This window comes from Perca fluviatilis, chromosome 1 (assembly GCF_010015445.1).
Source record: "Perca fluviatilis chromosome 1, GENO_Pfluv_1.0, whole genome shotgun sequence".
Lineage (NCBI taxonomy): Eukaryota > Metazoa > Chordata > Actinopteri > Perciformes > Percidae > Perca > Perca fluviatilis.
This window is the reverse complement of record NC_053112.1, coordinates 28,778,625-28,906,247: the sequence shown is the minus strand read 5'-3', so window position 1 is coordinate 28,906,247 and position 127,623 is coordinate 28,778,625. Positions and strand designations below refer to the sequence as shown.

At 38.7% G+C, this 127,623-nt stretch overlaps 16 protein-coding genes, 3 long non-coding RNA genes and 1 other non-coding gene across 27 annotated transcripts in view; 13 read left to right on the top strand and 7 right to left on the bottom strand.

Moving 5' to 3' along the window:
- The window catches only part of LOC120562536 (tetraspanin-5), a 10,287-nt gene extending 7,628 nt beyond the window's left edge, over positions 1–2,659 (bottom strand). The window contains exons 1-2 of the mRNA XM_039806264.1: positions 2,219–2,659; positions 489–539 (exon numbers count right to left, since the gene is read on the bottom strand). Coding sequence (XP_039662198.1) covers positions 489–539; positions 2,219–2,302 — 135 coding nt within the window. The 5' untranslated portion in view covers positions 2,303–2,659. The remainder of the gene's footprint in view (positions 1–488; positions 540–2,218) is intronic.
- Positions 2,660–3,786: 1,127 nt separating this feature from the next.
- Positions 3,787–17,621, bottom strand: acer2 (alkaline ceramidase 2). The gene is made up of 6 exons (XM_039806253.1): positions 17,173–17,621; positions 16,644–16,758; positions 14,064–14,205; positions 13,336–13,473; positions 6,942–7,079; positions 3,787–6,236 (listed from the first exon to the last, which is right to left on the bottom strand). Exons 1-6 carry the CDS (start codon positions 17,284–17,286, stop codon positions 6,050–6,052), a joined length of 834 nt encoding a protein of 277 aa, XP_039662187.1. The 5' UTR covers positions 17,287–17,621; the 3' UTR covers positions 3,787–6,049.
- A 3,448-nt stretch (positions 17,622–21,069) lies between these two features.
- rps6 (ribosomal protein S6) lies at positions 21,070–27,227 on the top strand. Its single transcript, XM_039806239.1, has 6 exons — positions 21,070–21,197; positions 21,791–21,922; positions 22,758–22,968; positions 24,643–24,789; positions 26,256–26,413; positions 27,089–27,227. Exons 1-6 carry the CDS (start codon positions 21,192–21,194, stop codon positions 27,182–27,184), a joined length of 750 nt encoding a protein of 249 aa, XP_039662173.1. The 5' UTR covers positions 21,070–21,191; the 3' UTR covers positions 27,185–27,227.
- A 1,524-nt stretch (positions 27,228–28,751) lies between these two features.
- Positions 28,752–33,995, bottom strand: LOC120562511 (perilipin-2-like). Of its 2 annotated transcripts, none has more exons than XM_039806220.1 (7): positions 33,872–33,995; positions 33,747–33,780; positions 33,276–33,459; positions 32,458–32,540; positions 31,399–31,648; positions 30,721–30,857; positions 28,752–29,212 (listed from the first exon to the last, which is right to left on the bottom strand). In XM_039806220.1, the coding sequence occupies exons 1-7, from the start codon at positions 33,916–33,918 to the stop codon at positions 28,868–28,870; spliced, it is 1,080 nt and encodes a 359-aa protein (XP_039662154.1). In that variant the 5' UTR covers positions 33,919–33,995; the 3' UTR covers positions 28,752–28,867. The 2 variants fall into 2 exon arrangements, with proteins under 2 accessions (XP_039662154.1, XP_039662161.1); XM_039806227.1 differs by having other exon boundaries at positions 28,922–29,212; positions 30,714–30,857.
- Positions 33,996–37,161: 3,166 nt separating this feature from the next.
- On the top strand, positions 37,162–46,591 carry LOC120562501 (WD40 repeat-containing protein SMU1-like). Its single transcript, XM_039806211.1, has 12 exons — positions 37,162–37,310; positions 38,732–38,942; positions 39,022–39,174; positions 39,263–39,379; positions 40,548–40,670; positions 41,006–41,125; positions 41,491–41,607; positions 41,923–42,050; positions 43,458–43,584; positions 43,681–43,842; positions 44,559–44,711; positions 44,949–46,591. The coding sequence occupies exons 1-12, from the start codon at positions 37,285–37,287 to the stop codon at positions 45,045–45,047; spliced, it is 1,536 nt and encodes a 511-aa protein (XP_039662145.1). The 5' UTR covers positions 37,162–37,284; the 3' UTR covers positions 45,048–46,591.
- A 618-nt stretch (positions 46,592–47,209) lies between these two features.
- dnaja1 (DnaJ heat shock protein family (Hsp40) member A1) lies at positions 47,210–58,426 on the bottom strand. The gene is made up of 9 exons (XM_039806196.1): positions 58,272–58,426; positions 54,254–54,405; positions 53,786–53,981; positions 53,157–53,261; positions 52,671–52,898; positions 52,451–52,565; positions 51,092–51,207; positions 50,357–50,457; positions 47,210–49,105 (listed from the first exon to the last, which is right to left on the bottom strand). Exons 2-9 carry the CDS (start codon positions 54,383–54,385, stop codon positions 48,872–48,874), a joined length of 1,227 nt encoding a protein of 408 aa, XP_039662130.1. The 5' UTR covers positions 54,386–54,405; positions 58,272–58,426; the 3' UTR covers positions 47,210–48,871.
- Positions 58,427–61,048: 2,622 nt separating this feature from the next.
- Positions 61,049–63,701, top strand: aptx (aprataxin). Its single transcript, XM_039806204.1, has 7 exons — positions 61,049–61,281; positions 61,714–61,760; positions 61,903–62,181; positions 62,332–62,391; positions 62,525–62,751; positions 62,961–63,064; positions 63,222–63,701. The coding sequence occupies exons 1-7, from the start codon at positions 61,152–61,154 to the stop codon at positions 63,374–63,376; spliced, it is 1,002 nt and encodes a 333-aa protein (XP_039662138.1). The 5' UTR covers positions 61,049–61,151; the 3' UTR covers positions 63,377–63,701.
- A 948-nt stretch (positions 63,702–64,649) lies between these two features.
- On the bottom strand, positions 64,650–64,723 carry trnai-aau. Its single transcript has one exon. It is a non-coding gene; the product is annotated as a tRNA-Ile (tRNA).
- A 1,039-nt stretch (positions 64,724–65,762) lies between these two features.
- Positions 65,763–68,698, bottom strand: scpp1 (secretory calcium-binding phosphoprotein 1). The gene is made up of 9 exons (XM_039806187.1): positions 68,510–68,698; positions 68,137–68,191; positions 67,656–67,703; positions 67,268–67,321; positions 67,129–67,155; positions 66,983–67,036; positions 66,706–66,747; positions 66,531–66,590; positions 65,763–66,446 (listed from the first exon to the last, which is right to left on the bottom strand). Exons 2-9 carry the CDS (start codon positions 68,188–68,190, stop codon positions 65,970–65,972), a joined length of 816 nt encoding a protein of 271 aa, XP_039662121.1. The 5' UTR covers position 68,191; positions 68,510–68,698; the 3' UTR covers positions 65,763–65,969.
- A 1,928-nt stretch (positions 68,699–70,626) lies between these two features.
- Positions 70,627–77,922, top strand: sparcl1 (SPARC-like 1). 3 transcript variants are annotated; one of them, XM_039806162.1, is made up of 11 exons: positions 70,627–70,711; positions 71,873–71,928; positions 72,060–72,125; positions 72,295–73,374; positions 74,753–74,861; positions 75,223–75,344; positions 75,442–75,562; positions 75,670–75,806; positions 76,086–76,234; positions 76,590–76,738; positions 77,231–77,922. In XM_039806162.1, exons 1-11 carry the CDS (start codon positions 70,642–70,644, stop codon positions 77,257–77,259), a joined length of 2,088 nt encoding a protein of 695 aa, XP_039662096.1. In that variant the 5' UTR covers positions 70,627–70,641; the 3' UTR covers positions 77,260–77,922. The 3 variants fall into 3 exon arrangements, with proteins under 3 accessions (XP_039662096.1, XP_039662110.1, XP_039662104.1); XM_039806176.1 differs by having other exon boundaries at positions 70,646–70,749; XM_039806170.1 differs by lacking the exon at positions 70,627–70,711 and adding an exon at positions 71,629–71,695.
- Positions 77,923–80,570: 2,648 nt separating this feature from the next.
- scpp9 (secretory calcium-binding phosphoprotein 9) lies at positions 80,571–83,091 on the top strand. The gene is made up of 9 exons (XM_039806152.1): positions 80,571–80,635; positions 80,803–80,862; positions 80,976–80,990; positions 81,089–81,361; positions 82,123–82,197; positions 82,308–82,358; positions 82,477–82,542; positions 82,625–82,672; positions 82,822–83,091. The coding sequence occupies exons 2-9, from the start codon at positions 80,818–80,820 to the stop codon at positions 82,885–82,887; spliced, it is 639 nt and encodes a 212-aa protein (XP_039662086.1). The 5' UTR covers positions 80,571–80,635; positions 80,803–80,817; the 3' UTR covers positions 82,888–83,091.
- Positions 83,092–86,746: 3,655 nt separating this feature from the next.
- Positions 86,747–89,365, top strand: odam (odontogenic, ameloblast associated). 2 transcript variants are annotated; one of them, XM_039806144.1, is made up of 10 exons: positions 86,747–86,833; positions 86,929–87,001; positions 87,088–87,123; positions 87,229–87,276; positions 87,408–87,668; positions 87,758–87,814; positions 87,906–88,028; positions 88,741–88,770; positions 88,903–88,986; positions 89,117–89,365. In XM_039806144.1, exons 2-10 carry the CDS (start codon positions 86,942–86,944, stop codon positions 89,150–89,152), a joined length of 735 nt encoding a protein of 244 aa, XP_039662078.1. In that variant the 5' UTR covers positions 86,747–86,833; positions 86,929–86,941; the 3' UTR covers positions 89,153–89,365. The 2 variants fall into 2 exon arrangements, with proteins under 2 accessions (XP_039662078.1, XP_039662070.1); XM_039806136.1 differs by having other exon boundaries at positions 88,738–88,770.
- Positions 89,366–92,683: 3,318 nt separating this feature from the next.
- zgc:111983 (uncharacterized protein LOC550501 homolog) lies at positions 92,684–93,625 on the top strand. Its single transcript, XM_039806116.1, is given in 4 exon segments — positions 92,684–92,736; positions 92,851–92,924; positions 93,047–93,288; positions 93,290–93,625. Coding segments are annotated over 3 exon segments (429 nt in total). The 5' UTR covers positions 92,684–92,736; positions 92,851–92,867; the 3' UTR covers positions 93,420–93,625.
- A 527-nt stretch (positions 93,626–94,152) lies between these two features.
- LOC120562398 lies at positions 94,153–96,823 on the top strand. Of its 2 annotated transcripts, none has more exons than XR_005639772.1 (5): positions 94,153–94,224; positions 95,926–96,022; positions 96,137–96,210; positions 96,328–96,384; positions 96,486–96,823. It is a non-coding gene; the product is annotated as an uncharacterized LOC120562398 (long non-coding RNA). The 2 variants fall into 2 exon arrangements; XR_005639773.1 differs by lacking the exon at positions 94,153–94,224 and adding an exon at positions 94,460–94,617.
- A 1,772-nt stretch (positions 96,824–98,595) lies between these two features.
- Positions 98,596–99,635, bottom strand: LOC120562384 (integumentary mucin C.1-like). Of its 2 annotated transcripts, none has more exons than XM_039806098.1 (3): positions 99,569–99,635; positions 99,390–99,446; positions 98,596–99,288 (listed from the first exon to the last, which is right to left on the bottom strand). In XM_039806098.1, exons 1-3 carry the CDS (start codon positions 99,623–99,625, stop codon positions 99,007–99,009), a joined length of 396 nt encoding a protein of 131 aa, XP_039662032.1. In that variant the 5' UTR covers positions 99,626–99,635; the 3' UTR covers positions 98,596–99,006. The 2 variants fall into 2 exon arrangements, with proteins under 2 accessions (XP_039662032.1, XP_039662039.1); XM_039806105.1 differs by having other exon boundaries at positions 98,597–99,252; positions 99,569–99,631.
- A 1,791-nt stretch (positions 99,636–101,426) lies between these two features.
- LOC120562378 lies at positions 101,427–102,270 on the top strand. Its single transcript, XR_005639769.1, has 4 exons — positions 101,427–101,497; positions 101,588–101,661; positions 101,784–101,840; positions 101,936–102,270. It is a non-coding gene; the product is annotated as an uncharacterized LOC120562378 (long non-coding RNA).
- Positions 102,271–110,110: 7,840 nt separating this feature from the next.
- Positions 110,111–110,666, top strand: LOC120562373. Its single transcript, XR_005639767.1, has 3 exons — positions 110,111–110,245; positions 110,353–110,394; positions 110,547–110,666. It is a non-coding gene; the product is annotated as an uncharacterized LOC120562373 (long non-coding RNA).
- A 3,259-nt stretch (positions 110,667–113,925) lies between these two features.
- LOC120562360 (gamma-gliadin-like) lies at positions 113,926–116,179 on the top strand. Its single transcript, XM_039806079.1, has 7 exons — positions 113,926–114,025; positions 114,162–114,464; positions 114,635–114,691; positions 115,171–115,320; positions 115,461–115,496; positions 115,613–115,651; positions 115,789–116,179. Exons 1-7 carry the CDS (start codon positions 113,975–113,977, stop codon positions 116,089–116,091), a joined length of 939 nt encoding a protein of 312 aa, XP_039662013.1. The 5' UTR covers positions 113,926–113,974; the 3' UTR covers positions 116,092–116,179.
- A 995-nt stretch (positions 116,180–117,174) lies between these two features.
- scpp7 (secretory calcium-binding phosphoprotein 7) lies at positions 117,175–119,646 on the top strand. The gene is made up of 9 exons (XM_039806069.1): positions 117,175–117,256; positions 117,375–117,439; positions 117,795–117,839; positions 118,097–118,144; positions 118,239–118,280; positions 118,463–118,522; positions 118,612–118,842; positions 119,124–119,203; positions 119,422–119,646. The coding sequence occupies exons 2-8, from the start codon at positions 117,386–117,388 to the stop codon at positions 119,166–119,168; spliced, it is 525 nt and encodes a 174-aa protein (XP_039662003.1). The 5' UTR covers positions 117,175–117,256; positions 117,375–117,385; the 3' UTR covers positions 119,169–119,203; positions 119,422–119,646.
- A 754-nt stretch (positions 119,647–120,400) lies between these two features.
- scpp5 (secretory calcium-binding phosphoprotein 5) lies at positions 120,401–122,647 on the top strand. 2 transcript variants are annotated; one of them, XM_039806061.1, is made up of 11 exons: positions 120,401–120,470; positions 120,581–120,654; positions 120,765–120,824; positions 120,999–121,070; positions 121,196–121,240; positions 121,339–121,392; positions 121,549–121,578; positions 121,695–121,742; positions 121,840–121,887; positions 121,999–122,082; positions 122,263–122,647. In XM_039806061.1, the coding sequence occupies exons 2-11, from the start codon at positions 120,601–120,603 to the stop codon at positions 122,278–122,280; spliced, it is 513 nt and encodes a 170-aa protein (XP_039661995.1). In that variant the 5' UTR covers positions 120,401–120,470; positions 120,581–120,600; the 3' UTR covers positions 122,281–122,647. The 2 variants fall into 2 exon arrangements, with proteins under 2 accessions (XP_039661995.1, XP_039661985.1); XM_039806051.1 differs by having other exon boundaries at positions 121,324–121,392.
- Positions 122,648–127,623: the final 4,976 nt, after the last annotated feature.

Below are 127,623 nucleotides of genomic sequence, written 5' to 3'. Positions count from 1 at the left end.
CCCTTGAGCTTTAGGAAATTGTGATGGACATTTGTAATCAAGACGATAATCCTCTGATTAAAACACAACAATTGGTATGTGTAATCATATGTGAAGAATGAAGCATTAATCTATGAAATTATCTTGATCTCTGATAAAAGTCCTTCAGTTAAAGTCAAGACACATGAACACTCACTACACTGTCTGTCCCCTTTTACACCCCCAGTGCTGAGACTATACAATGAATGAATGAATCTGTGAAATGCATCAGATCCCTTCTTCTGTCCATTGTTCAGAGGGGCGTCCCACCGGAAATCATGACATTCCTTTCTGATTCAGTAAAGCCACTGCTATTATATCTTGCAGTCAGATGGATGCAAACGACAGGAGACAAATGTAAATGATCAGCTTAGCTCATAGATTATATGCAGGTGTCCGTAAGTGAAAAGATTTACACAATAAACTGATTCAACTTATTGTTACACGGAGAGAAAAGCAGTAAAAATCACCTTTTCGCTCCATGCCCACAACCCAATGCCGAGGAACGCCACTCCAAGGAACTAACAGACAGACAAAGAAGAAAGAGACAAGAGAGCATGATCATTCCTGCTGTGACTGCAACATGGAGTCATCACACAGAAGCACACAAGACAAACCACAGAGAGATTTTCCTGGCAGTGATCCATTAACTAAATATTTCTCGTGTTAGTCTGCAGTATCAGCAGGAGACTCCCACATTAGAAAGCATCTTCTATCAGCCTGAACGCATTATGACTGTACATGTCTCCAGCTACAGCGGAAAACTTAAAAACCACATTTCAGGATTTTAAGAGTTAGGAATCAAGGCATCGATGGCATTAGAATTATAATAGCCATGAAATAATAATTATTTTAACACACTCTCCATTAATTACTCGTTTTAGTATTCTATTACAACACTAATTTGATGGTTATATTTTCATAAGTGCAAAGACTTGCTCTTGTTTCATATCATTATATAAATATTTTGATCTTATTTTCTGGATGCTGGTCAAACTGAGGCAGCAACTTCAAGACATCACCGTGTTGCTGTGGCAATTTGTAATTACATATTGTGAGACCATTCTGTCAACTGTCAAACATTTGTTTATATTGGGATGGTTCTCCTTTAAATGAGTCAGCAGACCTTTTTCCACTGGGTATTTAATTTACTGGATTTGCCAAAAAACTGACAGTTCCATTTGGCTTTTTCATCCATTCACAATTTCTCAATTTTTTTTATATCACAATACATATTGATATCATGATTAGAGCTGCAACAATTAGGCTAGCTGATTCAATTAATCAATCTCCAGAAAATTAACTAGCAACAATTCTGATAATGTATTAATCATTGCAGTCAATGAAGCAAAAATGCAAAACATTTTCTGGTTCCATCTTTTCAGATGTGAGGATATACTGCTTTTCTTTTGTTTATATTGTAAATTGAACACCTTTGGGTTGTTGGTGAGACAAAACAATCAATTTAAAGACGTCACCTTGGACTGCTTTCTAAATTATCGAGAACATTTTATTTTTAAATAATGAATCATGTTTTTGCATATCGACTAAACAATTAGTTAACTCGCCTAATCATGTCAGCTCTAATCAATAACGCCCACCATTTCTTTCAGATTTTTCCATTAGTTATCCCCAATAACTCCTTTAAAAAGGCATTCCTTACCCTACTTCTCCACAGTAACAGTGTCAGAAAAAGCACCCAACCAACCAGGTTCTGTCTAAAATTTGTAACTGGCCCACAGTGGGACGTCCAGAAGTCCTTAATGGCGTTACTGTTGGGTTTCAAAGAACAAGAGGTGTTTGCCTGTAATTTCGCTCAGGATAATCAGGAATGAAGATACAGTTTGCTCTGCCCAAACATCACAGACACTACAATAAAATGTCCTCAGATGTGAATAACAGTCAGGAAAGCCCTTCTTCAGAGCTGCCTCACACTGATGCTGTCTACACAACAACAAAAGCCTAAAAAGGTGACAGTGCGAGCAAGTGCACACGGAGGCAGTGAGCCTATCGCAGGGGATGAAATCATTGTCTCCTATTAAAACCAACGGGAAGAAAGAAAACGGCTTCCATGTTCACGAAACCAAAGCTGTATTTGATGGAGGGAAAAAAACAAAAACCATGTCATGTCAGTGTGTATTTACTTAGCTAGCTGAGGTTACCAGGCCTGAAGTCCAAACACGGCAAACAGGGGACTTACCCAAAATATGATGTTGAATCCGAAGATGAAATACTTGATGCAGCAGCTCACTTCGTGAGCCTTGAAATGCTTTCCTGACATCATTTGGATAGATTGTTGTCTTAAACGCCGCCCGCAGTGGGAAATGAATCACATATATGCTCCTCTCATCTAGTGTTTTGACAGCCTGGTTGGGGAAAACCCTTATTTTAGAAGGCTCGTCAAACGCGCCGTCAATTGTTTCAGCGTCTAATAACAAACATCGTCCTGTTTTTCCGCAGACAAAAGGCGCGGGTGAAGCTGCAGAGGAGAGTTCCTGTTCCTGTCTGTCGGGATCAGTAAATGTATCAGTTTATTCCTGATATGGATCTCCGAAGGTATAACGGTGAAATAAATCCACTAAAATCAACGAGATTAAAACCGTTGATCTGACCCATAATCTAAATATGGCTGTTATTTGATTGACATGTGTGGGAGCCAATGAGGGTTTTTAGTGGTCACAGGAGGCGGGACTTCCTCCAGAAGAGGGCGCCACTCTATGGCGCCACTGCTCTGTCCACTTAATACATCCATGACTAATTGACAGTCTATGGTATGACCGTAAAATCCAGTATGCCATGATATAACATAATCACTTAGAGTTATAATGTATTCATCGCTGACTAATTCATTTGGCCTACAATAGAAAATACGTCTATACAATTAAACCTTATTAGAACTATTGGGCAATGGGGACCCAGCGTGTTCAGTAATAAATACATCAGTAGACGTTATGGAAATACAGATACAGACAACACATAAAACCAACAATAACAGCGTTTATTGTAGGTCATTTTATTTTGTTTGTTTTTATTTCACAGCACTATTTCTTTTACCAATTTCATTTCATAGTGCCACTTTGCATTACAAAGTCTTCTTTGTCTGTCAATCAAGACAGCTTTAGATCTAGCTTTATTAAAGGTGGTCTTTTAGTTATTTGGTCCTTATTTGTGGAACAAAGTGCCTGAAATGTATGTGTCCATGTTTAAAATAAATTTCAATACAATTACATTTCTTTTGGAGGATATTTTTTACTTGTAATTGTCTTTCTTGTATTTTATTCTATTAATATGTACATGTTTCTTGTTGCTATATGTATTTCACTGGAAAGCACATTGAGTTTACCTGTACTTCAGTGTGCCACACATACATAAAATGCCTTTGTCCAGCCTTTATGGCGCATACAGGAATCAAGAAGCGTCTTCAAACGGGCATGTATATAAGCCCGCTGTGTATAGTCTAATTTGTCTACTGTATGCCCACAAATCTGCAGTGGTGGAATGTATCTAAACACATTTACTCAGACTTATATCCCTCCATACTCAGACAGCTTAGTGAAATAAAATTAACTAGATGTGGAAAAATGTTGCCCCCTGCTGGAAAGAAAGTGTATTTTGCTTCTTCGTGAGTCTCAGTCCAAACACAGCTCAGTTAATGTAAGTGACATAAAGCTACAAAATGTATAATTAATCGTGAACAATATTTTTTATGCATGAGTCATTCCAACGTGATATTGTATGCTGTATCTGTTAAGTGAACACCAGCAAGCATTTTGAGTATCGACTTTGTTTATTGCATAAAATAAAACACATACGGTTTGTTTACAAAACAGGTTAAATTATGAAAATAAATATTTCTGTGCAGTTTGTCTGTATTGTCAATGCAGGCAGAGAAGAACTGAGATTTATATACACATGTAAGTCCATAAAAAAGACTTGACTCATTGTTATGAGATCATATTGACACCACGTGCCAAGACAAATATCACGATCCAGAGGGCAGCATTTAACAGGCTCTCCTGTTCACACAAACTCCTTTTTCTGAGGGTGATTCATACAAACAATCCACCATTGTGGATCAGATGTGTAGTTCAATATCATTTTGCAGCACAATGAAAGTATTCGTGGGCACTACAACAGCTTTGTTCACATTCTCAATACTGTCTCAATAAAGTTTTTCCTAAAGATAAAATAAAATAAAAAACAGTATGGCAATACAAAGGTAATCATGCAATATCAAAAATCATTCACCCTTCAATTTTGGCTGCACTGCAATTAGAAAAATATACATAATTTTGGATTTAACAAAATACTTCAGAATCTCACAAAAATAGTTATTTTTTTTCTTTCTACATCATGATCCTTCAAAGTTATTTTAGCAGTTTGAGTTCCCAGAAGCCTCTGCAGGAGGACGGGAGTGAAATAATATTAGTTAGCACAGTCTGAGGCAGTTTTCAAGAACAACATTTAAAACAATGGTTTGTGGTGAAAAAGCTTTGGAGATCCTTGTTCTTTTTAGAGTTAGAGTGTTTAGCTTTGCAACACCCCAACATACTCCCCTTGTATATTCTACATACATACTTTCTATTAATTTCTGTCAAATGAACACATTAGAACAAGTTAGACTAGGTTTTAGTAATAATAACCTTATCTGTCCCACAACTTATACCTGCTATAACCTAAAGCTCATTTCCATTTGCTATTTAACACAATCATTACACTGCATTTCCCTTTTTAGAGCAAAGAGATTGGCTACATCACACAAGGACACAATGTACCTTCATTTGCTTTTTTAGTCCATTTTCCTGTTTGATTAAGGCTTTTTGCACACTGTTCATAGTTTCATAATATTTAGCACAACGTCTAAAATACTGAGCATGGCATAAATAACCCTGAAGAGAAGTTTTAGAAGAGTTGAGACTTGTGGTTGAAAAAAGATCAGCTGTGAAAACTTCAGCTTTAAAAGCTGTATATTGGCTAAGTTTGAAATACATAACTGTAATTATCACTGGAGTGTGTGCATTTAGCCAAAAGGCTTTGAGAACCATTCTTCATTTTGTGCAAAATACGTAATCATTTCCTTGATTAGTCAATCATATTTCAATACATTTTGATTTCACATTCAGTTGTTGTTTTTTTTACTTTGGGTTTTGGCCAATATCAAAAGGTACCTATTCATTCAGTAATATCTGAATGATATGACTTTCCTCGGAAAATAATTGCATATTACATTGTTAGTTTACAAAATATACAGGATAACTTGGAACACATTTCTCGTATACTATCAATCACAATGGCATGTTGGAAGCAAAACATAGTACACACATAATGGAAAAAAGCCTATTGTGTTTCTAGCGCTTTAAATGAAAATGTATGTTCACAAAGAGGGCAGATTTATGAGCCTGAAGCCATTATGTATTTAAAACACATAAGGCGTTGTGTGATGATACTTAAAACACTGCTGTAACATCTTATGAATCAGCTTGTTGATTCATTGGGCATAGTAAGATTGGCCAAGCAATGAATGCATTATGCATTAATCACAGTTACTGAATCCAGTGATTTATTGTTTCTAAATGCTTTCACAATGGCCAGACTGCACCTATGAGATGCTATACTTGTGTTTATAAAGACAATAAAATGCTTTATAATGAGGTTTTCTGAGTTAAAATGTACAAAATCTTCTTTTTAAAGAAGGCTGAAATGCATATTCCTAACTTACATGATCTTATATGTATAGCCTGAGAATATGTTTGGAACACTGTAAATGTTTCTTGGCTTTGATGCGGTGTCGTTTAAAAAGTCACCCTTTCATTGCCATGTTAGACTAATTTGTGTCAGTTTTTGTTCTTTGACAGAGTTGCATAAACACTGCTGGGATAGAAAAAGGAAAAGGTAAATCTTCACGTTTAGCCACAATGTGCATCACCTCCATCACCCGGTCACAAGAGCACAAGTGGCCACAAAGTTGCATGGATGCATCCTGGTGAGACGCGTTAAAGCACGGCCAGAAGAGCAGCAGGCTCGGGTCACCTTATGTCACCTTGATAGCAGACTTCTTGTGGACCCAGAGGAAGGAAACGTAGGGCACGCCTATGAAGGCCCATTTCTCGTTGGGCCAGAACATGATGACAGGTCCTCGCTCCGGGGCCTCAGTCGCGACGTCAAAGTAGGCGAAGCAAACGCAACCCAAGTAGGAAGCCAGACAAATGAGGATGTGCCTGTAAGAGCAAGAGGAGTTTTGAATGAACCAAACTGCTAGAGAAATGGCTCTCTAAATACATCCAGGTGTTTAGAAGATAGCTTCTAGAGGATAGAAGCCATGCAGTCACCAGCAGTGAAAGATTAACAATGTATACAGTAGAGATGTTCCGACACCAGTATCGGAAAAGCCTCCGATACCGCCTAAAATGCTGGTATCGGCAAGTACTCGAGTTTATGCAAAGATCCAATACCACGTAATTTAGCCCCCGACGAAAATCTACTTTAAATTAGTTTATTTGTTCTTTTTCCGTTATGACTGACCGTCAAACTGGATAATAAAAGAAAGTTCTATGGCATTCTATTCTATGGCAGACCATCTCTAGTATACAGTCTGTAAGCCCAGTAAAAAAATCTACTTGTTTTCAATGCAAATCATCTTGTTTGATAGTTTGTAATTTGTATTCATTCTAGAGCAGCACTCCCTTTTCTTTCATGTTTTAAGATCCAACCCCTCATTTCTGGACAATTCTTACAAGTTAAAATCCTCTTTTTTCACTAGTTTTAGAAAGAAAGAGAAAAAGATTTTTAGGACTTAATTAAAAGACAGAAAGGACTAGAAAAGATGGATTTTTTTTGCAGTGTAACAGTATAACCTTTTATAACAATAACTTCACTTTTATGAGAGTACATGACCGACTCTTCTGTGTTGTCTTTGAGCTTACCAAGCACAGTGTAAGTAGGGAAAGTTGACAGATGACCACATCTCACAGAATATCCTGTCACTGATCCAGCAAAGCAGAGCCAATGCCCACCAGATCCCTGAGACCAGACCCAACTTGAACACACGCGGGTTTTCACACCTGCAACGACCAAACAGAACACTGAGAAATGTGTACAACTGTGTAAACACACAAACACATTCACACAAAACAGTTTTGACAGCTCAACTATAACCAAAAGCAGACTTACAGTACATATCTTGCCTATAATGTTGCTCATTCTTCCACCATTATCATTATCCAAGAGCATAACAGTACACTGATTTTCCTATTTGATTTCATTCAGAGCAACAAGAGAAAGCAGTTTATGCTGAAAAATTGTATTTAATGTGAAATGAAAAATACATCTAATTTATCTAATATGCATAACACATTGCTATTTAAACCTGCTGTAACAGATATGTTTTGGCCACTTTGATGTATTTGTTTTTTGGGCACTATTTGGCAATGGAAATGCACTGTAAACAACACTGACAATATTATCACCCTATAAAGCTGATATGGTGAACGTATTAGCAAACAGTTGCCTCTTTACAGATTCAGCAGACACTGAGCAACATAAGCCTCCACTTAGAGTCATGTTTGTCTGTACCCGATGAATGTAAATCCATTATTCACTCAGCTTTAACCTCTGTTTTTCTCCATTAACTAATATCTGCCTCTTTAGTTACTAAATGCTCCATTATATTCAGCAGCTAGTTGCCAACTTTGTCTGCCATTTGGTGCTGGGCAGTTAGCGTACAGAACACTGAAAGACGGACAAACACTTACAGAAACATAAACATAAACCATGGAATATCCTCCACCAGTAGTGCTACCTTATACAAATGAAAATAAACTACAATTTCAGATTCAAAATTTTAGTTGGAGTGGGAATTAAATACTTTTTGAAAATATTCTTTCTGGCCTGAGCCATCTTAGGAATTGCAGGAATTCATATGTGGAGGATCTCTTCCAGAGTACACTGGGCTTTGTGTTCAGTTCTGGTGGTGTACAGATTTGTAATGATTTTACTGGCTGTGTTAGTATGTCCAAACTCGGATGTTAAACTGTAGGTTGGCACATTTATCTTCAGATAAGGGGATTATCTTCTCTTTCTTTTTGGGAGCTGACAGAACAATGATCCAAGTACCAAGCATTAGGCTGTATTAGCCTGGTCTCTGCACAAATATCGCCTAGTGGACACACAACTGACCTACAGAGACATGTGCTAATCCAGAAGGCCACTGATAAAACTATTCTTAGTCTTGTCCTCCTTAGACATACCAGTTATAGCCGTGCTGCTGCTGCTGGCTGAGGAAAACACTGCCAAAACAGAGACAGGGGCAAGGAAGCCTGACTAAACTGTGTTGATGATGCAACTGTTTAAACACTGTGACACAGTTTGTCACCTTCCCTAAAGGCAGAGGATTTGATGAAGTCATGCCATTTTACAAGCCTTAAATTTGAGTTACCATTGTTTCAAGGAGAAAGGAATGTCGAAATGACGCAAAAACTTTCCAGAAAGCACCAATAAGATTTAAATAAACAACAAGCATCACTCAGCTGCAGAGGCCATAGGAACATTGTCTAAAGCAGAGATTTTCAACAGGTGGTCTGTGAACCCTAGGGGGTCCTTGGAGTTAGTGCAAGGAGAGGTGGGGGACATATTAATAGCAATGACAGACTGGCCTATTTGTGAAAACATTTAATTTAGACATTGAAGATAAGCTATACTATTACTACTATAAGTAAGATAGCCATACAGTTAAACTTAAGGAGTCACTGTATGGTTAACATAAAAAAATGATGTATAAATAATATATTAATATCTATTAATCAATATCCATCCGACCCAGTTTAATATGCAACTCAAATGAATACAATACTATAATAATACTTCAGTGGGCGGGTCCCTACTCTGGTTCTCTTTAAGCTAAGGGGTCTTTGGCGTAAAAAAGGTTGACCCCTGGTCTAAAGTAAAGGAGCAGACATGACGTCTCTGTGGCAATGGAAAGATAAATAAAGAGACATTTTCTATATGACATTTTCTATATGTCATCATATATATATATATATATATATATATATATATAAAGTTGTTATTGTGAATGTATTAGCAAAGAGTTGCTTAGCATTCATTTCTGGCCACCTGATGAATGAGTCCTACATTCACTCACCTTTAAGCTCTTTGGTTTTGGTCTCCACCAACCCCTGAGGGAAATATTTGTCTTTTTAGCTCACTAGGCGCTCCGCTATGTTCACCAGCTAGTAGCTAACTTTGTCTGTCTGCTGTTTGACACTGGACAGGTAGCATGCAGTGGGTTTATCATAGCCTTTGAGCTAAAAACAGCTGGTTGCTACTGAAGATGGAAACAAGGCTGATGAGACTGGAGTTGAAGAGGCTAAAATTCTCCATAGAGCCCATAATGCTCAGTAACTCAATGAGCGATCTCTTTCACGTTTCATGTTGTCAACTGATCCATTGTTAATGTAGAATATATTGATTAGTATAGCTTTGTTGCTAAGCTGTAGTGCAATAGTAGTACAAATAGAGAAGACAAGAAGTCAGTGAAGTGTCTCAGAAACGTTAGCAACCGTTAGGAACCATAACTAAGTTAGGCTGAAGCAGCAAAACCTTGCAGTATAGTGAATTGAGGAAGGATGCATTTGAATGTTTATGGATTCAACTTCAAAGAGAAAGAGTGTGTTATTACACTACACTTTTTACTACATGGTCTTGCTTTAAGTCAATTAAGTCAATTAATGAACCAAACTGGAAAAATGTCTCCATGTTGCATAATTTGACCAGAGAGAGAGCAGAAAAAAATGGTGTCACAAGTACTCATCAGCAACAGGAAGTACAAAAATAGAAGCCAATGACACTTCCCAGAGGGAAATAGGCCATTAAATTGTCATCAATATTCTATTATTATTATTATCTATCTATACGGTTAAGTGTTTCGATCGATGATATTCACATGGGAACAAATAAGCCAGCTATAGGCTCAGTAACTGCCTTTACATACACACAGTACAACTACCATAAGTAAGCAAACAGCCCTTCCTGCTAACAAACAGACACTGACAGAACTGACTCCTTGGAGACGTGAGCGTTAGTGTTGGAGGCAAAGATAAGTGAAGGAAAGGCCAGTCCGTCTAATGTATCTGGGGTGGAGCACTGCTGATGGGCTTCTCTCACTCAAGGGAAGGAAGAGGCTCCATAGGATCAGTGAAACAAAGCCTGATATTTCCCAAAGACGCTGGAGATCTTCATTGGTTTTAATGATATAAAAGGCATAGTTTGCATATCAGATGTCAATACTCTATTAAACAATATCAAAGTGGATTAATTAATAACAACAAATCATATAGTATTGTTGAAGCATACATAAGTCTGACAAGACAGTAAACAAGCCATCAGACTGGTTGTGAATAAACTAGATTATCTAAACCACTTTATTCTGAGGTAAAACCGAAAGTGAGCGAGCCTGCGTTGTTGGTAATAATCCCTCACTGCACTGGAAACATGTATTTTTGCACATATGTATGGCAGATGAAGCTGAACCAGGGAGGCTGTCCGTAAACTATGACACTACGACAGTTTGGATATTAATAATAAGTCATCTTTGTTTTCTTTTCAAGATTATTTTGCCAAGATTTATTTTGGCATTTTGTCTTGGATAGGTCACAGTAGAGATACAGACAGAGAATGGGGAAAAAGCAAGAGGGTAAGAGGGTAAAAGAGAGAAATAAAGAGAGAGAGAGAGAGAGAGAGAGAGAGAGAGAGAGAGAGAGAGAGAGAGAGAGAGAGAGAGAGAGAGAGAGAGAGGATGCAACAAAGGTCCCTGGCCGCCGGTATCAAGCCAGAGACGTTGCAATCACAGTATATTTCTGTTTAGCCAACACTCCTATTTTCACTTTCCAAACAAGTCAAATTATGTTATCTTTACTAAATAAAATGTATATTTGCTAATGTGTACATATGACTATGTGTATAAATGTATATGTATGTATTTGGTTGAACTCTGAGGCCAAACAACAAGACAGCAGAGAGTTAAATAATGAGTGGGACATGAGTCGAGGTAGGACTATATCTCTTGTTTCAGTTGGAGTTTTAAATAATAAATAGCTGGTATAGTACAGTTTATGAATGGTATCCACCCATTATTTTTGCAACGTGAAAATTAACTTTGCTCTCATGTGCACACACTCATTTTTCAGACATAACGACTTTTGTTTGTTTTGTAATTGTATCATACCATGTCCTCCATGAATAAGTCAGCTATTATAGCACAACTATGACTTGTATTGTTGCTTCAACAGGAATCTAAGATTGTAATGGTTGTCCTATACACCGGACAAGTTGTTCTTGTCCAACAGGAAGTGACTTGAATAGGGGCCAACAGCCGTACTGTAAAGAAAAAAGAACAAACAACAACAAAGTAGTCTGTCTTTTCTGAGGGCAAAAGTCCATCAGCCAGGGCCACAGGAATTCTCTCCCATTTAGCAGAACAAAAACAAGAGGCCTCCATAGATGACTGGCACTTGCACTAATGTCAAAAATAACAGGTTGAACAATGAATGACTTAAGGTTAAAAGACTGACGGTGGTGAGTAAGGGATGTGAGAAACGGAAACAACAGCTCTACATTGCTGTGACGGAGGAAAGCAATGAACACGCATACGCAAACAGGCACAAGTGGCTTGTTGTGTGTTTTCAGGAACATTCTTTCACATCACAATGTCCTATAGTTAACTTGGAACAGACAACATATCATTAGTCAACATAAGTACAAAAGGCCAAAGGCGACATGTCAATGTACTGTAGTGTAGACTGCAGGAGCTACATCTTTACACCGATTCCATTTTGTCCAGTTAACTACTTAACATTACAGCAGCTGATTTCACTGACTGGGCAACTTTGAACCACTGACATGGGCATTGATATCTGCTGCTGTATTACTAAGTTCAAAATTAGTATAGTAATTTTTTAAAGATAATTTTTTGGGCTTTAATGCTTTTAATTAGGGATGCACCGAATATTCGGCCACCGAAAATTTTCGGCCGAAATACTTTTATCACCGAAACAATACGGCCGAAAATGTTGTGATGACGCAAACAGAAACCGCGACCTGCACGTGTGTCAGTACCCGATCCGTTCCACCTGCAAAGCGTCTCCTGAGCAACGAGGTTGAGACGGACCACGGAGTGAAAACAATGAAAAGTACGCTCTTAGAGTCTGTCAGCACACGTTTCAGTGAGATCTATTCGGATCCTCTGCACTTCATCGCGACTGTACTAGATCCGCGTTATAAAGACCATTACTTGGATGCGGAAATAAAGCAGGGCGCACGAGAAATGATCCAGGCCGCGATGGATGCGGAGAACCCGCATGGAGACGCAGCGCGCACGGAGCAGCGCCCAGCGCAGGAGGAGATCAGAGCGCAAAAAAAAAAGACTTGTCTCTCTCTGCACCAGATGAGGGGCATGCACCCTCGTTGTCTGATATGTTCAGTGAAATCCTGCAAGAAAGTGCCTCAAATAATAATAATAACAACAACAACAACAACAACAACAACAACAATAGGTAAGCTATTCTGTTCTTAGGCTACTGTATACTGTATGTGACTATCAGATTGTAGCCATATTTCTGCTAGATATTTTTTTAATTAAACTTTAATATTAATTTATACAATTGCAATGCCTTGATTTTAGTAAAGTTAGTACACAGTCATAGCCATAAATGCAATGGTACTAATAATTGGCTTAATTTGTTTTGGTGTTTCGGTTTCGGTTTTCGGTCTTGGTTTCCTCTTTTTTCGGTTTTCGGTTTCGGCCAAGAATTTTCATTTCGGTGCATCACTACTTTTAATTGATGGGCCAGCTGTAGACAGGAAAGGGGGGAGATAATGGGGGACGACATTCAGCAAAGGGCCACGGGTTGGAATTTAACTTGGGCCGCCGCGGTAAAGACCGAGTCTTGGTACATGGGGCGCACACTCAACCAGGTGAGCTAACATGATCACATGAAAACAAAACACATAAAACATTAAAATGACTCATTGACTAAGAATAGGATTTTTCATCAAAGTCAATACAAAAAATTCAAAACTAGTGGATTTGTTCAATGCTACGTTTTTTCTTCTTCTCCCCTTTTTAAATCCCTAAGAACATTGCCTACCATCAGCTGAGTCCATATCTTCAATATTCTTCCCATAACAAATACTCTAGAGCTACTTATTATCCGAAATGCCCAGAGACATAGTATGATGGTCCTGGGTCAGAACTGCACGTTCACCTGCCCACACTCACCTCTGCTGTTTAAAAAAAATGAAAATAATAAATAGTTCACCAACCTTTTAAGCTCAGTAATGAGCAGCGCGGTGCAGGGGATGCCCAGAGTCATAAGTGACAATGAGTTGACGACCGGTTTAACAAAGGCCAGCCCAGTGGTGATCCCGGACAAGATGCCGATGACCACTTTGAACCTTGACCTAAATCAAAAAGCAAAGTCAGAACAACAAAAATTGCTTATGAACACCATTGTGAAACTCAGAAAGACAGTTCTTTCCAGAAAGCACTATAACACACTAACATTCAGACAGTAAACAAGAATCACTCAGCTACAAGAGGGCCATTTCTAGGTGACCGCCTGAAGTGAAAGAGCAGCCAAGACGGCTCTGTGACAACGGAAAGAGAAGTAAAGACATGTGATGCCGTTTTTACTGGTGTCAGCTACCTTGGATAGGCCTATTATTAAACAGGGAGTCATAGCAGCAGGGACACATCATATGACAAAAAAGCGGCCCACACTAAGCTTCACTAATACTGCAATGACCTGACATACGAGATAAAAGTGACATTTGCCTTGTTGTGAAATTGATTGAATGTGAAAATGTGGACACAAAATCAAAGTGGAAACAGCCGTTGTTTCGTTAGTTTGTAATATATATATATATATATATATATATATATATATATATATATATCATAATAGCACATGGTTGGACCAATGCGTTTATACACCCACACACCAGTTTTAGGCTCCTAAAGGTAGTTTATTCTGATGCAGTGGCCAACATACCGATCCCTCCTGAACATCCTGGGTAGGTATCTCTTTGGAAACCACATGGCAATGGCACACATAAGCACCCATAAGATGGCCAACTCGTCCAGCATCTGGCCGAGGAAGCTGAGGGTGGCGTGAAAATATGTCGATCCAATACCTGAAAGAAAGAGACACGGAAACAGATAAATGTTTGTCAGAAGAGAGAAGTCATCTGAAGCTGTTCAGTGTGTTAACGAGGCTGGATTAATGAGAGCTGTCTCCTAAAGATAGAGAGATATATCAGTTAAGACTCCAGAGTTGGTTTCAGGAGCTAAAAAGTGTGTATTATATTGTCCACTGTACAGCTGACATGTTCCCATTTCATTGATCAATTTCACTGATCAAATAAGAAAAGTAGCAAAAGTGATGAAAAACTGATAGAAAGTTGCAAATGGCACCTCTAAATGAGACCACTTCAAACTCATTTTACATTTGTAAAAAATAAAAATCCTTAGTGACATTCAATGTTTAAGGCTGACTTCTGGGATGTCAGGGACAGAACTGAACACTAGAATAAACAAGTCAATTACAAATAGTTACTTGGGAACCAGTGTTATACTTCTGTGGAAGGATTGCTCAGTCAGTGCCCCTTTGTTATCACGGTCCAACAGACCTTGTATTATCAGAATAATCTGTTTTCATAACAGGAGATTCCTACAGTTCAACGAACTTCTTATCCAAAAAGGGAATCAGTCAGCGGTTCCTAATCATGACAACATGTCAGTGTACTCGTACATCACTGACAGTCAAAACAAACACAGAGACCGCCTTCCCTTTCTCATGGAAATGGAGTTGATTAATTTATCGATAGAAAATTAATCAGCAGCTATTTCAATAATCATGGCATGGTTTAAGTAATTTCTTGTTCAAAAATGCCAAACTTAATTGGTCTCAACGTTGTAAATATGTAAATATTAGCGGTCTTCTATGACGCTAAACTACCGTAAATATTTGAGGGTTTTGGACAGTAAATTGGAAAAATTGTGACCGGCATTTTTCACTTTTTTCTGACATTTTATAGACCAAATGATTAATCAAGAAAATAATCAGCAGATTAACCCATAATGAAAATAATCCAATGCTGTATATGATAGATTTTTATTTTTTATTTTTAAAAATGGGAAATAACGGTGTTGTTATGCATTATCCTAAACTATATGTATGACTCAGTCTAAACACAGCTGAGGCCAAAACCAAAGAAAGGCAGCTGAATTCTGTTTCAACTACAGAGACAGAGGTAGAGAGGTGAAACCACGTAACCTCCTTGTCAGCTGGGTACGTTTTAACAGCCTCCAGATTCCAAACAATGGATGCAGTCAGAGCTCCTCCTGGGCCACATATATACAGGAAGCATTTGTGGTATGGAACAAGAAATGTTTGAACGAAACAAGGAGGCTGCTTTTATTTTGACCGCTGGTTTGGAAGGCAGGTGTGGAACAGGATTCGGTAGCAGACATTGGGACTGCTATGACATGAAAATAAAAGATTAACACAAAGTCCAAATGAGAATAAACGATTTAAGGGTCAAGTTCAGTTATGCAAATCCTTTTCAACAGCTACTCAGTTATCATCCAGTAAGGTCACTTCTCTGGAACATTGGGAGGTCTGTCAGGTTATCTTTGCTGACAGTGCAAACAGCATGTTTTCATAACAGCTGTAAGGGAACAAGGCACTGTAATCTCTTTAGGACTGTGCTGTTATTTACATACAGTACCACCATTTATGGCTGAAATACTGTGTCAAATCAAATCAAATCTAGGCAATAGGCATATTCACCCCACCAATGAATAAGCCTACAGTTGTTATAATAAAGTGCAAGTCTATGAGGGTAAAATTATTAAGGACAACCTAAAGCTATAACTGAGGACAGTGACAGAGGCCACAGCTGAGGAAACCTACATCCTAAAAGTGTTTAAAAAGAATGCACACTCATTCATATACTGTATGTTGTACAATGTATAACTCATGTACTTAGTATATGTACTCACAATCAAGGGCGTAACTTTGGGTTCAACATTGGTGGGGGGGGTGGGGGGGGGGTTTGAGATCTCCACTTTTGACCGAAATTGTTGTCAAACTAACTGTCCAAATTTACTCCAGCCCAGTTTACTATCATAGAAGACGAGGGAACCCAGCAAATGTTCCCATTTGAGAATCTGTAACCAGTGACCTTTTGAGTTTAAAAAAAAAAAATGACAAAGACTTGATTGCCAATATTTTCTGTCTAACTGATTAATGGGCTAACTGTTTCAGCAGCAGTGTATTTTCTCTTATACGATTATTACAGGCCACACTCAAATTATCTTCGTCCAATGATGCACTAAATATGGTAGATCAAAGCATACTTTAGTTTTATACCACATGAACTGCAAAGAACACATGAAGTTTTAGCCTGACACTTTGCAAAATGTATTGTAATGTAAAAAAGTATTAGTTGTGTTAGCTGAGGGAAGTTGAAGTGAAGATGATGAAGATGTCCCACAGCGCTGAACAGAAACATGAAAGGTATAAAGGTCATCACACAGTTTAGACACCAACGTCAACCAGCCAACTTACCAACCACAACTAGTAGACTCCATATGAGGTAAATCCCACTGTTGAAATGTGTTGCATATTGGCGGAACAAGCACATTAATATGGGCGGCAGAACAAAAAACAAAATGTTGCTGATCTGAAATGATAAGGAAAGGAAAAGCTATGAGCACAAATGCATCACAGTTGAACTGATCGTGTAGCTCAATGACAACATGCTTGTCAAAAGTTTATCAGTGCGCGAGCCTTGCTGGCCTAACAAACTTGTCAGCCAGAGGAAATGATGAAGAAAAGGAACATTTGTACTCTGATGCTAACAGGACACATCATAATGCTGAAACTGAAAGGCAGCCAAACTGTTGAAAGTCAGTAGAACTTGCAGCTAGCTAGCTGTAGCTAACTAATATAAAAAAAACTATGAACTATAAAGAAAACAATGCAATGCAAAGGGAAACAAAGCCAGAAAAAGCTGTTGTCTATGCACAAAACTGCGTTATGCAAAAAAATTAAAATAAAAAGTAGACATCGTTAGCCAACATTCAAACCGACCGACCGTGTTGTAAAATTCGGCGATGCTGGGGTAAATTAGGTAATTGCCTTCACACCAATCCACATCGGAGCTGCCAGCCAGCAACTGGTCCCAAAAAATCAGATTAACGTTACTCATGTCTGGACTAGTTCTGTCGGATGGACAGGACACAGCAGACAACACTCCGCCGTCAGCTTTGGCGATAAATAAATAAAAGCACTCGAGGAAAGTCACTCTCTGTCGGATCGTTGCTCATACGCTAGATGTGAACGTTTTGAGAGCTGACACGACAATGTGATAAACTATAGAAATCGTCGCTGAGCTGCATTTAAAAAGCCTCTGTCGTCCCACAAAGCCTCCTGCTTGTCGTAACGCTCAGCGTTGTGCATTGACAGCTGCTCTGTCTGTAGCCAAAGAGTATTCAAGCGGTGCGAAAGAACTCCCTTCTGTCTGCTTCCTTCTTCGGTGAAACGTGACCACAGCGGCCAGCGATATTACGAATCCCAGTATGGCCGCGCCAAGTCCCGCCCTACGAAGCAGCTCGATTGGTTAGGCATATTTGACCTCGAGTGGGTAAGGTTAGGGTTAGGGGATTGGTCAGGGGATAGGACCCAGGGGCGTCGGACTGGGGGGAAAAAGGGGACTGAGTAGCCTACCCAGGGCCCTCATGTGAGGAGGGCCCAGAAAGATGCTAGAATTAATAGCTGTGGATGCAGCGAGGGGCCCATAGAAAATGCCTTTCTACAGGGCCCAGAATTTTGAACTACACCCCTGATAGGACCTGTATGTAAGCATGGACGCCTGGCCAATAGTAGTGTGTGAATGCTATTGAAGGGCGGCTCTTGGCGTGGCCATAGTGGGAAAAAAAGTATCGCTTCCCCCCCATGGGTTCCCACCGTTTATTTTCTCATATCAACCGTTCTCTTAATACATCCTATATATCTATGAATACATCCATGATATCAACCCCTAGACAACCAGCTAAGAGAAGGTTTATCTGTGTTTTTTGCCCCCAACAGTGCCTTCCAGGCAGCGCTGCCTGGTAGGCACCGTTGGGTGGCACTGGTTATGGCTATGGTTATGGTTAGGTGCCTTGAAGGCAGCGGTCACAGCTGCCTGGAAGGAGCAGTTGGGGGTAAAAAAACACCATTGAGCTAAGAGAAGGACAACGAACTTGAAACGACTATTGAAGAATAACGTTAAAAAAAGACAATTTTACATCACGGATTAAACCATATTGCATTACAAATATTAGTGTAGGCCTACGTTTTTTATCCCCACATGTTCAACAGATTGCTTTTGTTTTCACTTCAGTAGTGCATTTCTCGTTGTGTGATTTGTTAGCAGTGTTATAAAGCAGGCTACACTAACATTTAGGTAGGCCTTCTTTGCTTTTCAATTTTATTAAATTGTACACTTCTACTTAATTAGATTTTTTGCATGTAATTACTACATTTATTTAGCAGCTACTAGTTAGGCCTACTTTACAGATTAATGTCATAAGACCCTACAAACAGGATTGTATAAAATATGATGCTTAGTATGTAGTTACAATAAGTCTTATTTCAACCAGCATCAACATTAAAATGCTCCATACAATACATCAATAATGATAATCAGATAGGCTACTGTGATACATAGGCCTAATAATGTAGCACATGGGGCACTCTACGTAATTACTTCAAAGTACATTTAACTGATAATGCATTTTACTTACTTTACTAACTTACTTCCTAGGAACAATGTTTTACAATGTGGTTATGGCCTAGTTCTTTAAGTTGGAAGTACGTTTTCATGACTGTTTTTACACACAATTGTGTGAGTTATAATGTTGATAATATGCCTTTCACATCAGACATTTAGACTTGTCAAAGCAGGAAAAGCAGAGGTAATTTCTCCATTCTGTTAAAGTTGCTAAGTGACAGTTTGACAGCGAGCCAGCATGAACAATGCCAGGACCTGGAGAAGTTAAATGGAATTCAGGCATCATAATTTTATTATCTTCAGATGTGCTTTTCCTACTTTGACGTTGACATTTGACACATTCTTTGTCTGTTATTGTGTGCACTGGCATGACTTACTGGTACATGTGAAACAGAGCCATCATCATGTCTTTCAAGTGCAAAACAAGTTGTGTTGTTTAGTGCTGATAATCAAGGAAAGAAAAGGCTAGACTGCATTAGTTCTAAAGTCTAAGGACATTTGGGATATAAAAACTTCTAGACAGTGATTTAGTCTAAGTGGAACTGCTGCATTTTCTGTGAATTAAACATCGACTGAAGAGATCACTTATTTTACAACTGTAATTATAGTAAAAACCTTTTGGGGTTATGTTCATTAGCTACTAGGGGTGTGACGAGACGCTTACTCCACGAGACGAGACACATCACGAGATTGGGTTCACGAGAACGAGACGAGATTTTTTAAAAAAAATTTAAAGAAATCCTCAATGATGAAATATATGAATGGAAAATTGTTTTTTTATTCAACTGAAAAATCACAAAATGCAAAACAATTTAGGTGCATTTTGAAATCAACTATTAATGATTAATGTTATTTAACTTTTTTTTTTACTATTTTAATGAATTATATGCAGTAAAGGACGTGCAAACACTGCAAAATGTTTTGTATAAACTCTACCAACTGGCTTCTGCCCTGTACAATTTCACATGAGAAATCTAACTCCTTTCCACAAATCGAACATAAAAAATAAATGTGTGGAGGAGTCGCCGAAATCCGACATTTTCCACCACAGAAAATGGCCTCATATCAGCTGCAATGAAAACGCCTATGTCCCTCGTTATTGCCGTGGCTCTTGCACTTACCGGTGGCAGAGATGCTAAGGCTTTTAGAGTTGTTTGCCCTTTTAATGTTTTCGTCGCGGGTGCAGTAGTTAGTAGAGAGCTGTGGTGGTGCTGTAAGTGTTTTTGCATAGTGCTCGTGTTAGCCGCGGTATACGGCATTTTTTTCTTACAATGTTTACATATTGTGTTCGTCTTGTCTGTCACTCTTTCGCCGTTTATTATTTCCGCAGGAAAACCAAAATGTTGCCACACAAATGATTTAAAAGTGGCAGGGGGATCTTCAATAGTAATTTCACGCTCCATCACGCTGACATCACATTGCCTCACGAGACAACTTTTCACCTCGACGAGAAATCTCGTCACGTTTTAATCTCGCGAGATCTCGTAAAACGAGATCTCGTCACACCCTTATTAGCTACCTAAATTTACAAGGGAAGAAGTCATTTTTGTACAGACAAAGGACATAATTTGATCCTGAAAACTGTTGCCATATTTTGGTAAATTATATTTACATGTAAGACAAGATTATCAAAAACTAAACCACCTTTTCTTACCTTTATTTATACATCATCCAAAGTCTAGATAATCTGTATTTGTATGCCATAGTGTTTACAACTATGTTCATTGGGTTTTTAGTTGGTTTAGCTTAGTTTTGTATTTGGTGTATCATTTCAAATATGTATGTATCTATTATATCACAACTGTTGCTCTTACAAAGGAATTTTCTCTGAGTGGGATGGTAATTATCTTTGAATCACAGCTGTATACTCTCTGGCTGACGCATGCTCAGTGACTCAATAATGCCCTCTTTATGTTGTTACTTAGCCTACATGGTCTTCATAACCAATTAATTATTTAAGTATTTGTTTATCTTGCTTTGAGTTTTAAATATGACCTTGTACACGCATTCAGCTTACCATTTCTTGTGGGGGGGGGGTACCTTCTTTTATGTAGTATTTAAAAAAACGAAAAAAAGACGACAAATACATACATAAATAAATAATAATAAAGATAAATAAATCACCAAATAAGGACATTGTGTTGTATTAAGTTAATCTGTTTAATGCAGTTGGGTTAGTCAGCATCAGCTTTTTGGGGTGAAATTAGTTCACTTTCAGTTTGAGCCAAAACATTTCAGCGAGCCAGTTATCGCGAGAATATTTCAGGCCTATGTGAGACCACCAAGCGGATATCCTGTCTCTTTTCCGTGGCGGACCTTCTTTGGGTCGGTTTAGCAAAATGAAGGTACAATGTTTCTAAACTCTAAATCTGTGCGAAAAGCTATTTTATTTGAAATACTCATATATGGTTTATGCCATGATTCTGAACTTTAAAGCGAACTAGTTAGACGGAGCAGTCGCGGCTTTGACACTCAGGATGAGTTTTGATCGTGATGAGAGCCAACGTTGACGATCCTGTCGGCAAGTGTCGAAACATGGCGGCACACTGAGCGTAATGTGCACTGAGTTCAAGTCTCCGCTGACTGCAATAAAGAGCTTTCAAACTCTTGTAGCTCACGTTTCTCGAACCTGTCGTGTTTTCTACGTTGTCAGTTTACAATGTGAAGCCCTGGTACCGGTTACTAGCAGTGTCCAGAAAGCTAATGTCAGCTAGCTAACCTTAGCCGTCAGAGCAGCTAACAGGCCTTCGAGCCATTGATTACTGTAGCTCAGATACTCTGACGATAATTGTTAGTTATTATGAGGGTATTTTTAAAGTTATGTCCACACCACTTACCCCAGTTTTGTTAACATTTCATCTTTCCAAGCTTCACATTCATACACCACATGCGGAACCCATGTACATGTACTCACGATTACATTGCAACTTCTTTTCAGCTGAACATCTCATTCCCCGCTACTGGCTGCCAGAAACTGATTGAAGTCGATGATGAGCGTAAGCTGAGGACTTTCTATGAGAAGCGTATGGCCACTGAGGTGCCTGCTGACCCTCTGGGAGATGAGTGGAAGGTAAACTAAAGTTGTGAAATTTGATCTCTTTGGAACTGGTAATTGCTTTGTCAGTACATCGTGTTGCAGAGTTGATGTTTCAGTTTGACTTGGTGAAATTGTGTCGTATAGTTATCATACATAATGTGGCACACCAGTAGACCCTTTCTGACTCCTCTATAGTCATTAAGGGGGGACAGTGTGTTGCCAGAGTAACTGTGGAGCTGCTTACCAGATGCGACCAGGTCCAGGATCAGTGGATGGTTGAACTGAATTGCTCTCTCATTGTGGTCTTGAGTACAGTAGTATCGCTCTTATATATGCACTTTTTATAACCGTGGTTGATTTTAAATGGCATAATTCTCTCCATACCCTTGTATCATCAAATACATTACTAGCCTTAATGCAGGCAAGAAAGTAATGTAAGATTTTAAGTAAAAAGGCCACATTTGGAATGATAAATGGGACTGCAATTATAGTCCTACAAGGTGCTGGCCATTGGGATCACCTGAGATTCAGTCTTGCTCAAGGACGCTTTAATATGTGGATAGGAGGCATTTGAAATTAAACAACCCAAGCTTGCAATAAATGGACAGCATGTTCTACGTCTAAGCCTCAGCTGCCCAGACATTGCTTATTTTGGACACTAAAGGAGCAGTCGACCATCAAACTACTTACTTCTTGAAAGCTCAGAAACTTTGCAGGCCGACCTGTGGTCAAAAATTAGGTAGAATTACAAATGTAAGTGGACAAGTCTCATCTGACTGTATTCTGCGAACAATCTTTATTCTTTGAGACATTGCGTACCAGTTGCCATAAATTGAAAAGTAACAACTTGTTTTCTCTACTTCTGCAGGGTTATGTGGTGCGCATCAGCGGAGGCAACGACAAACAGGGCTTCCCCATGAAGCAGGGGGTGCTGACCCACGGCCGTGTGCGCCTGCTGCTCAGCAAGGGCCACTCCTGCTACCGTCCCCGCAGGACTGGTGAGCGCAAACGCAAGTCTGTCCGTGGTTGCATCGTTGACGCCAATCTCAGCGTGCTCAACTTGGTCATCATCAAGAAAGGTAATGTGTTCTTTCTGGCTCGTCGACCATTATCTGGTAACAGAAACTTGGATACGGAGGCATACTATTAAGCACTAAACCAACAGATCATTCTCAGGGGCTACACAGCACAGGCTTATTTATAAATGTCTCTTAATATTACCTGTAAATTATGTTTATGGCACACCAGTAGACCCTTTCTGACTGATCTATAGTCATTAAGGGGGGACAGTGTGTTGCCAGAGTAACTGTGGAGCTGCTTACCAGATGCGACCAGGTCCAGGATCAGTGGATGGTTGAACTGCATTGCTCTCTCATTGGGTCTTGTGTACACTAGTATCAGAATAACTCTTTTTATAATATGACTTAATGCAGCAGTATGTTTATTTCTTTTCCTCTTGATGGGATGGTAAGCATGACACTCATGAGAATGTGATTTCTACTAGAGCTGTCAGTCTTCCTCTATACCATTCGACTTTCATTTATTTTTGTAAGTATTTGAATATTTAGTGCTCAAATGCAGCCTGTTATAAATATGTACTACACTACTCAGGCTTATGCATTGCCAGTGCCACTATAAGCATGTGGTTTTTACACATTCTGTCCACTAGAGGGACTACCAACATCAGCCTGGCCTTGAAGGGGATCTAGGTCATGGCGCATTGCATTTCTGGCGCGCAGCTCTGTTCACATTGTTTTCCATCACGCACACAGCGACAAACACAAATCAGCAGAGAACTCTGTAATGAAACATTATCTAACAAGTGTGTTGAAGCGGCTCTGTTGTAAAGGCTAACTGTGCTCGGTAAGCACAATGACATCATGTTAGAAAGCACAGCCGAAACGATTAGATAAACTAAGTAACAATAGTGTTAGCCACGATGCTAACGGCATTGATATCTAAGCCAAACTGCTGCCACTATTTCAGTGATTTTAAAAGCAACCTGTTTTGCAGATTGTCACGTTTATTGAGAATACAGCTATTACAAGGTAATGTATGAAGTTGAAGCTAACTGACAGCTTTAGGGCAGCTACCATTGACATTAACGGTCTCCATGAAGCTCCCAGCTAAGCGCCGATAACTCGCAACGCAGTTAGGAAACCAGAACGAGCTAACTATTGATAACCTAGGCGTTTTTGGCTCGGTGGATGTCGATTTCAAACTCATGTTTAAACTATTTCCCATCCTTCTTCTGATTTCCAGCCGCAGCGTCACTCCCCCTGTACTAACGTTACTCTGTATGCAACGTTGGCTCACGATGCCTTGTTTCTCACTCCTGTAACTTATTGTTCATCAGACGTGAGACCTGGGAGATAAGCTTAACGTTAGCCAACCTATTAAAAAAAAAAAAAAAAAACACATTCTAATAGTAATTTCAGCATTCGAAAAGTATTGATTTTTTTTTTTTTTTTTTTTTTTTACACTATTCGAATTATTTAGATTTTCGGAATTCGCTCCAACAGCCCTAATTTCCACAAAGTGTCGATAGTCGCCCTGCTTATTTAGCTGCTTTGGGCTGCAGGCAGCTGCCTCTTCACTGGGAAACTAAACGCTATGTACTTTTTTTGTGTTTTTTCTTTTTTTTTTTCTTCAAATCATGAAAGTACTTCAGCTATAGCAGTGCACCTTGTAAGTCCAATTGGTTTTTAATGATGAACGCTTGGCTCATCTCCACATGATCTGGTTTTTCTCAGGTGAGAAGGACATTCCCGGGCTGACCGACAGCACCGTCCCTCGCCGTCTTGGTCCCAAGAGGGCCAGCAAGATCCGCAAGCTCTTCAACCTGGCTAAGGAGGATGATGTGAGACAGTATGTTGTGAGGAGACCCCTGACTAAAGAAGGTAGGACTAGAGGTGTATTCTGTTGGATTTACTTAAGCCTGCAAATGTAAAGATCACGGACTAAAGGTTTTTACTGGGTATGGATGTGCCATACATTGGAGCCTGAGATCATACGCCACATGATGTCGGAGTTACTTCAAAATGAGATAATAGAGCTTGATATAAGGTTGTGGCTACTACTTACAACGATGAAAGCATTGTGGAAATGGTAAACACAACTTGGCTGTCAGGGTAACATTGCAAGTCTTGGTATTTAAGATCTTTGTCTGGACATTTCAAATGGTTGGCTGAAACACTAATTTTTATATATATCACGTTTTTAGGGTCACGGTTTTCAGTTCTGTACGGTTCTTATTTTTTCTTTTAATCTTGAACACTCCAGAAATATACTTTAGCATATGATAGATAGATATCTATCAATTATCCACAATGTAGGATACAGTATTAAAAAAATAGTTATATCATGTAATCATGCACAAACTGAATTTGACTAGACTTGAAGCACATTATTGGGAACATCTCTGAGGAGAGCTAGATGAGATTTTGATACAACAAGAGGGAAGACATTGATGATTTCAACAACTTTTCATTTATTTGGCAAAAAAGGACTGTATTGCCATCTACAGGAACTTAATGTGCCTTTTTAGCACATGAAGATTAAAATATTATAGAATATCAATTGAAATAACTTACATTTATCAAACTGCCAACTTCAGTGGAGCTCTTACAAAATTGTTATCCTTTAAAAGAAAGAGAGGAACTCTTAAAACTCAGTCTTTTGAATAAGTCAGAATACGTTAAGCACACGCGCTCCGAACCGAGACAAGCGGACCGAACGGTTCGGATGTTTTTTCATGAACCATGCCACCCCTAATATGAAGCCTGAAGTGTTTTGAATTTATTGTAAAACTCAAAATGCTGCAATATTAAGGACCACTGTGGCAATTTTAAGCTTTATTCTTTTTACAGTGTAATATTTATACTTGTCATTATTACACTTCCACTACTCGGCTGAGGAGCAGCAAGAAAACATTTTCTAGTCCTACGATTTAAGTTTCTTTGTTAGATAAAACTTCATCCAGTTCATTAATCTTTATTGCTGCTCTCTGCCTGTAAGTGTCTTGGTGGGATTACTTATACAAAATTGCATTATGCTATGGGACAAAAAAAACCTGTATTGATAGGCTGATGCCATGTTTGTTGGCCAGTTTACATCCTCAAAGTAAAAGCCTTTTCATATTAGGGCTGGGCAATATATCGTGATGAGGCTAGATATCGCCTTAGATTATGAATATCTTAATATGGCATAAGTGTTCCTGGTTTTACAAGCTGCATTATTGAATGGTGTTGAGTCAAAGCCTGACAACAGCTATTCTTGACAGTTGGTACTTCGCATTGGCACCGTCTTTACCACACCTGTCAATTATTCGCCATGTCAATATTAACTGCATCCCTCTCTTTGGTAGGCAAGAAGCCCAGAACTAAGGCTCCCAGGATCCAGAGACTGGTGACGCCTCGTGTGCTGCAGCACAAGCGCCGCCGCATCTCCCTCAAGAGACAGCGCACCCTGAAGAACAAGGAGGAGGCCTCCGAGTATGCCAAGCTGCTGGCCAAGAGGATGAAGGTAAGGTTTTATTTTTGTTGTTTATTACAGTCCTTAGGCACTGAAGGGGCTAGTTATTTTCTCTTCAAACAATAAACATTACTAAGTGGTTTCAGATTAATTAATAAATAGCTCAAATGTAAAAAATTTGATCATTTTGAAATTCAACACTGGTATTTGCTGTGGTATATTTTCCCTAAAAGGTCTAACCAGAGCAATATTGTGGCTCTTTATATCAGTTGACATAACTAAGTCTGTAAATCTTAATTGTGGGGATCTGTTGTACTGAGGGTTAGATATTACTGTACAGGAGTGCTGCCTAACAGTGGTTGTCGTATTCTTGTTTGTGTGCTGTCTTGTCTTAAAATTGTTTGTCTTACTAATATGGTGGGATCATATTCTTCAGATAATCAGATCACCTGCAAGTTGGACATTTGTTGAAATGATTAATTTTTTTTGTATAGGTACATGTTTTTCATTAACTTATGTCATGAAATTATTGAACGATTACCCTTGGCAGTTAACAGTTGCTGGCATCAGATTGTTAAAAATAAAACAGAGTGGGGAGTAATTATGGAATTGTGAAACATGCAATTTTAAGGAATCGTGTGTGGTATGGGGGTAATAACTTATGTGAAAATTTATGCTTTTTGGATGTGTTAACACTGCTGACACACATTTGTTTCCTGCCAACAGGAGGCCAAAGAGAAGCGCCAGGAACAGATCGCCAAGAGGCGCCGTCTTTCTTCTCTGAGAGCATCCACATCCAAGTCAGAGTCCAGCCAAAAGTGAAATCACAAAGTCAAATAAAGTCATGTTTTGCTGAAAAAAATAACGGGTGCCCTTTTTTCAGTACTTTGAGACCATAGACTGAATATTTGGGAAATGTGTAATTTGTGGACGTATGGTTAGCTAATGATTAGTTAACCTGGTAAACAGAATGTAGCTACTCTTAAATGAATGAGTAATAAATGATTAGTTGCTGATTGACTGATTAAAGCACTGATTAGTTATTGGTAATCAGTAAATAATTAGCTAACCATGTTACTCATTCAATTAACAGTAGCTACTGTTTACCAGTAACTAGTGCTGGAACTAGTCAATCAGTAACTAACAATTCGTTACACATTAATTACTCAATCACTACCTACATTTGTGTACCTTATTGTAAAGAGTTACCCACTAAATTAATAAAAATAGAACTCTTCCATTTTCTTAGCTAGTTGAGCAAAATGAGTGTTTTGGCTCACAGAACCAAGTGGCCATATCTCAGGGTTTATGCACCTAACCTACTATTTAGTGATGTCCTCAGTTTAAAATGCTTACCACAACTTAAAGGGTAATTTTTAAAAACCTGGACATGCCTTGGTGTCCCCAAAGGGTGATTGGGTGTGCAGCAGGTATAAACACATACATATTAGACAGTGTCACGAGTGGGATGGGGGGGAAATTGAGTTGCTTGAACAGTGAACTGGAACACAACAGTTAAACTAGAAGAACAAATGAATAATAAGGGCGAGGGTAGCAGCCATAGACTAAAGGTAGCAGTGTCAAAGTAGCCTACACAGGATAGGGAAAGTGCATACATCGGCCTTACAAAGTTGACAACCATCAGCATCCATAACATGAACAAAATCTTTGAAATTGATCAAGCAAGAACACAGTAACCAGCCGCCATTGCCAACTGGCTGCAGTGTAACTCAATGGGGCAATTGTACACCCTTTATTTGTCTAAGTGCTTTTTGTTGGCAGTGACAGGCTCAGATTTTTTTAAGTGTCTCAAAACATTGATTTCGCAAGGTGACTTCAGGTCTGAAACAGTGTGGAACTTGAGTCTGCTGAACGGCGTTCCTGAAGTTGAGGTACAGAAATTGTAAGTTTTTCATATCTAAAACATTCAGTGCCATGGCCACCCTTGGTAGGCAATTTAGGTGCCTAAACCTACATATGGCCAATTAGTTGCTTTCTGAGAACCAAAACATGCACACCCTTTGCTTGACTACCATAAGGAAATTGAAGTGTTCTAAAATTGTGAATTAACTTAAGTGTTCTATTACTGGAATATCAGACTTAACAATTTTGACAACCTACTTAGCACGCTGAAAACTCCACTATAGAAGGTGCCAAAACAGATTGTGGTCAGTCTGCAATCTGTAAGAACTGATGTTTCATGCTACAAAATACTTGGTTTAATGGCTCAACCATTGTCAAATCTGTTAACATGGGAGGTTTTTGTTATACTTACATGATTAACTGCCAGTGCTACAAGTTCTGCATTTCTCTAGTTTTGACTTTGTGATCTTATATAGGTATTACAGGGTGCTTTTGTCTGCCTGAACAGCAACGAGGACGAGGGGAAAAAATTCATGAATGCTCAACTTATTTTAATCAGTGGAAGCTCTCTGGGAGCTGTGTGGACAAATTCAGCACACAAACGCATCAACATAATTACAGGAGTATAAATCAACGAACACATCATTTAACATTACACCCAGTGTCACAGTCAGGCGTCTTGGCTGGCCACCTTGTTCTGCGGGTAAGTTTAGCCTGTGGGTGAACCTGGACCGCGCCGTTGTGAGCTGAAGAGGTCTCAGCATCATTGAGACTTCTATCCTGATAAGACTGGAGGGGTTGGGCTGGTGGGCAGCTTAAGTCATACATCTGGGAGATAAAGAAGAACATGGACACAAGCTGATGCTGCAAGTACTGAGGCAGCACCTGGATGTGATGTGACAGCCCCTGGAGACTCCAGGCCAAGGTTAACCAGCTGGTCTGAAGATCTTGAACCAGACTTGTAGACCTGGACAAACTCTCCATGACCTGTTGAGAAGGACAAAAGTTGATTTATAGATCTCTCGAGCTAAAATGCCTGGAGAGGGCTGCGATAGGCCTTTTCACACATTTTGACACATCGCAGTAAGAAAAGGACAGTATAAATAATGAAATTCATGGAGGACTAGCTTACTGATACGGATTACTAACACCTGTGCTTCTGCTCCGACATGACAAAAGGTCTGCTGTGAAAAAAGCCTGCTATGTTGCCAGCCAATTACAGTATGTGACTTGAAACAAAAGCTACCAAACAGATTTACTTACATATTGATAATACTTACATTTTCTTTGCCTGAAGTTACATGTTTCAGTTACATTAAACTTGTGTAAAAGTTGAATTGCCTTAAGACAAAACATTACATAGCTTATGTCATCTAAATACTTGAGAAAATGTCAAAGCTTCATAAGAACTGCAGTATAAAACACACTTTATTGACTGCTAAGGAAGTATGACCAGACCACGCTCAATCTTTTAAGACTGAACATTAGCCTGGGGAGTCTGCTCTGTATTTTCTACTGCACAATCAACGGCCATAGTTCAAATGATTCTGTACGCAATTGGATAGTCCTTCAACCAATCAGACCAACGATCCGGGTGACTGGTTGCTGCGCTTCGGTGGCCGCTATGTTGAATGTAAACAAGAAGCTGCTTGGTCGCTTCTCGATCGTCATCGTGTTAAACCCCCCCCCCCCAATAGCGCGCCAGGTGGATAAGCCAGTTTGTGATTGGTCCCCGAAAAAAAAATTGTAACGGAAGCAGGATAGATAAACGTACAGGTTTCCAGCCTGAGCTGCAGGGCGTAATCAGATCGCCGGCAGATCGGGCTGAGTGTATCCAGTCTAAAGCGTGCTAATAATTGTGCCAAACGTGGTAAATACTTTATTCTTGTGCGAGTTCCATCTTGCAGTAGTAACAAGCATGCTATTTCCTAGATACAACTCCATTACGATGTCAGTATCATTTGGAATAATTTGATGTTCTGCTTGCTGTAACCATGCATGCTCATATACTACCACCCTTCCACCCCTTGTTAAAGGAAGACATTGACATTTTGGAAACTATGCTTTCTTGCCGAGTTAGATGAGAAGATCTTTACCACTGGAGACAACCAGTGGAAACTCCAGGCAGGGGAAGGAGGAAAAAAATAATCACATTACGAAGCTTGACTTCCTATAAACTGACTCAAAAGTCAAAGTATTTACTGCACCTAACTCCTCATAAAACCACAACCTGTTTTTACACTTTTGTTTGTTATGGATGAAACAAATTAAGTATAACATGTTAATTTGTGAGCCTGTTAGGCAGATATATTGTTATCTTTTCACAGAGGCAGGCTAGCTGTCCCTTCCGGTTTCCAGTCTTTATGTTAAACTAACCTAGCTGATTTAGTTAATATATAATGGACCGGCAAAGCCTCTCATCTAACTCTTGGCCAGACAGTGAGAGCATTTCCAAAATGTCAAACAATTCCTTTTAAACTGTACTCACAGCACACCTGAACAGATTGCATCTTGGACCCAAACATGTTGTAGGTCCTCCTACACAGCTTGGCAGCCAGTAAAACCAGTCGCACAGGGTATCTTCTGTCGAGAGTGGCCGCCTCAAAACCCTCCACCAAGTGAGCTTCTTCCTCTACAAAGTCAGCAAGAAGATCAAGTCAAGTTAAGTTTTGAATGGGACTTCTAGCCGTTTCACATGAGTAGTCTTGCATTGCCAGACCCTCCTCCACAGCGCTGCGAAGTAGGGTCTGGCTAGTCCACACAGCATTCCGGGATGGGGAATCAAAGCATGGGAAAAACATGCTGTGGTTTATTGGCATGTATTTAAACAAATCACAATTGTCACGGGCGGCGCTAAGCACCACACGGAACCGCTGCAAAATAGCCTCGGGAAGGAACTTGTTTTGGTGGAACGTGTACGTTCAAAAGATGTTTTAGTTGTGCGACAGAAAACTCAGATTGTACAGATAGTCTAGCTAGCTGTCTGGATTTACCCTGCAGAGATCTGAGGAGCAGTTAACCATAGTCCTCAAAATTCCAACACAAAGAAAGCGGAAGGGAACGGACATCAGGCCGAAAAGAGTGAAATCCGGTGGAATTCCTGGCGGCGATGGAGCAATCCCGGAAGTGGAACATCGTGGATATAGACTACACATGAGTAACTCTACATGTACCTTCATCTTCTTCAGTGGAAGGAAGCATTTGGTCCACCAGAGCCTCTGACGTGATCAGAGCCGAGTCCAGACCCACACTGGCAACACCGATGGCTCTCACCACAAGTGACTGGTCAGCCGGGTCATCAACCTGCTGTATCCCGCCCATCAGCCATGCGACTGTGAGCGCCACACAGTCCACAGTTCCATTAGCCGCAATGCTCACCACATCCTGCATCTCCTGCATCTTGTTCTTGGCAGTAGCAACGATCTGGGTGAAACAAACAAAACCAGGAGAGAATGTTACACGTCATACTGCGAGCTGTAAAATTCATAAAAAGCTTTGTGCCGTAATGTAATTTCCTTTTGTTAAAATTAATTTTATATTATTGGTATCAAAATGAGCATTGCTCAGGAACCGGTATCAAAGTCACGGTATTGGAACCGAAAATATTTGAACGATACCCAGCCCTACTTTTGTTTTTAAAAATATAGTCATATTTGCTCAAATTGTCACTATATCCAAACAGCAGCACATTAGACAGATGTATTTAAAAAAAAAAATTATCATCTGCCTTCCCTCGTGCTCCTAATGACAACCAATCAGTTGAGGAGTCTCTAATGCAGTGTCAATGACTGCTCGTGAACTGCGCAAACTATAAAACTGGGCAGCACTGACCAAATATAAATGTTTTCAGAAACATCTTGGTGTACCGTGGTGTAGCCCTTACATTCTCATTTCACTGCCAACAGTACACTAAAAATTATGTTTCTGAAACATTTGAGGTGAGAAATAGGCAATGTGGTAACAGAATTTTGATTCATATTTGATCAGCGCTGCCTAGTTTGACACTGTGTTAGAGACTCCTCGGCTCCGATTGGTGGTTTTCCTTATGCCATTCGGAGCACCAGTAGGATGCATAGGAATTTGATCGGTTTCATAGATCTAATTCATGTAGTACTGTTAGGATATAGTGACAGTTTGAGCAAATGTGACAAAAAGTTATTTTTTTTTAAATGAAAGTTACCTAAGTAGAATTGGTGGTGGTCATTAAGATTTGAAAGAGAAAAAAAGGATACCTGCTCTGTGGGTGCGTGAAGCACAGGGAAGGCAGTCTCCAGCCAGTCAAGACTTCTACAGGCAACATCATTTGCAACAGAAACTGGAAATATTCCAGACAGTAAAGTCATTACTGAAAACTTTTCTCATTCCCACAATAAAACCTGCAGCCCGCTTCATTCAGAGGAGATGTTAACCCTATAACTCAAATATGGCCCGCATCATCTTTCTGTCCAAACAGCAACCTATAGAGGCATTAGCCTACCTATTAACACCTGGTTTTAGGTAACTATAAATTATTCTATTGGTTCATGCTGTTAATAAATTAAACATATGTAGCTGTGTGGCTTCCAGTCAATAGGCCTACGTTATTTATCATTTATAATTATAAAACATTTCTTCATTATTGTCCTGAGTTATTCTGCTATGGCTCACACATTTTGGAAAGCTTGCCCTGCCATAGAGCTCCAATGAACATTAGATCTAAAACGGTAAATCAATTAACTGACTAGGCTATTGTCAATCGACAAAAGAATCTTAAACAATTTTGACGAGTTTATGGCCAAATATTTGCAGGTTCAAACATCTCGAATATGATCATTTGCTACCGTTTTCTCTTTTATAATGCTTGCAAGTTAAATCTCTTTGGATTTGGGTGGACAAAACAAGAACTTTAATGACATCACCTTAGTCTCTCTCTGGGAACTTGTGTTCTTTTAGGCTACTAGTTTCTGACATTGTAGGTTTATTTTAATTAAAATAGAAAAGAAAATCGTCAGTGAGTCAGTTACAACCCAATATAAAAATCACTGGCAGTTTCACTTCTCATAGTACTCACTATGGGGCTCCATTCGAACAAGGACAGGTGAAACTACAGCAGTCACGCTGCTCTCCAGCACCTCACACACAGACCTCAGGTTGGGGTGGCTGCATTTGGTGTCAATGTACAACACTGACAGCTTGGAACAAGCTAAGTGAACCACGGGCAGCTTGGAAAGTCTGACAACTGCACTTTGCATCTTCTGCAAGAAAACAGGACAGAGACATTTTTATTATTTTCTGATCTTCCCAGGTTTCCGAATCAAATCATCGAAATGGAAACCCTCAGTCCCGATTAGATGAGGCTACCGTATTTAGGGGTCTTGTAAATGATGCAATTGTAAACCTATTAGTATTTAACAAACAATTTACTACAGAAGACACTTTAGGAACTCACTGGGTACAAAAATGAGAAAGACTGCATTTATGTAGCCTATCCGGTGATGCTAAGTAGGCAGGTAAGGGGTAAATCTACCGCGATTGTCCTCACCTGCTGGTTGTTGTTCGTCGGCATGTTTCGTCCACTTCGATAGAGAGGTAAAAAGAGGTGAGTTAATGTTGCAAATTTTAAACTTCTTTGTAGACTTTATCGGTTGAAGAAAATGCAAATCTCACCCTGCTGAGTGAAGCGCTATTCTGTAGGAGAAAAACATCGCTGACATCGCGTGGTCGCGTCGTCAATTAGCGCTCACCTGTGCTGAGCTCGCTGGCTGTTCTCGCGATATGTCAACGGAGCTGTGACGAGATTATAAACCGAAAAATTCCAGTTCAGAGTGCTTATTTTATTAAAACGAGTACAGTGCCCGTTCAAAATGTGCCTGTTTGGAACGGGCCAATTGCTTGGCCTGTGGTATTGCTGCTTGAAGCTTTCTCCAGAACCATTGTACCCCAAAATGACTTACAGAAGGACCCCAAAAGCACTTAATATGTACCCCACTGTCTAACCTTCCACTGACTTACTGTGTAGGCCTACTCCTACTTCAGAGAAAACTACTACTACTACCACATTTACCTGATAGATGTAGCAGATTTAGAATTTACGCATAAAATATCACAATTAAAATGTGGAGTACTAGGCTAATCACAGACATTTGCCTCATGGACTGATGGCAGTGCGCCATGCGTCACCCAATCCGGCCCATAATAAGAGCAATCAGCAAATTATCTGCGTTAACCAACCACCAGAACTGGACCGAGTACAGAGACAGACTCACATTCAGCCGGCTCCGGAATGTGTGTGTGTGTGTTGTGTGTGTGTGTGTGTGTGTGTGTGTGTGTGTGTGTGTGTGTGTGTGTGTGTGTGTGTGTGTGTGTGTGTGTGTGTGTGTGTGTGTGTGCGGAGAGGGAGAGAGAGAGAGAGAGAGAGAGAGAGAAAGAGAGAGGGGAAAAGGTGGATGGCAATTCAAATAAAGAGAGTTTTTCTCTAACTACATTTTAGTGTTGTCTTTTTCGTAAACAATATTGCATGGTGATATTGCCCCATTCAGTATTTACAGTGGTGCTGTCTCATTATAGGCTATAGCATATAATTAAAACACACACACACACTTTTGAGAGAGAAGTGATGAGACACTAAACATAACATTATTAATCCATCTGATAGCACTACATATTTTCCTCAATATTTTGACATTGTTGTGTCATCATTTCCATACAGTGATAACAAGACGTATCATTAAATGAGGCTTGTCATAATGATTGGTTGCTTATGTTGGCAAAATGCAGAAATCTATAAACTGACAGTACTGTAAGATCCAAACCTTTATTTTTCCATTCTGAGCTTCAGTTGCCAGTAGATCTGTGTCCTGACTGAAGCACACAACACAGCATCATCCATCATTATGAAGCTCTCTTGGGCCTGGTACTCAACTTTTTATTTTATTTTTAATTCTAATCTAATCATCATCAATAGTTAGGCTATGTCAGGAATATTCAGGAGCTTTGGTTCTCTAAATGTATTCTGCAAATATTCTGTTATTATCTATAGACAAATTTCCCATTAATGCACATTTAGCTGCACAGGTTGTACACTGACTTAAACACTAGACCATGCTTAATTGGACTTAATTAATTGGAACTTTCAACAATTAAACACTATTTTCCCTATAGGTTACGACGTTACACAGTTCTTTCCAGGAAACAGCCTAATTCATTACAAAATGCTTCTAAAAAGAAAGGCGGTAAATAAAGCATAACCTGTGTTAGGTTTCTTTCACTAGAAGTAGACTTAGTTGGGACATTTATTTATGCATTATAAGTTAGGTCATTCATCACAGTTGCTATTTTTTCCTTCATGTAGATATTAGATTTAGTTGAAAGCTTACAGTTGTGATATTGCACTGGTCAGAGTGATCAAAGTTCAGCGCTGTGAGCAGGATTTGAACCTGCGCAGGAAACCCCATTGGATTCAACGCCTTAACCACTCGGCCATTACAGCTATATATTTATTCATAATAGGTCATTCGATTAACAAAACCATTCAGACCTCTGAGTCAGAATTTTGTATATCTGTGTGGATTTAGACAACAAGTCTGTCTGAACTGTGTTCATGGGGTAATTGCTTAAGCAAATGAAATGTTGAAGATTGAAGATGTCAAGTCCCACAAACTGAGGTCAGCTGATTGGGAGTGTTTTTGATAACTGAATTTCAGCAACAAATCAAACGTTTTTGTTTTGTTGTTTTTTTACATCAAACAACAGCTGATTTCTACAGCCCACCACAGAGGTGGACAATGCTGTTTTGTTCAAGACCAGATCTACAAGAATGCTGATTCTGAGATAAAAAAAAGAAATACTATAAAATGCTGGAGGCCTCAGTGGAACACAAGGGGTCAAATAAATCTCCTTTTAGTGCCATTGCTGCTGCTGCTGCTACCATCAACACTGGTCTGTAAAACAGCTGTGAACATCTGCAGGTGGTGTAGCCTATCCACAAAAGGATAACTCACAGTACCTACATGACACCTGGGCGGTCCTGGGAGTCCTGTATAATTTCAGTGACCAGAAGGCTTTTGAATATAAAGCTAGAGGTCACTGATACCAAATGATCTAGCCTACAGCAGGAACCAAGGCACAACCCGACCTTCTCCCAAGCCAAAGCAAGACATAGGCCTATTACAGTCTTAGGTGTTGGTATTTGTAGCATATTTATTCAGTTAAAATGTAGGCAAGTGTTGCCTAGATACTATTGTATTACAGTGTAGGCAGTAGGCTATAGCTTTGGCATCAATAGGCCTATATTAATCTATTTTTATTGGTGTGATTTGGTTTGACAAGGCCTGCGCAAGATTGTTGTGTAGCCTATGGTTTTGTTCTGATGCATGCTGTGCACGATCATCGCCACAGAAGAGCGATGAAGCCTCTGTCATGGATTAACGAGGTTTACCAACAGGTTTATTTCCATGGTGTGGGCCTGTAAGAAGAGGCACGCAGATTAAATAACCACTCATCATTGAAGAGGCAAACATTGTAGCTGATTAACGCTCACAACCCGCTACACCCGCAATGTGTGATTACGGGAAGACGTTGTCACAGTGCAAGGCTGGTAATGTATGCAGTGTTTGAGTCAAGGTTGGCACAGACGCACCCAGCTCAGCATTTGCATATTGATGAGCACTGAGGGGATTTTCCCTTAGAGGACGTTGGGAGCATTTGCTTTTGGCTCCTGTACAATTGTTCCTGAAGGCGAGCCCGCTGTGGAGCTACGAGGTTCTGTCCGTGGTGCTGATCTGCTGCTGACTGCCGCCGCCGCAGCATCTCGAAGCGCAGCCGCGTCTCCTGCACACTACGTGCCCCCCACCCCCAAATGTTTCTTCTGTAGGCTACATCGGCATGCGTCAGGGAGGGTGGGTGTAGCTCCACGACTTTCTGTGGCAGCGGTAGTCACAAGGTTTCGGGACAAAAAAAAAAAAATGCGAGACACAGAAGCACGTGTAGTGGGTGGTCCTCAGCACACTGCTTTCACGTGGCTCTAGCGAGCTCCGAGCCCGGCCGTCAGTCCAGCGGCAACAGCAGGAGACAATATCAGCATGGCTGTGGAGATGGAGCCTGCCGAGTAAGTGCGCTTTCCTTTTGGGGGTTTTGGTAAATAACGAGTTTTTTTTTTGTGATAGTTTGGTGCTGACAATAGAAAAGTAATAATGATAAGACCACCTGTGTGACTATACAACAAGAAAACATCAGTGTTTCTTAAGGTGCGTGGCTCTGTTATGGATAGATATAACATAGCATCTCTGATATTCATTTGGGGAATTATAATTTTGCTGCGATGTTTACGTCTTTCTAAAAGTTCAATCTTACAGTAAAATGTGACATCATTTCTAAGGATGTGAAACGTGGGCCTAAATGTTTAATTTAAAGAAATCAATAACATGAAATAATCTAAATGTGGCCTTTATATCTGTCTTTTTTGTGACGCTGATGTTATTGATTGTCTGCGTACGGTTTGTGCACAATGGTTTACATACAATAATTTCTACTGTACGTGTTCTTCATTAATACTGTTTATTATGTGGTCACTATGCTGCACATATGTCGCCTGTGAAGCTGCTCATATGGTCGCTTTAAGCCATTTAATCTGATGATCTGATGTTCTTGCTGATTATGGTCAGACAGAGGCGGGTCCGGTCTGTTTTCCAGTCACTATACAGGCGTCCGTTACATCAACATGTGCCTGTTGATCTAATATGCTCTCCACCCCTGGCGGGGATGTGGGTGCTTTTTTTGTTGGCTAGATATTTAGTCTTTCTGTGGGAAAACGTGGGGCTGGAGTACACTGTTAAGTGGAACTCTTGTGGGGTGATGTTAATTGGAAGTCCGTTTTGCATAAAAGGGGGGGGTTTATTTTAAAAAAAAACACACCCCCCCTCCTCTTTTTTTTTTTTTACTATCAAAGTTAAAGTCCTGCAGCTGGAAAAATAATATGTTAAATTCTAATGGAGTGACAACAGAGGTGACATGGGATGCAACAGAGTTGTGAAAATGCTTAGCAGGTTGCTCTGATGTGGGACAGAAATCCACAAGCAGCAGGATCCCTGTCTTGTTTTGCCTGGAATGGCTCCCTCATGATCTTTTCTTTTGACAGTTGTGCCAGACAATCTATGAATAAAACGGGGTTTCAATGTCCAGTTGATCACTCAGGCTCGTTGGAATGTGACATAAGTGATAAACATTGAGATCCAGATATGGCAAAAAAAACAAACATCACATACACAGAATTTCTTTCACAGAAAAAATGTTATTGGTATTCAGGGGCGTAGCACAAATCCTGGACCCTGTACATAGGCATTCTAATGGGCCCCTCCCCGCATCCATGGCTATTCATTCTAGTATCTTTATGGGCCCTCTTCACTCATAGAAACAATTCCAATCTTTGTATGATGACTTCAGCAACACTTAAAAGTGTACTCTATATGCCTATATGCTTTGTAGGTATAGGGTCAGCATGCAGTTGTAACATAAACCCTTCTTGTCTAGTGTGATCCTCCTGATAATGCAGTACCTCAAGGAGAACAACCTCTACAGAACACTGACCACCTTACAGGAGGAAACCACCGTCTCGCTCAACACGGTGGAAAGCATCGACAGCTTCATTGCAGATATAAAGAGCGGCCACTGGGACTCCGTCCTGCTGGCCATCAAGTCCCTCAAGTTGCCTGACAACACACTTATTGACCTCTATGAGCAGGTGAGCTTTTGCTTCGATCAGCTAATACCTTTTGACTTGTTAATCAGCAACATCTGATGAACACCGATCTCTTAACCAGGTTGTAATGGAGCTCATTGAAATGAGGGAGGTGGGAGCAGCACGCTCACTCCTCAGACAAACTGACCCGATGATCATGTTGAAGCAGACGCAGCCAGAGAGGTACATCCATTTGGAGAACCTGCTAACATGCTCCTACTTTGACCCTCGTGAGGTAAGGACAATAGAGTTTTCAGTTTTCATTTTAAACGACTGCATCACTAATTGCTTTATAAAGTAACGTCTTCTCCGTCTCACCACAGGCGTACCTGAAAGGCAGCAGCAAGGAGAAGCGGCGCAGGGCCATAGCCGAGGCGCTGGTGAGGGAGGTCAGCGTGGTGCCCCCTTCTCGCCTCATGGGGCTCCTGGGACAAGTTGGCGTGAGTATACTGTATCACTCTCAATTCTCACTCTAATAACATATCAAGGGGAGCCACTTTATCAATATCCATAGCACTCATTGATTGTGTATCAAAGATCCAACTATCTCCCTTATTTCTCCTCTTGTTCACTTCTTTCTTCTAACTTCTTAAAATCAGTGATGGTGTCCTACATGAACACACATTTTCCTGCCACAGTTAGAACAACGAACAAGTTTGAAGTGAGCAGGGCCTGGTTAGGAAAAGGTGATGTAACTTACTTCTGGCATGGAAAATGTGTGGAAATGTTCAAGTTTTTGTGCTCAGCTGAGATGGAAAAATTGGTTTATCAATAAAAGCAAAATGCGAAAAAGTGCAATTGAAACAGATTAGTGCATATTTCAATAATGGCCGTTGATGATCACGCACTTTCTATTTTCTATTGGGGATTTTCTAGAAATTTAGGTTAAATTTACACGGAAACCTGACTAACATCAATCAAATCTGATCAAACCACACCTACACAGTCCTGATGAAGCAGATTAAGGAGTCCTGGAGTGTTAAACGTTTTATAAATAATAACTAAGGGTAACTTTGAATTTTGCTCATTTAGTCATGAATATTTAATTTTACAGAGAAATACTTTAGAGTTGTAGTGACTGTAGCTTTATTGGAAGAAAATGCAATAATAATAAAACGATTCTCAAACCATCAATTTATCTGTTTTTAATATGCAATTCATTGTTATGTAGGTCCTTTGGGTATGAAAACGTGGAAGCTCAATTTCTTGTGTAGCAGATGGCCCACCATGCATTTTATGTCCTCAGTTATTCTGCTGGTGCAGACAGTATTGGCCTGTTTGTCAGAACCTATAATGCAGTATATGAATACTAAAAAGCATAAATGATCTACTATGGTTGATATTGTTTTGGCTGTAGTATACAATACATCATTGTACTAAATTATAAAGCTGACATTCAAACTGCAACAGGACTGTTTATTTAAAAACATATTCAGAAATGAGTAAAAGTATATTCCCCAATGAATTGTTTGTTGTAAAGTTTTCAAGCTTCAAGTAGTTCCTTTACTTCCATCAGACAGAAACACTACTTTCAAAAAAACAATCAATTTGAATATTCAAGTTGAAATAATCATAAATACTTGATGTTTTCTGTTGACTCTTCCACAGTCTATGAGAATACAGCAGTATCCAGGTCACGTCTTCCCTGACACGACCATCGAAACATCTGGCAACAAGGACAAACATGTGGAGAAGGAGAGCTTTCCGACACAGCTGTACCGCCACATCAAGGTAAACCACCAACGGTTCTGATTAACACAGAGTTACAAATTCTTCTTCATTCTTTATACTACATACTACAGTCTAACTGATTGCTTTACTCATCTGAAGGCACATGACTTAGTCTCTGGCTGTGCTCTCATCATTTGCATCCTGATGGAGCTGCCTGAGTTGCGTGGCTGAATTGAATGATCAGCCTACACAACTACAGACTGCAGCATGGTGGAAAACGTAATGTTTCCCTGATGTTGCTTGATATAAGTTTGTGTTTTATATCTTTTGGGTTTGGATCACAGGCAGTAAAAACCAAATGGTGATCATATTTTCTGTGTGGTTTTAACCTACAGTTCGGGCGGCGGTCTCATGTGGAGTGTGCCCGTTTCTCTCCTGATGGCAAGTACTTAATCACTGGATCGGTGGACGGGTTCATCGAGGTCTGGAACTTTAACACTGGAAAAATTAGTAAGGTTGGTTATGTTTCATGTCATTCATTCATGACACTGAATAATACTGAGAATAGTTATATTACTTACATTTCTAATGTATTGTTTTTTTACCTGTTACTGTAACCAGTGTCTGTTTATGTTGTTTGTATTTATTCTTTTAACAATCTTTTAATGTTGTTCTCTTACTCAATATACATTTTAATCCTAACAAGTTTTTTACCTGGTTAAATAATAGAAGAAAATATATATTACAGCAAGTATATATGACAAAATATGATGGAAATATCTTATTCCTCCATTTATTATTGTTAAATAATTGTGTGTGTGTGTGTGTGTGTGTGTGTGTTTGTGTGTGTGTGCGTGTGCGGCATGGATGGATGGATTAGGATTTAAAGTACCAGGCCCAAGAGAGCTTCATGATGATGGATGATGCTGTGTTGTGTATGTGCTTCAGTCAGGACACAGATCTACTGGCAACTGGAGCTCAGAATGGCAAAATAAAGGTTTGGATCTGACAATAATGTCAGTTTATATATTTCTGCATATTTGCCAACATAAGCAACCAATTATTGTGACAAGCCTCATTTAATGATATGTCTTGTTATCACTGTATGGAAATGATGACACAACAATGTCAAAATATTGAGGAAAATATGTAGTGCTATCAGCTGGATTAATAATGTTATGTTAAGTTTCTCATCACTTCATCTGTGTGGTGTGTGTGTGTGTGTGTGTGTGTGTGTGTGTGTGTGTGTGTGTGTGTGTGTGTGTGTGTGTGTGTGCGTGCGTGTGTGTGTGTGTGTGTGTTGTTGGCGAAGGTGTGGAATATCCAGAGTGGCTTGTGCACGTGCAGGTTCGATCATGCCCACAACAAAGGAGTGACTTGTGTAAGCTTCTCCAAGGACAACAACCAGATCCTCAGTGCCTCCTTTAACAAGACCATCAGGTCAGTTTTAACACAGTTCATATTGGCAAAGCTGAAACACTGAAACTGACTGATATTAATAGTGATAACATCTCTCATATGTAGACTAACTGGAGACACATTGTGCACACATACTGTACATTCAAAAGGGAAGTAAATACCTGAATTTCACAAATGATAGAATGAACAGTTCTAAAAGAGAAACCAAAAAGGGAGCCTTTTTAAATGTCTGTAGCCTTGTTGTTGCAAAACTTTGCTCGTCTACTGTTGGAGGAAGTGAGCACTCTCACTGACCTCAGATATGATTCACAAGATTTCTAAAGGCGTAAGCATGAAAATTGCTTTAGCTAGAAGGCAGTGAGCTCTTTTTACAGCCCATGGTGGATTATCAAAACGTTGCCTCAAAAGGCCATATAAATGATAACAGACCTGGCAAACAGAAAAGTACATGGGTAAAGGAGTTGGCAAAAACACAGTATTGTTATAACTATGAAGTTTATATCTCCTTTTAACCCTTGAATAGTTTTCTACAGTAACAGAAACACTAAAAGTTTGGTATAGTGCATTTTGAATTATGGTTATTTTGTTGCAAAATTAGTTGAACGTAAATTTATTGAGCATCTCTAGCACTCCCAGGGTGCACTGCCGTGTTCAGATCCAGACCTTTTCAGGTGATTTCCTTTCAGGAAGTTATCAGCAGAGAGACTGCAGCCCCTTTAAAAAAATTCTAATCCTGTGATCAATTGGGATACATTTGGGGTGATACTTATTTATTTTTTGCTGTGAATTGACATATCAACCATTTGGTAGAGGCTCATAATAATAAAAAAAAAGAAAAACGCTTTTTGGTCAGTTAAAATAGAATAGATTTTAGATAGAACACACACACACACACACACACACGCACGCACGCACACACACACACACACACACACACACACACACACACACACACACACACACACACACACACACACACACACACACACACACACAAACTGAATCCCCTTGTTGAGTATCTATTTCTGACTCCTGGGGTGTGGGGGCTGAGCCTCTCTGCTGTGTTAGAAGCACATGTTCTGTGTGGGTGTAGCTGACAGAGACCATGTGCTCAGGCACAAAGCTGCAACGTGTTGTGCCCAATGCAAATTCCACGAGCTGGGAGTCTGAATTGTTTACATACGCAAAATCAGAGTCCCAGGGACGGAGTGAATCAGTGAGCATTAGGCGTCTTGCCATGGTTTAGCTGATCTGCACCCAGTCACTCCAGCTAAAAATATTACACTCAGCAACACATTTTGTCTGCACGGAAAATCCACTCTTGAGTTGAACAAACATGGATTTTTAATGAGTCAGAGCTGCTGTTTTATTTGAATTCATGTTTTTTTGTAACAGCTTTTATTACAACATAGTCAATGTCCTTTTCAGAATCCATGAATTGAGGTCAGGCAAGTTGCTAAAGGAGTTAAACGGCCATTCATCGTTTGTAAATGATGCATCTTTCACTCACGATGGACTTCACATCATCAGTGCCTCCTCTGATGGCACAGTTAAGGTACAATGAGCAAACTATGTGACTCTAATTCATGTCTGTGCTGCATCTGTATTACTGATTACATTTCTTTTCATATTTATGTGCATATTATTATAGATTTGGAATACAAAATCCTGCGAGTGCATCCACACTTTCAAATCTCTGTCCCGGACACCAGAAGTCCCTGTCAACAACGTGATTCCTCTCCCCCAAAATCCAGAGCACTTTGTGATTTGCAACCACTCCAACACGGTGGTCATCATGAGCATGCACGGTCAGGTGAGAGCGCTCTGACTGTTATCTACACACAATCAATATTCAAATCTAATGAACAACAGGGACTTTCATGTCAAGATTGACTGCATTCACAATGCTAGAAGTCAGCCATATACATGATATTTATACATATTATTCATGTTTACTGTTTAAAACAAAACAAAATTAAGAGTCTACAACTATGCTAACAGCTCTGTAAGGCTGTACTTTGGCACAGCAATGTTTTTTTAGCTAAATGCTAATGTCAACATGCTCACAATGAAAATGCTGACAAGCAGATGTTTATGATGTTTAATTAGCACAAAGTACAGTTGCTGTAGATGGGAACTTTAACAATTTTGGAGGTATTTGGTCATAAACCAAAGTACTTTCATTGTTAATTTGACTATCTTTGTCTTTAGCTTGTAGCATAAATAAAATATGAATACATTTTTAGTTCTGCTAATGTTTGGAATTGCCTGTGCACACGCTGAGGAAGGGCGCTGCCCGAAACGTCCGTTGTGTGGCAATAAACTATCAAATTGGGGTGCTGTCCTAATAGCTTTATTTATTTATTTATTTATTAGCTTTATTCACTTTTAGGATCCAGCACCCAGCCGTCAAAGCTTTCTAAGTATCTACGTGAGTTGAGCGCGTCTGGTCCTAATATTTATTAGTTAGGCTAATACCAACACCTGAACATCTTAGTAGAAGCCAAATATCTTGTCCTCTCCCCTCAGACTGTGAAGACCTTCAGCTCAGATAGAAAGGAAAGGGCCGACTTTGTGTGCTGCACCCTGTCGCCCCACGGGGAGTGGATTTACTGTGTGGGAGAGGACTTGGTGCTGTACTGCTTCAACTATACGACAGGAAGGCTGCAGAAAACGCTGACCGTAAGCTCTGCTGATAATATTCACTCATTCTCAAAGTCTGTGAGAGGAGGCAGTTCATCCACGCTGGGCTGCCAATGCTTTTTTTAAATTTTTATTTCTTGTTATTTTCTGTCCCACTTGATGCTCTGACTGTGTCACTGCTGCTGTGTAGCAGCCCTACAGGGCGCTAGCGAGGTAACAGTGAGGCTGATGGGAAACGGAGAATGTGTGGTGATCTGTGTTGCTCTGCACCAACAGGTACACGAGAAAGATGTAATTGGCATTGCTCACCACCCACATGAGAATCTGATTGCCACATACAGCGAGGACGGCCTCCTGAGGTTATGGAAACCTTGAGCTGCCTCCTGCATCGTGAAATGGAGGACCCAGAGAAGCTTACAAGTGGTTAGAAAGCAATTTATTCATTTCTGTGTAATGAAAACAGATGGAATTAATAAAACAAATGGATACATTTAATCCATCAGTAATTAATACTATAAGGTCCATTTAGTATCTGGTCTGGAGCTTTAGGTCATGATCTTTATCAGCAGATGTTTTTTCCCAGTTGTCATGGGAAGTTCAGGTTACAGCCAATGAGAGTGTTTGTTACATCTGTTGGTTAGATTAGAAAGATTTTGCTACATAGTGGGGAAGTGGAAAATTCATAAAGTTGGCAAATGAAAAAAGTAAACAGTTTACTTTAAGTTGGTAAATCAGAATGGAAATTGAGAAAATAATCTTTTTCAATCTCTCTTTTAAAGATAAAAGGATAAGGAAGTCAATGTGCTGTCATTTCTAATAATAAGAAGAATATTATATGATATTGTTAGTGATTTCCATGAAAACTTCCACTCAGCCCAAAGTAAGTTTCAGCTGCAGACGAATGCGCATTTGGTGCTCTAGTGAGTTATTTACAGCAGCAGGATGGTGTATGTGATGTCGACTAAATAAAGTACAGTACATGTCGCCCAGTGCAACACTGTGGCTCACTGATATGTTTTATATCTGGCTTTGGACCCACAATACTTGTTAGTGGGATCAATTCAGTGTTGGTTTTGGGTCTTTGCATTTGACAATAAGAACAAATACAGAATATCAAAAAGTATCCTTTAAGCATATTGTTAAACTCATTTATAAACTCTAAGTGGGTCTTAATGAACACATTTCTTTCTATTTGTAACATATCGTCATTTTTATATACTTTTTTTTATCGATTAGTGAATCTGTGAGGTCTTTGCTTTATAAACGTTTGACACACACACCCCCTCATGGATCTAACATCACCATTGCAGTTTGACTCCCCATCTCTTCTGTCTTTATTAGACATGAAAATGCATGATGGTGAACTGTTGTGGAAATATTTATAGTTATATTTTAAAAAAGCGCTTCTTGTTTGGGCATAAACAAACGATATCAGGTATATTATTTGACAGCTTTGGTTAATAATGATATTTTTGTAACTTTGATTCAATGATTCAGGTTTAATGATTTGTTTTTTCTTTCGTGTTCCCCGCATGCTACCTCAGTACACGGTCTAAATGTGGCTCTACAATAATTTTAGTACTCCTTAAAAATAAGCATGACTAATGATAAACCTCAATGGAGCTCCGGTGACACATTCTGTAACTGTGTGTATATAAGAAAAGTATTTAACGTGGTCCCATCATTGTCAGTTTGTTAAACCAACTGTAATCTGTGTTCCTATGCATCAGTGTGCCTGCAAGAAACTGCCTTGACCAGTATTTATTATTTGTACTATAGTATTTGGTACTTTCTATCATCTGTCTCTACACTATGATTATCCATAGATCATTGTTGCAAATTGTGTAGTCATTACACTATTTTATATTTATTGTTGTATGTAATACTGCAAGCCAAAAATGATTATAAATAAAATTTAAAAACCAGTTTACAGTTGCCAGTGTGCCATTTTTTTTTAACAAACTCCCACTGAATTATCAGATTTGTTTCCTTAAATTATCAAAAAAATTTTTCAGTTGTTGTAGGATGAAAAAAATAAGAATTATTTTAATCGAAAGATATTTTGTTTGCTGACCCTAAGAAAACCTGTAAATATTCACATTTAGAAGCTGGAACCAGGGACACATTTGGTAGTTTTGCTTAGAAAATGACTGAAATGATTAACTAATTAAAAAATGATTATCAAAATAGTCTGCAATTCATTTTCTACTCCTAGATTAATAGTTTCAGCCCTAGTTTATATTGGTTGTCTAATGTCTTGTGGCATGGCTGACAGCTAACTTACTCCACAGCGATGTGAAGAGAGGTCTGGCAATGCCAAAATGCCAAAACCACTTTTTGGGCCAATGTTTCAGAATTGTAACAAGAAATCTTTAAGAAAATCTAAATTATCTTTGTAGAAAATAAAATGCAGTTTAACTATAAAATGCAGACACATGAGTTTTTGGAGCAACTCCACTCTCAAATGTTTTAAATTATCAGTTAAATTATTTCTCCTAGCAACAAAAAGTAAATCTCACTCACAAGTAATGCCACAATTTAGAGAGACCATCAAACTGCATTTAATTAGAAAACATGAGCATAAACAAGTAGATCATTGGTCCTAACACACATATCGTCAGTCACATTACAAAACGTGATACTTGAGTTGAGTTCCCCTGACATTATGAGTCCTCATTTATTTTTGCTTCAACAAAGAATTTAAGGGATCTCACTTCTGGTGAGCAAAGTCGTGCTTTTAAAAACATCCAGGGCAAAGTCAGCACTGAAAGAAAAAAACCAAAAAAAACTGAACTATCAAGTAGCTTTACATGAAGTTATGGTAAGGCTTTCAAACAGGCAGACACTACAATGAGGTATCAGGTGTCCCTCTAGAACCTCCCACCGACCCATTCGGCATTTACAATTAGGACTAGGAATATGAAAAAGACTTATAGGCCTACACCAGCAAAGACCCATCAATACGTTTCTTTGATTAAAAAGTTGTAATTTAAAAGTCCAGATTTAGGTTTTAATTAACCGATTTTAAAATCACGAATTATCTTTTAAACAACTTAGACATTAATCACTTTTTTTGTGCAACTTGGCACTCAACACTTTTTCAAGAGAGGGAATACATTTGCTACCAAGGCATTATGGGCCTGTTATAAGAAGCAGGGTTAACGAGCTATCTGGATAACTTTCTACTAAAGTAAAACCCCCACACCACATAAAATTCTTAGAAAAAAAAGAAAAAAGTACCCTTTCTGAATTGGAGTGGTGTAATCCAGATAACCTGCTTCTTGGAAAACTCCCTGATCTGTTAATTGTTTTCAAATAAAAAATTGACTTTTACTAATGTTGAACCTTTTGTTTCTGAACACCATTAGTAGCGGTCATATTTGGCTCATATCAAACTGTGTGGTTTAAACACATGAGATGTTCTACTTTCCAAAACAAAAGCACTTGTGCAGCTTCACCACAGATAACCGATTGCAGCTCTATAATATTAAACTAAACTTACGTTTGAATAAATCTAGTGGCATTAATCTAAATACTGCCGGGACTGAATCATTATCACCTTCATTCCCAACGTCTCCTTGCCACATTGTCAAGATTGTTATGAAATGTCTAGAAAATAGCCCTTGAAAGGGTCAAACAGCATGAATGTTTCATCACAAGTCTCAATGCACATCCCCTCTCCATCACAAGATTGGGTCTTTACACACACACAACGGATTGAACAAGTCATCAACAAGTGGTTCACAACAACTGATTTAGTAACACTATAAAAAACAAAAAAAAAGAGAGGGTATTTTCATATTGGCATCCGTTTTAGTGTAAATGCATAAGAAGCAGGCAGTCTTTGTTCAGAGAAAAGTTTTTCTGAAGGCTCTGCGATACCCCTCGTCTCTAATCACAGTGTGATTGGGCGGGGTGGGGGGGGGGGACAGTCTAAACAATGATTTAGAGAAATCCCATTCACCCACAGTTTATTCCTGGAACTATGGGATAGTCATATCCATCAGAAAAGTGTCACGATAATAAATGAAGATGGCGTTGGGAATAACCGACTTCTGATTCGGTTGGAAGAAAACCGCAAAAAACTGTTACGACTTTGAGAGAAGTATTTAAATAAAAAGTGCACAAAATTCCAAAAAGGTGCTTTGCTTTAGAAATGAGGGTATGAGCTTCTGGAATACGAACAGGCCGGTTGTTATTTAAGACGTCTGGCACTGAACCCCACCAGTGCTGGCATAGTCGTCTTCATCCATGTAGTAGTACTGGTGGCTGGGTCTTTTTCTGTTCTCGAGGTCACAGTCCTCCAGGTCGGCGTAGATGTACAGGTCATCGTCCATACGCTCCGGCTGCTCTGCGTCCAGCTTTTCAGGGAGGTAACGCTCCAGCACCTTCAGCTTCTCCTCGGAAAGGAAGTTGGCTTGTGGGAACACCACCTAAAAAAGGAAACGGGCAATTTTGATTACGACAACAATGTAATTTGTTCAGCCTCGTCAGTTTAATAATGTCCGTGTGTTTTGATATTTTAATTGGTGAAGCAAGCCAAAGTATAATGTAGACCGATGTGACAGAACATACATGAACCGAGACAAGCTTTACACCGCAGAGAATATCAACATAAGTGCAAGGTGGGGGATGATATGACGCCAATGTTAATGTACGGGTGCGGCAAGGGGGTGGTTTTTTACTGTAGGAGAGGAGATGGGCATTGTCTGTGTAGGAGGCGGATATATGTATTTTCTTTGACGGCAAGGAAAGTAGGGATGCACCGAATATTCGGCCACCAAAAATTTTCGGCCGAAAATGGCCCAAAAGGGCATTTTCGGTTTTCGGCCGAAATACCTTTATCACCGAAACAATACGGCCGAAAATGTTGTGATGACGCAAACAGAAAACGCGACCTGCACGTGTGTCAGTACCCGATCCGTTCCACCTGCAAAGCGTCTCCTAAGCAAAGAGGTTGAGACGGACCACGGAGTGAAAACAATGAAAAGTACGCTCATAGAGTCTGTCAGCACACGTTTCAGTGAGATCTGTTCGGATCCTCTGCACTTCATCGCGACTGTACTAGATCCGCGTTATAAAGACCATTACTTGGATGCGGAAATAAAGCAGGGCGCACGAGAAATGATCCAGGCCGCGATGGATGCGGAGAACCCGCATGGAGACGGAGCAGCGCCCAGCGCAGGAGGAGATCAGAGCGCAGAAAAAAAGACTTGTCTCGCTGCACCAGATGAGGGGCATGCACCCTCGTTGTCTGATATGTTCAGTGAAATCCTGCAAGAAAGTGCCTCAATTAATAATAATAATAATAACAATAGGTAAGCTATTCTGTTCTTAGGCTACTGTATACTGTATGTGACTATCAGATTGTAGCCATATTTCTGCTAGATATTTTTTTAATTAAACTTTAATATTCATTTATACAATTGCAATGCCTTGATTTTAGTAAAGTTAGTACACAGTCATAGCCATAAATGCAATGGTACTAATAATTGGCTTAATTTCTTTCGGTGTTTCGGTTTTCGGTCTTGGTTTCCTCTTTTTTCGGTTTTCGGTTTCGGCCAAGAATTTTCATTTCGGTGCATCACTAAAGGAAAGCACGTGTTAAATAATAATATAACAGATAAGTAAAAGAGAAAACAAGAAAACTGATAATAGAAAGTGAATATGGAAAAACTTCTTACCGAGAAGTGAATAATAAGGCGTCCCTTCTCAAACGGTCTGCGATACATGGGCATCCCTTCATTCAAGATGCACTTTGTGTCTCCAGGCTTGATCAATTCCCCTGTCATTAAGAAAACATGGGACACATTAGTCATAAAAAAACTAAAACTGAAGAACATTTTACATTCTCGTCATTTAAAACAATCTTGCCAAACGCACATTTTTAAATTATATATATTTTTCTTCTACACATTTTCTAAAAATCTAATTCATATAAATAATAGTTTGGGAGGAAAAAAAAGAGGCATTGTTGGATGTATTCTGTCATCGTAACACACCAGACCACTCTAAAAATAGTTTTCCAGCACATCAGTTTCACTGATTTAAAAGACCGTAAACATAAAAGGGTGTAATTCATACATTCAATCAACATCTCAGTGGAACAACAATACAGTGAGTGTCTTGTGAACTGCCGTGTGGAGTGCACAGTAATGAGTACTTTTGAAACCAAACAACTCTCAAACACAAGCGCACTCAGGGCTCAGCAGTTTTCATTCAGCTGCATTTGTGTGTGTGAAAGGTAATAAATGAGTAAATGACTGAAACTGAATTATAAAACAAGTCTCGTCCAGTCTCTGTCGTATGTTTTTTTTCCTAAATTTTTAACAAATGCTTTCTCCCTTTAAATACTGGTATATTGCAATTAAACTTAACTTAGTGGCATTCAGTAAGGGGTAAGGGGTTATTTGGTTCACCTGGATGTGAGGTGATGAGGAGAGTCCTGTTGTCCAGTGTCTGAACAGGCTTCTTGAAACCACACAAAGCCTCAACCAGCTGTAACTCCATTGACATCATCAGGTCCTCTCCTTTCCTGTTATCAGCAGCAAGTTGTGAAGAAAAGCAGAGTTGATTTTACTGGGTAAACGTTTTTAAAAAAAGTAAAGTGTGCTGCTATGTAGCAACAGGGTAGCATGCAAACTCCCAATACGTGTAGATTTAATAAAAAAAGTTTATGGAATTTAATAATCTACAACTTTAAAACAGGGTGCAAAGTCAAACTAGCCTAGAAATCTAGACACCCTAGCAGCAGCAAATTTAATTTGCAGCCGGGGGGGGTCTAGGCACTCTCTGTTGACTTGCGAGCTGGAAAAACCAAACTCGAGTCAGGCCAATCACATCGTGTATAGAGTTGGTGGGCGGGCTTATGGCTGCTGCTGCTGCTGGGAACAGCGGTCTTCTGGAAGACTTGGAGTTAAGCTTTTCTTTGAGAAAAGAACAAAGAACGGCATTGAAATCATTCTTAAAAAAGGGAAGATGCGTTCAGAGTTTTACCGACCGGATATGGCAAAAGTTGAATCTATCAACTAGCTTTGCTACCGTCTTCGTTGCTCTGCCTGGTTGTAGCGCTATCCTAATACGTGCAGAGGGAATTTGAAAGACAACCGTTTATCCGGCCCCTCGGATTGAGCCCTGTCAATGGTGAGTTCCTGGCTAAAGCCAAACAGGACTTTGAGTAATAATATAGATTTTTACTGACAACTGGTGATCAGAATTGGCTCATGTACCGCTTTATGCCGCGTTCTATTTACCTCGGAACTCGGAAGCCGCAACTGGGAATGACGTCATACCCGAGTTGAATGCGTTCTATTTAAAAGTCGGATTGTCATTGTTTTCATTAGCTCTAGCCCGGTTAGCTATTGTTAGCAACCAGTTGATAACAACGCATTACGCCGTTTTTTGTGCATGCAAACAGCGTAACAATATGTCCACAGATAGAAGTTTACACAAATAAGACAGAAGTGCTTATAACTTTGTTATTGCAGCTTTCACAACTGTTGATACAGGGGGCTTGTTGGATTTTGAACTCTGGCTACTACGAGGTTGTACGAGTTCCGAGCTCGTAAATACGAAGTCAGGGGGCGCGTTTCCGACTTTGACCTCGTAAAAAAACGAGTTCCGAGGTAAATAGAATGCGGCATTAGTATTCTACAACAGGCTGTAGGATCCACCATACATACTGTATATATTGTCTATACAAGATTCATATAATCACTACATCTGTCGGAACAGATTACATCAGAAAACAAAAAGACATCCGATAACGGAAATAGTACCTGGTGAAACATGAATGTTCTCGCTGGTCCAAGACAATGATGATATCGCCTGGCTCAATTCCTGGCTCCTGGTCTCCCTCTCCATGGAAAACGATCTTCTGGCCATCTCTCATTCCTGTGGCAGTTAAGTGACCACATGATGTATGTACAATATTTGTTTTTCTAGTATGCTCTTCAGACAATCACAGATGCATTTAGAGAACTCTACTTTCACACTGACCTTTATCAATGTGGACAGCCAAAATCTTCTTCTGGCGCAAGATTTTCCGACCCCCGCATGCTTTGCAGCGGTCCTTGTGGCTGATTCTCTGTCCTTGGCCCTGACAGCTGTGGCACACAGTGGACACTTGCTGGACCATACCTGGTACTAGTTGGTGCATGCGGACCTGCATGCCTGTGCCATGGCAAGACATGCACATCTGTGCAGCTCCTTTCCGACTGCCACGACCTTCCAAGAAAAACAAACCGTAAGCACACAGGATAACAAAGATGAAGGCTATTTTTGTTTTAGGTTTGGCATATTATATAAACTGTGGTGAACTGGTGAGCGAGGACTGGATTACATTTACAAGACATGCATTTTGTTATTGGGCAAGAGCCTTTTCCTGGCCTGCGGCTGCTTGTGCTGAGAAGCCTGCTTGAATTACTATTATAACAGGCACTTAAAAAGAGCATGTAAAAAGTAATTGCATAGCAAAAGACGTACCTTCACATCTCTCACAAATAGTATTTTTTTGGAGAGCCAGTTTTCTTGTAGCTCCATTATAAAGATCTTCCAGCGTCACTGTAATCTGATGAACAATGTTCTTCCCTGGGGAGAGACATATTACAGATGTTAGCAATACTGTTTCTTGGAATGATGACTTTTTCAACAATCCTTGTATCAGTTTCCTGTCATTTTACATGATATCCATGTTTATATAAACAAGCCTATTTCTGCTACCAATCCTAAATTATAAGCAGTTTTTTGAATGGGAACAGAGGAAAACTCTGATGGAAGACGACACTGGGCTATAGATGGAGAGCAGCTACGCGTTTACTTCTCTATTTGAGGCTCTGAATAGTTTTCAGCCAAACTGCATAGTCACAAAGATAATGATAAGATCATTTTGTGGTTTAGACTGTTGATCGGACAAAAATAAAAAAAAATAAAGCACACAAGACTGATTAATCAATAATGAAAATAATCATTAGTTTCAGCCAACAACTAACAAAGTCCTTCTCAATAAAATCGACTGAGAAGATGTATGGTATTGCTTTATAGAAGTCAATCAGACAAACCAGAAATACAGACAGACACTCTACAAACCGATTATTTCTTGAACATTTCCGTACCTTTTCGCTCTCTGTGCATCCGACTACCCCCGCCAAAAAACAAGTCAAAGATGTCCATGGGCGATGCAAAGCTCCCACCACCACCACCACCACAACCAGTCCCTCCTTCCTTTATAGCCTTTTCACCTCCACGGTCGTATACCTCTCTCTTCTTGGCATCTGACAAAACCTCATATGCCTGCGAGATCTGCTTGAACTACAAAGCAAATAAACAAAAATAGATACTTCTTTGAAGAGGGTTAGAGAACATTTCTGGCAATGTACAGCTGTTGAAAAGGTGTTCAACTCTTTGACACTGTGTGCAAAGTAATAACTGATGTGTGACATTGACTTCAGTTAGTCAATTTCCATAAAACAAAAAAAAAAAAAATCTAGGCAAGTAAAAGTACAGTATATACACAAATTAAATATGAGTATGTATGAATATGAATGACAATTACATATGAGCTTAATATAAAAGGTACTAACCTTCTCTCCTTCTGTGGGATTTTTGTCAGGGTGATATTTTAAGGCTAGTTTGCGATATGCCCTTTTCAGTTCGTCAGGAGTAGCATTAGGCTTCACACCCAATGTGTCATAGAAGCCCGTTTCCTTGACCATGTTTGTCTTTGATGGATAACCTTGGGAAAAAAAGATAAAACACAAGCAGTAATTAAATATTCATTTCTAGGTTAGCTCTTAATCACCCTAAAGAAAATGACTACCAATATTGAGTCTCTAAAAGTGAAACAACATGGTAAGAAAGTAAGAATCTGAACCATGTAATTGTGTAAAGAGAAAAGGGAGTCGCAAAAACAAAGCATATCATCACGTGGCCAAACTGTGAGAGAGACATGGGTCATTGTACTCAGCTTGTACTCCGCAGGCAAGATTTAGATTTGCTCTTTCGGTTATTAAACAAATAAGAGTAGACATTTCTAAATAGTCTGTCTCCCTCAATCATGTACGTAAATAGGGGTGGACAAAAACATTTGAAACATTTTTGAATGAAATGCAAATTCAAGATTTTTAAAGTGCTACTTATTATTCATCAGCATAAATGTACACAGGCAGATATCAGGCTGTGATGAGGGTCGAGTGTTATGTATACGTGCGTGTGTAGATTTACACTCTGTCATTTAGGTAAACCCAGCTAAAACTAATGCAGTTTAATCTAACAGCCCTGTGATTTCCAACCCTGAGGTCATTTTTAAGGCTGTTAAGTTTGTCGTGCTGCTGAATTGTATTGCAATTCTAGCATAACCTAATTGATTTAAAAGGGGCAGACACAATTTATCTTAGTAGAACACAAAACAACTAGCCTGACGTGGTCATACTCAGATTCTAGTCGAACTTCCCGACCTCGAATTTTGTGGGCGGGGCTAAGTTCGGCTGGCATCCAGGCTACAAAACAACTCCAAAAACTGCAGTCTCTAAAATGACCATTACATTGCAATTACAGTATGAGAGTGCAGGCTGTACACCATGTATGAATGCAATGACTGTTGTAAATTGAGAGATCTATATTCTGTTAATGTGGCCATCTTGGCTGGATCCTGGAGAGCCGGTGTTATAGCCCTACTGGTTTCTACACTAACTGGTTTCCGTATGTTGTGTTTACCTAACAGCTGCCGATGTGGTCCGCCTGTGTCACCAGATTCGTCACATAATCACAAACATATTACTGCCGATTTTCAAATCGTTTCCCAGATCTACTGTCGCAAAATGTTTGTCTAAGTAATCGCCACATCACAGCCACCTACAACAAAAAAAAAAGATCTAAAAACAATATAATCATTTAAGTTCGGGTCGAGCTGGTTTCGATCTTGTGGCATAAATATAATAGTTAACACCTAAGTCGGCAGCTCTAGACAGTGAGCTATCAAAGCTCTGAATGAAGCTGCTTCCAATCACCTATCTATTAGCTTAATACCCCCAAGTAACAATTTGATTTGAGCTGATCTAAAACAACTGGTTACCTGGGCTTAGTTGAGGAAATACCCGATGGTAGTTTTCACGTTCTTTCCTCACATCTACGCCATATGGACTACTACTACTTCATCACAGCCACCTACTAAGCTACACATTGGGACTGATACATATGTTTTAACAGTAACGATAACTCGTGGTCTAATATTCGATATAGGCTACACAATTGTTACCACCGAGTCACAGAAAAGTGGTAGTAGGCTGCATGACTCAGTTTGAATGCATGGTCTTCATGATTTACAGTCATCGCTCTCCTTCTGTGTAACCGCTATGGTATGGCATATAGTAGCCTAATATATACCTCAGAATTTGCAAAATAACGGCTTGTACAACAGTGTTAACCTACTTGAGTTTGGCGCGAATTAACCAAGCATGTTAATGTGTCTCTAATCGAATCATTCATCCAAACTGATGTAAAGTTGTTCTGAAATCTAACTCTGACACAGCAAAGTAGCTATTAGTATTTTTAATGAGCTTATTCATCTTTAGTGATAGGAGTTTCTCTCTGGTTTAACCTGTGCGCCTTTTGGACAAAATAAAACACCAGCATATTACAACATGAGAAACATCACATTCATAGCCTTAATTATTACAAGCCACTTCCAAAAACTAATATAGGCTACATAATGTGATTGTGGACATTACGCTATAGCCTACATTTAAAAAGTGTTGATAGAGGAATCGTAACAGAGTCGGGTATAGCCTACGCCGAAGGGAGGCTACACTATTACAATGAGGAAATTATAGGCCTATTATTGTTTCAGATCAACCCAAAACAAAATGTTCCTTTGATGTTAGCAATCACTGGGAGGCGATTAAGGCATATATACAGATCAACTTTCTTTTTCACCTTTCTTGCAATTGTACTGATTCGTTATGAATGCGTTTTTGGAAGTGGCTTGTAATAATTAAGGCTATGAATGTGATGTTTCTCATGTTGTAATATGGTGTTTTAGTTTGTCCACAAGGGCGCACTGGGTTAAACCCAGAGAGAAACTCCTATCACTAAAGATGAATAAGCTCATTAAAAAATACTAATAGCTACTTTGCTGTGTCGGAGTTAGATTTCAGAACAACTTTACATCAGTTTGGATGAATGATTCGATTAGAGACACATTAACATGCTTGTTTAATTCGCGGCCAAACTCAAGTAGGTTAACACTGTATTACAAGCCGTTATTTTGCAAATTCTGAGGTATATATTAGGCTACTATATGCCATACCATATAGGTTACACAGAAGGAGAGACGATGACTGTAAATCATGAAGACCATGCATTCAAACTGAGTCATGCAGCCTACTACCACTTTTCGGTACTCGGTGGTAACAATTGTGTAGCCTATACGACAATATTAGACCACGTATTATCGTTACTGTTAAAACATATGTATCAGTCCCAATGTGTAGCTTAGTAGGTGGCTGTGATGAACTACCAGTAGGCCATATGGCGGCAGATATGAAAAAAAAAAAAACGTGAAAACTACCATCGGGTTACTCACTCAAGCCCAAGTAACCAGTCGTTTTAGATCAGCTCAAATATGTTACCTGGGTGATGACGTAGCTAATAGATAGGTGACTGGAAGCAGCTTCATTCAGAGCTTTGATAGCTCACTGTCTAGAGCGCCGACTTAGGTGTTAACTATTATATTTATGCCACAAGATCGAAACCAGCTCGACCGAACTTAAATGATTTTTTTTATTTTTTTAGATCTTTTTTTGTTGTAGGTGGCTGTGATGTGGCGATTACTTAGACAAACATTTTTGCGACAGTAGATCTGGGAAACGATTTGAAAATCGGCAGTAATATGTTTGTGATTATGTGACGAATCTGGTGACACAGGCGGACCACATCGGCAGCTGTTAGGTAAACACAACATACGGAAACCAGTTAGTGTAGAAACCAGTAGGGCTATAACACCGGTGCCATTCAACCGGGTGAATATTTCTCTGTGTACCGACCTGACGGCATAATTCTGCTTTATGATGAATCATGCAAGTGGAATGAGTTTATGGGATAATATTTCACTGGAATTGTACCCCATACAATTTCACGTGACACATACATTGATTGGTGGAAATATAAGCCACTTTCTACGCGTCATACTAGTTTTGGTTAACTTTCATTATCTTAAATATTTCCTCAAAATCAGGAGGGTAGAGGCTAAACACCATGAACTAACGTTACCGTTTTCTGACCACTACAGGTTTATTTTTGGTTGACACGAGTATTACTTAATGCTAATGAGTTACTTATAAGCAACTAGCTATCTGTTACCCTGCTTAAGATGAAGACATTGACATGGTTTCATATCTATCAGGCCTACTTTAGAAAATAGAAAGCTTTAACGTTACTTAACCTAGCTAGCTAGCTAGCTAACGTTAGCCCAACCATGAGCCAAATGATAGCCTAGCTAATGCTAACACGCCAGCTCTATCCTGTTTTTCTAACGATAAGCTACACAATTAAATGTGACACTGGTATAAACATAATCTGTGGTTACAGTTCACATTTTCCAACCTTGTATGAAGACAGTAGCTTCTTTGAATCCTCACAAGTTCAAAGCACACCTCAGAGACTCTTCCAGAAGCTTTTTCTTCTTCTTTGGGTATTAACGGCAGCCTGCAACCTCTTCCTCCCCCATCTATGCTCCGACACCTCCTCCCATCATCTTCTTCTTCTTCTTTTTCTTGGCAGATTACTACTTTTGTATTATACCGCCACCAACTGTACAGGAGCGTGCAATACCATGAACTTAATAGAGTTTATAGGCTTGTATTAATCATAGACGGTAGGCTATATAAGAAGGTATTAATTCAAAACAAACAACCATTCCTACTCCCATATACAGTGCCTTGCGAAAGTATTCGGCCCCCTTGAACTTTTCGACCTTTTGCCACATTTCAGGCCTCAAACATAAAGATATAAAACTGTAATTTTTTGTGAAGAATCAACAACAAGTGGGACACAATCACGAAGTGGAACGAAATTTATTGGATATTTCTAACCTTTTAAACAAATAAAAAACTGAAATATTGGGCGTGCAAAATTATTCAGCCCCCTTAAGTTAATACTTTGTAGCGCCACCTTTTGCTGCGATTACAGCTGTAAGTCGCTTGGGGTATGTCTCTATCAGTTTTGCACATCGAGAGACTGACATTTTTGCCCATTCCTCCTTGCAAAACAGCTCGAGCTCAGTGAGGTTGGATGGAGAGCGTTTGTGAACAGCAGTTTTCAGTTCTTTCCACAGATTCTCGATTGGATTCAGGTCTGGACTTTGACTTGGCCATTCTAACCTGGATATGTTTATTTGTGAACCATTCCATTGTAGATTTTGCTTTATGTTTTGGATCATTGTCTTGTTGGAAGACAAATCTCCGTCCCAGTCTCAGGTCTTTTGCAGACTCCATCAGGTTTTCTTCCAGAATGGTCCTGTATTTGGCTCCATCCATCTTCCCATCAATTTTAACCATCTTCCCTGTCCCTGCTGAAGAAAAACAGACCCAAACCATGATGCTGCCACCACCATGTTTGACAGTGGGGATGGTGTGTTCAGGGTGATGAGCTGTGTTGCTTTTACGCCAAACATAACGTTTTGCATTATTGCCAAAAAGTTCGATTTTGGTTTCATCTGACCACAGCACCTTCTTCCACATGTTTGGTGTGTCTCCCAGGTGGTTTTTGGCAAACTTTAAACGACACTTTTTATGGATATCTTTAAGAAATGGCTTTCTTCTTGCCACTCTTCCATAAAGGCCAGATTTGTGCAGTATACGACTGATTGTTGTCCTATGGACAGAGTCTCCCACCTCAGCTGTAGATCTCTGCAGTTCATCCAGAGTGATCATGGGCCTCTTGGCTGCATCTCTGATCAGTCTTCTCATTGTATGAGCTGAAAGTTTAGAGGGACGGCCGGGTCTTCGTAGCTTTGAAGTGGTCTGATACTCCTTCCATTTCAATCTTATCGCTTGCACAGTGCTCCTTGGGATGTTTAAAGCTTGGGAAATCTTTTTGTATCCAAATCCGGCTTTAAACTTCTCCACAACAGTATCTCGGACCTGCCTGGTGTGTTCCTTGTTCTTCATGATGCTCTCTGCGCTTTAAACGGACCTCTGAGACTATCACAGAACAGATGCATTTATACCGAGACTTGATTACACACAGCTGGATTCTATTTATCATCATTAGTCATTTAGGTCAACATTGGATCATTCAGAGATCCTCACTGAAATTCTGGAGAGAGTTTGCTGCACTGAAAGTAAAGGGGCTGAATAATTTTGCACGCCCACTTTTTCAGTTTTTTATTTGTTAAAAAAGTTTGAAATAGCCAATGAATTTCGTTCCACTTCATTATTGGGACCCACTTGTTGTTGATTCTTCACAAAAAATTACAGTTTTATATCTTTATGTTTGAGGCCTGAAATGTGGCAAAAGGTCGAAACGTTTAAGGGGGCCGAATACTTTCGCAAGGCACTGTATGTCAATGCCACCATCCTCCTCCTCCTCCTCCTCCTTCTTCTTCTGTTTTATTGGCGGGCTACAAACCAACGTTTTACAATCCATAGGTGCGTGCATCCCTGCACCTGGAGTGTGTCCATCATGACTTTAAACAACCACAAATAATTATAACTTTATAAAGAATGTATCTTCTGATATTTAAATAGTTTTAGATTAGATTCAACTTTATTGTCATTGTGCATAGTATAAGTACAAAGACAACGCAATTGCGTCCAACCAGAATTGTGCGAAAAAAAGCATTCATTTAAATATTAAAACCCCTTTCCTGAACTTGTTTTCCCTTATCACTTACAGTCCTTTGAGGCGCCACTGCCCGTTCTATTCCTGGTCTTACAACACATCCATGGATCCATGCACCCTTTCTAATATCTGCTAAGCTTGCATATCCTTAATGTTGCACTACTGCCATCTTCTGGAGTTAGTTTACTCATGTCCAGCGCATGTCAGACCCTACATCTGTCCTCATCAGTCCCAGGAAGTTGATCAAACATCTTCTGCCTTGTCCAGTTCCACCACACTCCAGTTTTTTTGCTCCTGCTCCCGTTAGCCCTTTTCATTTATTCCATCATAGATTTATCTCTTATGAGAAATCACATCATAGGCCTACACAATTCCTGCAAATAGGCCTATGTTCTACAGTTTCTGGAGCTTGAATACGAAAAAAAACGAACGAAAGCTCTCCGAACTATATGCATATCATTTCAGGTGATTACATTCCCTGAGAGGAGATAACTTTTATTTTCTCCTCACCAGTCTGACAAATCTGATTCAGTGACGTCGGTTTCCTGCGACGAGACGAGTCACCATAACAAAGCGTGTGGTGGGCTGCAAGGCTGCAACAGTGTAACTCTGCTAAAATAGCTGGCTACATAAGATGATAAAATGCCAATTTGCTGGCTTATCAGCGAGGAGGGCAACCATAAGCCCATTCGACTGCCTCACCTACAGACAGTTGTTCTGGGTCGAGGTCCAGAGACGACTATTAAAGACAAAAAATGCTCTCGGCAGCAAGGTAAAATAGTTTACTAGATTTAAACCTCGATTCTTTTTTTAATTAATAACTTTAACACTAGGCTACTTTGAATCCTCAAAAAAAGGGCTATTATGTCTGTAACAATTCTAATTGGTCTAAATGACTAATTCCCCTCGTAGTTTATTTTATTGTGTGCAGTGGTCTTTAACCCTACTCGAGCTACTTCCCTACTGCTTGTTTTAGGTCTCTCCCTACACACCTGATTTAAATGATCTGCTCATCATTCGAATCAGGTGTTTTAGAGTAGCTCTTGAGGATCAGGGTTGGAGAATGTTGTTTAAATAATTTGCATGGACCTGTTCCTTTTTTATACTGTTTGTTTTACATATGCTATGTATTATATTTAAGTTAAAAGCTCTTAAAAGTATTAAAAAACTTTAACCTGTTCAAATGTTATCCCTTCTCAACCAGTTGAATTAAAAGCAGAATGCAACAAAGGTTATGTCAAAGTTAAACAGGTAAGAAACATAAGGAAAATTGATTTTATCAGCGTGAAACTCATAAGACATTACACTTGTTATGTAGAGTTTTGTTAAATATTTGTAATCTACCGCTGTTTATTTACCACTCTGTGTCTCATGTACCATCTTTATTTTAAAGCTGGGCGTGAACCCGACCTCCATAGACTCTGTGGTGGTGGGTAAGGACAGTGAGGTGAAAATGAAGCCCGGACAGCAGCTTCATATTGTCAATCAGCTCTACCCATATACTATACAGTTCAAGGAGGATCCCACCGGGCACCACAGCGGCACCAAAAGACCCAGAGATCTGGCTTCAGAGGACAAAGAGAGCTGCAGAGAGGCTTCAAGCATGAAAACGGCCAAACAGGCAGACAAGGTCTCTGTGTCGGTCAGCCATGAAGAAGCCACAAAAAACAGTGTAAGAGAAGAAAAAGTGTGTGTGTGTGTGTGTGTGTGTGTGTGTGTGTGTGGGTGGTTGGGTTGCGTACACATTTAAAATATTGTTTTCATGATGTCCACATGTTTTGTCTTGTGTTACAAAGAAACACGTACCTTGAACTTGTTGCAGGAAGGTTTTGGACATTGGAGCCAAGGTCTGAAGACCTCAATGCAAGACCCAAAGATGCAGGTATGTAAAAATGTTTTACAGTTATTGTGATGCTACCTGATCTGGATCCCAGCTGGATTTGTGACTGCATGACTTTGTCATTTGAGAATGTAAAAAAAAAAAAAAAACGCTGTCTTTTTTTTTTTTTCTCTAGGTGTACAAGGATGATAAAGTAGTGGTAATCAAAGATAAATACCCCAAAGCTCGCTACCACTGGTTGGTCCTCCCATGGCAGACCATTTCCAGCTTAAAGGCCTTACGTGGAGAGCACTGTGACCTGGTGAAACACATGCAGAAAGTTGCTGACCAGATGGTTCAGCAGTGCCCAGATGCTAGCTTGCTACGTTTCCGCACAGGGTACCATGCCATTCCAAGTATGAGGTAAGTAATCACTGTTTGAATGGTGCTATTACATTGAAAGCCCATATGGGGTTTTCAGCATTTAATGAATGTACTGTATATTTTACACTACTGTCGGCTATTTTTTAAAGCACACTATAGGTTTTTGAATCAATTAACATATTTTCCTTACTTACACTTACTTACACTTAAAAAACTTAAACGTATTCTCTTTATATTCTCTTTTACAGTCATGTACACCTCCATGTGATCAGCCAAGACTTCGACTCTCCTTGTTTAAAGAACAAAAAGCACTGGAACTCATTCACAACTGACTATTTCATGGAGTCTCACAGTGAGAGCAAATTACCTTTCTGTTTTTGTTATAACGTTGGTGTTTTGAGTTGTTAATTTGAAGTACTACATATGTATATGATATCATACTGTATATTCCATACTGCATATATGTCCATTCCAGCAAACTTAAAAAAAAAAACTTTTGTTATCTGCAGGTGTCATTCAGATGCTTGAAACAAATGGAAGGGTCACCGTCAAAGAAGGAACCAGCGAGTTGTTGAAACTACCTCTCTGCTGTCACATGTGTCACAAAGAGCTTTCTACTATACCAGCTCTAAAGGAACACCTGAAGTCTCACTTTCCCAGCTAATAAAGTGACCTCAAAGTGAATACATGCTTCAGATGTGTATGGGTTCAATATAGGACTGTGTGTTGGGCATTTCCCCCCCTGTTAATTCTGATTTATGGTTTTATAAAAAATGTAATTGTTTGACCGAAACACAATGTTGTAACTATAGTTATTTGTCAGTAGGTTTAAGAAGAGGGTCACCGTGAAGATGCATGTCACGTAGGTTGGATTTCATCAGTTTTGTTTGCCAAATCTCCAGATTGGGAAATTGTAATATTGCATCTGTTGTTCCCACATTTTCAAACATGTTAAAATAGGTTGTATTAAATGTTTTCTAAGAACTTAATGCTGATTTTTCTCTCTCTCCATTACAGCATGTTATCCCTGATATTAGGCCTACAGCACCTGTGTTTGTTCATTTTTATTTACATAGTCCCAATGTTGGCCTACCTTTAACCAACTCATAATTGTACATTTTAATGTTTAGAGTATGTTTTGGGACAAACTCTTGGGGAACTCTGTCCTGTAGCTACAACACTGCAAAACAAACATTTTTTTTCAATTGAACCTTTTAAGACCCCCAGTTTAAATGTCGGAAGAGAAGATGATGAAAAAACCTTTAGGTAGCACACACCAGACTAGTTATCTTGGTTACACAAGCATAGCATTTAAAAGCAGTAGTGGCAGGAGGCAACTACAAAACTTGTGAAATTAGGTTTTGATCATAAATTGATAGTTTTGCATGGGACAAGAACAAGAAAACATCCGAGAGGGTTCTTGCAGCGGGGCTTTGACACCGCAGCATGAACTATTGACTTTGTCGCCCTCTAGTGCAAGGTTTTTAAATGGGAAGTGCTGCATAAACAACGCCCCGGGTTGCGATATTCTTTTCCCCCATTATGGCCACGCTAAGGCCCGCCCTTCAATAGCTACTGTTGGCCAGGCGTCCATGCTTACGCAAGGCAACGTAACCTGATTTGTACAGGTCCTATCCCCTGACCAATCGGCTATCCTAACCTTAACAACTCGAGGTGAAATCATAGACTGTAACAGTCTATGGGTGAAATGCATAACCCCAACCAATCAAGCTGCTTCGTAGGGCGGGTCTTGGCGTGGCCATAGTGGGATTCGGGTTTGAGCTTTAACATCCTTCTCCTGCGTAAAAAAAATTAATGATATAGAAAAGGTGGGTTACACCATGGATGTATTAAGAGAACGGGTTACACGTTACGTTATATCCGTACGTTTTAGCCATAACTTCCCCAGGAAAAATGTCCGCATCAAAAAACGCTAGTGGCCCGTACGGGGATCGAACCCGCGACCTTGGCGTTATTAGCACCACGCTCTAACCAACTGAGCTAACCGGCCCGTGCCGCAGATATTCACATATCGAGTAATAATAATCAAAATTATGTCACTTCATTTTTTTTTTTCTTTTGTTGTATAGTGTTTAAGTTATGTTTTTATATAGCAATGTAAATAATACACTTAACACTTACAGTACACTGTACGTAAACTGTAAACACAACAGCAACAGCAAAATAACCTGTTTGTCAATGGAAAGGAAGATTTGGCAAATTTTTCATGGGCGCAACCACAGGCACATCGCGGGGGCTCAGCGCTGCTGCTCATTCCACAAATGCACGTTCCTTACAAATGGGCCACCATTTGTAAGGGAACTAAACAGGCTTTCCAACGGTATACGATTCATTGCCAAAAAGCATTGTTACCACAAAGAAATAATCTACCAAACACAAATTTCCTTACTTTTTGTGCTAAGTTTATTTTGTGCTCCTTCACCCTTTGAATGAGTTGCTCAACATCGATTTTCAGTCTTGTGATAGATTGTGTCTCCTTGACCTTTGACTGGCACAGACAGTGCTCTCTTGTACAGGAAGCCAGGTATGTAGACCTCACAGGACACACAGTCCTCCACAAGAACCCCCCTTCATTTGTTGACGTGTTATTACGTCAATTCAAACATATTGAAGTCTATGTATTAGAGTAGGGTGTTTCTAAAAGTATCAAAGTTAAAGTGGCCACATTTAGAGCTATAACAGGTATTATATATGCCTACTGCAGACACAAAGCTCATTTGAACTAGGCTACAAATATTGGGCACTGTTTGTCTATGGCAAATCATATTTTAGAGCCTTAACCCGCAAAGCTATGGTGGAAGCAGTTATGGACACAATGTACTATGTGGTACTTGAAGTTAAAGTGCAAAAAAGTAAAAATAGTTATTATGCAGAATATCTCAGAATAATATTATATTATTGGATTTTGGATTATGTCTTCATCAGTTTAATGTTGCCGGTGGTAAAGGTGGAGCTCATAAGTATTATAATTGTAGTTGATTATATAAAAACATGCAAGCACCCAATACCATGGTTATATTATGTGTTTATTATTAGCAAAACAAAAGAAATGCTTAGGCACAATAATAATCACACACACAAAATCAATCAGCTGCAGGTAACATTATAATGCCAAAATCAACATTCAGAAGCGATGGGCAAGAGCAAAATGTATCATCCTGAAGTCTTCAGGCAGATGGTTTAATGGTGCTTTAGTTCATAGTGGGAAAACTTAGAGCTGCACCAAGTACATGTCATCATCTCCTTAGACTTAACTCTCTTTCATCCTCATCTGGCACCATCAGATTGTCCACTGAGTAATGAGCATCGTCTCCTATATCCTGGAAGAGATACTCTTCACTTTCACAACTCTGAGTTCCATTCACACAGTCTTGGGTTTTGAGTTGTTTCAGCTCGGCGCTGTCACTGGCATTACTGTCCTCTGCGCTCATGCTGGCATCACTGCTGTCACTGGTCTCACTGGTCTCGTTGCTTTCACTGCTCTCACTGCTGGTGCTGTCACTGCTGTCACTGGCGGTTACACCAGCAATTTCACTAGTGTCTGCGCTGTCTGTGGGATTCTCCACCAGTGGCAGGTTTGTGTTGGTCCCGCTGGTGGAGGTATCAGTGGGCTGTTTCTCAGTCAGGTGGTCTGATTTACCCTTGACCTCTGTGCTGCTGTTGTCCTCGGCGCTCAGGACTTTGACGACACTCGCAAACACTCGAACCCAACTCTGATGCAGAGAATAAGCAGAGCTTAGTGTTACTCAACTTGAATCTCTGCAGGATATAGTTCAAAACCAAATTGTTTATCCCACCTTTCGAACGTTCTCCTCGCTGCCCATGCTGTCATCTCTGGTTTCAGTCATGGTGTATGTCTGTGGAAATACAGGGAATAATATGAGCTTAGAGGAGACCAGAAGGATGAAGTGACATACATTAACAATTGGCATACAGAACTGGTTTGACAACACTTGATTTAATTAGTCTTACCCCATCATCCTCATCTGATTGACTGTTACTCTCCTCTGAAGTCTGTTGTGGAAAAGAAACAGAGCATTTTAGAAAGAGCTAAAGACAGCTTACTGGGCTTTTCCACTCGGAGGACACAATTCTATTTTATTACAATTACAATATCTATTTTTAATATTAGAGTTGGAACTTTTACATTCACAGCCTTTAAAATATGATGAAGTTAAGGTTATGAACCCAGCAATAATGAAATTTAGTGATACCTATAAAGAAAAAGAAGAGTGATGATACAACCCACCTTGTCCTCTGATGTGGATTCTAATGATTCTGATTCTGACTGTGAACTCTGACTCTGAAAAGTATTATACGAGGGGAATTTAGACACATTTACAGCACATTGTTAGATTTATTTGAGCAGGAGATTGATGAATCAAAACAACTTACTTGACTTGAGGCACTTTCTTCAGAGCTCTGAAACAGAAATAGGAATGCATACCCATTTAGACGAAAATCAGCAATCAAAAGTGATACAAAAAGTCGGCTGAAAATAATAATTTCCTTTTTACTGAAATAAATGCATTACCTGAAGCTCTGAGGTGTCATTTTCCGATGATTGTGAAACAGACAAACTTTCGGTCTGGGAAAGAAAAACAAAGTAAGCACAAACCACAATATATTTAATTATAGCTTATAATTGCAACACCAATAATCATCACATTCAAGCTATTGCTGCATGTGGTACAGTATAATAAACAATAGTGTCTGAAATGGTAATTGTCTTGAGGTCTGGAGAATCTTTGAATAACTGCACCTATTGTTAGGTTTTCTGCTGACTTTGTCAGAGGAGCACAAACTGCCTGCAAATGATTTATGTGTAAACAGTAGTTGACAATAGCTGAGTTCCTTTGCTGTAACACCAAAGTTAAAATGTGATATAGCTTTAGGAAGGACTGATTTTAAATAGCACTTACCGAGTTTGAGTCAAGCTCATTTGATTCCGAAACTGCGTTGTATGAAATCTGTCAGAAAGAAATCGCAGGTCATATGGTGGTTTCTTGATGTGCAGAAAGTCAACGTGGATCCATATTAAGTGATTAATTTCCTCTAACATGCTTCTTTAACTTCTGAATCTTCCTGCTTTGCTGGCATAAAGGCTAGCAGATATTCTAAATATGGGAGGCACTGCTCATATTTACATTTATGCTGTTACGGTTGAAACTGACAAACTGGCAAATGACATTAATAATTAAATGTATTTAAATGCACAACACAGAACCTGATGCCTTTTTGGTTGGTGACTTTACTTTCTAATTCACGTTAAACAACAAGCATAATATGTAAATGCATCATCAGAATCAAGCAGATATTTGCTAAATGTGACTTAGATTGCATTATATTTACATTGAAAAGCCTGTGTTGATTGTTTTTTTTTCTTCTGTTTTTCATACTTACTGGGTTGGCAAAAACTGCTCCAATCAGGCACAACATCATTATGGTAACCTTCATTCTGTAACAGACATACAATATGTGAATATTATTGTTACAAATTTGATTCAATTCAATTTAAAATAGACTTAGTGTATACATTCATCAGGTGAAATTTGGGGTAAACTGGTTTGCAAACATAAAAACACAAAATCACAAAAAAACATTAACATTAAACGTTAACAGAAAATTGAACTAACAACACAACTTAAAGGCTCTTAACAGCAAAGAAAGTTTGGAATAATGCTAACCAATAGTAACAAATCATCAACAGTTACCATGTAGCAAGATCACTTGCAAGAAAAAATACAAGTTATAAAGTCAATATATGATCAATTACCTTCTTGTCCTTTAGATTCAGAGCTGGTGTTAGAAATGTCGTCAGTGGTCCTTGTTCAGTGTATGTAGCAGCAAACAGGAGAATCCAGTGCTTATTTTGAGCCACTTATGGAACGCTGGCGGTTGAGGCAGTAAAAGCACGATGTGTGGATATGCTGTAGGAAACTCCAAGGACAACTGCATATAAGTAACCTTAATTAAAACGATTGCATCACTTCCTTCCGGATGTCTCTCTCTGTCGACACGCGAAGGTGTATTTGTTCCGGAGAGCAAGCTCAAAACAAACACACACACTGGCATGATAATGATTGCACATACACACCACAAATACACGCACAAACACTCACACACAGTTGTTTCATTCAGTCCCTACACTTCCTCCACCCCCTCTCAAGTCTTCAGTGAAATATAGTGAGCATACTAAACCATAGGGTTTGTGGCCTGTTAAAAAAACAAACTCTCCCACTCAGAGAGGGATGGAGGGCCAGACAGGGTCATGCTTGCTTCCGGTGAAGTGGATTAATTTTTTTCTTTACTAGTGTACCAATAATTGTATTATTTTTTATATTATATTATATTATATTATATATATATATATTATTTTTGTCTAATAATTAATTACAAGGGGCAGAACAGAGGTAGTGCTTTGCTCAAGGTGAGATTCAAAATACATTAGAATTTACATTCTAATAAGGAAGCTGTAACTTGTGACAGCTTCACACACACACACACATACACACACGCACGCACACAAACAAGCACGCACACACACACATTAAGGCTAAATACACAAACTATATTAATTAACAAAAATATGTTTTGTAACTCTTTGTCCTTAGTGCTACATGATATTATTGGAAATAGGACTTGTTCTTGGAAATAGGGCATGTACAGTAAAAGCCTAAATAAAGACTTCTATATTTCCTCCCTAAGGCTTATAATTGTTTCCTGGATATCCATATATGGTCAGGCCTAAAATAAGATTACAGAATTCCTTGTTTAACCTCATTTTGGATTTCAACCGTTCAAAAGAAACATGTAATTAGACTGGATGTTCACCAGTCTGGAGCTGTTTGCCAAAAACCACAGCTACCAGTTGTTGTAAGGTCCTGCTTTAGAAAAGGGGAGGAGAGAGGATGATGATTGATGCTTGCAGACCGACAGTCAACAGTGTCTGTCCTAACTTTTATTTGCTTTAGTTAACGAGTTGCTTTGTAGATATACATGATTGATACAAGATAAAATCAACAGATACATGCAGATGCATTCTTATAGATTAAGCAACCCAGCAGTATGTGAAGTAGTTACAATTCACCTCAGCTTACCCAGCTGTAAAATTAAAGTTATGCTTACACATTAATGTAAGAATAATAAAAACCATATAATGTCGTTGATACATGAATAATAGTTAAGCTTCAAAGTTCACATACCTCAACATTCATTTAGTAACTGTTCTGGAGCTCTTGATCTTCATCAGCATAGTTTGCCCTGTTTGAGTGCTCAAAATAAATGTTGAACATACACATTTCCATTACATTATTTGCATTGATGAGAAACTGCTTTGTCAAATTAAAAGTAGTGTGTTATAATGAGAAAAAGTAAAAAAAAAAGAAAAAAGAAAAAGACAAATCTTGCAATAGTGAACTAATATAACTACTACAACTCTTCCTGCTGTCCTGAGCAGTGGATGAAAATACTTGAAGTTAATAGTGACAAATATTTGTCATATTGTTAATCATCATGTCACTCATACTGTATATCAAAATATTCTCATTTGTCATATCAGTGGCCTCAGGAACAAATACCTGTGGCAGAGTGACATCTAGTGGCCAAAAGTATATATTATTTCTGTCCTAAAACTATATTTCATGTGACAAGTTTCACACACAATTCACCCAAAAGATTTACATATGGGGTGATTCTTTTGCTGTTTTTGACCTTGCATTTTCCTCCATGTTTCTTTTTTTTTTTAAGGAAAAATAGACATTGCAGATTTTTTAAGGCAGAGCACCCAACTGAAGTTAAGTGCACAATCACTTTCTCTCCCTCTCTCTGTATCTCTGTTGCCCAAAGACCCTCCCAAAAAAGTGTTGGCACCATAGACCCAGAAAAAAAACAGTGTGTGTGTGCAGCATGCCAGTTTGTGTGGACAGTGTGAGTGCTGTCTCGAATACAAAAGGACACCTTCACTGGTTCAACACAGGCAAGGATTCTCTTTTCTCTTGCTACTGCCAACCTCAGGTAAAATCATAATTTCTGAACTTTTTCCATTGTTTTCAAGGGTAATTTGTTAATGATCAAATAGACACGTGTGTGACATTGTGTTGACTAACTAGTTTGCAATTAAAATCTGTTGTGTGTTGCATTCAGCGACTACTGACTTGGCTATATTGTGGCTTCTTTTGTGATGGCCAAAATTTTACTATGATGTTGACATTGATGCCTTAATTATTTTTGTACATATCAAGAGATAGTGACTATTAATATACTGTCTATACTGTGATGTAGTAATATACTGTACAAAATACAGACACATTTGAATGTTGCTTCCTGTGCACGATCTATATACCAACATATATTTTATAGTTGTAAAAACATTCACGACAATCATGTATTATGGGTGTTATATTAAAGATGAAAAGTTAATATTTGTATTTTTGTAACATTGCCTGGATATTATAAAGATCAAATAAAATTGTGTAATATATCGCTTTGGGTGACTTTACACACGCACACATGCACACACACACACACACACACACACACACACACACACACACACACACACACACACACACACACACACACACACACACACAAACACACACACACACACACACACACACACACACACACACACACACACACACACACACACACACACACCTCATGTCTACACCTATTTGGGGTTTAGTGGGCCGAACCAGAGAGCTATTGTTCCTCTGCACAGGCCCAGTCGTGTCTGTTTTGTTTCCGTCCAGAGAGACAAAAAGTTTGTGGACTTAGTCAACTTTTTCCAGTCTGGTAGCTTCTGATGTTTACTTTTGCTCTGAATGTGACTTTTGAGAGAGAGGCGCATCTCAGAGGCCTGTAACCTTGACAACGGTGGAGGCCAATCCTGCAGCTCTGCTTGTCATGAAAGTGTTGGCAGCATACAGATGCGTTTTCACTTTGAAAGATTTGCCATGTTCGTGTCTATGTTGTGACCAGTTAGAAGTCAGACTGTAATGTATTGATTGTTTATAATGTGTTCTCTTTAATCTTCAACTCTGATCTGATTCACAATCAAATAAATTAGCACATGTAATTCAACTTTGTTTAGACTTATGTAAAATGTTTAAAGTATTTATTTTCAATGTTTCAGGTATGAGGACCTGCTTGGTATTCATTTGCTTACTGGCAGCAACATTTTCCCTGTCTGTGAGTAATGTTTTTCTTAATTTGACACTAAACTTTGTAATGAGACAGACAAACAAGAGATGTGACATTTGTTTAGTGCAGTTTTGGCATCTGAATGGATGTTCATTATTAATCATCCCCATTAAATCTAGGTAAACAGTAAACCTCATGGAAAACATCATGGATTGCACAAGACTTCACATACAGCCAAAGAAAAGGTAGAGCAGGACTCTAAACTGATCTTTAAATAATGTATGTGACACATAAGATGATAATAATAAATAATAAATAAATTGTAAATAATAAATAAATTGAATTGAATTGAATTGAATTGAATAAGATGATTTCATGTTGTAAAATGGATATTTGTCTTTTCCCCTGAATAAGGACATTATCACAGTGGAGGCCAACGAGCCACAGCTCTTACCCACTTTAGTCACGTTTGAGGCCAGCAGCCAGGAGCAGGAAGATGAGGAACTGAGCTCCCAAGACAATGCTAATGCCAACAAGGAGGAGGGAGAGTTTGAGGTGACTGAAAGGAGCGACAAAACTACTGCAGTCCTGCTGAGTGAGGAGGAGTTGGTCGACCTCCTGAAGAAAGAAGCTGAAGAAGAGCAGGAAGCAGAAGAAAGAGTGCTAGAGGAAGAAGAAGCTGAGACGGACAAAGGCAGGCTGGAGTCTGGTGAGGCTGTGGAGACCATTGAGGATGAGGAAGACAACTTGCATGACAAACAAGAAATGCGAGAAGACAATAAAGACGTGACAGATGAGGAAGAAGAAGAAGTAAAGGATGAGAGTGTGGGAGATGCTGAAATGCTGGAGAAAGAAGAGGTGGAGATTGAAAAAATGTCACCCAAGGAAAAGGACGAAAAGTCTGAGCAAGGGGAATTGCTGGAGGAAACAGATGGTAGCACAGAGTCAGAGATCCCAGTTGATCTGGACTATGCTGCTGATAGTGGCATCTTACAACCTCTACAGATTGTATCCGCTAAATTAAAACCCCACACTGATGACACCCAGCTTTCTTCAAACACAGATGTTAAAGAGAAGGAAACCGGTGAGAAAGGACTGCCCACCATTGATGATGTCTATATACGAGACGTACAAAACACTGAGGCGGTGGACAGTGAGGAAGTGTCTGATCAGGACAAAGATCTCAGATCAAAAGACGTCGATGAGAAAGAACCTGTAGCAAATGTGGAGCCTGAAGAACCAAAGAGCAATACAGCGTTTGAATCGCAGTCTCAAATGGCTGGAAAGGAGGAAGAGAAAAATAAGAATGACAGCGGAGGTCACACCAAGGGAAAGACAAGGAAGCAGAAGAAGAACAAGAGGGCAAGGAAGCACTCTCCACAGAGAGAGGAAACACAGTCTGGACAGGAAGAAAGCCAACAGGATCCTCAGGCGTCTGACAGCAGCATTGACAATACAGCCCAAAAGACAAAGAGGAGAAGGGCAGGAAAATGGGTAATGCATACATGAACTGTACATTTACTTTCTTTTAAGTGGTAATAATCAATATTTTAATTTTATTTTTTATATTAACAATGGATCACATACAGTAACTACTGTGAAAGAGGTTGCTCATAGTGACCGATGTATTACTCGACTGTGTAGTTCCTCTCACCTCTACATGTAGGTCCTCTATATCGCTCTCATTGTGATTTTGGCAGCCGCAGACAGTTGTTTCCAGTGAAACAGCACTCTAAAAATCCACTGTACACTGCCCGCAGCACCAAGTGGCAGACCAAGTCCAGCGTCTCGCTGGTGAACATAGTGGAGCATTTAGCTGCTAAAGAGCCAGATTAAATTACCTCAGGAGTTGGTGAAGACCAATAACAGAGCTAAAAGAACAATGAATATTGGACTTTTATTTTTATTGGACAATTACCAGGTGGCCATGACCTTGATGTTCTATATCTGCTGGCTATGTTAATAGGCAATTGTTGCTAACAAGTCACATCAACACTAGTCTGGATCAACAGATGTAAATTTCACGCGCCGGATGTCCTCACCTTCCGCTCTCTGTGTGTTGCCGTTCTCAAACTCTGTTCACTTCGGGAAACAACAACAAACTTCGAGCTAGCTACACATTGAAAAAGGCAAGTTTTGAAGGAAATTTGGACCGTGCAACACGATGGGCCTGCTTGGTTCTTTCGGGGAATGATTGATAATGAATGTTTTTACAGCATTTACTATATAACTGGGACGTTATGGGGCTGGTATGACAGGTTTACTATGAACAAAGTACACACGGTGATACACTGGTAAGAGCAAATTACGTTTAACCATGTATCCAGCTAATTTAAATAGCTCACGTTACTGTATTGTGTGAACAGTTAACTTCATTTAATATTGTATGTGGCGTTTTCTTTTCCGGGGTGCAAATGTTGCACCAAAAGAAGTTCCTTCCCGAGACCATTTCGCAGAGCCAGCGTCGCTGTGTGCGCTGCGTCGCTGCGTCGCTGCGTCGCTGCGTCGCTGCGTTGTCCAGAGCTTAGCGCTGCCCAAGACGATTGTGGTTTAAAAAAATGCTAACTTTTTTTTCTCCTATCCCATAATGTATGTGTGGTGTAGCCAGACCTTACTCTACAGCACTGTGAAGATAGGTCTGACAATGCGAGACTACATCAACATCAAAAGTTATAATAGTCACTGTTGTGTCTACAGCGTGTTTCTGCTGCCACCGAGTGGCCAAAACGTGTTATTGCAGGTTTTCATTGGGGAAACTTGACATTTACTTTTGCTGTGGTGCATCAATCTGATCAGTAAATTGTTCAAACTAATTTATTTCATCACCCCAAGAAATATCTCCTGACATTGCATGTTCATGTTTATTTTCCAGGGTCCTTTAGTGGGAATGAATCCAGTGCAGATAAGAGCCACAGTGGATCTCTACCCCAGTTCCAGACCCTCTCTTAGTGGAGGCATGCATCGCCCAGAAGCCCCTGCTGGTTGGTTAATTCAGCATTCACCATACTGACTAATGCACTATCCCAACAGCCTCACATGGGAATCTGCTGACTGGATCATTTAGCTAAAACTTCCGCATGAATAGTGTCACTCTGCTTCACGGTCACTACCAAAACACAGCTCTGGAGAGAATAATAGAGATCAAGTTTAATCGCTGTACAAACTCAAATGGCAGAGGAATGTAGGGGATGGTGTGTAGTGGTTATAGCTCATTGGTTTCCAGTCATCACACTGTAAAATAAAACAAAACCAGTCCTGAAAATGATTCTTGATACCATTTGTTTTAATTATTTGGACAAAGTATAGGTCAAAGGTCATTGCGGTGCTTGTCTTTTCTTCCAGATCCATGTGACAACTTTCCTTGCAAACGTGGAAAGACGTGTAAACTTGATGCGGACAATAAGCCAGGCTGTGTGTGTCAAGAGCCAACAGAATGTCTTCCTAGTGTGAATGAGTTTGATAATGTAAGTATGGATGATCTGCTGAAAGTTTAACTGAAGTGGTGTTCAACAGCTGCTGCATTGCATTTGATTGTTGCTTGTTGTCAATTCATTTCTGTAGGTTTGTGGGACAAACAACAAAACATATGATACGTCATGTGAACTCTTTGCTACGAAATGCAACCTGGAGGGAACTAAGAGAGGACACAGACTTCATCTGGACTACACTGGGCCATGCAAATGTGAGAGTTAACCACAGAGTATATGGTTTAAACAACAATAATTTAGGTGAAGTATGGTGCAGGACATTTTTTTTTTACCCCGATGTTTCTCTCTGTTTCTCTCTCAGTAATACCTCCATGTGTGGACACTGAGCTGGTCCAGTTCCCTCTACGAATGAGGGATTGGCTGAAAAATGTGCTGCTGCAGCTCTATGAACATGACTCCATGTCTCCTGGCTTCCTCACTCCTAAACAGCGTTTTAGAGTAAGATTTACTGCTCAAATTAATATGTATTGAGATATGAGATTCTCAAGTTTCTTGAAAAAAATATCTATTTTTCTGTTATCTTAAAAACTACTATTATTTCCCTGCAATTTGTTGTGTTAGCTAATCAATCAGTCAGTAGTGAGTCAGTCACTTAGTGAGTGAGTGAGTCTGTCAGTCAGTCAGAAAGTCACAAAGCCTTAGAAAACTTAAACAAAAGGTATATTTTTCGCATTCTATGTTTAAGTCAATAAAACTGCGGTGTTCTGTATTCTGTAGGTGAAGAAAATCTTTGAGAGTGAGCGGCGTCTTCATGCTGGTGATCACTCCGTTGAGCTGCTCGCGCAGGACTTTGAGAAGAACTACAACATGTACATCTACCCAGTGCACTGGCAGTTCGCACAACTGGACCAACACCCTTCTGACAGGTACATTTCATTCCTCTGTGCTTACAGTAAACTTGGATTTTTCTCAACCTTTATATTACATTTAAAATGATCATACTCACTCTAAAGTCAATTAAAGTCAGTTAAGACTAAAGTCACTGAAGCCAATATGTTTTGCTTATATAGTGTTCATTTCTCACCATTTTCATGCCAAAAATGTAAAGTGTCCAAAGACAAGATTGGCGAATATCACATATTTAACAAAACTCCTGCCAGTACTGGGCAGGGTATATCATAAAGCCCATTCACGAGTCTAATTGTATTGCAAACATATTGTACTGTATATGAATGAGACGCTCACATTGATCAAAATTGGATGTTAATCCATCCTGTGCAGAGTTTTGTCCCACTCAGAGCTGGCCCCACTTCGAGTCCCTCTGGTGCCGATGGAGCACTGCACCTCCCGCTTCTTCCAAGAGTGTGACGCTGACAAGGACAAGCAGGTGTCCTTTAAAGAGTGGACTTCCTGTTTTGGTATCAATAATGGTAAGAGCAACACTATGTCACCAACATACCGTGGTACACTTTTCTAATCAGTGATAATGGCTTTAACTTTTGCATTGTGGTTTCAAATCTGTGACACTACAGACTCTGTATATGTTCACATAAAATATTGATGAATTTGAAGATTTTTCACAAGAAGTAAGATAACTATTGAGGCATATTTTATATTTCTGTGTCTCATTATTTTAACCAAATTATATTAATTGATCATTTGTTTGTCTTTTATATTATTTTTTAAATATTTCTTTTTTTTAAATGACTAACAGTAGCAGATCCAATTCCAGTTATAATGTAACATCACATTCTGCATATATCAATTTGTTTTTGTAATAGGTGTTCAGTAAAAACGCTGCCAATTTATTCACAATTTCTTTATATTTGTTTGCTATAATTCTCATGCATTTCTATAGCATATGGGAAATATTGTATTTTATGTTTCATCCTATTAATGCCTGCTATATTTTTTCTCCACAGATGATATGGATGTCAACCTGCTATTCTGAGCTTCACTTTGTCATTCTTCTAAGCTTGTGAAGCTGCTCCGATGCAGCTTGAGATCGAAGCCTCCATGAACCTCTGTAACATACAGAACTCTGACACGTACAGATGAAAGAAACTTATTTTTACCTCCTGCTATAGAGAGCAAGTGTTGGTGGTCATTGCTGTTATTTTGTGTCAGGCTAAGCTTGGGCATTTGGATATTTGTTCTATAATTTAGACTAAGCTGCTAGAATCATTTTATTAGAAAATAAGAATGTGTTATTTAGCTGGGTTTGTTTTTATCCAGATCCAGATGTTTTCTAATGCATTCCAAACTGGGGAAAAGTTTACGTCAGCTCATTGGTATAAAAAGGTGTTGTATTGTACCAGACTTCAAAAGAACTGTGGTTTGTATGTTAGAGTGATTTAGTGCATAATTACTCTTTAAATCAAGGTTAAGTATGCTTTTGTTACAGTAGGAAATGTAAAACAATAACTGTGTTTCTTATCGGTTTGTCTCTGCATGCTATGTTTCATTGTAGCTCTAATTAAAGCTTTATGGACAGCAGTGGACTACAATATGTTACAATATTTACGTTAATGATGACTTTCTTTTTCAGTCCTGAAATAAAGTTATTGCATCATATTGGTGGAACCCAGAGGGGAAACATCAGTTTATGCTCTAATATCATGTTTTCTTCGTTATTCGCATTGTCTGATGCCACCATGAAAAAAAAAAATAACTTTTGAGAATGCAAGTCACTGACACCTGGTTAAGGTTTGCCACATAATCCTGAATAATGGCCCTCTGTAAGGTAACAAAGCAGAAAATAGCCTGCAGCATGGTCATGATGATTACAGTGACTTGTTGTTTTGAGATAAAGCACTGGACTCTGATTGGACCTTTCTTGGTGATCATTGAATCTGACACTCTCTATATAAGCAAAGAAAGAAGCAGCTCTTCACCTGTCAACTGTCTGCTGTGACTGAGAGTAAACATGTTCTGTGTGCTGTGGGTTATCTTTCAGACCTTGGCTGTTGTGGTGGAGAGTGGTGTGTCTTCAGGGAGTGCTGAGGCACTTGCCAATGGGGGAGTGAATAATAATGGAGCAGCAGCTGGCAACAATGCCAACCCTGGTGCTCAAAACGGGGTTCCAATAAATGGTCAACCCCTTTTGGCACACTTGGTCCAACTTGGTGGCTCATTTTTTATCCAGCCAGTCGGGAACCAAGTAGGTCAGGCTCCCCTGCAGCAACTAATTCCTATCGGAGCTCTCCAACAAGGTGGGGCATTTCTTGTTGGGCAGGCAGGCTCAGCCAATGTGAATCCGCAGGGGCAGATGAATCAGGGTGCCACACTTTTTGCTGTGCTGCCACAGGGAAATGCTGGAGGAAACCCGCAGGGTGCCCTGTTGACTCCTGGCCAAGTGCAGCTGATCTCGATGGCCGGGCTGAACAACCAGCAACAACCCGGCGCTGCTGGTGGTAGGGCAGCTGGCAAAGTGAGGTTTCTGCGTTCATTGGCAGCTCGCCTCAGGAGGACTCAGTCTCCAGTGATGAAGGTGATGGCAGCTGAAGACGAGGAAGAGTGCTCTGGGATGTCGATGGAGGAGCAGCAAGCAAAATGAGACCACACAGCTCGCACAGATATCTCATGATTCATTCCCCACACTCTGATCCTGTCTCACTGCTTGCTGTTCATGCTTAAATGTTATAAAGCATAACTAATGACCAATAAATTATGAAAGTCAATTGTTGAATCTTTGTTGAGTTTTTATTCCAATGCAGCAATACAAACATGTTTGATTTCTCATCATCTGGAGTCCAAAATATGTCTGCCAAAGTGTACTTGAGCAAAACACTGTACAACATCAACCAGCTTCCTGGGTGTGGCTCTTTTTGTGTATGAGGTACAAATATGCACACATTTCTATTAACAGTACACTGCTTGCAACTCCTTGCAACATGGTGATTTGGGTTTCTAAATATGAAAGACATCCTAAACACATTACTCACATCAAGGTAACAGATTCTTGTTTATAAAGGCTGTGACATAATGAGAACTAAATCCTCTATAAATCTGGGGCGACCTCTAGCTCACCCAGTAAGAGCCTTCGCCCCATGTTGGCTGAGTCCTGCAGCGGGGCAGGGTTCGCGTGTCATCCCCCATCTCTCTCCCCCTTTCATGTCTATCCACTTCCAAAATAAAGGGAAAAGCCCCAAAAAATTATCTAAAAAAACCAAAAAAATCCTCTATAAATCCATGAACCATACATAAATACATACATAAAAACATATTTTACACAATCACATTAGGAAATACCATTTGTCGCCACATTAAACTGCAAACAGGAAGAACATGTTACTTAATTTGAACGGCATGACAGTGTGTAATTAGTATAAAGCTCCCGACCAGACTTCTATAGAGGGTGTTTACCTGGTCTGCTGTGGGCTGCCCAGTCAGCAGCAAAAAAAAAAAAACCTTCCCCAGACAGCCTCAGTATGCGACAACATACCCAGCCAACCACACTGGGAAATGCTTGCAATGGCTCTAAACATCTTGAGAAAATGAGCTGATGAAACATGACAGATAAATATCTGCTCCAGCATATCATTAACATTATAGGCTTTTACAAATTAAAAGCGATCTGACATTTTGTGGTCATCACTGTTGAGTTGTTGTGCAATATGAGAAGCTATTTTAGGACTGGTGTGAGTAAAAGTCCGCTTGAGACAAATATAAAACACAAACTACAGTGAGGCCTCCCTCTAGACATGTATTTTAACTTTGCATTGTAACAGAGCAGCGGGAAACATGACATTTGCTGAGATGTCATTCTTGCATAACTGTTTTCCTGAAGTCACAACTATCGTCTCATAAACAGTGTGCTGCTTGCTAGGTAGATCTTTAATTACATTTAAGTGTACACTGTTTTTCATGGTTTCTTTATAAAAGAACTTGATGATGATGTCAGTTGTTTGCCTCCTGTGACCACAACCCGCAACACTCAGATGGTTTATGCTGGTTTTTAGTCAGTAGCTTCCAGAAACCTCCAGAAACCCTTACCAAGACACTTAATCACTCTGTTATTGTTTGTGGTTGCTCAGCTGCTATCGAGAACAATGTTAGATGGTTGAATAGGGTTAAGTGTCTTTAAGTGTCTTTGAAAATAGGCAGCTCACGATTCGATCTCTTTAAATCTTGTACCATAGAAAAAGAATATGTCATATAACACACAGGTTCCCATGACACACAGGTGACAAATATAGTTTATGAACAAGTGTTCTCCACTCTAATTGGCTCATAATAATCTCTGGGACTGATAAAAGGTGCTCTAAATTCAGAGAGCAACTGTAGTCCACCTTGGCACATGACATTTGAAAGGAAAACTAACTGAGGTATGTATTGTGCAGTTGAGATTTTATAATAATGTGACCAGAATTAATGTGTAATTCAGTATGAAAATACAGAAATAATGTTCTAAGTAATATAATGCATATATTACTAACAACTATTTAGATTTTATGAGTTAAATGTATCTATTCTGGCCTTTTTGTTTTTACAGGTTTCAGGCTGCAAAATGAAGCTTCTTCTTCTCATAACATTTGTAGCAACCGTCTGCTATGTGAGTACCATCTATCTATCTATCTATCTATCTATCTATCTATCTATCTATCTATCTATCTATCTTACATAAAAAGCATTGCATGTAACTTCTGGTCTCTTTACTTATTGCAGGTCAATGCAGGCAAGGTAAGAAACATTACATTTCTACTAATCTATGCGTGATCAGTGCAATAATCCAAAATTAGTAAAAATAAAAACAACACTCTTTCTCACTCTTCACACAGACACAGAGGATGATAGCAGCTATGAATGCTATGAACACCATGAACGCTATGAACGCTATGAACGCTATGAATGCTATGAATGCTATGAACGGAGGAATGATGGCGGGTATGAACGGTATGAATGGAGGAATGCTGGCAGGTATGACCGGTATGAACGGAGCATTGATGGCAGGGATGGCAAACGGAGTGAACCCTGGGAGAATGGCTGGAGGCCTGAACCCAGTCATGGCAGCTGGTGGTATGACAGGTGTCAACGGGCTGCAGTTTGCTCAGGTGAGTTTATCATTGTCATTGACATTTTGATTACATCAGTTTAACTTGAACTAAAAATTACAAGATAGAATTCAAGATTAATGATGAAGAGTTGGAGTCTTAGGTTTTATTTAAACATATTACTGTAATATATCTTTGCACTCAACACATTCAGCCTCTTTTTTTCTTATGCAATAGTTACTTTGTATGTATGTATGTATGTATGTATGTATTTGTTTTTCTGTATTTATTGTTTATTTCACATTAATATTTAATGTGTTTGTCTGTTTATGTATGCACCTTTCAAATCAGGAACTAGTCAAAAAGTCTGATGATAATCGTAGGTTATAACAGTGCACAAAGATTAAAACTGGGTGTAAAATCAATCCTGTAAACAATATAGAAAAATGTCATGTGGAGACAAAAAGAGACTTTATAATCCAAAACAATGTGCAGTATGTGCATGTTATAACAATACATTTGGTTGTTTTCTTTGAATTTTAACCACATCACAAGATGGAGCTCTCCTGTTGTTTCGCTTGTTGGTCCCTGATGTCTTCATCATTAGCAGACAAAAAATACTTTATCATTAGGCACCAATTTACGCATTATGAGCTAAATTCAGATTTCTGCTAAGCCAGATAATGCATGATATGATTTATGACATCATATGTTTGTACAACAATATGTGCAACATATCAAATCTGATCTTTTATATAACACATTGTACTACTAAACCACAATAACCCTGATATGAACAATCGCATCTCTCTTCCTCTCAGTTTGTTCCCAGAGTTCCTGCTTTTGCTGCACCGGCCCCCATTCCCAATGTGTACGCCGTCCCTGCACTCAATGGGGTTAGTGTTGCACATACTGTAATTGTGTTAACACGCGTCATTTGACATGTTTAAGGCTTTAGAGAACCACACAAAAAGCATCAATGTATGTATTTTGTGTCTATTGGCAGTTTCCAGTCCCTCAAATGGCACAAATGAATCCACCTCAGCAGCCTCTGGCGGTAATCACTCAATATCAGTGATTCTTAGTCCACAATACACTTTTATTACAGACTGCATGATGATTTGTAGAAATTTAACAAATTGATTGAATCACTAAATCTTGTTACCTTTGTTTAGGGGATTAACGACGGTGCCGTGCAACAGCAGCTTCCTCTTCAGCCTGATCCATTGAGGAGATTTAGGGTAGGAACCAAGCAAACTGTATTACTGTATGTGAATACTAATGGACGCTACAATGGCTAATTGTTGTTCTTTGACTCTCCAGCGTCATGTTATGAAACAGGACACCTTAAAGACCACTCTGGATACTCAGGTAATATTGTGTAAATCCCATGCAAAGAAGCAGATCTATGTGGATAACATCATCACTGTCTGATATGAGTGTGTTTTTGTCTTGCTGCAAAGTCTTTATTACTGTAATGTCTAATTCATTCACTCTCTGTTCCCTCTTTATTCCCTCAGATTCCAGCTCCCACTGAAACAACAACAACTCTCTGTGACGAAGAAGAACATCATGAAGATGTTTAAGATGACACATAATCACACAAGAATTGTCAAAGTGATAGCAAAACTTAAATTGCATGATTTTGTCTATCACCTATGACTATGGTCACCGTGTGTTATGTGTTACTTTAAAAATGTAACTTTAGAATGAATCTTATTTAAAAAAAGCAATTGATGTGACATGTTAACTGACCAATAAAATTAATCATACATTAAATCAGAATTTGTTTTGTGGAACCCTCTGATTTTGAATTTTAATCCAATGTATCAATCACACAATTCTTACCAATAAACTGTGATCATCATTGCAATTTATAGTGGCTCTCTGATGCCATCTAAAGGGTTATTATTGTTATTGGTCACAGTTGCCCCAATTCAAACATAAAAAAGTCTTTGAAAAAGATAGAAAAATAAATAAGTATGTAAAAATGTAAAACATATAATCACTTTGTAAATAATAATAATAATAATAATAATAATAATAATAACAAATAAGTGGGTTATAATGCAAGGATATTATAAATAAAAAAGAATATTAGTTCTATGAAATGTGGCTACAGTATAAATGCAGTATTATTGCCAGAGTATCGCAGAGTTCTTGCACCCGATTATTGTACTGTTTATGTCAGTGTTGTAGAAGATATAAATTATAAATAAATTGCGGTTATAGCTGCTGACAGGGATGAAATAGGTCCACCAAGAGCCAGTCCAATGACTCAGAGTGTCTGACACTCTGAAGGAGGAGATGAAAAGTTTGATGGCCACTGGTAGGAATGTCTTTCTATGGCGCTCTGTGGTGCATCTCGGTGAAATGACCAGCAGGTCATGGAGTGGTTGGGAGACATTGTCCAAGAGTCCAGCTCCACCCCCACAACATCACTGGCCTTGCAAATCAGATTGTTGAGTCTGTTGGCGTCTGCTACCCTTGATTGTCTTACCCAGCACACAACAGCAAACAGGATAGCACAGACCACCACTTACTCATAAAACATCCTCAGCATTGACAGGCACAATTTAAAGGACTTCAGCCTCCTCAGAAAATAAAGACGGCTCTGGCCCTTCCTGTAGAGGGCTTCAGTGTCCTTAGTCCGGTCCAGTTTATTGTTAATGTACACTGACCCCCTAGATGGTAACATGGGTCACTGGTGCCTTGGCCCTCGATAACAGGGGAAAACCACACATAATAAAACAAGATTAAACCACATTCTCTAGATAGCATGGAATCGTTTGATATGTGTGATATATAAAACCTGACAAAATCCAGGTTTTAAACAAGGCCCAAAGTAACATGAAAAATCTGTCACATGTAGGCCTTTTTTCTTCTTCCTGGAAGACATTTTGACACAGGGACAGCCACAGACATTTGGAGGGGCTATTGCTCTAACTGCCTTGGGGTAGGGCCTCATGTTAAATAATAGGTCCTCATCTTAAAATGATTAGAATCAGAATTATATAACTTATACAGTATACTGTATTTTACGCTGCTAAAACATACTAAGACAACTGAACACTAGTGCAGCCAGTTCGTGACCTTACTTCCTGGTTTGCTCCTGTCATAACTACTAAGGCCACTAGAGGGCAGCGTCACTATAAACGTAAATATAGATTGTAATTGCATAATCTATAAAGTTTCTCGGGGAAGGATAGTCTCTTAATATTAATCTTTTCTCTTTCTGTGTTAAAGGTTACGTGACACAAAGTGTAGTCATATTTGATGTTATTCTGTATATGTTAAGGGCTTTAACACTTTTAATTATTTAATACTTTAAGAATTTCCGCTGAACAGCCTGCAGACTAAAACAAATTTAAAGTGATAAAAATGTATTACTTTTAAAAATAGAAATTCTGAAACTCTAAATTGATGTTGGAAATTGAAATCAATGTTTTAAATAGGCAAATTCGCAAGTTGAATTTGATATTGGAAGTTGAAATCAGTGTTTGAAATTCGCAAGTTGAAATCGATGTTGAAAATGTGCAAATTGAAATCCCGTAGGAATCCACAAAGGAAACCACATCCATGCATCACAAACACTCCTCGGTGGCTTACCTTAGGCGGGGGTTTGAACCCGCTTCTCGTGGGTGTTAGTCAGCGCCATACCCCACAGGACCATCTCCGGGGCTGAGAAAGAAGAAACATCACGTTCATCAAGCTGCAGAGAAAAAAAGTTTGTCTTTTCATTTTGTTGCCCCTTAAACCTCTTAAACATACAGATAATCCATTAAAAACAATAATCCATGAAAAAACATCTTCACAACATCATGTTAAATCCTTCAAAAAAACGTTAACACTTTCCAAGACATAACTGATAACCAATCAGAACCTTTTAATATAGTGTATTACATTTATCTATCACAGAGGTCAACCAACTCTGTGAAGTTAACCTTAATTCAAATATTAAGAGGAGATTTTAAAGCACTCACTTGGAAGAGTAACTGTTCCACAACCTGAAGGTTGAGATTTCAAATCCCATCTTAATCATTTGTTTTTCTGTTTCACAAAGGATTCTCTTATTGTGAAAAGCCTTTGCCTGAACTCATTAAAATGCATCACAGAAGGAAATCAGTCCCAACCATTGACTGTAGTTCCCAACATGTTTCTGTCTTGTTTAAGGACGAAGAGTAAAAACATTTTATCAACTCACCAAACAGGAAGTGACTCACAACTCAGGTAAAATGTCTTAGAGGAGTTTGAACATGCTGATGGAGGCCACACTGATGTTTTCTACCTGGTCTCATGGGACATACACACCTCTGGCCATGTTTTTGCAGCACCACAAATACGTACTGTCAGGTAGCCTATATTCAGAGTTTTGAGAAACAAATATATCCACTGGAGGTGCTACAAAGAACAACTGTAATGTGGCTGAAATGGGTTATACTTTATTATTTTATATTATATATTGTAAAATCAACATTATTTTAAAGTTACCTTTCTGCGTGACGCTCAGCACAAATTTCAAACTAATGTATTTTAATTACAAGTAACCTATATTTTGTGCATGCACCACATATTGTTTCTGTCAGAAAACATACTCAACTTTACTAAGGATGGACTGCCACAACTGCAAAAAAATAAATAAAGACAAAGTTTATTTAGGTATTTTCTCAAGAGTGGTAACTCAGCCAATAAGGGCAAACAGGCCTGTCTCAATCCTGTATCTGTGCACGTCCCTGTTTTGACATGTCACAATAGGTAACGCACAGGTGTAAATAACTGTCATACTGTCATGGCTTTCTGGGAAACTTGACTAGAACGGAGCCTTTGTTAATGTTATTGGTAACACTTGTGCTTTTTCTGCTACAACAAGTCAAAATATCTGCTGTGAAAAAAGGCCTGAGGGTCACACTTCAGGTTTAGAAAAAAAGTTGAAGCTTGAGTTTACATAACCCTGTAACACCAAACTTCACTGTACCTGGAATTAATATAATTGTATAGTCTTTACATACTGTTTTTTTAACATGTAGATGTCATCACTGTCTTTGTTATGTTTATGTCTGTACATAGTATACAATGTTCATGCTTGTTCAGCTTTGTTGATCTTGTTTTTAGCTGTTATGTCTATTTATGTGCAAGTACAATGTCAAGTACAGCAACAAAAATTTTACTTAAGAGAACATAAGGAATACATTATGTAAACAGTTCCCCTAAACTGAAAAGCATTGGCCTGTTAAAGCAAATCAGTCAATTAAAGGCTGCTATGTAATTTATTTGGAAAGAGGATTGTTAACAATTTGACGCATACCATGTCATGGTGTTTAGAGACATGACTTAGAGCTAATGACATACTTACCTGTCCTGTGTTGTAAGTGTCTGAGTCTGATGCCATGAGAAATGTCTGTCACACTGACCACACATTGTCTGGGTGGGTTGGCAGTGGACTATAACAGCTCACATGGACAGACGTTAAAAGGAATATTGACAAGGTGAGGAAACAGGCACACAGAGAGTGAAAGCAGAACCAGAGAAACGGTAAGATGATTTTGTAATGCACATTGTTTCAGTGAAAGCATGAAACATTTTGCATTTGTGGAGTCTTTTTTTAAAACATGCCTTTTGTTTTACAGACTACAGGACATCATGAATATGCAGACTGCCTTTTTATTGATCTGTTTATTCAAAACAAGCTTTGCACTTCCAGTGAGTTAGATCTCTGTCTTGCTAAAGCATATATTTCTCACATCATATCAAATAACAGAGATAAAGTGTTTTTTTGTGTTTTACAGTTGCAGATTGGTATTATTGCAAGCAACAGCAATGAGGTAAATATAGCTGTTAATACCTTTATGTTTGTTGGTTGCAAAGTCAAAATCCCTTGTCACAGGAATAATATTACCAAATTGAATACAACCCTTTTGTGTGTTCAGATCCTAAGACTGAATGGACTAACTCTTGCAACTCTTGGACAAACACAGGTTCTGGAAACCTTTTTTGCTATGCATTTACTACCTTGAGTTACAGCACTAATATTATGTACATTCTTTTGTCAGATTAAAAAAGGTTTACAAAAGGGAAAAGTAAACTAAACCAAATCCCTCTTCTCCAGGCGTCTTCAATGTTTCCTCAGTATGTACTGCAGCAGCAGCAGCCTGATGTCCTGTTCACTCCACCGGTGGTGAACTTGAACCCTCAAGTGGCCGGTCCCTTCGGTCCCCAGGGCCCCCAGATGTTTCTCCCCAACCAGGGCAACCATTTTACGCCCATGTTCATCCCCAACGGCCAGCAAGAGCAACTTGGACCACAACTTGGACCACAACAGGACCCCAACGCTCCTGATGTTCCTCAGCAGGCCCAAAACCCCTTTCAGGTACAACTAAGCATGGAGATACAGTGATAATTAGCTGCTGGTCCTCACAGTCATATGTAGAAATAATAACGTTTTTAAATTTCCTTTAGATGTTTCCACATTTCCAGTACCCGTCCTATGCATTTCCTCAGCTTCCTAGACAGCAGGTATGAAGGAAAACATATTGACCTGTGTGCAAACCTCAATATCTTCATTTAGGTGCTCACTGCGGATTTAAATTGAGTCTATCATTCACAGGGCTTTCCTTACTTTGTGCCTGCTTACGGCTATCCCCAGCAGAGGAACACTGCGGTGGTGCAGCCCAACAATGGTCAGCAACAGCTGGAGAGAACCACACAGAGACCACAGCTCCCTCTTCAGGTGAGACATGCAAGATGGCATGAAATAAAGAAAAGATAGTCCCGATTTCTCTGTGTTTATTGCTGAAAAAACAAACGTAATATGTTATTTCATTCTTTCTTGGCTGAATGAAGATTTGCCAATAGAGATCAGCATAGAAAAATTCAGTGCATATTGGCTACATATTGAGATTAAAAAGAAAAAAAAGGAATAAACAGAGTTACTGCTAAAATTATTTCAAAATATCACAACAATTGTGTCTATCAACTTCCCTTTGCAACCTTGAATTAAGTGTAAGAACAGATGCAGCAGACTATTATGACAAAGACAAGACTTAATGATAATAACATAGCTGCAGATGTTGAGTCATGTGCGGTGACTATAAAGCAAAGTCGACTGTCTGCCATATTGACCACACACTGCTGAAATCATGTCACCTCAGACTCATTTCAGTTTTTAATAAGTGTTAAGCAACTGCTATATTGGCACTGTTATATGATACCTTTGCAGGTTATAAGTTTGTTAGTTTTGTGCAGATGATGCTTGTAACAGAGATCTATCTTATTTTTTTGTCATCTGTTAATGTCCATGGTTGTGTGTCTAGGCTGCTTAAAAAACAAGAAAATGTCAGATTTAGAATTTAAAATAAAATATGTAGGTAAATACTTAATATAAGTATATACTTAATCTAATATGTAATCTAATTTTCCTGCATATCTTCCCATTTTAGCAGGCTTCTCAGCCTAAGGTGCAAACAGAGCGAGTGAGTACACTACTGTACATGATCTCTTTATTTTTTATAATTTCACCAATAAACCAAGGAAAGAGACAAGAGTGCACCAGTCCAGTCTAATTGCTGTGTTTTTGTGTTCTTTCTATCTACTATCTATATCAGACATGGCCACTGGGGACACAGAAAGAGTATCCTACAATTCCTCCTGATCCTCGTGGCGACGCAACTGGCCCAGGGGTTGATGAGGTATGATTTTATACAATGACACTCAACCTTTAAAGCTTTTGCACATTAATGTGTATGCACATAAGCAAAATCCTCATTGTCATTTATTGTGCAGGGTGTGATTTTTTATTTTTTTTTAACATTTCTCCAGGGTCAGTCCAACTTCCCCTTCCTGTTTGAGCCTTAGATATCACCTGGGAAATAACAACAAGGCGATCAGTCAAACATGAATTTCTGATGTTCAGCCACATCATTCATTCTTCTGCAAAATGTACTGGAGTGTGCCATTGTTCCAAATGCAATTTATTTGTACTCAAACGTTTTATATTAAACTGAAACTGTCTTGCTTGTTTCAGGAATCTGCTCCTTACTCTCAGAGCATGTCAAATAAAGAACCTTGCCGAAGTAATTTGCTTAAGATTTTTATTGTGGTACACTGAAATTATGCTTAGACAGGAAAATGACGAATTACATGAGTGATTTCTCAGAATATACCATGGAAGAAAAATCCATAAACCTAAAGTTGGTTGATCAAACTTGTAGTTGTACAGTGTAGTTGTTGGTTTCTTTCTGCAATAAGTGTGAGATAAGAACATTTGTTAGCAGCAGTTACTGTAGCAAAGTGATGATGAGGGAATTAAACGTAATTAGTGTTACTCCATTAACCTCACCTTTTGAAGTTGCTAGTAATCTTCTTCTGGATTGTCTTCCTCTCCAACAAATTCACCAAGGTGCATCTTGAAAATAGAAAAGTTGTTCCAATTAGCCAAACAAGAAAATGTGCTAAAAGCCTACTGTTTTTTTATTAGGCTGATTCCAAATAATGTGCACAATGTTCCCAGTTTATTAGAAAATATAATAGTAGGTTCTAGTAGTGTTCTAGTAGTGCTACATTTAGTGGTTATTAAATAGTTGCACATAGAACCAAAAAGGTTGCATGAGTAAAGAATTTAGCAAAATATTAAATACAACAACAAATATCATATAGAAAACCATATATATATATATATATATAAATATATCAATATACTATATATATATACATGAATATAATAATCAATATACTGACTGTACTTACAGGTTTCAAAACCCCAAACTCAATGGAGACTTTGTTCTTCAAATGGAAAAAGACAAATTATGATTATTATTGAAGACAAAATAAAAACATATAATGTACAGTAAACATCAAGTAGATTACCGGCTCTGAGGCGTTGTAGATAAGCTTCACATATTGCTGATATTGAAATAAAGACAAACAAAAATCACAATGACATTGTCTTGGAGGTCAAACAGGCAAAATTCTGAAGTCTAAACAAACAAGCCAGAATAGAAAGTTTTTTTTTTTTTTTTTTGACTGAAATGAAAATTTACCCCATCCTTCGGAGGCCCATTTCTTCCTCCCTGTAAAGCAAGTAACATTTATAATCAGTCTAGCTGAGCTTTGATACTGTAATCATTTCTACAAAGAGTTAAAAAAAACTTTTTTATACCTTATTGTGGTGAGGTCCTCCTCCACCATTCTATGAAAGGATTGTCAGTCAACAATATTCATTTAAAGTTTATGCTCTTTCTTTTGATTCTTTAACTGTGATAAAACTTTGTATTGAAATTGATTCTTCAGTTACCTTCGGCATCAGAAATATGTTCTCCCCCTGTAAGATTTTTACACCGAGGGTCAGTGGAATCAAAACATTTAATTAGATGGTGTAATTTTTAAATTTGTCACTGAATCATAGTTTACCTCCTTCAGGGGTACAGCAGTAGTGTTCTATGGATGAAACGCCACACGGTTAGTTGAAACTCTTTACTATTTAATGAAATCTGTCATGTCAAACATATACACCATTTAAAATTTTTTTTTTTACTCATGATCTTACCTGAAATGTCACGTTGTCAACCTGGAAAGGAATAATAAACACAAGAAACTCAGAATTATTGCAAAATGTTCTGGTAAATGTTAAGTTTGTTAATATCACATGGAGAGATGACAGTAGGCCTACCTTAATCATAGGGGAAAACGCCTAAAACAAGAAAGAAGTAGATTGTATATATTATATTTTATTATAATGCAGAACAATAACGATGTTTAAGTTTAGTATGAAGTAAAGTTTTGAAAGTGCCTTTTGAAAGAAGAAATACTGCTTCACAATAAAAGAAAAAAACTAAAATATAGACACTATATAAAAGTAACAGAAATAGGAGGGCACAGTTTCAGCACCCCCAACTCTACGCACCCACTTTTATGAGACCCAATTAATTACACTTTTGTTTTGTTTTCATTTGAGTATACAGCTATGATATCATTGTGAGCTTACCATTGCACCGGGGTTCCTCCTGTTGGGCCTCTTGCCTTTTGAAGGTCCTCTGTGTCCAAGTGGCCAGTCTATTACACCTGACCCTCCGTCTCCATCTTCTGGGGCTGGTGTCAATGACTGCTCATCGTCACCATGCTAAACAAATAGGTAATTCAATGAGAATTACTTCCCATGCAGTGGGTAGAAGCACCTCTACACCTGTGTGTCTATGTATGTCTATACACTGTTACCTTAGAGTCTGCATCCAGCTTGGGTCCATTCTGCCATGGCCTCCAGGAGTCTGGCTTAGCAGCTACTGCTGACAAAAGTAAAGCTGCGATACACAAGAGCTGCATTACTTCTGAATAACCTGCAAGAAAAATATTAGATTAAATTTAATTCTTACAATGAACCACACCACTTTATGCCCTTAAAACAGACCAGACATTTCACATAGCAAGTCACTTACAGTATAGCAGCAGTATATCTATTGTAACACAGATGTGCTGGGTAAGTATGTTTGTGGCACCTCATGCATTGATACTTATAGCAGACATCAGACATTGAGACACACCACACATTTGTCAAAACAACCCATCTTAGTCACACTTACATGTGTGCAAAACAGCAGTTACTTCATGCATTGTTCATTGTTGTCATATTGCTAATTGTCTTTGATCCCTGTTCTTCGCAACAGTACATGAGGACAACAGTGATTAATAATAATTAAATAAAATCTAAAAAGACAAAACCTCTTTAGATAATTTTAAACAAGTGTACTGTACATACTTATTTGCGTAGAAAAGGGAATAAGTCATTTCCTAAAACAAAAGTAGGCAAGAAGAAATTCACGCTTCATTGGGTGTTTCCTGTACCTGCCTAAGCCATTAAGCCACTTGATTTGCAATCCCAAGACCAGGTATTACCATGTGTGACATCTGTTTTCTGATTTGCCAATACTGAAGGGTGGAGAATAAAGAGAATGCACCTACATACAGTAAAAGTGTTAATATAAAATGTTCTAATGTGACTAAAACTGATTAAGGCCTTGTAAGATTTGAATTTTAGACAAATCCAATGCACTAAAGGATATTATTTATGATATGAGCTATAGAATGGATGTTAGATTAACTGGTGGGCTGCGCTACATGTTGGTAAAGAGAACTGTATGAATAGTTTTAAGAAGTGAACACAGTACATAGAGACATCTGGGTGAACAATTGCAAAAAACTGTAAATGAATGCTACATTTCATGCAATCCAGGTGTGGTTTCCATCTCTGATCATTAGCCACACCTTGAAATGTGGAGGTAGAGGATTTCCTAATATTTGCTGTTTCCCAACGTTGCTGTATGCTAATGAGATGAAATCCTCTTCTCTAACTGTATATAAGAAAAGCTCCACATTCAGAGCAACACTACAACAACTTCCTCGACCGTCAGCGAAAGACAATCTGCTGAAGTTGTGAAGACTTCAAGGTAATTATATGAATCTTTTGTGTCTGTATTTTCAGTGTGAGGTTGGTGGTGATTTTGCCGATATTTTGAAAAGCTGTTCATCTGAGCACATCTTTAATATTTCCTTTTCAACAGGTGTGATCACTGTAACCATGCTGAAGGTAGTATTTGTGATTGGATGCCTCCTGAGCGTCGCTCTGGCTCATCCTGTAAGTGTAACATTCTCCTATTCAATATTGATGCCAGCGTTCTTGTGTGTTGATACCATTACTATTATTGTAATAGTATAATGCAGGCAATATCAAACTTGCAACTTGTGGATTTTCTACAGATGGACATGGAGCACAAACGACTTGCTCGGTCAAGGTCTGATTCTGGCTCATATTCCAATGAGTTGAGAAATTTCGGCAGCCAGCAGCCTACTTCTGCCCAATGGTTACAGTTCTTGTATTACTACCTCCAGCTACGACGAGCTACTACTGCAGCGCCTGCTACAACTACTACTAGAGCTACTACTACTACTGCAGCTACTACTACTACTACTGCAGCCCCTACTACTACTACTACTACTGCACCCACTACTACTACTACTGCAGCGCCTACTACTACTACTACAGCTGCTACTACAACTACTACTGCAGCTGTCCCTACTACCCCTGCCCCAGCTGCTCAATAAAACCATGACTTTAACCACAGATCAATAAGTGAACGAAAACCACTATTGAATGATGTACATTTTTCACATCAACTGTGTTTTGTTTCTAATGACAATTGTGTCTTTCTATTTTTAAATTGAAATTATGTTATCTTAACCAGGGTGTTTTCACACCCTTTATTCTAGTTAAATTAAACATGTGTGTTTTCATTTTTTATGTCAAATCTGCTGAATAAACCTTATGGAAAACATGGATCAAATATGTTTGTCGTTCTTAAAATCCATATTTTTGGGGAACATTAATGAAACTGTTGAATGGTGTGTATCAGAAATGATTAGATAGACAAACAGTTTTAACGCCTTCACTATTTTCAAACACCTTTGAGTGTCTGTCTGAATCTTGAGAGGATTGTGGTCAGAATGAGCCACCACATACATGGTTTTATCACATTTCAAACCATTATTAAAAACACAAAATCAACGACCACATTGACAGCTGAGTGGATAACTGATGGGTTAAAATGTCTCAGAAAAGTGGATCTGAAAAACAAGAACCATGGCAAAATCAGCCACCCTACATGGCTTACAATACGAATGAATTGAATCAAGGTAATATTATTTCTTTTAAAAAAATTAAAAGAAAACAGTGACTACACTACAACAGCGCGACAGTGATATGAAGAAGGACAAATGCCAATGGACAGACAAAGAAGGTGACATCTTTTTAAAACAATGTGTTAAATTAGCAGCTGAACTTTAACCTTTTTAGTCTTTTGCCCTATGTGGAGTTGGGCGTGGTCTGCAATCAGCTGCAGTGGAGAGAGGTGTGGGGATAGAGCAGGGAGCACTGCCAGGTGAGTTAGTTGTCTCAACTGTTCCTTGTTGTACTAATTAAACTCTCCCTTTACACGTGCTGGACCTTCAGATGGCTGCTACACAGCATAGAGAAAGGACTGTCCTGTTTTGTTAAGTTTTTTTGTTAAAACGTTGAGCAATGGGCTGTGCGCCTATCAGTAGCTGGGCAGTCGGAGGTGCACGGTTGGTAGTTGTGAAGTTGTGTTCATAAGTTTGAGCAGTAAAAAAATAAACAGTTTGCCTGTAAATTGTCCGCCTGCTGTGTTCTGTGCTGAGGGTAACCCACGGTGGCAGCGAATCTTGCTACACCCTATAAACGATAATGCCTATCTCACCTATAAACAGCTGGTTTTGATTTTTTTTGCTTCCCAGTATTGTGTTCCTCTTACCCTGTAAGTATCGCAAACAACAATCTTCAAATCTGTCTATGAGTCACATGTTCTTTTAACCACTGTGGTTAATGGTGTTTTTCATTTAAACATATTGAGGCTTTTAGGTTATTTAGTTTTCTTGACTGTTTAAAGCAATATTAGGGACTGGCTAGCAAAACTGTCTTACAGCTTAATTGCTGATAAGACAGAGGTTCTGTGTTATTGTTCCATAAGCAGGTTGCCCCCATGATCATGCTATATATTGGGCCTCTTTTCTATGCTGTCCATTCCAACCTGCATGATTTTAGGGGTAATATTTGACACTTTGGACACCCATGTTTAGCAGCTGACCAGATCTAGTTTTTTTCTGGTCAAGAAACATTAGTAAACTCAGCTCTGTAGTTTCAACTGTTGAACTTGAAATGCTTACATGCCTTCATCTCATCTCACATTAACTACTTCACCTCACTTAGATGGTCTTACATTAGCCCTCTACTTAAATGTCTTCACTGGTTTCCTGTTGCATTTAGGATTTAGTTTAAAATCATCACTCTTACATACAGAGCATTGCACGGTCAGGCTCTTGCATATGTGGCTTAGCTACTTCACCCTTATTCATCAGCTCGCTCTCTCAGGTCTGCCTGTTAAATGTACTGTTTGTCCCACGCACCCGGCTTAAGGCTAGTTATGATCAAGGTTTTGAGTCTGTAGCAACTCAACTTTGGAACACTGTGCCTCCACCCATACGGTCTGCAGTTTTTGTGACTATTTTATAAAGCAGATAAAGACATACCTTTTCAGACAGGCATTTGGTTAACCTGTCTGTATTTGGTCTGCACTTTGTATTATTTTGTCAATTTTTATTGTGTTCTCATTAGGTATATGAACATTTATTTTATTATTATTTATAGTACTGTAATAATGGAATCTTGGTTTATGGTAAATAAAAAATATAAAGATACATTTACAAAGACAACATTGATACATATTGCAATATGAGTTGTTTGAGGTCATTGTGTAATGAGTAACACATGTTGACAGTGTTCTGGTACAAGAGTGGATGCAAGTGTTTTGTTTTCATTAGTGAATTTTAGAGTTATATTTGCTGAGATGCATTTTGAAGATCTGCGTGAATAGTTGTGAACACAGTATGTAGAGAAATTTGGGTGAAGAACTGTAAAACAATTGTAAATGAATATAATAATAAAATCCAGGTGTGTTTACCAACTATGATCATTAGCCACACCTTGAAATGTGGAGGTAGAGGATTTCCTAATATTCGCTATTTCCCAATAATGCTGTATGCTAATGAGATGACATCTGTTCCAGTAACTGTATATAAGAAAAGCTCCACATTCAGAGCAACACTACAACAACCTCCTCGACCGTCTGCGAGACAATCTGCTGAAGTTGTGAAGACTTGAAGGTAATTATATGACTCTTTTGATGTATGCTTTTCTGTGTGAGGTTGCTAGTGATTTTGCTGATATTTTGAAAAGCTGTCCATCTGAGCACATCTTTAATATTTCCTTTTCAACAGGTGTGATCACTGTAACCATGCTGAAGGTAGTATTTGTGCTTGGATGCCTCCTGAGCTTCGCTCTGGCTCATCCTGTAAGTGTAACATTCTCATGTTCAATATCAATACCAGTGTTCTTATATGTTGATACCATTACTAATATTGAAATAGTATAATGCAGGCAATATCAAACTTGCAACTTTTTTCTACAGACGGACATGGAGCACAAACGACTTGCTCGGTCAAGGTCCGGCTCACATTCCAATGAGGTGAGCGCTTTGTCAAACTTCTACAACTCAACATTCAACTAATCTGAATCTCAATTTGTACGATGTATATTTGATAACAAATGTTTCTGATTTTCTTTAAGCGTATATACCGGCCACCTATGGTGAATTTCCCGTTTGCGCCGCCGGCGTGGCCACCTATGGTGAATATCCCGTCTGCAACGACTATCCCACCGTGGGTCCAGTCCTTACTTGCCCTCATCCAACAAACTACAGCACCTAAGTAAAATCTGGAATATAACCGGAGATCAATAAGTGAATGAAAACCTGTATTGGACGGCATAGAATTTTGACAACTGTTTCTTTCTCTTTTCAAATTTAAATGATGATGTCTTATAGTAAGTTCAATTAAACATTTGGATCAAAATCACTTTATTCTCTGTAGTAGCTGACAATAAACTTCATAAATGAAAAACATGGACTGAATATGTTTGTTTTTCTTAGAATCCATATGTATGAGGAATATTGATGAAGCTGTGTAGAAAGGTGTGTCATAGAATTTTTTTGATAGATAGATAGATAGAGTAGATGGTCTAGAATGATGTGGTCAGAATGAGCCACCACATACATGGTTCACATTACATTATGTTCAGAGCACACACATCAGGTTACGACATACTGACCATTAAACGTAATAAAAATTTTTGCACATTTAAAACAAACTTACAATTGTCAAAACTTTAAGTACAATCCTCACACCATGTGGTACATTCTCACACCACTCTGTGACTAGAAGGTGATTACTCAATCAAAAGAATTAACTTGTTTCAAATGTAAATAAATCCATCAATGAATAAGTCATTGTCATCAAAACAAAAGGTTCCTTTATCATTGCTTGGACCAAGACAGTCAAAAGACTGTCAGATACTGAGACATCTTGTTAAATGACGGTGTACTCTCAAAGTGTGATAGTTACCCACTATGTAATATTGTTCAATTGCTAACATTGTACATTAATGCAGCTGAATAGTATTGATGTCAGCCATGGCACACACCATACTTTGAACAAAACATTTTTTTTTCTCAATGTACATACCAGCCACATACCAGCCAACCACAAATACATAAAGAAAGCTTCTACAGAAAAAATTATATACAGCAGAATTATCAGGAACTTCTGCACAATATGTGCAAGAAAAAAGAAAATAGGCTGCAATCTCCAAGCACCCTCTGTCATACTTAGGCCATGGTTGATTTCATGTTCTATAAATGTTGCCTGTATATCCTTTGATATTTATCTGTGCCTTCGCCTTTCTCTGGCTCTTTATTGCCCCCCTCTCCCTCTTCCTCTCCCCCTCACCATATCACCCTGCACTCTTATGCCCCATCCTTTTGCAAGAGCAGGCTCTTGCTACTGTCTGTCTCCTGCATGCTCCACATTCCACAGCTGTAAAATCCAGTCTAACCCTTGCATATAAATGTTTTTGAGAACTAATTGGTTATGAGTTTGACCTGTCAGCATTTGCGTTTGTTTGCTCTAAATTGTAAATAAATTGAATTGTTCCCCATCTAGCCTGCTTCTATCCATCTGATCACTTTTAACAAAAATACCACATAACTACTAACAAATCTAGTGTGACAGCTTGCTGCGATTGTTGGTTGCGCTATAACTGTAAGCATGTAGGGATTTACACAATGAATATGTGTATAATTGAATTTGAGAATAATATGATTCAATAGCAAACTTTTTTGATCTGCAAGGCTTACTCAGTACATTTTGTGACAAAGCAATTATACATTAACATAGTCATGTGAGCAACTGATCAAATGTTCATGTAAATAGTCATATCGTTTGTAAAGTTTAATAGTCATTGGACGATTGTTCCAAAGTGAGTGAGCAAAACTGTAAAATCTGTAAATCAATTATTTATTTATTGATTGCATCTCACTTTAAATAATTCCATCAGTTACATTTTCTGCCTAGCATAAAGAGTAGTGTAGTTTTTGGAGTTGTGTATTCTATTGTATTTTAATTACATTAAATGTTTGTTTTATTGCATCAAAACATTTATTGAGCAATTTAGGTTCACTAACAAAAGTAATAAAAGTAATCTCTGGACTGGATATACAGTATCTGAACTAAGGGCTACCTTGGTCCTTTGATTTGGTTTATCCAGATATTAATCCTGGTGTGAATTGGATATACTATATACTAAAAGTATATTTTAAATGTGATGTTGATTATTAAAGGAAGCATGCACAAACAACATAAAGCTGTACATGAATCATGTCCAGTGAACACCACTTCACTGTTTCCCAACAGGTACAGGATTAGTTATAAGTCTTGCATGAACATCAAAAATGTTCTATGATACACAACTATTTACACAGCTTCATTAATGTTCCTCATACATATGGATTGCAAGAAAAATAAACATATTTGGGCCAGGTTTTCCGTTTATGAAGTTTATTGTCAGCTACTACAGAGAATAAAGTGATTTTGATCCACATGTTTAATTGCTATAAGACAACATTATTTAAATTTGAAAAGAGAAAGAAACAGTTGTCGTGAAAAGCTGACACAAAACAAAGCTGATTTCAAATTTCTATGCCGTCCGATACAGGTTTAGATTCACTTATTGATCTCTGGTTATATTCCAGATTTTATTTTGTAGTAGTAGCAGGTGCTGCAGTAGTAGTAGCAGGTGCTGCAGTAGTAGTAGTAGCAGGTGCTGCAGTAGTAGTAGTAGCAGGTGCTGCAGTAGTAGTAGCAGGTGCTGCAGTAGTAGTAGCAGGTGCTGCAGTAGTAGTAGCAGGTGCTGCAGTAGTAGTAGCAGGTGCTGCAGTAGTAGTAGTAGCAGGTGCTGCAGTAGTAGTTTGTTGGCGGTGGGTAAGTAAGTCCTTGGCCCACTGTGGGATAGTCACCGTAGGTGGCCGGTGTATACGCTTAAAGAAAATCCGAAACATTTGTTGTCAAATATGCATCATACAAATTGAGATTCAGATGAGTTGAATGTTGAGTTGTAGAGGTCTGAGAAAGCACTCACCTCATTGGAATGTGAGCCAGAGTGTGGCCGAGCATGTTTTTTGTGCTCCATGTCCGTCTGTAGAAAATGCACAAGTTACAAGTTTGATATTGCCTACATAGTACTATTACAATAATAGTAATGGTATCAATACATAAAAGCACTGGTATTGATATTGAAAATGGGAATGTAAGACTTACAGGATGAGCCAGAGCGAAGCTCAGGAGGCATCCAAGCACAAATACTACCTTCAGCATGGTTACAGTGATAATGTGTAAGATGGTTTTCAAGGAATATCAGCAAAATCATCCTCAAAAAGATGTACATTCAGTTTTAAGAAATGAAAATCTTCCATTTCCACATTTCAGGGTGTGGCTAATCCTCCACCATGGTTCTTTTGCAAATGTGACCAATTGTCTCAATGGAATTACCTGTATAAATAAAGGTTAAATAAAAATAAATAAGAATATTGATGTTTGACATTACTTTAGACAACACCAACATAGTTTTTAAAAGGTCTGTCCTAAACCATTTAGTTTCTGACTTTGGGAAAGTGGGAAAAAGTGAAAAATTCCCCAAAACTAGATAGATAGATATATAAATATTTTTAATAGATACATAGATACAATACACAGATAGATAGACAGACATAGTTTCAGCAACTTCACTGTTTCCCAACAGCTATGAGATTAGTTGTAAGTCTTGCTTGAACAGTAGACACGTACGTAAACACGTTTAAGGATTATCCCCCAAATACATAATTTCATCACATTTTGAGACAGATATAAAATCAAAACATCTTTGACAGCTGATTGGATGACTAAAGGCATAATCTTATCTTTAAAAAGTGCACCTACAGTCAGGGGCGTATATAGCAAAAAATTCTGGGCCCTGTAGAAAGGTATTCTCAGTGGGCCCCTCCCCACATCCACAACTATTCATTCTAGCATCTTTTTGGGCCCTGACATGAGGGCCCTGGGTACTCAGTCCCCTTTCCACCCCCAGTCCGACGCCCCTGCCTGCAGTTCCTCAGACCAAATTTCCTGGAATATGTACCTGTACCTTTGTTGTTCACTTCACTTGAATTTGAATCATAAATTAATAAGATATAAAAAAAATGTTTTTTTTCCCCTGTGTTTTGCAGATGTGCTTACATAATGTATGTGCTGATACTTATTGCTTCAGTATCTGTCACTTTACTCCAGCTATCAACCTAACCAAGCTTTGACAGCGTTGCTGCAATTTCTGTTGGCAAGTCTTAATACTCCTCGTCCTCCAGCAGGAAAATGAGGCAACAAACTAGCAAACAGAGAAAAGCTGAATTCAAGATATGCTATCTGTTTCTCCTGTTTAGCAATTATTTCTCGAGTGACTCAAAATAAAAAATCATTACTGAAAAATAAATAAATCATCAAGATATGGACTATTTTATTCTTTTGTTTTAATTAAAATTTTTCATAGGCATTTGATCATTCTGCGCCATCTATTTAACACCACAATACGTTATTCTGACAGAACAGCAATATTACATAATGTTACTACATTAGTTATCAAAAACAAATATGTCAAACATCAATATTCTTGTTTATTTATAAGTGTGAAATGTGATGAAATTATGTATTTGGGGGATAATCCTGTTTAAAAACGTGTTTACGTACGTGTATACTGTTCATGCAAGACTTACAACTAATCTCGTAGCTGTTGGGAAACAGTGAAGTTGCTGATCTATCTATCTATCTATCTATCTATCTATCTATCTATCTATCTATCTATCTAGTTTTGGGGAATTTTTCACTTTTCCCCACTTTCCCAGAGTCAGAAAATAAAAAATATGTTTGGTGTTGTCTAAAGTAATGTCAAACATCAATATTCTTATTTATTTTTAGTTAACCTTTATGTATACAGGTAATCTCATTTGGTCACATTTGCAAGAGAGACCTGGTGGAGGATTAGCCACACCTTGAAATGTGGAAATGGAAGATTTCATAATATTTGTTGTTTCCCAACAATACTGAGATGACATCCTCTCCTCTAACTGTATATAAGAAAATCTCCACATTCAGAGCAACACTACAACAACCTCCTCGACCGTCTGCGAGACAATCTGCTGAAATTGTAAAGACTTGAAGGTATTTATATGAATTGTGAAAACTGTGATTTTGCTGATATTTTGAAAAGCTGTTCATCTGAGCATGTCTTTAATATTCCCTTTTCAACAGGTGTGATCACTGTAACCATGCTGAAGATAGTATTTGTGCTTGGATGCCTTCTGAGCTTCGCTCTGGCTCATCCTGTAAGTGTTACGTTCTCATAGTCAATATCAATACCAGTGTTCTTATATGTTGATACCATTACTATTATTGTAATAGTATAATGCAGGCAATATCAAACTTGCAACTTGTGGATTTTTGACAGACGGATATGGAGCACAAACGACTTGCTCGTTCACGCTCTGGCTCACATTCCAATGAGGTGAGTGCTTTCTCAAACCTCTACAACTCAACATCCAACTCATCTGAATCTCAATTTGTATGATGCATTAACAAATGTTTCTGATTTTCTTTAAGCGTATATACTGGCCAGGTATGGTGAATAATCCATCTGTAGCGACTGTCCCACAGTGGTTCCAGGCCATACTTGCCCTCCTCCAACAAACTACTACTGCAGCACCTGCTACTACTACTACTACTACAAAGTAAAATCTGGAATTTTGCTAGAGATCAATAGTGAATGAATTTTGACATCAGTTTTGTTTTGTGTCAGCTTTTCAGAACAACTGTTTCTTTCTCTTTTCAAATTGAAATGATGTTGTCTTATAGTAAGTTCAGTTAAACATGTGGGTCAAAATCACTTTATTCTCTGTAGTAGCTGACAATAAACTTCATGGAAATCATGGACCAAATACAGTGTTGTTTTTTTTACAATCCATATGTATGAGGAACATTAATGAAGCTGTGTAAAAAGTTCAAACTTTTTCAATTGATAAATATATATATATATATATATATAGATAGATAGATAGATAGATAGATAGATAGATAGATAGATAGATAGATAGATAGATAGATAGACAAAGTTTCAACACCATCACTGTTTCCCAACACATTTTAGTGTCCGTCTGACTCTTGTGAGGACTGTGGTCAGAATGAGCCACCACATACATGGTTCGCATTACATTATGTTTAGAGCAAGTTGTAACTTACTGACCATTTAACAGAATAACATCATTTGTGGGAGGCAAAGCTGACTTTCTTCAGTTATTAGTCTGCGTAAAAGTGTAAATCAATATCTATTTATTGATTGCAACTCGCTATAAATAATTGCATCAGTTAAATAGATGATTGTTATCATTAACCTTTAATGCATCAAAACATTTACTGAGCAATTTAGGTTCACTATCCTCTGTTTCTTTATAAAAGTAATCTCTGGCCTGGAGATATCTGAACTCTGAGGGCTACCTTTGTCCTTTTATCTCGTTTCTCCAGATAATTATCCTGGTGTAAATTGGATATACCATTTTTACCTAAGTATATTTTAAATGTGATGTCAATTATTTTAGGAAGCATGCACAAACAACATAAAGCTGTACATGAATCATGTCCAGTGAACATCACTTCATTGTTTCCCAACAGCTACGAGATTAGTTGTAAGTCTTGCATAGACAGTACAACTCACTCTTAGGATTCTCCCCTAGTGCATAATTTCATCACATCTCACTCTTTTGAGACAAATATAAAATCAAAACACCTTTGACAGCTGATTGGATGACTGAGGGCATAATCTTTTCTTCAAAAAGTGCACCTGCAGTTCTTCAGACTGAACTCCTGAACTCTGGATTTTACCTTTATTGTTGACTTCACTCTTGATTTTGAAGCATCAATTAATAAGCTATACAGTATAGGGATGCACGATATGAGGAAAATATGCGATATGCAATAAGGTTGTTGAATATCGCGATAACGATATTACTTGCTGTAAGTGACCATAGTTTAAGAGACTTTTATTTTGAAATCACACGGAACAGGGGTAAGCTGTGAAAAAGGATAAGGAAACAGATTTCAATGCACGAAAAAACTTTTGTTATATGCTATGTTATATTGTTATCGCTCTTTTGAGTAAACATACACCACATGTACTATATGGCATACAAACTCAACATTTTCCTCACCGTTTTACTTGAAGCTGACGTGCATGTCCTCTTTTCAGATTACCTTTCGAACGTATATGCTCGTGTTTAAGTCTGTCGTGAACTATCTGCAAGGGGCTAATGGACAGCTGGGTAGACTGCTAGTTTTTGCACCCTTGGAAAGTGGAGCGAGGTATGAAATCTTTAAGTAACATTTTCAGTTATTCAAGTGAACTTTGTAATGCAAGGTGTTAAATGATATTTGCAATGTTTCTTAGGTTAGGAGTTTGTGAATACGGGTCAGCAACTTGTGAATTTAATGTGAACATTGGCTTTATTGTAGCCTATTGTATTTGCATATGAGCATATTCTTCATTTGTCATTTGAGCATCCAGTTAATATTTTGCATAAACCCATGCACTTTATTTGTAGTTTATTTACTTTATTTGTATTATATCCTTTTAGTTTCACAGTGCTGGAAGAGCGGCAATAAACGTTATTGCACCTATTTTCAAGACTCCTCGTCATTTTGGTTCCAAGGGCTGCTACACTTGCGATAAATTAACCAATATTAAAATGCACTCAGTTCTGCCTTTCTGTTGCTTTCATTATTCTTCTAAAATTCAACAAATTGCTTGTTGAATTTAAAACAAATAAAAGGAAATCATTTCTAAAAAAATTGATTGAATAAATTGAACATTGAATTGACAATAACAGGCACCACTAAAAAATAATGACAGTAAAGTGCAGTTGTCTACTGATATTGTCTTTCAACTAACAACAAATCTCTTAGTGGGGTGCCCAGATAGCTCAGTTGGTGGAGGGAGCGCCCATATGTGGAGGTTTACTTCTCGACGCAGCGGGCCCGGATTTGACTTCGAATTGTGGCCCTTTGTTGCATGTCATTCCCCCCTCTCTCTCTCCCTTTCATGTCTTCATCTGTCCTGTTGAAAATAAAAATTCCCCAAAAATAATCTTTAAAAAAAAATAAAAAAATCTCGTAGTGTCTAGTGCGATATGTCGCAACCTTTCGCGATATGTATATTGCGCCAGTTGATGTCGCGATGACGATAAAAAAACAATATATTGTGCAGCCCTAATACAGTATAATAATAAAAAAACGTTGCTATGTTTTCCAGATGAGCCAATTAATGCTTCAGTATCCGTCACTTTACTGTAGCTGTCAACTTAACCAAACCTTGACAGTGTTGGGGGTTTAAAATGAGAGGGCCAATGGCCCCTTTTTTATTTTCTACCCCTCTGCTTCCGGCACTCTTGGTTGGACCGCACCCATCTTCGAACTCTGCCTTCATATTGATCTCAACCACACACCTCTAAAGTTTTGTGACTGCATCTTGCACGGTTGTGGCGCTGTCACGGTGACAAAATCGGTCCGCAGACAGAAATGTAAACACCCAAGTACTCATATCCGCCTCGGTGGTAGTTAAAGTCGCTACAGCAGTAGATTTCTCCAGGACCACATTTTGACATACATACAGACTCACAAGGTGAAAACAATGTGCTGCTGTCGCAGCTAGTAACAAAGTACAGCAGACTTTTCTATGGACGTCAGTGGAGTCTGGGCCTAGGCCTTTGTAGGGCCATAAGCTGGGTCTGATGTACTTGACCTGGAAAAACTATTTGTGTTTGGTACAGAATGATACATTAATATACACTGAAGTTAAATAAAAATAACAAAAACAGAAATAGCAATAGAGACGGAAGTCACACGCATTTTGTAAGATCCCCATCAAATCCCAAACTGTGCAACAGTGAGCTGGCCGAAATAAAACACTTCCCTCTGACTTCAAAACTGAATGCTACAAAGATGACTCACACAGAAACAAACACTAAAAACAATTATGAATACACCAGTGTTAAGTATAGTAAACATTAAAGCCCTAACCATCAATTACACAATTATAATTACAGTTATTATCATTATTATTGTTATTATATATATAATTATTATTATTATTATTATTATTATTATATGTATAATGATATTTTAATATCACAGCTATTTTTATAATTATTATTATTAAGTATTTGTTATTATGATAATTGCTGATACCAACAGGTAATTAATACATCTGTTTTACATTTACATTTTATTTCATACTGTTGCTGGGTGATTTTGACTGAATTTGAAGACATTTTGACAAATTGTTTATTTAGATTTGAATTCAAATGTTTAATACATTTTTCAACAATTAAACAAAAATGTAACTGGATCACTGAATTAAAGTGCAGTTTTTCACTCCAGTAAAAGTTTCATAATGTGGTGTCACATCATACAATATTACTACTGCATCTCCTTTCTGTAGTGTGCACTGTATCTTTTGTAATGTAGTCTGTAAAAGTGAATATGTACTTAGCAGCTCAGTCTGTAGGGACTTGGCTTGGGAACCGGGGGTGTAGATGGTTCAAGTACCATTATGGACCAAGTATGGACTGTGCACTCGTAGCTGGAGCCAGGTTTCCCTTGAGCAAGACACCGAACCCACAACTGTGCATTTAATGGGCTTTAATCTGACATCTCTCTATTTGTGCATGTACAAGGTCCTGTTTTTACCTTTATTGTTGACTTCACTCTTGGCCTGTGTGTAATGTGTGTAATGTATAACAGCAACAGAGTGTAAAAATGTAATTTCTTCGTGCAGGACTAATAAAGTGTGTCTTCTTCTACTTAGATTAACTTTTGTAACTACCATTCATCTTCTTTCTCTGGAATGCATTTGATGGGTGTGTAGCTGTCTAGATGATTTATTGCTTTTAATTAGTTGAAATGGCGGCATGCCGGTAACAAAAAAAAAAGTTTGTTTTCATGAGGTGCTCTCAAAACATCTGTGATTGGCTGAAAGAAACTGTATATGCCAACACTGAAGACTGGTTCTGCACTTACGTTAATGAATCAAAGAGCGAAACATTCAGAAAGGTAAGGACAGATTCTACATGAAGTAACACTAAAAACATGGCCAAGATGGGATATTTGCATTCATCAGTGATTTTCATTTGACAATTGGATTGTTTTTCTTTCTTTTTTTTTAGATGAAGGCATTTGGAATAAAGGCTGTTGCTCTTGTTATGGTGATTGCGCTCGTCTCCAGCTCTTTGGTAAGTCAGTCTATATACTCTACCAAAATTTACAACAAGGACGAACTCTGGAATTCTCAGTGTTTATTCTAAAACGTTTAGAGTTTAATTTTTGTGCTTCATTTTAAAGGCTAAACCTACCCATGTCATTGAGAAGCGCTCAGATAAGGAGGTCAGTATTTAGTTTGGATATAATCATGTAAATCACATAGTATTTTCTGACTTTAAACTGCCATTTTCTAATCAACTATGAAAGGAAAAATAGAGATAAAATTGAAATGTATATGATTCTTCTACACCTTCTTGATTCAACCCTGTACAGACCAACAACAACAGCAACAGCAACGCCCCATCCTTGGCCCGTGTTACTGAGGTGCTCATGATCCTGAAGTACCTCAAGGACTTGACTCACCAAAATACTGCAACTGCAAAACCATGATGTGATCATGCTCTGATTAAATAACTTGCTGGTTTAATACAAATGAAATCAATAAAGAGCCAAAGCTGTTCATTTCCTCTTGGTCTTTATTTCTAAGAATATCTAGTTGTACAAAAAGTGGGAGAAAGATTAAATACACTTTGTTTGGAGTCTGACAAAACATTTTTAGTAGCAACAGTTATCTTACCGGAATAAAACATGTTTTAATTTACAAACCATGTTTTGGTATTCTGTAACTGTGTGCATGTTGGTCTGATCCCCATAGCTTCATGAAGGAAACAACACTGCCACCAAGCAACTGTTAAAGTTACTGCTACCACACAGTGTTCAAGCATAGACAAGAATTGCCATAGCAACCCCACAACAGGGAATACTTTTAGCAAAAGTGCAATACAGTAATGACTCAGGCTTGTGTCTGACCCTGGGAGATTCTACCTGGAAATTCAGTGAGAAGAAAAACATAAAAATGCCCTAAAATTACCTTTTTAAACTTTTGTTTGATTTCATGGATTACATGCACACTGCTTAAATCACACATTCACATATATTTGTTCATAGTTCAAAGTGATGCATTGATACTCTCTGTTGCAGTTTAACACAGTAACACAGTATTAACCAAATCTGTCCCCTGCTTTATGAGGCTTTTCTAAACTGTGTCAGCAGCTGTTTCTGGTGTTGTACTGCAATTTGTTGGGTTTTCTTGATCTCCATATCACACCAGGGATGAAAACACAATCATTTGAATTTGTATGGGTTGATTTAGCAAAAGAACACAAAGTGGCACTTTAACAGATCCCTTTTCTCTGTGATCTTATTTCAAAGCAACCTCATAGGCAGTGGGAAGCTGCACATTGTCAACTGTTTGTCATATGAGTTAAGCAATAAGCAATATTCTGGTAGAGACACACATTTATCAACACCAGGAGCAACAGTGATTGAAATAAAGCACTAAAGACATGGGTAGTGACACGAACAGGTGTGCCCATAATAGGTGAACAGAAAAAGGAAACTTAGAGAAAGTCAAATTGTTCTAAAAAAAAAAAAAAGAGACTGAAAGACAACATGTACATTGTTTTTATGTAGAAGAGATCTCTGGAAAATACTGTACAAAAACAACACATTTAAAAACAAATTACCAACTCCTTCTAACATAGAAACTCTTTAACCAGATTTCAATGTTACCCAGTGTTATTTAATTACACCAAATGAGAAATTGTAGATGTCTTCTGCATAATTTTATACAAATCGCCCAGTAATTTCACGTGACATAACATTTGTAATCTTTGGGATTTCCACAATAATTACATTTGTACTTCAGTTATTTTGTGCAAAGCTTGGCTGTGCGTAATGACTGAAAAGGCAATAATTTCCCTAGATGTATCTTCATATATGTCTGCAGACATTGTGGGACTCCTGCATTACTAAACATAACAAGCCTGTCAGGAAATGACACATCATAAAACCTGTTGCCAAGATGATAATTTTATGAGCTGCTTGTCAATGATGTGTTACTCTGATTTTTACCTGATTCATTTTGCTTTTGCCCCTAAGGGCTAAAGTCTCTGTTTCTTGATGTATATTCTGAAGTCTCCCGTAGTAGATGTTAGAGTCTCTGTTTTTGTGATTTCTTCCCAATGGAAAATTAAATGATTAAAGGAACAAAGGACAAATAAATTTTTCTAAATGTAGCTATACAATAAAAAACAGTAATCTTTGGCGCCTGGTTAGCTCACCTTGTAGAGTAGGTGCCCATATATAGAGGTTTACTCCTCAATGCAGTGACCGTGGGTTCGACTCTGACCTGCAGCCCTTTGCTGAATGTCATTCCCCTTCTCTCTCCACTTTCAAGTCTAAACTGTCCTATACAAATAAAGGCCAAAGAATAATCTAAAATATATATATATATATATATACATTACAAAGCCCTTTTAAGCCCTTTTTATTGTTTTATCTTGTCAGTGTGAAATAGTACAAACAGGAGGAGGGGAAGCAGAGGGAAATAAATAAATAAATAGAGAAATAAATGATACTAATACTAATAAAATAATAATGTTGATGAGTAAATTCAATACCATATTTTTGGGGGTTTCTTGTTGTTTGAGGGGACCCAGCCCTCATCCATATCCGTCCGTATAATTATCTAACTACTTTTAAAAATGTTTAGCCTGTAGTCAGGTCTTTGAAATAGTAATTTCCCTTGGTAGCCTAATCAGAGCAGATAGAAAAGATTATAAAATTTATGTTTATTCATTTGCAAGAAAACACAGAGCATGATGATGGACCCTGTGAAGCATGAATAGTTTAATATCAGTGTTGGTCTTCACACTTTTGCCCATCATTGGGAAATAAAACCTTTTGAAATCTCTAGACAGTCAGAGATATAATCTCTGGATGACACTTGCAACAGGTCGTATAATTTAATGACTGCTATATAGGAAATAAAAGCGGTCAACCCTGAGTAAACAAGATGATTACAGTATTTGGAAAAGGATTGAGCAAGTATTGTTTTGCAAGTGGAAATATAGCTCTGGGCAACATATAGCTTATTACTGTTTTGCAAGTGCAGAGTGCTTCAACAGCTTATCAATCAACCCCTACTTTGACAGCAAATATTTAAAATTCTTTTCTAAATATAACTGTTAGAGCTTGTAACTGTAATATTCTCCATTTATCTCAGAATTCAAATGTTTTCTTCAAACAAAAGAAGGGGAAGTGTGTGTGTGTGTGTGTGTGTGTGTGTGTGCATGTGCATGTGCATGTGCATGTGTGTGTGTGTGTGTGTGTGTGCATGTGCATGTGTGTGTGTGTGTGTGTGTGTGTGTGTGTGTGTATGTGATTAGCTGTACCATTAGGTCAAAATACTTTAAGTCTATGAGGATTATAAACAGGATGTGGACCTTTAATGTTACAAAAGCGCAGTCTAGTCGGGTAATGAAATTGTGTTCACGCCTATTTTGGTTTTGGCTGCCATGAGACCGACCACATCTGACATGAAGTAACACACCTTACAGTGCAAGAGCATTGTGGACACACCGAGGCTGTTTAAAAGCTAATGGAGTTTCCTGGAGGGACCAGCTTGAAGGTAGCAAACACAGACTTACTATTTCATTTATTATTTAACTGCTTACACTCTACTGTGGCACAGAGGCAGCTCTAACTGTCAAGATGAAGTTCTTTCTTCTGGTGATTTTCTGCTTGATCAATTACCCTGTAGCTGTAAGTACCAACAAATTAATACATATGTTTTTCTTGCTACAGTCTTTATGATTTTTTTTTAGCTAAAATGAAAAACAAACCAGTATTTAATTGAATGTTTTTTGCAGAATTGTCATCATCATAGCAGCAGTGATTCAGACAGCGATGAGGTAAGAAAGAATTCTCATCACTATAGCAGTGAGTCTGACAGTGATGAGGTAAGCATTCAATATTCAAATAATGTATCAACTATAGTGACTTTATAGCAAAATAACTATAGACTGACAGAATATTTGATTGTGTTTATTTTGTCTTGCTACAGAGAGGCAATCGTCGCACGTGGTTTGTTCCCAAGCGGTTTCCTCCTTGGCCTTCTATCCCTTTCTGGACATTTCCTGGTCTGTGGCCGCAGCCACCACCAGCTCCTGTCCCACCTCCACCACCTCCACCTCCCCCCTCCCCCTCCACCTCCACCTCCCCTCCCCCTCCCCTCCCCCTTCCCCTCCCCTCCACCTCCACCTCCACCTCCACCTCCACCTCCCACTCCAGCACCAAACCCAACCACAACCCGCAGCCCAAGCCCAACCCCCGGCCCGCAGCCCCCCCAGACCACAGTTGTTGTTGTTACCACCACGAGCCCACGAGGAGACAACAGATGACCTGTACTGATCTAAGAGCAGCGATAACAGATTGAGTTACTCAGAGATATTGAAATGCATGAAAGTGTTTGTGTGTGTGTATTTGCATTTGTATATATATATATATATATATATATGTGTGTGTGTTGGTAGTATTTCACCATGATGAGGCCATGTGTGAACCAGATTTTTCTGACTTTTGTTTTGTCGGCATGTTTTCACATTTCAGTATTGGTTCAGCAACCTTTCCACAGTCTCATGTATTTTTCTGCTGAGTCCTTTCCTGAACTTTTCATATAACTTAATGTGTTACCCTCTTTTTTATGCCATAGTCTATATAAAATCCTAGTGAAATGTAGTTTTGTATAGTGATTTTGAACATGTACATTTTGATACGGGATGTCATTATGACTTTTGTTGGAGGTTGGTCTCATGATGGAGGTGGAGTATAGTGTGGGTGGATGCTGATGACACGCTGCTGTAATATCCACTCAGTGTGCGCACACATCACCATCCCTGGATCAACAGCTTAAGAAAGGGATGAATGCTGAGCCTATAATATCTGACTCTTTGCTTCATCAGTGAAGTCTGTCACACTGTACTTTTATCATGACTCAGCCCATTCATCGCAATGCACTGCACTGTCAACTCTTTGCTGGATTTATTCACAGAAACCTTACTGTACAACTGCATTACCATTCTGACAAATATGTACCTGTTTATCCATAACCCTTCTTCAATTTATTCTAAGTTCTTTTTCAAACTGTGGGTTTTGCACAGCTTCTCATTATGAATGTAATCTTTTGTCCCAGTTTATGTTCATCAATGTCAATTTAATTTTGTTAAATAATGTAAACCAGCCAACAGGCAGGGGGTGGTCAATACAATACAAAATCATGCACTGAATTATGACTTTTGATTTTATGATTTGTATTTGGGTTATAGAAACATAAAATAAAACAGGTCACATTTATGTAGTAAAACTCATATTAATAGTGTCTGTTTGTCTGTCAGGTTTTTACTTACTGTATTTCAATCAGGAGAGACTTTGTTGCAGATATGCAGATATTTATTGTACATATGCATAATATGAAATGTACAGAGTCTTTGGGGATTAGACTCCATCGTTAAAAATATTTTAAAGGGGTAGAGAAGCCAGACATATTCCCCCCGATGGAGCCTAGACACTGGTGATGGTGGAGAAGGAACCCGAAGACCTAACGAAGGAGCTGTCTGCCGGAAGGGGACTCAGGGTGCCGTGGTTGACGATGACCAGAGGTGGAAGGGGAGGAGGAGGGTTGCCAGAAAAGACAGCTGATAACAAGGAGGAAGAGATAGTGGTGATTGAAGTTATTTAGAAGTCTTCCTGAAAGAATTCCTACAACCCAATATGATTAAATCATGGAAATCAGAAGAAATATCATGTGTTGAGAACCTCACTATAATAAAAACAAATTATGCTCTGGAGTTCTTAATGTTGATGCTGTGTGGATGTTACACTCGATAACAGATTACTTCTGTTATCTCCCTAAAATAAACCCTTTGCTGTTTCAGTTGAGACGGGGAATTTTATTAATCTTTTTAACCAAATCTGGCAAGTATAGCTTACCCTAAGCAAGTTTTAATGTGGTACCACTTAGTTGATTAATAATTTGGTAACCATACATGCTGCAACCAAGACTCATTTAAAATGTAAAGCACTTAAACTCATTTTTTTGTAAATTTAATTAAAATTCTGTCAGAAGTATAGCCAGATTCATATTTTTTTAAATAATTGAATGCAGAAATATTGTGTAAGACTTTAATGATCCCTAAAGGTGAAATCACTCTACAGCAGTACAAGAAACAGTCTGAAGAGGTAGGAAACCGATGAGGAGCTCTAAGGTAAATTACATTCAAAAGCTATATACATGATGTACAATATATCCCAGGCCATGTATGTAACATCACTTGAGCATTGTATAGGAAGCAAATATACAAGTGCAGATGTAAAGAGTATTCATAATATTGTATTCTAAATCAATACTGAACAATATCAAATAACAGTGATTCCGATTTCTGGCATTTGCAAAAGGCATAGTAGTCAGGTGGGTTTTATACTAAGTCAAGCATCAGAGGGAGTGTGTGTCTATCTATTACTGTTGACCATGTAATAGTTACCTGTCCAGCGTGTCAACTTGCTTCACCGTGCAAGCTGGGATGGACACCCGAAACACCTGTATTAGCTAGAAGATATCCTTTTCTGCCTACAATACTAAATCCTCTAGCTGTTACAGTATGCACAGCTATTCTGGGATGAAATGTAGATCCTTGACTGACATTTAAAAGCCTCTAGCTTTAGTCTGCCACCTTGTGCACTTGTGTATTCTTGCAACCCCTGATTGTGTCCATCTGAAAAGACATTGCCTACAGTAAATGTTCAAACACACCACTTACTGACAACGCTATAGGTTCACTCAGTCTTCTGTGTCTGGCTTTCAGGAGTGGCGTCGTATACCAGTGTATACCAGCATAAGTATTCAGAACAAAATTCTATAATGATATTATGTAAAATCCTGGGCATTAAGATATGTTTCATTGATTATGTTGTGTGTTGCATTCATCTAGCCTATTTATTTAAATGTCTACTTTAAGTGCTCTTTAAATGGCCACTTGTGGATTTAGCAGCTTTAGTTATACGTCATACTTTTCTACCATTTCCTTATTAATCTTTTTTTCTTGGTTTCGTTGCACATATTTTGTTTGACCATAATTACATAAGTTAGACACTGACGCACCAGCCTCACTTACAGCTGCTCTGAGTAACAGGAAAACCGCAAATCCTGGGTTCTTATGTGTTTGATTATTCATTTCTGTAGACATTACAGCACCATAATTGAAGGAAAACAGGCAGTTTGGGGCATTTAATGGATTTTCTTTGGCTTCCACCTCATTGCTTCATTCACACAGAAGATTAGGTTGAATTTGTCTGTTTTTTCTGTCTTGTGATTGGTTGTTTCACTTTGTGAGCAGTGCATAAGTCAATGTCCCCTCGCGTAGTGTTTCAAGTGCTCTAAGTGGACACTCCCTCCAAACGTTCATTGACCTTGTGGGAACCATTGTGTTTTTGGAAATGATTATCTTAATACTATTATCATGTTTTACCATAGTGTCTGCAGTACCAGTAAGTAGGCTCATTTATGGACCATATTTTAAAAAACAACATCTGAAATGTTGTTTCCTGAGTTTGAACATGTGTGAGTCAAATGCAAATCTGTTGTGACAATGATAATTTGGGGATTTTTCATTTATATTTTCAGGTCCGTCCGGATGTTCTTCGTCCCCTGCTTTCACAAGGAGGAGCCACTCAAGCTCAAAGAGTTGTTGAAGCCACAAACCAGCAACCTGATACTCAGACACCGGCCCCACTTTGCCCTAATGTGGAGCAACCACAGTCTGGGGTCCAGCAGCAGCCAGGGCCCCAGGCTGGCCCACAGTTTCTGCCACCCACACAACACCACACCTGGCTTCCACTAGGGGGCAGTCCAATGATCATCCCTCAGCAGCCGAATGTCTACGGATCTCAGCCTTCTAACCAGCCGACACTCCCACAGCAGCCTCTGGTAGGGCATGAAGAGAAAAAACATCTGGAGAAAAATGTGCAGCAAACTAAATATGATTAACAATATATTTGTTGTCTATTATTTTCTTAATTACAACAATACAATAAATCCCAGAGATTCTGTTCAGTGAATTAGAATGCAACAAATGTAAACCTTTCTTTTTTCTTCAGATTTTCCCGCCTTATACATACTTTCCTGTTTTCTCATCTCCCCATAGGAATCAACTGGTAAGATGTAATTTTTTTTATTATAGTATAGTATAGTGTTTTCTGAGTCTTCTCATGCACTCCAAACAGCATGTACTGCTCTGTACTGAACTAAAGACTGTAGATGCAAGAATATTTTCCAACCACAACCCATCTTAAACGATTTCACCTGGGGGGTCTTTAACATATTTCTACTGTGCAAGTTTTGTGCTGTCATTATGTACTGTATAGGAAACCTGAAACAGCCATAACAGACAGTGTTGTTGGAAAAAAAGACATCTGTACTTTGCCTCAATCTCACACTTGATTTATGGCTCAGAGATGGAAACTTTAGATGCTGCTTTGCTTTGAACATGTTTTTCTGCCACAAGTGATATTGTAATTGTGATACTTTGTATATAATTGTCTGATGTTTGATGAGTAGGAGACGGTTTGAAGTGCAATTTTGTCTTGTCTCAGTGCAGAAACTGGTGAAATAAATGTCATTTTCTGTCCTCCAGTTCCCCCAATATGGATTCCCGATGATTCTTGAATCACCTTTTCCACAAACTCCAGAAAATCAACCTCCAAACAGTCCGCTGTTACCTGCAGAAACACCTTCTGGAGCTGCTATAGGAGATGCAGCTCAGACAGGGCAGCAGCAACAACAGGTGTCTACTCTTATAAACTTGGGCAGAGTCGGACAGCAGTGCTCATATAATAAAATAGATAACATATTCTACTTCAAAAAGTTGCCAAACTTAAGGCAAAGTAAATCCTGCATTATACTCAGTCTGATTTTCATCCACAGAATCCTCAAATTGTATATATGCTCCAGCAACCCAAGGTAAATGCAAAATAAACTCTGTAAACTTAGATATAATCATAATTATTGCCCAGTCTGGTTTTATAATATTCTTTCTGAATGTGTTTTATTTGACATTTGCTGTCATTGTTTACTAGAGCTCTCTGCTTGGCAGTCTAAGCTCTGAGGAATTTCAGGTAAGACAGCCAAGATTTTTTTCTGTCTCTCAGCTTGTTTAAACATTGTACTCAGTGAACCCAGTGATCCCATTGAGGATCCAATTGTTCCCCCTCCTGGGCCTCTTACAGTACCTTTCCTCTCTTCTGTGTTTCAGATGGCAGCTAAATTGGGCCAGCTAGATGTTTACCTGAACACTGTGCTCACAAACCCACCTGCAGGAGCCGTTCAGCACATGATCAGGGCCGCGGGGCTCGCAAACCCTGAGCAGAAAGGCATCGTCCCAACTGTTGGGACCTCTTTACGTGGAGTCGTGCAGACACAAGGACCGGCCAGCTCTGGACCACAGCCAAACACTAATGGCCTCCCTGCAGGTTTGAAGAGACCAGCGCAAGAGGCAGCCACTGTCCAAACATCTGTTCAACCCAAACTGCAACCCACTCAAGGAAACCTAGTCTGAGACTGCAGCCACCGGCAGAGATAACTTGAAAAAAATGTTTTTCTTTTTAATAGTTAGAATAATAAAGAGCGAACATGAATTATTTCAACCTGCGTCTCTATTGCTGTTTTTTTTTTCTTTTTAGGATTGTAGTCTTAAACCTGCATTCACTGATGTTTTTGGCCAGTTTGGAGTACTAAAAACAAGCTGTCAACAAAATATTATCTATTATATCATCTTTTAAGTTGATATGGTACACGTGTTCAAAGAGAGGAGTCTTGTTTGTGTCCATCTGATCAATAAAATTGATTGATTTTCTTAGCAACACCCTGATTGTGTGTCACAAATTTAAAACTACAGCAGTTTTTGCTATAAACACAAGAAAACACATATTTTCCATTTGTGCATAGCATGTCCTTTTTTGGTCTTTACATTTAAATTGTGTTTCATAAAGTTGAGTAGTTCTCACACATACTGTATGTTTGAAACTAGTAACCCATCCTATTTAAGAATTACAATTAAACTCAACATGCCTTGAATAGTTCTTACTCAGTTTTTCTCACAATTTCTGGATTTTGGCCAAAGTGCAGCAATTTGTTTCAAGCTCTCACCAATTGACTGAAGCCACCAAATCAGTCTATTTTTCGCAAAAGGTGAATGAGTGGAGTCAAAATGAGGAAGTTCTTAATAGGCCTCAAACATGTTGTGATTGTCATGAAGAAATTAGAAAAATTGTACAACTGTAAAATAATCATAACATTCATCATCAAATTATAATCAGCATTAATAGGTTTTAGAATCACCAACTAAATTAAATAAATCTATTACAGCTACAATATATAATGTTAGTTTCAAAAGCTTTACTTTACACCATCTGGATACATTTGACTCCTAATCAAATGCAACCCTGATGCTGCAAGGGTTCACCTAATACAACAGATCAGTGAGGAACTGAATGTGATTGATGTGCGTCTTGAGCCAAAAATGTGTCACAAGATTTCTCACAGATATATGGCCGCCAATTTTGTCATCATAAAAACAGAAAATCCTTGGCCTGCCGCCAACACCTGTCCTAGATTTGCTCGTCCTTAATTCTGTCAGCAAATAAATAGGAGTAAATCTCTCTGCAGTGATCACAACCGTCCTCAACAATCCTTCAGTACTCTTCTGTTGCCGGATAGGAAAGGTAATGTATACAACTAATATATGACGGGATATCATAAAATAACAATTTATTTAAATGCTCTTTCTGACTGACTATTGTCAAATCTAATAACAAAAAAAATTAAAAATCTCTTTGACAGCTTCATTGGAAATGAAATTCATCCTGCTTGCTGCCTGCATCCTTGGGGTGGCTGTCTGTGCCCCAGTAAGGAAGACAACCTCTATTCCTAAAATATTTATCCTTCTTATTTCTCTCTCATTTATGTTTTAGCACTTCATAATGTAAATATTTGACAGAACTATCTTACCCCAAGGTCCATGTAGCTTTTTCGGAGCCTTCACGTAATTGTTATCAGCAGATGCCGTTTTATCAATTGTCCTGGAATTGCAGATGTTCAGACTTCCACTTTTTTCTGAGCACTTTAAGGACTTCTTCTGCATGATGGCTGTTGACAATGTTGTCAGTGAATAATACTGCATTTATCAATAAGTCTAAATAATTGATTTTACACTGATCTGCATCCCATTGATTGTGCAGTATTTTCTCATCTTTTTCACAGACGGAGATATTCATGGAGTTTGACATCCATCACGCTCCGGCTGAGGTACAGTAAGACACAGCTCAGATCAACTGGTGTAAACTATGACATACACACAACAACCACAGTAAAAGACACATTTTCAAACATCACTGAATAAGCTCTGCACACAGGTCTGCTATTATGTGTTCACCACTGATGGTAATGTCTATAGCTGAGCCTGTTGATGGCTCTTTTACTTGTACTTGGACTTTTTTTTTCTAACAATCTACACTCATCTAAAGGTTAAAATGATCTTCTTCTAAACATGATCTTCTTCGTAGGCAGCCCAGGCTATTCCTGCTGGAGTGCCACTTAAAAGTCTAGATGTTGTAAGAGCAAATATATATTGTTTACACCATTTTGTATGAATTGTATTTAATAGTCACTCTTTTATTTGATAATCTGGACAATTTTCATTTCCAGCTGCTCCCGGTTGATGCCCAGAGGCAGCCTGTTGGGGGACCTGTGAGTGACATAGCTTGATTTGTGTGTGTGCATATATATATATATATAGTATCTACTTTGCAGACAATATTTAAGATGCAATAAAGCCCTACACTGCCATCTGAATGAAAAATATTTAATAGTATATACAGTCCAAACATATTTAAGTGCATGTGTGTGCCTGCATGTGTTTTCATTGAAAGGTCCGTGGCTTCATCAAGCAGGAGATCCTCGAGCCAAACGGTAGAGACACCAAGGATGTGGTAAGTGCCTGCAGATTTTCATTTCTCTGACAGAAGTTGTGTGAGATTTAATTGAACTAATTATGTCTTGTCTTTGTTATCTGCTATAGTTCATCCCTTTTGGTTTTGATACTGCTGTAGCACCCCCTGTTGCTGCTGCCGACCCTGTTGCTCCTGCAGCCCCAGTAGATCCTGCAGCTCCTGTTGCTCCTGCTGCTCCTGTAGCTCCGGTTGCTCCTATTGCTCCTGTTGCTCCTGCAGCTCCCGTTGCTCCTGCTGCTCCTGCTGCTCCTGCTGCTCCAGCTGCCCCTATTGTACCCATCCTTGCTGCTAGTGTCCCTGTAAGAATAACTTCAGATTTTTATTTTGAGCCATATAAGTGTATTAAAGAATCATTAAGACTTGGTGACTGTCAGCTCTGGACCATATACATGGTTTGAGGGATTTTAATGTACGATAATAGCTTTAAATGACTGCAGCAGTTAGGAAACTGAATTGAATTAAAGTGGTGATGAGTGCAACGGGTTCATTCTCATAAATCAGTATTGCGTCAGAGAAACTATTTCTGCTGAGGTGTTGAGAAACATCCACTCATCAGCAGACAATCCTCACTTCATTTCAGGCTGCCAAACCCAGCGGAGATGATGATGATGATGACGATGACTAAACAAACAAAGATCCGAGTCAGCAGGATAGGAATAGGTAGGAGCAGGACAGGTACACATGCACACAAAATACACATTACATATTTACAAGGCACGAGTGTGCTGTATTACTGCATAATTCAGAACGTTAGGTTTTAACAATATCATTTATTAAACAAAATCGAAAAACAAAAAGTGTCTTTGAATACTTTACTACTGAAAAGTTTTTTCATCACAAGAACAGTTAAAATGTACATGCTTCGCTTCCCACTTTAGGTGACCACTGCAATAAGACCAGCAGCCTACCCCGCTGAAAGACGACCATCCAACACTGCTGTTTCCCAAAGTATGAAAATATAGTGCAATGCTTTTGAAAAATAAATGGTGGTATGTTTTCTTATGAAATAAATGGTTCTCTGCAGTTGGTGCAATGCTTTTCTGTGGGGAAAAAAGTGGCAAAAGAGTTATAACAATAAAAATTGGTACTGCTCTGCAATGAAATATGAGTGTGTTTTTAATCCCAGTTTTAAGTCAATGCATGCTGCTGTTTCCTCGAATAAATTTGCTATGCTTTGTAATAATTAAAAATGGTTCTTTGCTTCAAATAATGTACATATGAAAGATTAGATTTTGAAATAAGATTATTATACAATCATGTAATGTTACTTTGTAAATCAGCTTTTTGACTAATTTCTACATGTTGCAAGTTACAACTACAAACAGGCAGACATTAGCATATGAAGTTCACGCAAACTAACACAATAGGGAAGTTTTACTCTTTTTCAGATTGTTTAAATGCAAAATTTCTTTTACTAATTCTAGCTTATGACAATACAGTCATACCCTCAGTTGCCTGGATAGACTCTTCTCTGTGAAGCTGTTCTGCTCTGCTGTGATGCATGATTTGGAAAAACAATTAACATGCAAGCAACTGGAAAACAAGCAATATTACATTTCATATAACAATCACATAAGTAATAGACATAATAATGAAGATTCAGATGTTTATGCTACAATGTGGCACATAACTTATAAAACTGTTGTGATAGCAGAATGAGGAGAAGGCAGTGGGAAGGTGCACACTGCTTTAGACATTGTAATCAAGCAGTCTGCTATTACACAGAAAGTGGATTTGACCACTGGTCATTTAGCAAAGCTGAAGACTAGACACCTGTTCTGCACCTAGTGATTTGGTCATATCACTCCCATCGGCTGTGATTGGCTTTCAGGTGAGCTGGGGCCCTATAAAAGACAAAGTAACTCTGTAGAAGATACGATCAACTGGCATCATCTCCCACATCTACATTCATCATCCTCTCTAGACGGTGAGTATTGAAGAACTTCAACATATTATCATAAATCTTTTTCTAATAGGTAGCCAAAAATCCAGTATGACTCTGATTTTTGTAAATGTAATGATGAATTGTGTTTGTAGGACTTGGATAATCAGCAAAAATGAAATTGGCAATCCTGTGCCTCTCTCTGGCTAGCATGGCTTCCGCTGCACCTGTAAGTTTTAAAAACACAGACAAAGGTTGCTCGACTTCATTTTCTAAATGCAGGTAAAGATCAAATGTTTCCTTGTATCTCACTATTTCTGTTTTTGCTTTCATTTTCAGTCCATCTTTCATTACCTGCCTCATTACGGTGTTTCCAGACAGCAGGTTCCGTCCTCACAGGTAATCATGCATATTGTGTGTGCTGTTTAACTTCTGTGTCAAAGATTGCTAATATGCAAAAGAAAGCAATAATATATAGTACACTATTGAGCAAAGGTTCCTTGTGATATGAAGCACAGCAGAAATATTGATATGTGGAGATGACTGTCTACTGATAATTTTCCATCCATTCAGATGAGGAATCCCTTTGCAGCTGGTCAGTCTCTTCCAAACCCTGGAATAGCTGGCGCTTACAGTGTGGAACTTGTATGTCAAATTCTTTCTCATCTCATAGGCTTTCATTTCACTGAGATTTGTTTTTTATGCTCTAGCTGTGATTGTGACAAATGCTTACAGTACACTTATGTTTATTTCTGTTTTTCTTTCCTAAGATTTATCCTCAGAGCTATGGTGTAGCTGGATCAAACCCTGCACAGGTAAGAACATGCACATTTTATGGTAAAAACATCACCTAACTGCTCACTACTTTTCATTGATTTTTCTTTTTTTTCTGCTGCGGCCCTTTTCCTCCCAGGGTTTCATCAAATACTCCATTCCTCAGCCACCAGGCAGACAGAGTGTGGAAGTCGTAAGTGATGTTTTTTCCCCCCTTTTCAGATTAATAGACGCTATTGGGACTGAAAACACTTCAATTATGCTTGTAGAAGCATGTTTGATACAATAAACAACTTGTTGGAACCAAATGTATTGATATTTTTGTGCTCTTGTATTTTTAAACTTGCAGTACTACCCCTATGACTTCTCCCAGCAAAGGGTAAACATTTTAAACTTTGATATATTATACGTGCATAATGTAAATATGAAATTACTTTTACAGTATATTGTTTTGCATGGTACAGTACTAAATGAGGGTTTGTGCTTTTGTTCCAGATAATGACAAACATCCCTCCTATGACAAACGTCCCTCACATGTCAAATGTGAGACTTATTTATTTGAAATTATGCCTTTTACTGTTTCTTTTCATATTTTTCATACATCACATTTTACTCACCTCTTTAATTTTTCTTTTTACAGGTGCTACCATTTGAATATCCCCCTCAAAATGTTCCCCAAATCCAAATTGTGAGGGAAAAGAAAGTATATATAGAGAGAGTCTCAATATACTTTGATTATGTTACTTTGATTCATTCTAAGCATTTCTTCACTTCTGAAGTTTCACTTTTCTATTTTCAGTTTCCCTCATTTGATGCCAATCCTCTTCCATCCCAGGATCCTCTGCAGTCTCTCCAGCAGGACCAGCCCACGCAGACAAGCCAGGTATACTTTGCAATCTATATATGACTTTAATATATTGCTTTATTAGTTTAATAACAGCTGTACTGCAAATCAACACACATATTGAGTGACTATCAATATGAATATATAGCAAATGTCATCTGTAGACTGAGTTTGTGAAAGTAACAATATTTGTTTTAAATTGCTTATTTGTTTTTGCAGATGCCGGCGAAGGTGTGAAGTAGAGAAGCATGAAAATGAGGCAAAACTATTCCTTTCTCCTTTACATTCAGACATCTGCAATAGAACAAATTATGTTAAATGAGTGAATCTGTTTCTGTAACATGTGGATGTGCTTACTTAAGTTAAGATAACATGCTAAGATGATCATACAATAGCCACTTTTTATTAGAAATATTGTTCCGATAGTAACTAAATCAATACAAGGTCAATGAAACTTTACTTTATAGCCTTCATAGATTTTCACTATTTTTGTGTTAATCAAGTACTTTGTAATGCTGTATATATACAGTATATATAACAGATGTGCTGCATATGTTTAGTAACTCATTTGAACTTTTTCATAAATGTAGTTTTCCTTAAGAATTAAAAGTTTTCAAGCAATTTTTGAGTTTCTGTGTTTGATCTAAAAGTATCAATTGGTATTGTTAGTATGTGGTGAAGTGATACATACACAGCTGTAGGGCTGCAAGTAAATATTATTTAAATAATTGGTCATTCTGCTGATTGTTGTATCAATTATCATTATTAATGAATTTTTGTTCTAAAGAAATTCCAACGGTCCAACGGTCCAAAACCCAAAGACTTTTAGTTTAAAATGATATAAAACAGAGAAAAGCAGCAAAAACCTCACAGTTGAATAGATGAAATGATCCAATATGTTTGCTTGAAAAATAACTTAAACAATCAAAATGGTTGCTAATTAATTTTCTGTTGATCAACCAATTGCTGTGTGGACTAATTGTGTCAGCTTTACACATCTGAAGTCAGCCGAAAACCATCTTCTGCTTTTTTTCTGTTGTGTATATCTGTGACCTCCCAGGCAGCCATTGGATCCATTCAGTTAACTACAGTATATGGTACAAGACTCAACATGCAGGAACGTGTAAGAGATAATTCATCGTTTACAGTGGATATATCTTCTCAACAGTGTTGGGAGTAACGGCGTTTAAGTATAACGGTGTTACTAACGGCGTTATTTTTTCAGTAACGGAGAAATCTAATTAATTACTTTTCCCATCGTTGCAACGCCGTTATCGTTACTGAGAATATACCGTTGCGCGTTACTTGGTTGAATGAAGCGCGAGGTGTCAGGCTTTGGCTACACACCAGCTGCACGCTCTGACTATCACTAACACAAGACAGCAACAATGGCGACGAGCCAGGGAAATTCAAAGGTAGCGTTCTTGAACTGGAAGTACCGGCACTACTTCTCCCTCATTGAAATTAAAGGCAAGAATGTTTATGTAACATGCACGCTATGCCCAGGAAAAAAGACTTTATCCACGTCTGCCTCAAGCAACTCAAATCTTATGAAGCACCTCACATCAACACATGCTAACACGACACTTGTTGCTGCTGCTAACACAACCCCAAGCCCAAATGCAGCTAGGGTGAGCTCCAGCGAAGGAGACGGAGCCACTCTGTTAAAACAAGCAACGCTCGATTTTTCGGGTCAGCAACAGGTGATACTATATATAGTATATATATTTTTATTCCTCAATCAGTTAATATAAACATCTTTGACGTTAAAGATGTTATAGAACGTAATAGCGTTATAGAACATAAAAAATAACGTCACAGTTACTTATCTGAGTAACTAATGACTTTTACAATGTGGTAACTGAGTTACTAACTCAATTACTTTTTGGGAGACGTAATTTGTAACTGCAACTAATTACTTTTTTAAAGTAAGATGACCAACACTGCTTGTCAATGTTAATAAGCTTTAAAATATGGGGTATGGGCACTGGCTGCCAAACACCATTGAATTATTGACCTATATTTTCAGAAACATCAAGCTCAGAAGGTAATCAGTATGCTGGATATAAAATACTGAAATGTGGCTTTGCAAATGTTTTTGTACTAAGGAAAGGACTGCATTCAACACATTTATTAGACCTCAAGGATACACACAATGGGCCCTATTTTAACGATCTGAAACGCAAGTATGTAAGTAGCTTTGTGGGCGGATCTCGGGCGCTGTTGCTATTATACCGGCGGGATAAATGAGTTTTGCGCCCGACGCAAATCTAAAATGGGTTGGTCTGAAGTAACTAGGTGTGGTTTGGGCGTAACGTTAAAATAACCAATCAGAGCGTCATCTCACATTCCCTTTAAGATCAGGTGCGCTTGTTCCATGGCTGATTGCTATTATAACAGCGGATTTGCCTGGCGCACGCCAGCGGGAGCTGTCCGAGATGCGGCAAAGTAATAAATGCCCGTCTTGACCGGGTGGTGATGCTGCTGCGGCCTCTCGGGCGCATCTCCTCAAGTCTGGAGAGGATTGCTGCAGCCATGGAGCGTGGGCCTCCAAACGCACCACCTGCACCTGTTGTTCCCCTTCCTCCTCCCCACACTCCATCTCCGTCCACCCGCTCCACCAGGAGCGCATTACTCCCGGACCAGATTCCGCCGGAGTTTCCAATCCCACCGTAGTTCAACATCACGTCCTCTAATATTTCCTCATTTATGTCATCAACACATCCATGATTCATGGAAATGTTGTGTAAAACACAACAAGCCACAAAGAATGCTGCGACTTTTCGAGGACTGTACTGTAAAGTGCCTCCTGATCTATCCAAACACCTGAAGCGCATTTCTTTACGGTACATCAAAATTACAACACACAGTGAACATAATTTGCCACAGTGGTTGAGCAAATTCCCCCACAGTGAAATGTAACTGTCATAGAAAAATAAATACCATGAAGGGAAATCTTCCTGATCTTCCTGATCCTCGCTCCCCTGGGGACAAGCCTGTCAAAACATGACTTAACATTTATCTCTTTAAAGACACTTAAAATACACAGGCGCCTTCCTCTCACGCTATAACTGTCTCTTCCCCACAAGTTCTCTTTCCTGCAGCATTCATCACATAAATTCATAACTTCTATCACCCACAACAGAGGAGATGTTGACAGCAGGTTTACTAGGCTTAATTTGACTTGCTACAACTAAAGTATGATGGCTTATGTACTGCACAGTAATTCTGTGAAGTTATAATGGCACGTAAAAATGCACAAACAGAATAAGAGTGGTTGTAAAAAAACGCTATTATCGGACAATGAGAGGATAACACCTGTGGGTCCGGTTAAAGAAAGAACTGGCATCATGATTTAGGCAACAGAACATATAGAACTGTTTTATAAAGATATATAAAGACCCCTTTTTTTTTTTGTTTTCTATTTTTTTTTTTTTTTTTTTTTTTTTTTGTCACAAAACATTTTTTTTTTTTTTTTTTTTTTTTTTTCTTACTTTTTTTATTCTATATGTAGACACAGCGGTGTCTATATATTTATTAATTTGACTTATTTTTTAAAAGTAAGTGCTGTAGTACAACTAGCAGGAGACAATTTATAATTGAGGTAAGTTTGGAGACACTACCTTATTTAAACATTAAATTAATAAATATCTTTGTTGTATCTCTTTTCGGTGTTGTAATTTGTAGACGTCCCTCAGCACTTGTCTTACTGCCCGGTAGCAGCAGCAGCAGCAGCAGCAGAGAGCAGAAGCCAAAAGGCAAGTGTTATTTAAATAAACTCCTGGTGTACTTACAAACTTTCCAATCCATCGTTTTATAAGTACATAACCTATTTGTACTACTATAGAAGTTTGGTATAATTTCGGGCATTATTAGTGGGGTCATTTACGAGATACAGAGTTGGATTCATTAGCGCCTGCACTAAGCTATTCAGCTGATCACGCTAACTCGTCCAATGTTCAACCCAGCTGAAAAAGCTTCTGGAGGGTTGTTTGGCTCGAGGTCACTTTAAGTATTACACATGATATTAACACAGTATGAAATCACAAAAGTAGACAACTGTACCTGGTAAATAGCAGAATAGTGTCTCACAATCACATTTGTCACTATAAAGAGCTCCAGTTAACTAAAATTAAAACAGAAATTATTCAGTTTACTGTTGCCACGGTTGTATCATAAAAGTTAGGTTATCAAGCTAGGCCTCAACCAGACTAGCAAGCTAGCACAACGTGGTGAGCTTTTTCATTTAAGCTAAAACAAAAGAAACAAAATAAGTATAAAATTTGAGACCTCCCGTGTGGATATACTAGATGCATACTAACATATTATCACAATGAACACATTTACCTAAATATATCAGTGGAGCTGGAAACAGGCTACTGCAGACTGGTGATGGTGTGTAAGAATTTACCGTTAAAGGGATACTTCACCAATTTAGCATTAAGCTTTGTATCAGCAGAAACACGGTAGTATTTTTGAATGACCGTGCTTCCCTCTCTCATGTCCCCCTGAGACGAGAGATCTCTGTATTGTGGGTCTGGAAAAAATCTTCCGATGGCGTAAAACGACGATTTTTGCGTCATCGGAAGATTTTTTGCCCAGAGGCAATGGACTACAGCCAGTAGTAGGAGCTAGTTCTGCATGTTTTCAACCCGCCCACAGGGGGTTGGACTGTCGTCTTTCTCCGAAGATTGCCGAAGCAAAACGAGCGTCATCCATCTTGAATCCTTGCTACTGGCTTCTCAGCAGAAAACTTTTAGATAGATAGATAGATTTATTCAACCCGAAGGAAATTTTAGAACAACAATTATGAGCATTCAAACTACCTATACATTGGTACAGATCAAGGAATATTACACTTTATTACACTTTATTACAGACGGAATACTCAACACACTATGCAAGTTTCGCCCACCGGCTATGGAGACCAGCGGTGTTGCTCAATGCATCTGGCCGGTAAAGGGAAATCATCAGCGGGGAACGCTGAATGAGTGTGCCAGTGGAAAACTAACGCTAGCCGGCCGCCTGTTCCATCAATCCTGCTTGCAAGTGTCCGCTCATTAGACAATAAACTGGACTACATCCAACTTCAATGAAACTCCCAACGTGAGTTCAGAGACTGCTGTGTTTTCGTTGTTGTGGAAATATTGCTGAACAACAGTACGGTAGGACTATCCAGCTACCAGGCCGGCTGCTCTGTCGACGGGTAAGACTAGCTAGTGAAGGTGGGCTGTGTTAACATGGACTGCCTGGTGCAGAAATGGGGTGCTTGTATCCAACTAACTGCTAACTGCTGGTGGAGTTTGTGACTGTAAAATGCAGACCATTCTATATTCCAATGTTGTTTTTATATATTTTAATTGTGTAACCACTTGAGCCACGGTGAAACGTTTTGTGTGTATGGTTGAAATGACAATAAAACACACTTGAGTTGACTGTCTCACTGTCTGTAAACGGTAGGTGTGGCGTGGGAGTAGACGCTAAAGCAGCGAAGCAAGTGCATTCTGGGATTTGGTGTCTTTCATCCACATCAGCCAAAAACACATTTTCTGGCTTTTCTCGGCCTAGAAGCCACCAATT

What these genes read in the sequence shown, in the direction of transcription:
- acer2 (XM_039806253.1), bottom strand. Translation starts at nt 17,286, where the DNA reads ATGAGTAACGTTAATCTGATTTTTTGGGACCAGTTGCTGGCTGGCAGC. An exon ending in GAGTCTACTAGTTGTGGTTG is followed by an intron (nt 14,206 to 16,643) that starts GTAAGTTGGCTG and finishes TCTTTCTTTCAG; the next exon opens with GTATTGGATCGACATATTTT. An exon ending in CCCTACTTACACTGTGCTTG is followed by an intron (nt 6,237 to 6,941) that starts GTAAGCTCAAAG and finishes TTGCTCTTACAG; the next exon opens with GCACATCCTCATTTGTCTGG.
- rps6 (XM_039806239.1), top strand. An exon ending in CTTGGTCATCATCAAGAAAG is followed by an intron (nt 22,969 to 24,642) that starts GTAATGTGTTCT and finishes GGTTTTTCTCAG; the next exon opens with GTGAGAAGGACATTCCCGGG. An exon ending in GAGACCCCTGACTAAAGAAG is followed by an intron (nt 24,790 to 26,255) that starts GTAGGACTAGAG and finishes TCTCTTTGGTAG; the next exon opens with GCAAGAAGCCCAGAACTAAG.
- LOC120562511 (XM_039806220.1), bottom strand. Translation starts at nt 33,918, where the DNA reads ATGTCAGCGATGTTTTTCTCCTACAGAATAGCGCTTCACTCAGCAGG. An exon ending in ATAGCGCTTCACTCAGCAGG is followed by an intron (nt 33,781 to 33,871) that starts GTGAGATTTGCA and finishes TCTCTATCGAAG; the next exon opens with TGGACGAAACATGCCGACGA. An exon ending in CGACGAACAACAACCAGCAG is followed by an intron (nt 33,460 to 33,746) that starts GTGAGGACAATC and finishes GTTTTCTTGCAG; the next exon opens with AAGATGCAAAGTGCAGTTGT.
- LOC120562501 (XM_039806211.1), top strand. Translation starts at nt 37,285, where the DNA reads ATGGCTGTGGAGATGGAGCCTGCCGA. An exon ending in GGCTCCTGGGACAAGTTGGC is followed by an intron (nt 39,380 to 40,547) that starts GTGAGTATACTG and finishes ACTCTTCCACAG; the next exon opens with TCTATGAGAATACAGCAGTA. An exon ending in CCTCTGATGGCACAGTTAAG is followed by an intron (nt 43,585 to 43,680) that starts GTACAATGAGCA and finishes ATATTATTATAG; the next exon opens with ATTTGGAATACAAAATCCTG.
- dnaja1 (XM_039806196.1), bottom strand. Translation starts at nt 54,385, where the DNA reads ATGGTCAAGGAAACGGGCTTCTATGACACATTGGGTGTGAAGCCTAAT. An exon ending in ATCCCACAGAAGGAGAGAAG is followed by an intron (nt 53,982 to 54,253) that starts GTTAGTACCTTT and finishes TTTGCTTTGTAG; the next exon opens with TTCAAGCAGATCTCGCAGGC. An exon ending in GATGCACAGAGAGCGAAAAG is followed by an intron (nt 53,262 to 53,785) that starts GTACGGAAATGT and finishes GTCTCTCCCCAG; the next exon opens with GGAAGAACATTGTTCATCAG.
- aptx (XM_039806204.1), top strand. Translation starts at nt 61,152, where the DNA reads ATGCCAATTTGCTGGCTTATCAGCGAGGAGGGCAACCATAAGCCCATT. An exon ending in AAAATGCTCTCGGCAGCAAG is followed by an intron (nt 61,282 to 61,713) that starts GTAAAATAGTTT and finishes CTTCTCAACCAG; the next exon opens with TTGAATTAAAAGCAGAATGC. An exon ending in TGCAAGACCCAAAGATGCAG is followed by an intron (nt 62,392 to 62,524) that starts GTATGTAAAAAT and finishes TTTTTTCTCTAG; the next exon opens with GTGTACAAGGATGATAAAGT.
- scpp1 (XM_039806187.1), bottom strand. Translation starts at nt 68,190, where the DNA reads ATGAAGGTTACCATAATGATGTTGTGCCTGATTGGAGCAGTTTTTGCC. An exon ending in ATGACACCTCAGAGCTTCAG is followed by an intron (nt 67,156 to 67,267) that starts GTAATGCATTTA and finishes TTTCTGTTTCAG; the next exon opens with AGCTCTGAAGAAAGTGCCTC. An exon ending in GCGAGGAGAACGTTCGAAAG is followed by an intron (nt 66,447 to 66,530) that starts GTGGGATAAACA and finishes TCTCTGCATCAG; the next exon opens with AGTTGGGTTCGAGTGTTTGC.
- sparcl1 (XM_039806162.1), top strand. Translation starts at nt 70,642, where the DNA reads ATGCCAGTTTGTGTGGACAGTGTGAGTGCTGTCTCGAATACAAAAGGA. An exon ending in GGAGAAGGGCAGGAAAATGG is followed by an intron (nt 73,375 to 74,752) that starts GTAATGCATACA and finishes TTTATTTTCCAG; the next exon opens with GGTCCTTTAGTGGGAATGAA. An exon ending in GTGTGAATGAGTTTGATAAT is followed by an intron (nt 75,345 to 75,441) that starts GTAAGTATGGAT and finishes TCATTTCTGTAG; the next exon opens with GTTTGTGGGACAAACAACAA.
- scpp9 (XM_039806152.1), top strand. Translation starts at nt 80,818, where the DNA reads ATGAAGCTTCTTCTTCTCATAACATTTGTAGCAACCGTCTGCTAT. An exon ending in CACCTCAGCAGCCTCTGGCG is followed by an intron (nt 82,359 to 82,476) that starts GTAATCACTCAA and finishes ACCTTTGTTTAG; the next exon opens with GGGATTAACGACGGTGCCGT. An exon ending in ATCCATTGAGGAGATTTAGG is followed by an intron (nt 82,543 to 82,624) that starts GTAGGAACCAAG and finishes TTGACTCTCCAG; the next exon opens with CGTCATGTTATGAAACAGGA.
- odam (XM_039806136.1), top strand. Translation starts at nt 86,942, where the DNA reads ATGAATATGCAGACTGCCTTTTTATTGATCTGTTTATTCAAAACAAGC. An exon ending in TTGCAAGCAACAGCAATGAG is followed by an intron (nt 87,124 to 87,228) that starts GTAAATATAGCT and finishes TTGTGTGTTCAG; the next exon opens with ATCCTAAGACTGAATGGACT. An exon ending in CAACTCTTGGACAAACACAG is followed by an intron (nt 87,277 to 87,407) that starts GTTCTGGAAACC and finishes CCTCTTCTCCAG; the next exon opens with GCGTCTTCAATGTTTCCTCA.
- LOC120562384 (XM_039806098.1), bottom strand. Translation starts at nt 99,625, where the DNA reads ATGCTGAAGGTAGTATTTGTGCTTGGATGCCTCCTGAGCTTCGCTCTG. An exon ending in GCTTCGCTCTGGCTCATCCT is followed by an intron (nt 99,447 to 99,568) that starts GTAAGTCTTACA and finishes CATTTTCTACAG; the next exon opens with ACGGACATGGAGCACAAAAA. An exon ending in CTGGCTCACATTCCAATGAG is followed by an intron (nt 99,289 to 99,389) that starts GTGAGTGCTTTC and finishes ATTTTCTTTAAG; the next exon opens with CGTATACACCGGCCACCTAC.
- LOC120562360 (XM_039806079.1), top strand. Translation starts at nt 113,975, where the DNA reads ATGATTATCTTAATACTATTATCATGTTTTACCATAGTGTCTGCAGTA. An exon ending in CCATAGTGTCTGCAGTACCA is followed by an intron (nt 114,026 to 114,161) that starts GTAAGTAGGCTC and finishes TTATATTTTCAG; the next exon opens with GTCCGTCCGGATGTTCTTCG. An exon ending in CACTCCCACAGCAGCCTCTG is followed by an intron (nt 114,465 to 114,634) that starts GTAGGGCATGAA and finishes TTTTTTCTTCAG; the next exon opens with ATTTTCCCGCCTTATACATA.
- scpp7 (XM_039806069.1), top strand. Translation starts at nt 117,386, where the DNA reads ATGAAATTCATCCTGCTTGCTGCCTGCATCCTTGGGGTGGCTGTCTGT. An exon ending in GGGTGGCTGTCTGTGCCCCA is followed by an intron (nt 117,440 to 117,794) that starts GTAAGGAAGACA and finishes TCTTTTTCACAG; the next exon opens with ACGGAGATATTCATGGAGTT. An exon ending in TCCATCACGCTCCGGCTGAG is followed by an intron (nt 117,840 to 118,096) that starts GTACAGTAAGAC and finishes TCTTCTTCGTAG; the next exon opens with GCAGCCCAGGCTATTCCTGC.
- scpp5 (XM_039806051.1), top strand. Translation starts at nt 120,601, where the DNA reads ATGAAATTGGCAATCCTGTGCCTCTCTCTGGCTAGCATGGCTTCCGCT. An exon ending in CTGGATCAAACCCTGCACAG is followed by an intron (nt 121,241 to 121,323) that starts GTAAGAACATGC and finishes TTTCTGCTGCGG; the next exon opens with CCCTTTTCCTCCCAGGGTTT. An exon ending in ATGACTTCTCCCAGCAAAGG is followed by an intron (nt 121,579 to 121,694) that starts GTAAACATTTTA and finishes CTTTTGTTCCAG; the next exon opens with ATAATGACAAACATCCCTCC.